Source organism: Chaetodon trifascialis, chromosome 14, assembly GCF_039877785.1.
Source record: "Chaetodon trifascialis isolate fChaTrf1 chromosome 14, fChaTrf1.hap1, whole genome shotgun sequence".
Taxonomy (NCBI): domain Eukaryota; kingdom Metazoa; phylum Chordata; class Actinopteri; order Chaetodontiformes; family Chaetodontidae; genus Chaetodon; species Chaetodon trifascialis.
Window position 1 is genome coordinate 16,848,779 of NC_092069.1, and position 143,066 is coordinate 16,991,844.

At 43.9% G+C, this 143,066-nt stretch overlaps 7 protein-coding genes across 12 annotated transcripts in view; 4 read left to right on the plus strand and 3 right to left on the minus strand.

Moving 5' to 3' along the window:
- Positions 1-2,934: 2,934 nt before the first annotated feature.
- Positions 2,935-12,040, plus strand: grhl3 (grainyhead-like transcription factor 3). The gene is made up of 15 exons (XM_070979264.1): positions 2,935-3,071; positions 4,546-4,720; positions 4,819-4,880; positions 5,654-5,921; positions 6,040-6,279; positions 6,956-7,067; positions 7,199-7,293; positions 7,833-7,991; positions 8,091-8,160; positions 8,277-8,401; positions 9,222-9,247; positions 9,361-9,446; positions 9,562-9,647; positions 9,810-9,874; positions 10,998-12,040. The coding sequence occupies exons 1-15, from the start codon at positions 3,055-3,057 to the stop codon at positions 11,113-11,115; spliced, it is 1,704 nt and encodes a 567-aa protein (XP_070835365.1). The 5' UTR covers positions 2,935-3,054; the 3' UTR covers positions 11,116-12,040.
- A 598-nt stretch (positions 12,041-12,638) lies between these two features.
- On the plus strand, positions 12,639-16,743 carry cldn23l (claudin 23-like). Its single transcript, XM_070979419.1, has 3 exons — positions 12,639-12,840; positions 14,839-14,891; positions 14,981-16,743. The coding sequence occupies exon 3, from the start codon at positions 15,195-15,197 to the stop codon at positions 15,948-15,950; it is 756 nt and encodes a 251-aa protein (XP_070835520.1). The 5' UTR covers positions 12,639-12,840; positions 14,839-14,891; positions 14,981-15,194; the 3' UTR covers positions 15,951-16,743.
- Positions 16,744-17,614: 871 nt separating this feature from the next.
- Positions 17,615-42,489, minus strand: cnksr1 (connector enhancer of kinase suppressor of Ras 1). The gene is made up of 21 exons (XM_070979882.1): positions 42,417-42,489; positions 41,175-41,332; positions 38,077-38,279; positions 37,598-37,682; positions 31,151-31,192; positions 30,899-31,018; positions 27,918-27,977; positions 25,940-26,008; positions 25,644-25,769; positions 24,702-24,835; positions 23,501-23,646; positions 22,608-22,783; positions 22,482-22,515; positions 21,769-21,944; positions 21,550-21,623; positions 21,074-21,145; positions 20,635-20,705; positions 20,083-20,144; positions 19,669-19,759; positions 19,133-19,314; positions 17,615-18,788 (listed from the first exon to the last, which is right to left on the minus strand). The coding sequence occupies exons 1-21, from the start codon at positions 42,466-42,468 to the stop codon at positions 18,351-18,353; spliced, it is 2,571 nt and encodes an 856-aa protein (XP_070835983.1). The 5' UTR covers positions 42,469-42,489; the 3' UTR covers positions 17,615-18,350.
- rps6ka1 (ribosomal protein S6 kinase a, polypeptide 1) lies at positions 42,425-95,362 on the plus strand. Of its 4 annotated transcripts, none has more exons than XM_070979886.1 (22): positions 42,425-42,607; positions 55,792-55,836; positions 86,098-86,214; positions 86,311-86,392; positions 87,398-87,478; positions 87,647-87,726; positions 87,848-87,954; positions 88,735-88,772; positions 89,239-89,381; positions 89,498-89,568; positions 89,679-89,767; positions 89,861-89,925; positions 90,057-90,159; positions 90,431-90,561; positions 91,031-91,156; positions 91,472-91,561; positions 91,654-91,812; positions 91,965-92,126; positions 92,500-92,576; positions 92,661-92,778; positions 92,884-93,021; positions 93,324-95,359. In XM_070979886.1, exons 1-22 carry the CDS (start codon positions 42,467-42,469, stop codon positions 93,444-93,446), a joined length of 2,286 nt encoding a protein of 761 aa, XP_070835987.1. In that variant the 5' UTR covers positions 42,425-42,466; the 3' UTR covers positions 93,447-95,359. The 4 variants fall into 4 exon arrangements, with proteins under 4 accessions (XP_070835987.1, XP_070835985.1, XP_070835986.1 ...); XM_070979884.1 differs by lacking the exon at positions 42,425-42,607 and adding an exon at positions 48,283-48,925 and having other exon boundaries at positions 93,324-95,362; XM_070979885.1 differs by lacking the exons at positions 42,425-42,607; positions 55,792-55,836 and adding an exon at positions 82,838-82,888 and having other exon boundaries at positions 93,324-95,362.
- A 10,539-nt stretch (positions 95,363-105,901) lies between these two features.
- LOC139341850 (TMF-regulated nuclear protein 1-like) lies at positions 105,902-106,528 on the plus strand. Its single transcript, XM_070978571.1, has one exon. The coding sequence runs from the start codon at positions 105,902-105,904 to the stop codon at positions 106,526-106,528; it is 627 nt and encodes a 208-aa protein (XP_070834672.1).
- A 5,327-nt stretch (positions 106,529-111,855) lies between these two features.
- On the minus strand, positions 111,856-136,151 carry asap3 (ArfGAP with SH3 domain, ankyrin repeat and PH domain 3). Of its 3 annotated transcripts, none has more exons than XM_070979878.1 (26): positions 135,755-136,151; positions 131,371-131,443; positions 128,017-128,162; positions 126,517-126,591; positions 125,445-125,494; positions 124,781-124,904; positions 123,650-123,735; positions 123,220-123,295; positions 122,167-122,253; positions 121,857-121,966; positions 120,949-121,018; positions 120,751-120,838; positions 120,377-120,425; positions 119,364-119,530; positions 119,062-119,195; positions 118,832-118,923; positions 118,562-118,742; positions 117,592-117,677; positions 116,694-116,809; positions 116,538-116,605; positions 115,468-115,575; positions 115,075-115,297; positions 114,588-114,879; positions 114,152-114,362; positions 113,846-113,977; positions 111,856-113,719 (listed from the first exon to the last, which is right to left on the minus strand). In XM_070979878.1, the coding sequence occupies exons 1-26, from the start codon at positions 135,878-135,880 to the stop codon at positions 113,645-113,647; spliced, it is 3,045 nt and encodes a 1,014-aa protein (XP_070835979.1). In that variant the 5' UTR covers positions 135,881-136,151; the 3' UTR covers positions 111,856-113,644. The 3 variants fall into 3 exon arrangements, with proteins under 3 accessions (XP_070835979.1, XP_070835982.1, XP_070835981.1); XM_070979880.1 differs by having other exon boundaries at positions 113,570-113,719; positions 113,850-113,977; positions 135,755-135,963; XM_070979881.1 differs by lacking the exons at positions 126,517-126,591; positions 128,017-128,162; positions 131,371-131,443; positions 135,755-136,151 and adding an exon at positions 125,961-125,979.
- A 6,237-nt stretch (positions 136,152-142,388) lies between these two features.
- Positions 142,389-143,066, minus strand: part of e2f2 (E2F transcription factor 2) — an 11,618-nt gene continuing 10,940 nt past the window's right edge. Inside the window, exon 7 of the mRNA XM_070979834.1 lies at positions 142,389-142,759. Within this exon, the coding sequence (XP_070835935.1) occupies positions 142,497-142,759 (263 nt within the window). The 3' untranslated portion in view covers positions 142,389-142,496. The remainder of the gene's footprint in view (positions 142,760-143,066) is intronic.

A 143,066-nucleotide genomic window follows, 5' to 3' on the forward strand; every position in this document is an offset into this window, starting at 1 on the left:
TTTTTTCCTTTGCAAGCACACAAGTGCAGCATTTAAACCGGAGTCAAATTCCTTGTATCTACAAACATACTTGGCCAATAAAGCAGATTCTTGGTCTGATTCCGATTCACTTAATATTGGAAACTTTACTCTCCATATATGTTGGCTTGTTGGCTTGGCTCACTGTCTTTTTTTTTTTTTTTTAATATTTGCATGTTAAGCTGACCTGCTGTGCTCTTGCCAGTAATCTATATTAAACTAGCAATTCCATTCCCACAATTAGCACCAGAACACTTTTATTCAATAATATTCAGCAATTACTATAAAATGTCTAATGATTAAATGCACATTTCTTCTCTTTTATCAGTCTTTTGGACTATCGTGTAGAACTTGCTGTCCACCTTAACAGTAAAGAATTTAGAAGTTGCTCCCTATGCTTCATTGCACATTTCAGAGCTGTTTATTCTGTTGAAAACATAGTGAAACTTTCCTTACATCCATGCAGAGCGTGTCAGAGGATGTGGCTGCCGTTTAGATGTGTGCATTGGGGCCTTCTGGGATTTGGCCTGTGGTTGAAGTGCAGAGAGAGAAACAGGAGAAGAGACTGAAGTGAGAACAAAAGAGTTTAACATTTTGAAGTGGTAATTTCACAGCGCTAATGAAGGGCAGGGTGGGTGAGAGAGAAAGAAACCACAGGCGAGAGAGAGCGTTCACACCCTAACCGAGCTGATGAAAAGAGAGGCTGATAGCTTCGTGGGTCCACATCCATCCGCTGTTCACTTCTTCTCTCCCTCTTTTATGACTTATGCTTCGACAGTTTCTACATTATAAATGAGATGTTTGGTAAAGAATATGCACAAGCTGGTGTGATGAGGCTGCAAACAAATTTTTAATCAAGCACATTTGGAAGGTGTCGTAAACAAGGATGGAGCTTTAACTGGAATGACTTTAATTAATTTTGATTGTGTAGATGCTCTTCCAGGGCTTAGACTGTATAATGAAGGTGTGCCGTCCACAGAAAGTCTTCCTTCTTTCTCTTTCTTTTTTGACCCGATGCCAACTTGCCCTTGGGCCGCCGTCTCTATTTGTGTGTGTGTGTGTGTGTGTGTGTGTGTGTGTGTGTGTGTGTGTGTGTGTGTGTGTGTGTGTGAGAGTGTTTCTCTATGAGGGTGTGTGTGAGTGTGTGGGCAACAGCACGCACCCTTGTATGTTACCACGCCAGATTCCCTCAGGTGTCAGCCACCAGAGGTGCTCACACACACACACACACACACACAAAAATGAACAGATAAACAGCCTCATGCAATTATACGCACATATTACTGCGTGTGTGTTTGTGTAAGTGTGCGGCAGTGTGTGGGTGGAAGATGATATCCCTGAATGACACGAAGACCTTCCAAGCTTCACTGCATTTGGGTTTCTGGGAGCATGAGTTGTGAGCTTTGGCTTTGTTCGCAAGTGTGTGTGCGTGTGTGCGCTCTGCTTTACTGTAAAGTCAATGTGAAAGTGAACATTTCTTCTTGTATACATCAGTCTCTGATCATTTCCATGGTTTGTGTACTGTTTTAAATACTGCTTCCACATGCAGTCAAAAATGCATTAATTGGTCGCTGAATTAACTTGTTTATCAGACAAAATATGTGTTATTGGTTAAAATATCTTGGCAGAAAGAGTTACATTATTTTGCTGGTCATGGAAAGAGTCAATATCAGTTTCATTCTGATAATCGTGAATTTCAAATGTGGAGAATGATTAAATGCATTTGCTCAAGTACTGTACAGAGTAAAACCTTGAGGTACATGTAATTGACTTAAGTGCTTTCTACATTTCAGAGGGAAATATTGTGCTTGAAACAGTTTTTCTCAGAGCTGCTGTTACTTCACAGACACATTTATTTTTACACCAAACAAAATCAGATTTATTGTTACAGATCAAAATGCCCAACATTATATAAAGTAATTAAAATGTTCTCCAGTTGAACCAGTTGTAACATTAAATTGTTACTTACCGTACATATAATCACACCTATAACAGTAATGATCCAATGATATTGTGTATATGATATATAATGTTTAAATTGTGGTATTCTTTTACTTAAGGATTACTTGCAAATTTAACAGCAAGTTTGCAGTAAAAATGCAAGTTTAACTGGTTTTAATTTGACTGTAATTTAAAAAAAACTTTCTTTAAACTTGTATATATTCATTTAACAATTAATTTATTGTTTTTGCTCTGTTAAGAGTAAGAGAGAGTAATTCTGTGTGCATATCCTGCTGTGTAAATTCAAATGCATGGATTAAAAAATGATTAAAAAGCAAATCTTTACAAAACATTTAAAAAACTGGCATAAATAACCAAATGTGCTTTGTATTTTTTTTTATCCTAAATGTACGCATTTTAAAATCTTGTAACTTCTCCAATGTAATTTGGTTGAAATATATTCATTTTAAAATCCAAACCCACCTCCTCTCAGGAGTTTTGATCTAGGAGAGGCACCAAGAGTCTGGAAAGAGCCCCCCACAACACTAAAGGATCCATTTTTGCATCTTTGATCCTCAGAAAATAAAGAAACCAAAACTTGTGCATGACATGGAAATAAAGGGGGAGAGTGAAAAATGATACTGAAAATCTATTAACACATTAAAGCCGAGTTCCAGGTTATTACCAAACCTTTCACACCTCTGGGATCTCCAATCTCGCCCTTTTATCCAGCAACATAATGAGATTCAAAGCACTCCTGCCTTAGATTGTCTTGCAAAGTGTCCTCTTGCCTGCACACATGCAAACACATGCAAGCCAGTTTCTCTCCAGCCTGGGAAGAGTTAATGATCCTACACCTGTCCTATCAGACACCTGTTTCAGTCAACTCAGCCAATCAGAGAGGAGAGGGAACTCTTTGCTGGAATGAAATAAATCTGGGCCCCGTTCAGAGGGAATCACAACACTTGACTCATCTGTGTGTCACCGCTCTCCTCTGCTAGACTGATCACGCTCACTCACACGAAGGGAGAAGCACACACAAACCCAAGAAGTTGACATTAAAGGAACCTATTCCGGCTGACTTGGACTGGAGACATGACCAAAGAGACTGAGTAAGTTTGTGAGCATTTCTTTTCCTATTGTGGCTTAAAATGTGTGGATTTCTTTCCCCCTCAAAATGTGCTTTTGTCCACATTACAATACTTTCTGATTTAGCCATTGTGTAACGCAGTAAATAGTTCATGTTAGACTCTAATGTGGGGGTCAGAAACCGCTCTTTTTCCTATTTGCAATGAGACCCCCATGTGAAAGATCCCTGTTTTAAGGGTTGGTTTGCAGGAGAAATTGATATGGATACTTTTAACACACACACAAACACACACACACACAGCTGGGTCTGTGGTTGTAGCGGGTCTGTTTCGGCTTGTGTTGTCCCTAACCTGGGGGGCCACAGAGCACAAAAGGACACCAGGAAATAAGAATCTCCTCTTGAGGTGTTAGACAGAGACAGAGGGCAATGACAGCATGTAATGCATTGAATTACATAATGGAGAAACCCTAGACACAAGCCCCCCACCCCCAAAAAACATCTGCATTCGGCTGGTTTTAGTGGGAACTGGAGAGCAGCTAATGGGTGGTGTTTAGTGCTGCGTATGAGAGGGAGAGACAGGTGCATCTTAGAGCAGGTGTATGAGTTTTGTTTGGGTATTTTTGATGTAGCTGAAATATCAAGCAAACAGACATAAAGTGAGGCTGTAATCTAGCATCAAAACACGAGTTAGAAAGTACAGTTTTCCATGCTCGAACACAGTGTTTGTAGTTTTCCAGGTGTGGTGTCGGAATCCAGTTAATCCCCGTGAGAAATCGCTGGATTTCTCCTTAAGCTCCAGTTCTGTTGTGGTCGTGAACACATGTGGCCTTTCTCCTCCCGTCAGCACATTTAATTAGCTGTTTATCCAGAGTAAACTGCAGCTATTTGTTCATTAGCTACTTCAGGCCAACTCCAGAGCGAGCTTATCCTGGTAGGCGGGATATTTACAATCCAATGTCACTGCGAGTCTGTCCAAACAAATCCAATCCTCAGAATCCCAGGCTTCATTTCTTTTTTTGACAAGTGATATGGAAAGCCAGAGCTCACCTCCGTGACAGTTGTAGGTTTCTGTTTATTTTGTAAGAAAATCTTGTCATCTCTTTTGAGATCTATGCAAATGAGAGAGTTTATACTGGATGTGTGTGCATGTTGGGGGGATGTTGTGTGTGTGTGTGGGGGGGGGGGGGGGGGGGGGGGTGTTAGTGGGTGGCCCTTGGCTTTTTAAACCTTTTTGACACCACTGCTTCTGAGGGGTATTAGTCAACTCTGTGGTTTTGCAATCGAAACCCTTTATGCTCAGGGGCAAGTATGTGCGGTGCCACGAGGCTCAGGTCCTGCTGTTAAACTCTCACTCTGTGTGAAATAATTAAAATGCTTCAGTACATTTATTTTTCTTGTGGACCGCTAGATCAGTCCAGACTTGGACCTTTTATTCTGTGTTTATTTTGATTTGTCGGTCTAACCTGTCACTCTCAACTCCTTCCTCCTCTCTGTAGGACTCTGGGACTGGTCTTTCAGAGCGAGAACTTCAACTATAACCGTTACACTAACCACATTATGGACTCCTGGTCCTACCTGGATAGCCCCGTCCCCGAGCCGACCCACTCCAAACCCAGACTCCACCCAGGAGACGACCTGGCAGCCATAACCATGCTTTATGAACAGTGCAAGGTAGATACAGTGGAATCAGTGGCAATGAGAAACAGAGTCCAAGATTAATTCAGAATTTCTCACACTGACCGCCTTTTTTGTTTTGTTTATTTTTCCAGAACCAGAAAGAGCAGAAGCTTTCTGCCTGCAACCGCTCTGGCAACATCTGTAAACCAGAGAGGTAAGACTGATCATCCAGATGTTCATCAAACAGTTTACAGCTGCTCTAAGATTATTCCTATGTTTTCCCTGTGAATCGGGCTGGATTCAAAATCATCATAAAAATAGCAAAAATATTCATCATGTCTAGGAGAAGCTGCATGATTCAGAAATTAAATATTTTATTTCCATCACTGCTGCTGTGTGACAGAATAAAATGCGCTACTGAGAGTTACCACAGAAAGAGAAAGGCAGGGCTTTAGGAGGTCATAAACAGGTGAGCGGGTAATCCTCAAATCAAACACAGTCAGAGGGATTATTGTTTACCTCCCCAGACCCTCCATCCATCCACCCTCTCTCCATCATCTCTGCCTTCATTGCTACTTCTTGTTAGGTGGGTGAGAAATGGCCATTGTTGGGGCACAGTGTTGTCCCTTCAAACATCTTAAACAGAGAAACTCAAACAGAGAGAAGAAAAAAAGGTGGATTAACAGACAAAGATCAGCCACCCTGACTCAAACTGTCTTTCTGAGAGTTCACCTTGCAGTAGCTGCATGTGCTGAGGGAGCTTAGACACTCTTGCTGACTTTTATTTACACAGGTAGTCTGCAGGCTTCTGTAGTGTTTAAGACACACTACAGTTAGTCACTTTAAGGTTGTTTGTTTCCTTGATCTCTTTGTACCCGCATGGGCGGGGTGTTACCGAGTCATGCTGACCTCAGAAAAGTTGCTTTCCTCCTGTAATTAATCAGCCATCTACTTCCTCTATTTTCCCTTTTCTCTCCACCCCACCAGGACCAACACGAATGACTACACTTCACTGGAGGCGTCTGCCAACGTCATGAAGATCCTCTCTGACAACATTCCCTTAAGCCATCAAGAGGTTTTGGGATCCAAGCAGAACACCTCCCTGCCCATCTCTGTTCCCACCACCTCAGACACCTACGCCACCCTGACCAGCGTTGTAGCAGACACGTACGACAAGCAGGAGCTCAACATCATCTTTGACTCCCTGCTGCAGAAGTGGCCAGAGCCCGGCGCTTTCCCCGACGCCAACACTGAGGTATGTTTACCGATTGAAAGCTGAGCCCTGCTTCCTGTCCAGCTAGTCTTCAGCTTGGCATTTCCGTATATAGGCCTTTCCCTCTTTTTATTAACAAATGCCCTTTTTGGGATTTCAGACTCTTCCCTACAGTGATCCCTTCCCCGAAGACCAGTCCAGCCCGGTCTACTCTGGCTCCTACACCGGCTCCCCGCCAGAGAGATTCAGGAGTGATTTCCAGTTTTCCCTCGGAGCTCCCCTGGCTTCCCCTTACAAGTCCAATGAGCTGCCCATGGTCTACCTGAATAAAGGCCAGTTCTACCCCATCACTCTCCATGGAATGGACAGCAGCGCCTGCCTCAGCACCACCAAAGTCAAGGTGAGTCACGCCAGACATCATCAGGAAAGCAAGGAAATGTCGGAAATCATTTGGATGATGTTGACAATGGTTCTTGTTTTGATTTTTGTGCTTGGTGGTTATATATAAAAAAAATATCCATCCTTCCCTTCAGGCTTTTTAAATGGGCTCATGAATACATAAATTCTTTGCGTGCCATCAAGCCAACCCTTCCCAAATATCTGTCCCTCCCTTGGAGCCAGCTCAGAAAGGACTGACTAATTCCCTGCTGACACTCGGCACACTGGGCTGTTACCATTTAAGTGACAGCGACCTGCCCTGTATAATTTATTCCTACAGTAGTGTAATGAGGGCAGAGTGCAGCGAGGCTATGCTCACCACCGTTTGTCAGATCTGACACAAGTGGAAAAAAAAGAGAGTAGTGAATAAGGAGGGGGAGGCGTAGTGTGGCTTTAAAACATAAGTGACAACCCTTTCCTTTGTCAAGCAAATCGGAGGATAAGAATATACACAAACACACACCCGCTCACTGCAAATAAGTGATGACAATGTGAGGAGAAAGGGGGGATTTGGAGTGACAAATGAAATGCTTTTAAAGGAGAGTTCTTGGAAATGGAGGCTGGTGAAAGAATCGCACTGGGCCTCACAAATGTACCTAATTCTCTGCTTTTCTGTCACCTTTCTTTCTCCACTTCAGACTGTAGTGATGGCTGTGTTTGAGAATGACAAGAGCCCAGAAATGCAGCTCCGCTTTTGGAATCACTGGCATGCGCGTCAGCCAACCGCCAAGCAGAGGGTCATTGACATCGGTATGCTCTTCACACTCAAACAAACACATGCACAGCCGCCGTGCACCTGTGCACAGGCAGGTGCACCAAGGCCATGAAGGTGGAAGAATTTCATCAAGAAAAAAGATTAAAAATGAATTTTTCTTTTATAGCTGACTACAAAGAAGTATTCAGTGGCATTAGCGACATAGAGGAGGTGGCCTTCAACGCCCTCTCCTTCATCTGGAACCCCAATGAAGAGGCCAAGGTAAAAACATATGAAACAAAACTGTGTTGATATTTTTATGTAACGTGGCTCTGTGAGGCTGGAAGGCAGAGCAGGTGGAAGGTTTATAAGAAAGGAGAGGAAAGGTAGAAAAGGGAGGTGGAGAGAGAAGGAGTGGCTGAGGAGGGAGGGGAGGAATCCCAGAAATGTGTTTGGCCCCGAGGCTCCTGTCACCACAGCGGGCGAGAGCCGCGACGGCTCATTCGATGTGCTCTGTGGCCCAAAGGCGTTGAGGTGGGGCCACCAAACCTGCTGCAGGTGGAGAGAAGCAGGAAGGAGGGAGGTTATCAGCAGAAAGTGTGAGGATAGAGAGGCCTGAGATGCATGCAGAGGGAGCAGCAGGTGTTAAAACAACAAGATATCATTATCCACTTTTGGAACAAATCGCTCTGAAACATGCAAACATGTTGTGAACGGCCCCAGCTTCTTCCTGTGTTTTTACTGTCATCATGTCTACTTGAATTCACCTGTGCAAACACATGATGCCGGCACTTAAAATCCCCGCTCCTGTTCCTCCACAGGTGTACATTGGCATCAACTCCCTGAGCACAGACTTCTCCTCTCAGAAGGGGGTGAAAGGCCTGCCTCTGAACATCCAGATCGACACTTACGACTTCAGCTCAGGAGCCAACCAGCTCATACACAGAGCTGCGTGCCAGGTCAAGATTTTCTGTGATAAGGTAAATCACTTGTGTCCCCTTCATTTTCTTTCACACACGCACACAAAAATAGCGTTTGTGGAGTCAGAGTCATTAATGTAGCTGTGTGATTGTCCTCAGGGTGCAGAGAGGAAGATGCGCGATGAGGAGAGGAAGAGAAGCAAAAGGAGGGGAAAGAACGATGCTAACAGTGAGTGCTGCAAACACACAGCTAACTTTAAAGATTCATCCTCTGTTATGCATTGCAGCAAGCAGCCCTTGGGGAGTGTATTATAACATTGTGGACCTTCCTGCTTTTGTCTCCAGCCAACAAGTCTTTAGTGAGCAGCTCCATGGCCAGTGACTGCACCATCTTCCAAACCCTGGATGACCACGTCACCCAGCCAGTTCTCTTCATTCCAGAAACGCACATCTCTTCCTTACAGCGCATGGTAGGCCCCCCCTCCTTTAATTATATTATTATTCCTGTTGAGTCTCCTCGCCTCCTGTGTTGAGTGAGTCACGTTCCCGACCCCTCAATCCCTGCAGGCGTGAGAGAGGCAGGAAAAAAAAACTGTGGGAAAGTATGTAGTGGGAAAAGTGGGCTGGGAAGGGGAGGATATAGTGTCAGCCAGAGTGAGGCGAAACATCAGATGAGCTAATTGGAGTCGAAACCAGGCACATGTACAAGCCGCTACAGCTACTGACACTGAGATTAAGCTATGGGGGCTCACGCGTAAACACACACACCTGCTGCAACAGCACACAGACACCTGACATACTGTATTTCACCACCCTCATGCTCTCTTTTACTCTCACACACACACAAAAACAGTGAGGTGAGAGTGCTGTTCAGACAGGCCAGTTTTCCCACACCGTGCAGACTTAGTACAATATGAGAGTGTGTGTGTGTGTGTGTGTTTGGGGGGGGGGGGGGGATTTACAGTGAGGTCAAGCCGAAGGGGAAAAAAATCTAAACACTTCTAAAATGGCTTAATAATGCAGTGTCACGCAGTCTGTTGTGACTGGCTAAGGCAGAAAACGTCTGCGATAGGCCAGTATGATAAAGCGTGGGATGGCTCTATCGCTGTCTCTCCATCAGTGTCCATGCTTACGTGGTTCTGTTAAAGGTTATGGGAAATGCAGTCTCAAAGTAATGATAACATTCCTTTTTGAAGGCATTGCGCAGACAGACAATGGTGGGAAGGGGGACATTAAGCAATGCTTTTTATCAGTTGAGTGGTGTCTAATCAGATCTCTCTCTTTCTCCAGGCCCCTCCCATGGACGAGATCGACAGGTAAGCACAGATAATGAACACATTAACAGCCGTCGCTGCTGCTTGTTTCCCCAATTGAGGAAACACAAAGTGGCTGTATTAGTCTAATGTGAGTGTCTGCTCTGTTTGCCCAGGAGTTCTCTGAAGAGGCTTTATCAGGAGCGAGAGCAGAGCAGCTCTCCACCCAGCAAGCAAGCCCGCAGAGAGGACCCACAGAGAGGTACACAGGAAAATCTAGGATTAAAAAAAAAAACACGCAAAGATCAACAATGAGTCAATCAGCCTTTCTCGTCATTAACACTAAATGTTTTGCTTCTTCTCTCGCCTCCCGATAGTTCTGCTGTATGTGAGGACAGGCGCTGAGGAGGTGTTTGATGCGCTCATGCTCAACACGCCAACGCTGTCAGGCCTACGAGAAGCTGTAAGTTACACACTCGTAAACACTCTGTTGTCGCCCTCCGACAAACACGTATACTCACACATCCACGCTCGCATGGCATTGACTTTAGTGTATCTCTCAAGCGTATCGTCTTTCTTTCAGCTGGAGCTCATGCTAACTGTCACCTCATATTCTTTTCCTCAGGTTTCAGAAAAGTATGGTATGCAAAAAGACACCATTGGGAAAATCTACAAAAAATGCAAGAGAGGGTGAGTGTCTCATTGTTTCTTCTGTGTGCCTAATGCTTTGCCATTATACAACCAGCTTAACACACACGTTGGATTGAAGGAGTTCCTCTGACACAGAAGATGTGCATAAACTCAGGGCTTAGTTTGTGGTTTTAATCTCATCCTCGTTTTAAAGAAGCTCATGTTGACAGACTGGGTAGGTAGGTTTTTTTGGCTTGGCCTGCTGGAATGTGTTAATAGGCAGCTCCTTCAAAAGAAAGACAGGTGACTGAGGGAGGATGAAAAGATTTCAAAAGTCCTGCAGATGCGTCATGTTTTCATAACCTCGTCGGAACATCAGGAAGTTTTTTACGGTGGTGGAAAAAGTTGGTTCGATAACGTGGAAGGAGTCGTCGAGTTAGGGATCGTTTGTCACATGTCACAAAGCTCCAGCGCGCAGAGTTCCTTCTGTGAATATTAATGGGGGAAAAGGTGGTAATGAAAAGTTCACCTCCTCTCTTGATGACTCACGAAGATCTACTTGTAAAGAAGTTATCATCACAGCTACACGCTCACACAGTCATTATCTAAATTTGAGTCACCTCCTGTAAAATAACAGAGATCAGAGGGCAGATGTTATTCAGGCCTCCGGACAGAGACTGAAACACCTTTTAGGTGATTTTCCTGCTGCTTGCTGGCAGCCGTCACTTCAGGGGGAGCAGCTAAGCTAACAGGTTGGGTTACATTCTCCCCGCAGTTCCCTCCCTCCTCTTTAGCTCTTGTCTTCAATCAGCCCTGTCCCTGCAGGCAGAATGCCTGAGCGTGGTGGTTAGTTTAGTCATTAAAGACTTAAAGGTTAGTGTTAGTGTCGGGGAGGAGGAGGTCAGTGACCTGATTCACTACCCCTACTGATGCAAGAGATTTACTGCCACTGTTTTTCTGCCGAGAAGCTTCCGCCAAACAAATGGCATTTTGTATCTTAATCCAAACGGGAGCCCGGTGACCCGACCTGTTCCTTATGGCACACTTGATTTATAAGAAGACACATTTTAGAGCCAATTTTCCTGTCCTAGTTTTGAAGATTTTTTTCAATTAAAAATAAACTTTGCTTAACCCACTTTTCATGCACCTCTGATAGATTCATTTTTACTTGTGTCTTCTTCAGGATTTTCGTCAACATGGACGACAACATCATTGAACACTACACCAACCAGTCGGCCTTCCTCATTGAGATGTCAGAGGTCGCCGCCGGTCAGTTCCAGGTCACTCTTATTGAAGTATGAGAACCATCCAAACAGCCACCTGCTCCATTGAAGGATGTAACACATTACAGCTGCCATTTTGAACCATCTCGAAAAGCACTGCCCAAACACTGACGATATAAGCTGTGGACTGCCAAAACCAGTAAGAGAACCGGGCTAAAGAGACATCTCCAGTTTTTCCAACCTCAGTTGAAAAGTCAAACCGTTTCTCATGTTTTGTAAATACCACTCGCCCCTGTTCTTATGATTTTGTTATTTGAATTTAATATTGTAACGTAAGAGCAATTATAATGAACAGCCTGTACATACTGTAAATAGATTTTAATATGACAGTGTTTTATGAACTCGCCATGTGGATGTCGTGACCCGTTTTCCACGAAATTGCTGTGTATTTCAATATTTCCTCTTTTTTTTACAGAGCTATGTGTATGATGAGTGTACAGTTTATTTTCAGCATTTTCAGAGGTTGCAATTCTTGCTGCTTTCAAAGTACTCGTCATTTCTTCTACAAGACCTAATGGTGCGTTTACACACCCACAGCCTGCTCATATTGTTTTTCACCGCCATAAGTATCTTGCTGTAGGTCCCTGTTAGTTTCACGACTAAAAAGGCCCACCGCTTGGTTAGATTCATAGCTAAAAAGTCAGACATTTCCACCCATAAAACCACACAAGAGTTAGTATTGGCTGTCATTTAGCCTAAAGCTGTGGACATTTCCTGACTGTATGGTGTAACCACAGAGTTTTCCTGGAAACCCTGAGGCCTGCCAGAGGACTTTCATAGTATATGTGTGTACGAGTGTGTGCAAAAAGTTGGACGACTCTTTTCCCTTTATATAAGTTACGCATCATTTCAAAACAAACGTATCCCTGTAATATTTCATGATATTACCATGGCAATTCTGGTTGTATTAGCATATCTTGCCTCTTTTGTAAGAAAATAAAGAAAACGCATAATAGGTTTTGTCTCTATTTGTTGTTATTACGCACACAGACGGAAAGGTGAGCCATTCACAGCTCTGCCAGGATCAATTATCGCCGGCACAAACAAAAGACAGGGATGAGAGATGCTTCCCGTGTGTGCGTCTGCGTGTGTGTGTGTGTGTGTGAAGTGCATGTTTGAAATGTGTGGCAAACAATCAGCTCTCTCTTCAGATCAAAGAAAAGCGTGAAAGCCATCTGCATGAGAGAGGCTGGTCTTATTTTCTCCATTTTTTTTTGTATGTTTGCCTTGTGTGTTTTAGGAGGAAGGAGGGGGGTTATATGCAGATGACACACAAACAGCAACAAACCACACTTTGGTTTCCTCGCAGCTCCTTGCCCTCCAAAATAGGGAGCACACACATCTTGGCATATAGAAAGGCTTGCTGCTTTTCCCTATTTGGTGACAGAGAAAATCAGGGAGGCACTCAGTGTAAGATATAACACAGATCTGCTTCAGTCAAAGAGAGAGGCACGCACACACACACACACACACATACATACACACACACACACACATAGAGGAGGCAGCAAGGGAAGGCAAGCAGACAAAAAATAAGCGACAGACTCAAGGACAAACAGAGACAGAGGCAGGTGGGGAGGCTGCTGGAGCAAGGAAGGGAAGAGAGTAATGGAGAGCTGGTTGCACCATCTGCTGCCAGAGAGGGAAACATGTTGTCGCCATTCAGGCGAGAGCAGGGAGACAGCGCGCGATCTGCAGTGAGATACACACAGCGCCCCCCCCCCCCCCCCCCCCCCCCGAATGGTGAGTGACTGCATGGACTGTGTCTGTGTTGCATGAGAGAGAGAGAGTGTGTGTGTGTGTGTGTGTGTGTGTGTGTGTGTGTGTGTGTGTGTGTGTGCGCGCGCGCGCGTTTACATTCGCTCGACATGTGCTTATGTGTGAGAGGAAGTGTGTGGGGTATTAATAACACCCAGTATGTTCATCATTTTCGATTCATGACCAGCCTCTGCAGGTGTTTGCATACTTCAAAACAAATCAAGCAGCTGGTGATCACTGCGTTTAAATCATTGCAGTGGCAGTAATGCTCGGCAGGCGCGTCTTTCGATACGATCATTGTTCAGAGGCAACATGTGACACCTGTGCGCAAAAACAAGCCAAAATGCGTTGAATTTTGAATGAGGGGAGACTTTGTGTTGCAGCTGACTGCAGCCAAGTCTCTGTTTCCCATCATGTCAACAAAGTCAAAGCATTCTGGTAGCAGAGCAGGAAGCGCTTGGCGTATAATTTCAGACACAGGTGACACTTGACGACAGGTATGTGTTTATGAAAATACGCCCGCGTGGATCTATTCAGCATCCAGGCGTGGATTCTCGAGGCAAATTTCCATTTAATCTTTTCTATTCTGGTCTGGTCGGGTGATTCTGTGCTTGTATGTTCAGCGTGTTATTGTCGGCTCTCAGAGTGACGCCGGCTTAATTGTCTTTGATCCTTTCAAAATGAGATTTCCCCGTTAAAGAATAAATAACAAAAAAAATGAAGGTGATTGGTCCGTCCGCTCAAGCTAAATGTCATCAAGCCTCCCGTGACATTTCCAGAGGTTTTCATTTTCCGCCGTTATACATCATCTAGCTAACAAAGTGGATTATTATTATTATTATTATTATTATTATTATTATTATTATTATTATTATTATTTCAAAGTCCAAAAAGGATCCTTTTATCCAGGTTTCAATGGCCAATTTCAGCGCAGGGATTGTGCTAATGCAGTGTAGGCTATCTGATGTCCAACATGGAAATTTTTTTTGTTGCAAATAAGTCAATTTTACTGTGTCAATGCAACTTATATTGTCAGCCAATATAAGACAACAAATGGTAATGGGAATAAAATTATTCAAGGCAGAACTTAAGATATTTTAGATAAGAAACTGATGATTCTATTAATATGAAGCTATTTTATTGCCTTTCACTTTCGTTTTAAATTTCTTAAAAATATTATTAAAGTTCAGACTTTGGCTCGTATTTCGTCTTCACATTTGGTTTTTGGTTTAAAAGCATGAAGTTGGGTCAAAAATTAGGATTTTTGCACAGACAAGTGAGGAAAATGAAGTCATAGTTGCGTTAAGGAACTCGCCTCTGATGTGCGTGTGTGTTTATTTGTCCTCTTGTGTTGTTGCTGCTTGTGTTTGTGTGTTTGTCTCCGTGAGTCACTCACACACACAAACACACACACACACACACACACACACACACACACACACACACACACACACACACACACACACACACACTGAGACGCTGTAGATGGACTCGCTCTGCATTCAGACGCCGGCCTGACATAATTACTAACCCGAGCGAATTCTTCCAAGGTCACAGCTGGCCATCAATCGTCAGGAAAAACAGCAGCCAAAACAACACACACCCACACCCGCACACGCACAAGCACACATGCACAGCTGCATGCCAACATTTGTGTATTCAAGGCAATCAGGTCTTGTCTAGAGAAGAGTCTAACTAGGTGTTGTGATAAATGAAGCCGCGCACACACACTGTCACACGGAGACTGGCCAACTTCTGGTATCCTAGCAACAGAGACAGGCATCGACCGATCAGCCTTTCCCTGTCCAGCAGCTGGAGCAGTGAAGCCAGACCTCCTCCCGCTCTCTCCGGCTGCTGGAGCGCTCGCCTGCCGCTCCATATCACACCTCTGTTGTTCCTTGTTCTCTGTCAGCGTCTCTCTCTCCATCACTTCCACCTCCACTAAGCTCCTGCTCTCGATCTGAATCTTTCTCTTTCACTCAGACAGTTAGGATGAAGAGTCTGCCGCGAAAAGAGGGGACAGTCTCCACGATGAGGTGAGGGATGAACTTCTGAGAGATTCGTGAAACGTGAGTGGATTTTCTTCTATCTGAATCGTCCCTCTCTTGTTGTCTTGTCCTTTCAGTGTAGATGCACGCTGCTCTGAGGGGTCCCACCACAGAGACATATGATAATAACAAGCAGCATCCCTGTCTGGAGCAGCAGAAGCCACTGTCTTCTTTCTTTTGGAAAACATTCACCTTGAGGACAGACACTGAGCAGCTGGTATGTTTCATCTTTACAGAGAACAATTCACACGTCTTGAGAGTTGAGAAAGAATCAGGTTTGTGCCGCTTACAATGCACACTCCCGCCTCCATGGTGATGGGGATTGTCTTTGCCCCTTTGGGATTGGTCCTTGTCTTCACTGCCGCCATCACCCCTCAGTGGAGAGAGGGACGGGCACGTCTGGGCATGGCGGGGCCGGGGTCGCTTCTTCGGTCAGGGGCGAAAGGTCAGGGGACGGGGGTCAGGTCCGGGTCGGTGGAGGCTCTGCTCCTGCTGCGCTCTGATGGACTCTGGGAGAGCTGCCTGCAGGTGGAGCATTCAGAGCTGAAGCAGTGCTGGCCTGTGGCAGGTCCATACCAGAGAGACCCGAGGGTTCGCCTCGCACAAGGTTTGGTCCTGACCTCCTTGTTCCTGTGTGGCACCGGCATTGTTCTGGCATGTATCGGGGTCCGGTGTTGGACAGACATACCTCTGAGGGGTGTAGCAGCTACAGGTGGACTCCTGGTGGTGATTTCCGGGCTGCTGAGCCTGACTGCACTTGGAGTGTACACCCACAACCTTGGCAGACTGGGGATGGTAGATCCAAGTCAAGGCATCAACAACCCCAGGTTCCCACACCTCAGCCTGCATCCAGCCGGCTCGCTCTACTTTGGATGGCTGGGCTCGTGTTTACAGGTGCTGGGAGGCAGCGCTCTGCTGTTCAGCTTCAAACGACCAAGATGCCCCACCTGCCCGTCCTGCCCAGAGCTACCTGCCTGCCCCGCCTGTCGCTCATGTCCAGAGATCACCAACAAGCCAGACACAGATGTGTATGAAGTCAGCTGTTAGAGCATTCGATGAAGATGAACAAATCATGCGGGCACTTCCAACTCACCTGCCAACAAATGATATTAATCAACTCCTGATTCCCACCTGATAAATAGACTCTTATATCAGGTAGCAACATGATGGATTTACACAGAACTCTGGGGCGTAGAATACAAGGTGATGAATCATAACGTATAAAGATTGTTACAGATTCATTGAGATCATCGTGGTTGAAACGTTCCCGCTGCCTTTAACTGCGACATGTAGTGAAACATGACTGAAGTGTCTCTCTGTGCTGCCTTTCTCAGTGTAGTCATGCCTTTGTACTGTTAGCAAGAAACGTTTTTCTGTGCCCGAACAAAACTGTGAAATGTAAAATAGTTGTGATAAATTACAAGAGTGGACTAGCGGTTGTTTAAATGCGATTGGTCAAGCTCGTTTCAGCACGTAAAATTTCAACTGTACTTTCTAGTTTTATGTGACTTGTTCATTAAAATCTTGTTTTTTCTCCGAAAGAATTTCCAATCTGCTGTTAATACCTTCTTGATTCAGTGACTGCAGGCTGTGAATCTGCCAGTTTCTTTGCTTGTCAGGTTAAATCATCCTGTGATACCTTCACTGAGGAGCCTTCGCCTAATGAATGTGATATTTCTGACTTGATAACACAAACAGTGAGAACAAAACAAGTGTTTGAGGAGGTGGATGTACATCTGGGTGTTGGTTGTTCTTTGTAAATGATTTGTTGGTGGTAACTTGTTATAGTGCGTTCATACTTGGCACTGCATTCTGCATTGAATAAAACATTTCAACAATATCGGACTGTGTGGATATTTTTGTCATTGGAGCAATTTTAAAAAAGCTTTTTTTAAGACCCAGCTGAACAGAAATCAGAATGATGTGACACTGCGTAGAATTAATTCTCTCCAGAATAAAGGTAAGGAAATCATATTGCTTTTACAAGTGCTGCACAGTTATTTAAACCTATGGTCTCCACACAAAGCCGAGAGACAGAGGGATCATCACCGCTGATGAACAGCAGACAAGGTCACTGCAGCTGAACCCCGGTGAATTGGCAGAAAGAGCCCAGTTGTGTGAACAGATCACGAGCTGCTGTGAGAATGAACAATTCAGTTTTTTCAATCAGCATCATTCAGCGGGTGACCAACAGTCAGTGAGATATCTAGTGGAGACCAGGAGTTCAACACAGTGAATTTGTCTGAGTCACTAATGTGCCATTGTTGAAGAAAGTAAACGTAAATGTAGGCAAAGAGCGGAGTCTTTCACCGAAATAAAATGAAATTCGGAAAGTGTAATTTGCCAGTTAACTTTGTGCTTCAACAGAACAAGTATGTCCTTGAATTTTTTTAATGACTCATACTTTGAAAAAACTTTTGAAAGTTAATTTTAGCCTCAATTTCAAAGGCCTGGAAGAGAAAATAGACTGTGAAGAAACATTTTATCTATTCAGTAAACACACAGAGCAAGAAATGACATTATGATTCATGCACAAAAGACAGACACACACACGTAAAGCATGCATTTTATAATCTTCTATCTGTATCTCAAACTGAAATCACATACACAGACAACCACACAAATGCAAAAAGAAAAAATCGTGGATGAAATGTGTTTCATTCCCCTGTCAGTCACAGTGACCTCGGTCTGGATCTTCACGACACATTTCAGTGATCATCATGCTCCCTTTTTATTACACCAGTGAAAATTACAGTGAGAAGGTGCAGGGCTGACATCTCAGCAGCTGAGGAGCCTCTGCTTGTCTTGACACTGAACCTGAACTATCACACAGCTCTACTATATGATTCACATGCACAAGTCCATATACAGTAAGTGGTGAAGTGTCCAAAGGGGCAAGTAGGCTCAAAAATAGCAAAGGGAAAAGTTGGCCAGCAGGGAGCCACAACAGTGTTTCTGGAGCAAATTATGTGCAAAACATGTCAAATGTATACCTTTATTAAGGTAATGTCAATAAACAAATACATACAGCATTCATAGTAAACTGTATTTACATATCACATTAAAGAAGCATCATTTATATTACATTGAATTCTAGGAACAACTTTTCATCATTAGAGGAACAGGACAGGCTTAAGAGTCCTCATAAATATGCACCAAACTCAGATTGACACTTGGCAAATTGTTCTTTACTCTGGTGTAAACTTGTCATATTTGTTTGTTGTGGGCAAGTCTGGGTGTAAATTTGCAAGTCAAGTCTGCACCGATGCATTTCATTGAAATACTTGATTAAAGTGCTGATTTAATGGCAATTTAAGCTAAGCCTTTCTGGCGAATGTCAGCAGAGGACACGGTGAAACGCGGTCACTCCTCTGTGCTGCATGACAAACGTCTTCCATTCGTCTGATTTTACGACTCTGCAGTGATGCGACAGCTCCCCGCATGGTCTTAAATGTAGAAGTAGCTGTCGCCGTCTTCTCTGCTCTCCGCCATTTCACTCAGCTGTCTGTTTATTGAATCCTGCAGCGAGCCCAGAGAGAGTTCTAACACCGGACTGGTCTCTGTGCTCGGAGAACCGGAGATCTCCAGGAGAACATCAGACGGTTCCGCATCCACTAGCTGCTCCCCGTCGCTGAGGCTCAGTCTGTATGCGCCTTCCGTCCCCGCGGTGGCTGTTTCCTTAGCAACAGTTTCCGAGGCAACCTCCTCAGTAGGCGTGTCTTGCACTGCTGCGCCGTCCCCTCCTTTGGAGGCCTTGAGAGCGACCGCTCTGTCGATTTCTTGAACCAGCTCCTCGTTCTGCTCCTTCCACTGGCGATACTTTGAAGCTGTCAGATCAGAGTCTTCTAAGAGCTTGTTAATCTGCAGCAGCTCCGCTTCTTTGGCCTGCAGAGTAAAGAGGGCTTTCAGTGACCACGTAGATGTATTTAGATACCAAACTGTCAGATTCTGACTGTCTGAGACCGACAACTGTGCTGTACAAAGTTATCTGATATTGGTTATTCGTATTTCCTTGAATCAATGAAAGAAACGGACTACAGAGGTGTCACAGATGAACGGTGAACATTTACACCGTCTACCCTGATCTACACCAGATCACATAACAGTTATTAAAGCTGCAAACACTGACTAAAAGTCAGAGTGAAGGTGGTTGACCTGTGTCAATATGTCGTCATGTGATTCGTGTTTGGACAGGAAGTGTAACCTGAGCCAGGTGCTGGCTGACTCACCTTGAGGGTGCTCTGCAGGGCCCGGAGTGTGTGCGCCTTCTCATTGATGATGGGGTTCTTGTTGCGTCGAATGAATGATTTCCTGAAGTGGTCGTGCGTAAACGGCTGCTCATGGCCAATCAGAGAAACTCCTCCTTCCTTTATGTTGTTTAACATCATGCCCATCTCATCCACTGGCCCTCCTTCTCACAAGGACAAACACACAGCCAGGGAGGCAGCGTAGGAGTAGGTAAAGATGGAGGGACGGACATGAAAGAGACGGAATTAAATACAAAACTGAGCAGTGGGGTTTGCTTGACAACATCACACACAAGGCTGCTATGAAGCGTCTATTTGCTGACAGTTGATTGGGCAAAATATCCCTAGGGTGAACTCAAGAAAACAACATGTTGTGATGAAGATGACTTTTCCACTCGAAAATTATTAAAGCATCAGTCAGAGGAACTCAGATTAAAGACATTTTTCAGTCAGGGAGAAAATAAGGAAGCAGCAGAGAAAGCGAGAGATGAGCTGAGATGGAGTCACACAGGACACACCTGCTGCTTTGCTGCCCCCTGTTGAGGAGCTTGATAATGGCGCCTTGTTCGACTTCCCCTTGGGGCGAGGCAGAGTGTGGGACTGCACTTTCTGAAGCACATAAGGACACACATAATAATATGAATTATGCTCCAACTGTACCGTCCTTATGGGGACATAATGTCCCCATAATGTCAATCTTTAAACTTTAAGGTGAAGACTTAGGTTATGGTTCGGATAAGTAATGTAAATTGTTTTAGGGTGGAGACTCGGGTTAAGTTTAAGGGTAGGGTTCAGGTAGGCAAGGTGTGTGTGTGTGTGTGTGTGTGTGTGTGTGTGTGTGTGTGTGTGTGTGTGTGTGTGTGTGTGTGTGTGTGTGTGTGTGTGTGTGAGAGAGCGTTTTTATGCACATGTAAACCTCTAACTGTGCTGACCTTGGCTCTTCTGCGGGGTGAAGGAGACCTCTCGCTTTCTGATTCAGTCTCACTGTAACACTCTGTTCACCAACAAACACATGAACTCATGATATCACAGTATGTTAAAAACATTTGATATGCAGATAAAAACATGCAGCACATTCAGCCTCTCTGATCATTTTTAACTTGGTGGCAGGACTTAAAATCATTTAACAATCCCTGGGTAACCAGTTATCATAACCATGAATTAATAAGGCTGCAGTATTGAGAATAAATTACTTTGGTTATTTTCTTTTCTCTTTTACATGGCCAACATGAACAGTGTTAAACATTATGGACCCAAAGGTGGAACCTCGACAATCCTGTAGACAGAACACCTCATCATGCATTACTGGTCATTTCCTTTATAAAGAATCCAATTTGTACTGTCAAGACACTTCTATTTAAAATAGATTATATATGCACAACACCTTTTGGACGAGTGAGACCACTACTTGCATATTTAAGTGTATCATTTCTAGTGATTAGGAGTAGGAATATAAGCCATTAACAAGCAGAAAGTTTCCTCACCTTCTTCACTATCTGGGCCTTTGTGAAACTTCTTATGCTTCTGTATGGCTGTGATCAGACAGTTAATCCACCTGGAGAGAAAAACATAACAAGCTCTGTCAGCACGGACAAGGTAGGTGCAATTTCTGCTTCAGTAATGTTTAAGAGGCAATGCTAAAAGCCAACTGTAGGGGGCAGTGCAGACCAACACCTGTTAAAGTGTGCTGCAACACCTCTAATGTGCTCAGTGTTTGCACACAATGAATGAACTGTTGTGTACTGATGCACTCAGTCTAAGATTTATTTTGGAGCTGGTCATTTATGTAAGAAGTGTAGAACTGGAGGCTAAAGCTGCATTACTAAACTGCTTTGGCTCATTTGTTTAGCCTCTGGAAAAAGAGAAAGAGAGAGAGGACGGACAGGCTGAACAAGGCTTTAGTATGTAATCGATTCGACTCACTTGCTCATGTCACTGACGTTGTCAGCAGCAAAGAAGAAGTTCTGAAATCGCTGGTGGCACATTTTAAAAACGCTTGTGGGTAGAGAGAGAAATCAGAGAGAGAGATTAACATGAGGCAAATCTCAGGCCACATGAAACTCATCACAGAGAAATTAAAAGGCACATACACACACGAAAAATGAATTATTTGTCAGTAGAGATGAGATTCCATGAATTCATGAGAGCCATCATCTGCTTTTTCATTAGCGGTTAATTCAGAAAAAGTAGAAAAAGGCTGTTATTCTGCACAGTGTCCTGCGTCACATCTGTCAGCCGAGGCAGATCATCCAACTTACACAGGAACAATAAAGCTTCTGTTTCAAACCACACAGAATCTATAACAGACTGAACTACTTTTTCATTTCTTCCATAATATCTACAAAATACGAAATGCTAAAAAGCCTGCTGATGTGATCGATCCCGGACTCCGTCCTTACTATTTTCTCTTGTGCTCTCCAGCGCTCTCTATGCTGTAGCTGGCGATATTGACAAATCCCTCTGCCTTCTCATCCTGCAGAACAAACAAACATACGATTCAGTCAAAGCATTGTTAGGACTGTCTGGGAGCAAAATGAATATTTAAAAACTATCGACTCCTCCTCAAACTGAATGCACACAAGTTCTAGTACCGCACATTCCCTCAGTTTTATTCCCACCTGTTGGCTGGTGTACCAGTAAAGGGAAGGCCCCTTGAGGACAAACCAGAAGCGCTGCCACTTCTGGGTGAGGAAGACGCTGCTCTCCTTTCTCTTCTTCCACAGCCAGCCGGCGCAGTCGGGTTGACCCAGCTCGCGGCAGGACACACGACGCCGACTCATAGCCGTCGACATTCCTGGGAGAGAAGAAAAAGAAGAACAGGAAAAGTAATTGCTTGTTTTTGTGCAGAGATCGACAAACCCTGGAGCAGGGAGGTATTTCGATGAGGATGAGTCTCTAATGAGGTACAAAACCATTGTCCTGATGCTGAGGGCTCTTCTTTTTCACCTTTGGACGTGAGCTTTACTGTTTATAGCCCCTCTGAACACCTTCAAAGGATAAACATGCTACCTTGTGCATATTTTCTTCCTAGCATGGCACAGATTCGGGGTATCAGTAACTAGAATCATGTGGATTAGTAATGAGTTCTGTGTTAAGTCCTACAGATAAATCATTTTAGGAAGCACTTTCTAGGAACATTAGACGTTTATTCTCTATTCTGCTCTTAAACTACTGCTTAATTTGCTTTTCTGTTTGTCTTAAATTGGCCTGAACCCCTATGGCCCCTGGTTTTTGTACTGACTTTGACCTGACGAAGAAGACCTCGACTACAGCTTTGAAGTATTTGAGTATTTTGCTTATATTCATACAGCATTACGGCATAAACTGTTACCTTTTGTAGAGCCCTTCTCTCTGTCTTTATTCCCCTGAAAAGAGAAGCAAAGTGTTTATGAGTTGAGGGTTCAACATGTTTAAGATGTCTTGGAATAAGTGTTCCCGTCTTTCTTTTTCCTCTCACCATGTGTCCCACCATTTCAGGGCAGGAGCTTATGCTAGCTCTTTCCTGGTCGACTCCCTGAGGTGAAGAACTTCTGAATGACCCAAACACCAGCGGAGAAGGACTTCTGGGTGACGGCGACCGGTCTTGTCTCAGTCTTGGGGAGAGCCGGGAACTCTCAAGACTCTCAAACTCCCCTGAGAAACACACATGAATGTCATGATCCTGCAGAAACTGACCACGGGTGAATTATAGCTGCACCTTCAATGTGTTGACAGTAAAGAGACAGTAAAGCCCACGTTGTATACTTAAATTCACACTGAGTTTGTGTCAGCAGTCGGTGACCTACATTTAATACTCTCTCATACAATCAGCATCTCTGTATCTAGACAACACATCTCATCTGTGTGCATGGCACAGTGCTAATAAAGCCATTACGCTAACGATCACTCCGACTGGTTTTCCATTAGGAGAGAATTTACTGATTAGTTGTCATCTCATCCATGTGGGGGTCACAGTTTAAAATCCTTTTAGCGTAACGGCACCATGACAACATTTTTACCTAATAATCCTGTTCTTTAAACAAAGTGATTACTAAAGAAGAGAATCAAGTGCAAAAACACTGCAGATTCCTCGATGATGGGCCACTGAAGGTCAGACTGCTCTTCAAATTTTTTAGCTTTTTTAATATATTTTTTTCAAGTGATATATTTTGGGGGCTTAAGTGGTACTTATTCTTTTATATTTCTTTAACAAAGACCACCTGTCCCTGCAGAAATCTCTCTGCTTTTTGTTCCATCTAATATCCTGCTTTAACAACTGAAACAAGACGCTCTCAAAACACAATTTCAGCATACACCGCTGAGGATTTTTGAAGAAAAATCTTGGCTCGAGTTCCATTTGTGTTTTCTGACCTGAGGCTGACAGCAGTGGCAGCCCCCCCTGTTGGTTTTGATACGACGTGAGGGTCAGACTCCCCTCCAGCTCCTTGTCAGAGGGCAGCTCTGATTCTTCCTGTCCCATAGGCTGCTGCTGTACCTCTGGTCCGTGAATGGCTCTCCTGGAGCGGAAAACAAAAATGACTCACCGATGGCACATTCAAGGCTCATGTGCCGAGAAACATTTAACTCACATGTAAACAAGCAGTGCAAAGGGTCCCTGATTACAACCACAACATCATGTGACAACATCTCTGACTATAAATAACATAAACGACTTGTATTGTCTTTTAAAGAGGTGAAATATGACTCTATGTGCCATTAGTCTAAACTTTCCACTTGTTTTTCCTTTAGACTGGAGTTGCAGTGTATCAGGATGTGACAGGATTATTTACAACCTTAATGCACCATCCCCGCCTACACCCTCCATTTGTCTGAGTACGCCTGCTCTCCATCAGCTTTCACTGTCTCCTCTTGCCTCTCCATCACTCTTTTTCCTCCCTTCTCCCATTTTCTCCTTATTTCTTCCCTGCGTTTGCGTCTTTCTTCATCTCTCCAAAACTCCCTCATCCATTCATCTTCCTCCTCATCTCTTCCAGTTCTCTCATTTCCAGTCAGCCGTGGGTTGGTGGGTGTGTGTAGTGGAATTTATGGCATTTGCAGCATGACCTCATCGCAAACCCACCGGCAGATTAACGAGGTCAGAAGGGCTCGTGGGAGGTTCAGCTCTATCGAGTAAATGCTTGGAAGTGTAGTGAACCAAACTTATGTCGAACCTGCTCTGAGATGACTTATTCTGACTCTAAGCAGAGTCCAGTTTAAGTTCCCACATATCAGCTCATCTTTTTATTGGTTATACAGGAAATTAAAACACTTACTTTTAATATTCAAGACAAAATGCATTGGAGATAAGAGAACGAAGTACGGAAAGATGATTTCCTTCTACGGCAACTTTTCATTTTGTGTGTGTGGTGTTAGACAGTTAATGGTACCCTGTGGGTTTTTCTTCTAAACACGTAACGTTCAATGTTTCTCAACGGAAAGCATTTGTTTTTGCATGATCACATTGATGCAAAGATCATATTCAAAATCCCGTCTTACCCACAATGACACAATACACCAGAATTATTAAAAAGAGGAGCTAATTATCAGACTGAAAGCTAATTCATGCTCTCACCTAAAAGACAGGGACCTGACAGACGCTGCTACCCTCTCAAATATGGAGTGTCTTGGATTCTCCTCCTGGTCCTTTTCCTCCTCCTCCTCCTCCTCCTCCTCCTCTGACCTCTCTCCTTTCTCTTCTTCCTCCTTCTGAAAAGAAATCAGCAGAAGTACGAGCATGTGAGCGTGCGCGCTAAACTCTGTGTGAGTGTATTTAGGGGTTAGCGGAGGGGTGAGGGGACGGATATCACGCGGATTGAAATGGCAGCCGTCTCCTCAGGTCTCCTCCGTGGCTTAGGAGATGGGACAACAACACAAACACCAACACAGAGGCACAGTCTGTGAAAGTCTCGATAAAAGCTGGGCGATGTCCTTACGTGTGCTTTCTCACCCGGCGGCAGCGACCTGAGCTGAGATTAGCATGGTAATGGTCACAAGGGGGGGGTGAAATGCACAGAGCGTGTGCTTGTCTGCAGTGCACGATTCAGTGTGTAGATCCAAGACAAACAACAGTCGGCATAGCGACTACTGAGAGAGTGTTTATAGAAACGGATCCCAAGTGAACGAAACAGAAATCGAAGAGGGGATCCTCGTGAAAAGGGGAAGGTTCAGGCTCCCCTGACATGAGCCGTGTCTAACAGTCCGGTTTCTGAAGGATGATTTGATGTTTCACCTCCGGATGTGATTATCCTAAACTGAAACTAACTGGTAGAAATTTTTAATTATACATGTGTTTCTTGTAATTACTTCACAAACGATTAGACAATTTCTAAATTAAGTTTTCAGGCCCACAAGCTTCTGGGGGAAAGTCTGAGTAAGAAGGCGACAAGAAGAATGTGATCCATACCAAATTCCCTGAGTAGTGCAGTTTTCTGTCTGTATCAGAAATGTACATTCAGTATATTGAATCTTTTCATTTCCTGCTTTGAGAGGCTGATAGAGTTTCATGGGCCCTGACCTGTGTGGAGGAGAGCTGGATTGGGTGTTTGCGTCTCACTGAAGCGGGAATCTTCTTCAGGACCAGAGTCACTCCGCTGGGATTCTCCCGCAGCTTCTTCACGAGGTTAGCTCTGCTCCAGCCCACCTGACGCAGCACAACAGGCGGTTATTCCCGGCTCGAAGGTTATCGTTTCAGACACTTTGCAGGAACAGCAAACGTGCAGCGGTTCGCCTCAGCTCGCACTGACACAGAGGTTTAGATGGAGAGGAACACATGCAAACATGAAATGGAGCCATATATACTGTAACGCTCACCACGATCTGGTCGTTGACTTGAATCACTTCATCACCAGCCAAGATGTTCACATAGACGTCAGGCGAAGGCTGCAAGAGGAGAGACGAGAAAACCCAGATGAATATTGTTCATGGTAACCCAATCCAGCGCTCCATCAACTCCTGCAATTATTCCTATTATTTGGCAGTTAATCATAATTTTTACAAAAACTTTTCACCTGTCTTTTGAAGATAGAGAGACCCTCAAATGTTGACGCTGTCTTGGAGGCAACATCAAAAGTCAATGTATGTGACTTTAGATATACATTACAATTACCTACTGGGAAACTAAAAACTAACTAAAAATAGATAATTGGGCATAACATGACAGAAACTGGCTGATCCAGTGAACTAAATACCCAACAAAATTGGATTGGAAGCATCTAATATGACTGGATGTATCAGGAATGCTATCAGGGTGTGGCAAAAATCAGACAGTAGTAAAACCTACATTGCTGGATGATCATATCACCCATCCCTAATGTTCTGAGGTAATCCAAAGGTGATTCACTGCGATCAAATAATGACTTTGTGGACACATCACAGTAATAGTACCCAGGCTGACTTTTATAATTATATGTGCTCTCTGAGTACACAGATCATACTCACAGGCTGCACTGAGTGTGTGTTTGTGGGCAGTGGTCACGTCTCTTATTAGCAGTCAGTCGCAGTGACGTAACTGCAGTAGCAGGGGAGTCGAGGGTACTCTGTTGTTGACATCATGGAAAAATAACATCTCCATCTTTGCGTCCCAGAGGAGAGCTACCCTCGCACTCGTTTTACAAGCCCTCCTTACTCTGTCTGGTAAACACTCCTCCATCGCTCCTGAGTTTATGTTACGAGCCCCCAGATCCTGAACTTCTCAGAAAATGATGCATCTCTGCTCTTTCCCATGAAATGATTTTATTTTCCCATAGAAACCAAATCAATTAAAAGTGAAGTTAACAAAATCAACATACTCAGGGGTTTAATGTAATAAATTCTATAGAGTAGATTTCCCTATGGTTCTATCTGGGTTAATAATTAGCTACTAAAGGCATTACTATCAATCTATTCAGACTGACACTGGTTTATACAGAGGAAAAGGGGGGATATATATACAATGTACAGATTAAACTGTAACCTTATTAAGGGTGGCAAAATGGAGAATATCTTCTTAATTATAAATAGAAAGTAAAGCATGATCATGTCATGTAGTTTGCAGTCAGCAGACTTGTATTTGCAGCACAAGGGCTCAGATTGGTTTCAATTTCAAAGCAATAAGCAAAGAAAGATAAGACCAACAGCTAAAAATAAAGCGTCACACAAAAGTACTTCCAAGGGGATTTCTGCCTGGTCTGGAGCTCATGCTTCCATAACAAATGAATCCAAATTAAAATTTCATGCATCAACTGTGCGGAGCAAAATTCATTGTAGAAAAAGGCATGATTGTATGCTGCTAGTAAATGACTTTTTTTTTTTCTTGTCACAGACACAGAAAAAAGGAAAACAGATAATTCTTCTTTATTTTTGCTTCTCACAACTGAAAATATACTTCCAGTTCCTTCCAGATTAAACAGACAGAGCGAGTGCAAAATCTGTGTTTAGCAGATCAAACTTTGAAACAGGAGAAGTGTAAACGAGCGTTATCTCCTTCAGAAGTATGTGACAGACCTGAGCCACAGAGCCACAGCTTGTTACCCGTTAAACCCTGACAGGTCGGCGCCCTTTTTAACACCACCGGGTAAGAGGTCAAACACAGTAAGGCACTTTGGATGCCTCTTCATGGGGCTCTTGCAAAAAGACAAACTGCAGCTGAAGTCAATCACTTTGCTCTGCGGTTCAAGAGGAGCAGAGGTTTGAGTCACGCTGCTCTTCAGAGGGTTGCTTAAGAGCACTGAGACGGCAGCCATGTTTAACTCTGCGTGGTCTGTGAGCTGAGTCAACAGTGAAAGCAGGAAAGTAAAGGAGAGAGTCTGACCTCAGCGGCACTTCCGGTCACGTAGTGGTTACTGGAGCCGGTGGACGTTATCTCAATCCCCTGAGACAGAGAGAGAAGTAGCGGGATGTTATGCATGCTTATGTACAAAGTCAGCTCTGCACATCAGAGCCACCGTCACAGACCATAAATACAGCTCTGCCATCAATGCTGGATGCTCGTGGAGGTGCTGATGTGTCCCTCCAGATGCATCGATTGTTCAGCTTGTATTTACAGATCAGCCTGCCCTGATTGATTATTTCCAGTCTGAATGCACATGGGGAGAGCCACAGCCCAGATCGCATTAACAATACACATGATGGCAGAAACATGAATGGATTTAAATTGATATGAGCATTATCTCCCATCGCTCCTAAAATCAACATACTGTATAAATATATTAGATATTAGCCACAAGTCCAGAAGCTGGAACAAACATATAATAAAACACAGTAATAATGCAAACTATGTCTTCATAGGAGAAGTTTTAATTGTTGATATAGCTGCACACAACCACATTATTATCATTATCATCCATAGTATTATTTTATTATTTAGTTTATTATTTAGTGCTTGTATTAAATAGGGGTTACTTGGTACTATGGTAATAATATTTTTTTCTGGATTTTGATGATATATTTGGTAATAATCTGGAGGGCTTTGGCACAGCAGCTCACTTCACAAACAAATAAGCTATTCATCACCTTTGCTAACATCCACTTATTTTTCTCTTTAGCCCAAACAAAATGCTTTTATGCGACGATAAAAACACAAAAACTGTCGCTCGCTGTGCTACCAGCAATGTTCAAAGCTAAAAAAATTGTTTTAACATCTCCTTTTTGACTGGAATAAATTTAAACTTGAGGAAAATGAAAGAGGAAAAAGCAAGTTTTTACTTTTAGATTCTTACTTGTTTCATGAACTGAGAAAGTGTGCATGTGAGTTCAAATTCTTCCTGCCTCTCACTTCCCTTTCTCTCTGTTTTTAGTTCCCATTACTTTCAAGCATTTAGAGCGCAGACCTCATTGCCGGTGATGCGCTCCAATCAATCGTGTGTTTTGCTGCTCGTTGTTGAGCACATGTGACAAAAAATTATTTATTATTATTATTATTTAATTATTATTTATACAAAATTATTCTGTTCCACTGATGAAATGTTGTAAAGAATTATCTCCAACAGTTTAGCTGAACCCCCCCCCCCCCCCCCCTTCACACACCTGCAGCCAAGCACATTTATGCATCCATGGACACAAACACATAATGTATGCTTGTCTACAGCATCAGAGGTGATGAAGTGGAGCTAGAAAATGCGCATATTTGCTTTTAAGACAACACACTGGAGATTAGGAGGGCCAATAGAGCGAGTGAGTGAGCACAAGGAAATGGGGCTGCTATTACCATCTAACATGAGAGATCTTTGCCTAATGGGCTGAGTACACAAAGGGGAAGAAAAAACTGCGCTGAACAAAATTACTCCGTAGAAATAAAATGAAAAGGACACGAGATGATGCGGAAAGCAGGCAGAGCAGAGAGCTGTAATTGTTGTGCTCAATGTACCGACGGATGGCGAAGGCAGTAAGAGAAGAGGAGAGGCTGGAAGAGAAAGCTGTTTGTGAACGACTAGACGAGAGAGAAGGTTTAGGAGAATAAAGAGAAGAGGACAGGGAGAACCTTGAGTTTGATGAAAGAAGAGATGAGTGGAACCGAATGATGATGGAAAACTCCAGGCAAGGATGAAGGCGGAAAAAGAATACTGAAAATGACAGAGAGGGTGAGAGAGAAAATAAGACAGAATACGAGTTGATTGTCAAGAAACGGGCAAAGCAACAAAATGAAGAATTTTTAAATGATTGTTATAATGAGGTGAGATACAGAAAAGAACTTTTCAAAAAGGGCTAAAGAATGGTTAAACAATGACTGAATAATCAAAATGAATAATGTCGGCTTGCAGTTTCTAAAACATTTATTGGGAGATTTTTTGTCAGCAGCTGAGCGTTCCACAGTAAATGAACTGCTTTTCTTTAATATGCACAAAATACAACCCTGATTCCAGAAAAAGCTGGGACTCTGTAAATGAAAATTTGCTGAAAATTTGAAAATATACTCAACAAAAACCGCACAAAGACAATATATTTAATGTTTGACCTCATCAGCTTCATTGATTTTTGTGAATATCTGCTTATTCTGAATTTGATGCGGCAACACATTTCCAACCAGTTTGAACAGGAGCAACTAAAGACTGGGAAAGATGTGGAATGCTCCAAAAACACCTGTTTGGATCATTCCAGATATCAGGTAATCAGGTTCATTGGTAACAGGTGAGAGTATCATGATTGGGTATGAAAGAGGCAACCTGGAAAGGCTCAGTCAATCACAAGCGAGGGTGGAGTGAGGTTCACCTCTTTGTGAAACACATGATTGTATAAAGGAGATTACTGCATGGACTCTGGAACACTTTGTAGAACTGTTGTCAGTAAACGCAGTTTGTTTGCACATGATTGCATTCTGTGTTTATTTACGTTTCACACAGTATCCCAACTTTAAATCAGGGTTGTACATGGAGATGCTAATGGTGAACCACTGATTCTTGACAGGTTTTATTCTTGATTAACCTCCTATTTTTCATGATAAATCAATTTGTTTACAAAACGCTAGATAACAGTCTGACAGTCAGAAACCCCTTCCTCCAAGCTGAGGCTAGATAGGGAATGAAATAACTTTAACTACTACTGCGCTGTTGATCAACTAATCAATCGTTTCACTAATTATCAAATGCGTCATTTCTAGTTATCTAGTCTGCGAACTCCAAAGGCAACTGCAGGCGCCCAGAACGCCGTCTGAAAACCTCTGATTTTAATCCTGCATGATTTACTTGTGTGTGCTAAAATATAGGTATTTGACATTTAAGCACTTTTGCATCTGCTCAGACATTAAAAAATCTACATTTAAGAATGACAAACGGTTATTTAAGGTGAAGGCTTTACCAGCTGATCACCAGGTGACACAGGCACCAGGTCGACACTCTCCAGCTGAGCAGTGTGGGTAAGAAGCGCCTCAGGGCTGGAGTTCAGGATCTCATCACACACCGCCACCACCTGACGGCACTAGAGGATGAAGCAAACCATTTACTAGCAACAATATCTCATGCAATCCCCCGAAAAATAATAGGAAAAACAGCTGCCATTACATCTAGCTAGTAAAATAGGCAAAAATATAGAAATAGCTGGCACACTCACCACAGATATGATGTCCTTCTCCTTTTCATAGACAGTGGTATCCTGCTGGAGGAGTGAAACAACATGACATGAGTTACAGTTCCACAAAGCAGAGTATCAGAGGCATGGCAGCAGCCTGTGTAACGCTGATATTGATTTGTGGAAATGGGACAATCTGACTCAAAACTCATATCCCATTTCCTCCTCAGTGTGAGTCAGGAAGTTAAAGGGCAACAGTATCCAGAGGCATCACTCCAGACCTTTATGGGTTTGTTACAGGCTTTTATCACAGCAGTGCTTTTGTATAAATAAAACACAAATTCTATCAAGTTTGAAACACAGCGAGTGTAAAATCCCTTTAGTGGTCTGTTATGTCCACTTAATCCAAGGATTTATGCTAATCCCCGCATACTTTATGTAATACATGTGCATGCAAGTGTATACACACACACACGCACAGGAAGTCATTGTCACAGTTACAGTACTGGGATCAGTACACTGGAACTAAACTGCTTAATCTGTGGTTGGGAGGAAGGTGTTGATAATGAGCCTACAGTGAGGAGGTGGCTCTGAATGGGGGGGCTTGATGACATAGGTAAAAGAGAAGAGAGTAGATGTCCATACAGTATAGCATATTCACCGAATGGAAGCATACCACATACCATTACTGCCTAAGCTAATTTGCTATGCCTGATGGTGTGCTGAGTTACATAAAGGACTGTAAAGGGAAACTAATCCCTGTGAAATGTAATAAGGGATCACCAGTGAGACATGGCTGGATTTCTGTGCTAATTAAAGGCTGTGACACGAGGCCTTGGGGAGGGGTATGAGTGGGAGAGCCTGCTGTCATGATGGCTGGTCAGTTCATCTCATCTTGTTTGTTGTGTGTGTCCCTATTCCCCTCAGGCATTTGACTGTGGATAACTGAGAAAAGCACAACCTGAGATACATTGATTTACACCACAACAAAGCACTAAAGCTTGTGTATAAACTCCCAAAGTTGTTCAGATCTTTATCTTGATCCCTACTTGAGTTAAGTAGCCTTGTCATGGCACACTGGCTGTATGCTAGCAAGCTAGCTAGTTAGGGCTTCATTCATTAAAGCATAAACAACTTTCAATAAAGGATAGATATTTAAAAAACAAACATCAACAAGCAACTTGATATAAAGATACAGAGGGGCTGAAGCTGTAACTTTCCTCAGAGCCAGCTGGCAGCGTTACCAACAACATATTATTAGTGCAAACAGTCCACGCATCTGAAAATAGATTTAGGGTTACTTTTAGCCACTAAGAGGAGTTTGTGCCATGTAATAATACCACAAGAAACTTTAGGCAATTATAGGAAAGATATTAAAAACAAGACTAACAGCCATGCTAGCAGCTCTGTGAGGCTGTGAGTCACAGTGATGCTTCCAGCTACAAGCTAACGTCAGCAGGCTAACATGTTCACTGTGACAGTGCTAACATGTGCTGTTTAGCAGACATAATGTTCATCTTAGCTTAGTGTGTTAGCATGCTAACAGTCGCTAATTAGCATTAAACACAAAGTGCAGGTGGGGCATTTGGTCATTGACAAAAGTCACCAAATTTTGTCGCAATCCATTCAACGGTTGTTTAACTTACAACTGCATACATGAACCCAAAACCTTAACTTCATGGTAATCCTATCATTTAATAATAAAGATATTTTATGTCTGGACCAAAGTGGCATGGCTAAAAACATTTAATATGCATTGTCCTTACAACACAAACGTAAGGTAAACCTGACCCGTGGAATAAAAGTTCATGTTGTTTAACTTGTTTAAAGCCTATTTAGATTACCAGGGAAAGCTAAATGCAAGTAGAATTCACTGTAAATAGTGCTTTAAACTGAGGACAGAAGCTCTCTTGTGTGGTAATAGTGCCTGAGGTTGGAATCTTGTTGCACACCATCAGTGCAGTAACACCTCTTTCTTTCCTGCATCTCACCACTTATGTTTAGATCTCCAGTGAAAATGCAGCCACATCCGAAACCTCTGATTTCTGTTGTATTTGGGGGCCACTTCACCGGAGGCTTCACCACAGCAGTTCTATAATTCCTTTTAACTGTACAGAACAGGAAACAACACATTAATGTGTCCGAGGTGAGCGACACGTACACTTCTGCCCTGAAACCAACGTACGATCAGGAGGGTGTGGTGGGAAAACAGAGCAACACAGGACGCAGAGCAGTTTTCAGGATGAGTTCTAGACACAAAGAGACGTTGTATCCATATGCAATATTGGCTACAACCACAAATCCATGCACACATAATCACTGTCTGACTTTGAATCAATTAACAAAAGTCCTCAAGAGCCTCCAGCATCGCTCCACTTCAGCTTCTCTCTCAACAAGATATTAACTAAAATGGTTCACTTGAAAACATCTCTGAAGGAAGCCCTCAGGTTTTGCAACACAAGATTTGTCATACCAAACAGTACAATTACTGTAGAGATGAACCACTTTCAGCTCTCCGTTGACTTAAAGCAGAAGCAGGAGTCCAAGGGCAGCTCTGGCCTTTCAGAATCAGGTTTATTACCAAGTAGGTTTTCGCACACAAGGAATTTCCCTGATGTTTTGCTGCATAACAATCACAGAAAACATGTAATTAAAGATAAAATGCAAGTCAAGAAGCACAACTGGCAAACAGAAAGTTGAAAATATGCCACTCAGAGCTCTCAATTCCCACAGTGCCATCGAGAAAAAGCAAAAATGTAATACAATACAAGCCACAGACATTCAAGGCTGACCTTTTATTCCACTTCATTGTAGCTACGGTGGTTACATATTAGCCACAACGGTACTGTAGACCGGCAATAAATGTAGACAATCCCATGCAGAATGAGCTGCACTAAGATTCAGGTCATCTCAATATGAATTCTGAGAAAAAGGAAACAGAAATCTTCCAGTATTGTCATAAAAGTATTAATATTTTGTCTTCTTCTGAGCTGTTAAGGAACTACTTCTTCACTTGATGCGAACAGGGTTCTTGCATTGTGAAGCACGCCGTGTGGCTCGATCAGGTGGTGAGCTAACTTTACAGCAGCGCTCTGTGCCTGAAAGCTGTTCTCTCAATAGTTGTCTTGGAAACAAAGACAAGCTATTACGTGGGTGTTAACATTCTTAAAAAACGCGGACAACCAGAATGAACGCAGGCGTGCACGGACACACGCATGCAAAAAGGCAGAAACTGTCACACAGAGTTGCAGCGACACATGAATGTACCTGTGTGGGCAAACACAGAGCGTGCTGATTACACACGATTAACCAGATTTCCACCTTTTCCTCTCTTTTTGTTGTTGTCTGCCACTTCAAATACAGTAAGTCAAAGCCTTGTGAATCATAAGCCTTGTCAAGTCATGTTGTGTCTGTCTCTGCGTGTGTTTACACAGAGGACATTTTCTATTTGCCACCAGGTCGCAGACCTGCTATAAAAAGACTGTCAGACATCTCTAGGTTTGATCTCTTTTACACCTGCTCCTCGCCTTTCTATCCAAATCATGCAACCCCTTTTCCTCTCCACTTCCTCAGGTCAGGTCCTTGCCTTTTACTCTACCGCTCCTATCAGCACTGGCTTTCTCCTCTGCTCTATTTTCCAGCACCATAAATAATACGCTATAGCATTCAACCCTCTTATTATTGCCATCATGAGCTTTAAATAAGTCCTCCAGTAGCAGTAGTATCAAGCAACAATAGAGCAGTCTTTGGTGTGTTGTTTTCTATTATTATGTCTTTCCGGTTAGAGAAAAGCATTACATAATCAAACTGTCACCTTTTAAACAAAGAAACAGTCATGAATTTGTCTCAGTAGCTCTGTTCTTCAAATGTTAGTGTTTAAAAGTTAAAACATTAAAATCCCTTAGAGTCAGGTGGAAGTTCGTAGGTCAAAGACTCTTTCAGAAGTCACCATTGAGTGCACATACCTTAATGTTTTGCTTAGAAATTCATTTTCGCTCTCATATCCAAGTTCACAGTTCACAGAGCCCTCTTTGCCCTCGTCTCTCACTCCCCTGGACTTTGCTCATAGGTTGGCTGGTTCAAAGCAGACTGAGCGAAACTGAGACCTGACAACGTTATGCGTGGGATCCCGACAACACCAGCTGACTGCTGACCTTGATCACCCTCTGGGTGCGAAGAGAAACACACAGACACTCTCAACGAACACAGGAAATAATAGTCCTTTCTTCTGTGTCAAGGCTGTGATGCAGTTTCTGTGGAAGCAGTTCTCCACATAAAGATGTTATGATGAAGCCATGGCGTCCTGACAGCATGTCAGAAACATCACAGGGGGGCATGACACCAGCATCAATTAGCCAGGAAAAAAATTAAGAAGGCATGACCAAGCTAGTCTGTGAGTTCACGCTGCTGATGTCATCTCCATGCTAAAATGTGACTCAGTTCATGCGACAAGTGTGTGTAAATCAGCCTGTTCTCCTACAAAACCCCATGCCTGAAGGTTTATAATGCTATGATGACAGTTGAACTTGCAGATGAAGCCTGAACCCACGTGCACAAGATTTCTCATTTCCTCTTGTCTGTTAAACAGCTGTGAGGTCTTCTCAGCTGCCCAAAACTGACCTTTTAGCTCACCTGCACATTTTTTTTTAATTAATAACTGCCAGCACCTGCCAAAACACTTACTGTTCAAGTTTCATAGATAGGAAATAACCCTATCCATTTCCAGTGTTATTTTGTGAACGGAATTGGTTAAGATTATGATTAATTTAAACCGTTTTCACTTCACAGTGATTGACCAGCGAGTTTGGCAAGTGAGCTCATCAAAAAACGAATTTACATGACAGAATGCTCTCAGTAGAGAACTACTTCTTCATTGACAGTAATTCCTACCTTTAAAACGCCTGCATGCACAAACGCACAGGTGCACACAAAGATCAAAAACAGGAATTGAGCAAACAATGGCCAGACATTACCAAATGATAATGAAGGTGAGGGTTTTAACTTACAAATCGCTCACTCGGTGCCATGCGTCCGTGCGTACGGAGCAAACAATGAATGAAAACAACAGTCAGGCAGGCCCAGGTCTGAATCACCTCGCAGTGGCAAAAACATCCTATGAGGATCAACAAGCTCAATAACGCTGTGAAATCAATGCTTCCTTCCTTCCTCTCTGGTCCGTAAGAATAATGTTACTGTTGTTGTACATCAACAAAAAGTCTCCAGGTCTCATTTCTCACATGAGAGTCCCGCAGGCTTATTCAAACTCTTGGCTAAACGTGTAAAACTGCTATAACTGATTAGCATAGATCTTACATGATGTCTGAATGATTTCTAACTTTCTTATCGAGGCCTTAAAGAAACAGAGCATCCCATAAAAAATCTACACAGAGTGATTTTCAACAACCAACCAACAGAAGCTACACTTAGTGATGTGTCTAAGTGTCGGCTTGAGCCTTTTTAAGCAGTCAAGCAAAGCGCGGAAGCAGCAGATCACCTTGTGGAGAATTATCCAATCAAAGGTGGGAGCCTTACCTGTCGTGCTGTGCAGGCGTCCAGAGCTGGCTACAGAGGGCTATATATAAACTCCTTTAAATACTGAGTGTCCTCTTTCACCCACAGCTTCTCTGCACCTCTGACTGTCTCCTTACCTCTCTCTAATTATCTCTCCTTCTGCCGCTATCTCTGTCGCTGTCTTCTCTTTGTCCTCCTCTCTGCTTCACTTCTGCCAGGCGATTTGTCTCTAACGCCGCCACAGCGTCCTTTTCACAGTTAAACGTCTCAGTCTGCCTGTTGCTCTCTGTTGCTCATTCAGCGACATGCACTCCCTCATGAGTCAAAAGTCAGTTAACAGTCTCAGTGCAATCCCTCTCTCAGTCTCCTCCTCCTTTCTCTGCCTTCCCCTTTGCTCTCCTCCCTCCCTCCCCGAGGCACTACGACATATCCAGACCTGTCCCTTCTGCTACCTGTGAACTGACCCACTTCACATCCAGTTATAAATATTTCTTCTCCTCCCATTTCTTTCAGACCTTTCAGTCTACCATGAAGGAGTAAACACCAACAAAATCCAGCCCTCCTCTCTGGCAGGCCTTTCAATCTAAGCTTCTTCAAGGTACAGCCGCCTCCAAATATGCCAGGAATGTGAAGATAAAGAATACATTACTCAAGCTAAGCTGAGGAGCAGGATGTGTGAGTCTGTTTTTCCCCGCTGCACTTTAGGGGTTGAGTTTAAAAAGAAATAGCCGACCACACAAGTCATAGTTCCTCGTTGGAAGTTTCGCGTGCATGATAAAACCACTAGAAACATGGTTTACTCGTGTGTGGTTCCTGTTAAGATAAAACACCTCCTTTTCATGAACACCTGTGGCGAAGTGGACTGAGCCATTCGGTTTGCATAAAAAAGCCACGTGACGGACAGATTGTAACAGTGTAAATATAATATCACACATCAGTTTTATGCACTTAACTGCTTGAAGCCACAAACGGACCAACCTTGTGAACAATGTCTCCCAGCTCCATGCAGTAGCTGACTATGTTCTTGCTGCTGGTGTATCCACTGAGCTGGAAAAACTGATACCTGGAAAGACAGGGATTATATTTCAAATAAGTCTGGATAGAGACAGGAGGGAACAAGCGCAAGCGAGCACAATGAATGAATTTCACACTGCTGGGATAATTAAAAGGGACAAAGACAAGCTGTGGATCTTAGAAAGTCGCCCACAGAGGTAATGAAAGAGATCAAGCAGAAAGGTGGGAACTTTTAAGAAACAGGTGTCCGCTTTCTGAATAAACGGCATATGAAGGCTACACCTCTAAATTTGTACATAAAGGCTGCAGCAACAAAACTAGAGCTGCAACTATTTTTACAAGACACAGCAGAGAGCATTTTTTGGGTTGAAAAATAACTGCAGAGTAAAATAGAACCTGGAGAGCTGTATACATAACGGTTAGATAACTCCCTCTTTACAAACCTGTTGAGCAAAGAGAAGAGTCCTTTGGCAGAGGTGATGAGCTCCACTACAAGCTGCAGAATGCCAGCAGGCAGCTTGGTGGTGCTGCGTCCATCGTAGCCGTTGATGCGCCAGCGGCCCTGGATGCCCATCTGGAGGCTGTGGGATACGGCACGCAGCTTCTCCGTCAGACCGCGTAGGTTCTCGCCACCTATACCGTACGTCTGGAGAGCGCACACACACCAACACACACCGATGAAAGAACTGTTTCACCCCTGAGACACTTTAATGCTGTTGTACATAATCAATCTGTGATGTTTAATGCATGACTTCCCCTCTTCCTGCCTACAACACTTCACAGGGGCTTGTGTTTAATATGCATTTCATATACTGTGGTACCTCGGTTTTATTTTCACCGGGGACCTTTTGTATGTTGCTACTCTCTTCTTTCCACTTTTGAATAAAGTGATAAAATGCCCCAACGCTGCTAAAAAAAAAACACTTTACAGAGGGCAATGTCAACATAACCATAGGTTATGCAATCGGCTGGTGAAAACAATCATGATACGGACTGAAATGTATGTTGAATTAAGAGCAAGGGAGGGAAACGACTGAGGGAAAGCTGAGTGAAAGATGTGCTCCGTACACTGAATACAGTGCTTCTTGATGTATTGCAGTCTGGTCTGCCGTTGGTGGAGATATGAGTGATTCATCTGTCTTCTGAGATGAATTTGCTCCTTGAAAAACGTTACATTCTGGACAAAATTGTCATGACAGAGAAGCAGACAATACAGATAAAATCGTCTTCACAGTGCAGTTTTATGCCATGGTACTGATATATAGTGATGCAGTGACATTTCTGTAAAGTCTTTCTAAAGAATTTGCAATAATCCAGCCAATATCTTAGAAATAAAGGCAGAAAATCATATGAAAATACCATATTGCCTCAAAGCAGTCAGTTTGCAACACTTATAATAGCCTAATACACCATAGTAAAAGTCGCTCCCCTTTTTTGGAGCTAAGTCCTCCACTGCAGAGCTGGTAGCAACGTTACTTTGACTTTCAGCCATATTTGTTGTTGCTGTGTGTAATGGTGTGATGTCATGACATCAATATGTCAGAAACTGCCGTTATCGTGATGTGAATTTTGTTTTACCATACTAAAATCATAGCAGTATTACTGTGACTGATATGATACAGCACACCTCTAAAGTATATACTTTATACTAAAGTATATACACCTTATCATGTCATGATAATGTTCATTTTTGGCTCAGTATCCAAAAACGAAGATGAAGATGTGCTAATTTCTTTTCTTCTGATCTACACTCAGGTGCCAGCTGATTAGGCACACCTCACTGAAGCTAATGCAGCCTAACAGCTCTGCAATAAATCCTACCTTCATTGTAATGTTCAGTTTCTGTTGGAACTGTTTGATGCTGATTCAAGTTTTTGATCATTTCAGAGCCTGCAGTTTTGCCGAGGTGGTTTTAATATTTTGTCCACTACATTTACGTCGGCCGCATCAAGCAAAGCTACCACATCAAACAGTGGCTAGAAATAAATATTCCTCCCAGAGCGAGACGGAGCTCCTCTCTCATGCGCCTGTCATCACAGTTTGCCGGCCAGCAGTGTGAGACGTGACTCCTCACAGCCACTGCAGAAGGAGCAGGTTTTTGTCCTGAGCCACTCGTCGGTGGTCGAGAGGTTTGGTTCTGTCGGGCTTTGCTGTCACACATCAACCAGCCGGAACAATCCCTCGTCAACAAGCGGCCATGAATTTTTCACGGCCTTGTCAACGATGTAGTTGTTAATTATGTAACAGTGTACTTGAACGTGTTTGGTCGGTTCCATGTGAGCGTCTGATGGTTCCTTTTTATGAATGAGCTCAGTGTTAGCACTTCATGGAGCATCAAGACAGAGAGGGAGGAGAGGCGGACACATGCGCGTGCACACACACACACACACAAACACACACACACACACACACACACACACACATATACACTGTAGCCAAGCTTACAATTTAAAGTATATATCCATGTACGGCTTCTCATCTTGTCTTAGCTTAAACAATTTCACACAGGTGCACTTTTTGGAGGCTTTTTTTTTTTTTTTTTACTACAGAGAGACTTTATTCACACATTCGTACAAGCTTTGGGTTAAACCCTTAATGAATATTTCAATCAGCATTATGTTTATTTCTGCAAGTGCACAACAAGCAGCTTAAGCAGCCTGAGCTTTTAGCGTTTACAGACTGTTACACCACCAGAGCTGGAACCTTGGCTGGTACTGTCCTACTCAATTAGTCCTTCTAGTGAAACAAAGGCCATTCTGGAAACACACACACACCCCTCCCCCATACACACACACACACACACACACACACACACACACACACACCAACACGACTAATCAAGTGTCCTAAAACTCCCTCTCAAATTTAGACTGGGAGGGAAATTAATTAGGCAAGGGGGTAAGAAATGGGATAGAGCATCAAAGGGGAGGCAGAAGTGTTTTATTTAGCCGACTATAAAACTTTCCCAGAAATTTGCATGTGAAGTATCAGGCACAAGCTTTTGTATTCTAAATCTGCTTTGGTTGCAGTCGAAGCATGACTAGTTCTTTGATGTTTTGTGCTAGAAAAATAAAGTAACTGTTTTACTATGATGTGCTTCACTAGGGCGACTTTGATAGAAAAGTGGAGGGCACAGTGAAGCAATGAACTCAAACTGGCTGCATGTTGCTAAAAGCTCTGAGCGCAGTCAAAGTGAAACAGGACTTGTATGGCAATAAGAGCAGTTGTGTGTTCTGGCTGGATTTGTCCAACAGCTGCTGGTTCCGCTGTGCAAACAAGAGCAGGCTCTAAAAACAGTGTGATGGTGAAATAAATACACCGCTGTGCTCTAATATCAGAACATGCAAGACACTGTAGCAAGACGAGGAGATGACTGCTCAGTAAATATCCAGAGCACATCTCCACACACACACACACACACACACACACACACACACACACACACACACACACACACACACACACAGCCTGTTGTAAACACAGAGCACTGCTATGGACACATACTGCACACAAACACACACGATTCCACGTCCTCCCTCACCAGAGAGCAGAGTTTCTCGACCGCCTCCAGAAGGAGCTCCTGGTGTCCGATCTTATGCACTCCCAGCTTTTCCAGGTCGTGAGAGGTCAACTGGAGCAGATCCAGACCTGATAAATGCCACTCTGAGACTGGGTACTGATGCAGGGGGGCGTCCAAACCTGGCGGCAGGACACAAAAGCACATACAGTTTATTTACAGGATTTAACCGCAGGCAGCGCACATGTCTAAATGGAAAGCCCACATAGTCAGAAAGTCACGGGCATGTACAGGCAGAGACATGCAGAGGGAGCACAGACTAACTGAGGATTGGCAGGGCTGCAGGCATGAAACATGGAAAAAAAAAAAAAGCTACATGATGGACGATTAGCTCTGAATAAAGTACAGATGTGTCTGTGAAACAAGTGATTTATATAATGTACGCACAAAATAATGAATAAACTATAATAATCCTGATTTAATATGAATGGTTTTGAAGAAATTACTTAAAGCATTTCAAAATAAAAGTACAAATGGTCTGAATACACCGTCTTAAATGTGTCATTACGTGTAATAGCCAGGGGTGGAAGAAGTACTGAAATCATTTACTTGAGGAAAAATAACAATGCAACACTATATAAATACACCTTCTACAGTACAAATCCTGCATTCAACATTGTACTTAAATTAAAACATTTGCAACAAAATTAACTTAAAGTGTCCGATGCATTAATACGTAATTACAGCTATTGAATAAATGTCATGGATAAGATGTACAAAATAAATACAGTTGAAATACTCAAATACAAGTACTTGAAAACTACTTAAATTCAGTTTACTTAGTTACTCTCTAGCCCTGGTAATAGCTCACCTGTAGAGAAAGATTCTAGTACTAATAGTGATATAGTTTCGCTATCAACCAGCATGAAGGAATCCATGTACTTAACAGTGGGTTGGGCTGTATACTCTCTAACTCTCTGTGCTAGAGGACACATAAATCAATAAGGTCAGTGAACGCAACATGTCAAAGAAGTAGAAAACAGGCAGCCATGTACGCGGTTTCTGACGCCTCAACTGTTGACACTGATCAGAAAAAGACTGTAGTGGCGTCTCTCTCAGCACAGGCCACTTCCTCATTCCACCTCCACCTTTCACTTCCAAGAGGATTTGTGTGGCGCTTCTATTTCTGACTCCCCCGTCGGAGCCAAGTACCTGTGAGGCGATCAAGGCGTGAGAAGAGCGACAAAAGCGCAATATGTTCCTCACCTTGGAGCCACTCGCTGACTCTCTCCTCGCTCCACGACGTGATAGGCTCCATGCTCGGAGTCCTGCTGCAGTCGCTCCTTGACTTTCCAGCCGTCCTGGCCGACTTCTACCTCTCCGGGCTGCTGGAAGAAGGAAAAGTTGCTCCTGATTTGGAGTCGGACGATGACGAATGGCACTCCCCACAGGTACAGGTAAGAGTCCCTCTGCTGTCAGCCAATAGTGCGGAACTGTCAGGCTAGACCAGGAGCAAAGACCCCTCCCTCCCACAACCCCCCCCACACACTCCCTCCTTACCTGGGGGAACGGTGTGTGTGTGTGTGTGTGTGTGTGTGTGTGTGCGTGAAAGGTGCTGCAGCTTTAACGCCTCATAACTTCCCTCATAGTTTCATGCGTAATCACGTCATCCGCGCGGAAAGGGCGCAGGGCAATTACACAGCAGCATGTAAGGGGTGGACACAATAACAGCAACACCTGTGGCTACAGTTTAATGTAATCCAGTACCGAAACCCTATAGTAATACTGCTTCTGTGACAGTGCCAGAAAGGTTCTGATGAGCGCTGTGGTCATTCTGTCACTGTTGAGGTTGCATTTGATTTGACTGCATTAAAGTGCAACAAGTGGCTGTTTACAGGAAAATTAAAGATATGATCCCACACACAACTGCACGTGCTATTTTTCTGGATTTCCCGTATACTTCATGAATTGTCACAAGGCTTAAAGGGATGAAGAACTTGTTCTCCCTGTAGCTACACGCCACCAGATCTAATCCTCTTTTCCCAGTCCGCTGGTTAGACTGCTCTCTTAAGAATTCACCGGAAATGTTGCTTATTTTATCCCCTGAACTGTGTTGACTTCTCAGCTCTGATGAAGCCGCTTGCTGAATTATTTACAGTATCAATAGTTACATCAGGAGCTACTGGAGGAGCTTATTCGTGAATAATCGATCCATAACAACTCAACAAACAGACAGTTTTTGACTAAAGAGAACAGGGAGGCTGTTAATGAATGATATTGTGTTTTTTGGTTGTTCACAGCTAGGTGTGGTCTCTATAGGCCTGAGACAGCTTAACTGCTATCTCTTGTTATTTATTCTCCATAAACACTGCAGAATCTATCAACCAATAACTGGTTTTGGGCTTCAAAGTTCATTGGAGTACCTCCATAAAATTCCAACTATAGAAATGCTGCTTTTCTTTGAAGCAGCGTAAGCTCCATTCATGCTCATGACTTCAAGTCTAGCACCTGATCCTGTGAGCGTTTCATGCAATCTCTGCCGTGAGCTGCACCAGGAAATCGTTGTCAGTGTCACAGTTCCCAACAAACCTGCTGTTGAGTGTTTCCTGAGTAGTAAAGGCCACAGTCTGATGAAAAGGCTATAGTCACAAAAGAGGTGCCCTCTGATATCTGGCACCCCCTGCTGTTATTCTCTTTGTACCAAGAGAAAGAGTCAGTGAAGGGGGAAAAGGCGGGTTTATATATGTCAGCAGGCAAAATGGCACGGTGTCCCCGCATGCATGGTTTATGCCAATATTTTTAAATATTTAGAGAAAATCTGTTGGGCTGCCTGCAAAAATCCAGTCCTGTAATTTATCTTTGCAGAAGAAAGGTTCGTGTGAATCGCTTGACAAATATTTTGACTGACAACATAATAGAAAATGTTCTTTGATACAGTACTGCTCATCATTTCATCATATTTCAAAAGAAAAAAACAACAAATTATAGAGAAAAAGCTGCAGCTCACTGATGTTAAGCCCACAGATTGTATGGTGGAAACGGATTTTGGTCATCAGTGAATCACTATTGATCTTCTCTTGAGTCAAGATGTCCTCTGCTGCAAATGAGAGGAAAATAACTGACCTTGAATGTCAGTCCACTAGTCTGACAAATCAAAGCTGATCTTGGATAATGGAAAACCAATGGATTGCTAAATTTTTGCCCATTCTTGCCCAAAGTCTCCATGACTACCCCGTGCTCTCGAACAGTATAGCACAGTGGTTAGCAGCCCTTTATGTTGTGTATTACATCATGCTGCTCTTCATCTCTCTTGCTTTCCAGCCGGAATAATGATCAAAAGTACTAACAATAATTTATTTGAAATAAAATAACAGTCTTCTCATGTACTTATTGAGTCTGATTGTTGTACTTGATCTGTCTCTCAGTGAACTTCAATGACACCGCGATGTGTTGCTGTAGCTTCTTTATGCTGAACTTGGTCTCAGATGTGATTTTCTATAAAGACCTTGTGCTTGGCCCGCCTTCCTGCCCAGCCCAAAATACCAGAGGTACAAATTCAAGCCTCAACATGTTGCTCTGGCTTGACAGTCATAAGATTATGGAGTCAGCAGACTGTGTTGTGCATTAGGCGCTGTTACTGCAAAACACAGTGTTAAAGACAAAAGGGGACAAGATTGTATTTTACAGCCAACAAAAGAAAATTGTATAAACGCAGAGCCTCTCTCCCTCTCTGTTCCCTCACTCTCTTTATTTCTATTACCGATCAATACTCCCCTCCCAGTCCATTTACAGCCACACTGTCCCGACAGCCATTTCTGTGATAAATGATAACTGCACTAATGTTTGAAATACAATAATGCTATTTGTTCATCGTCTCTGACAGAACAGAGCGAGTCTTGAATTATTGCATTGCCATCTTTTCTTGGCACAGTCAGTCTGCAGAGATTGGATAATTACCCTTGCTCCACCATTGAGCAGCTAATTAATTTGTTCCATGCTGCAGCCCCTCTGACGGCGTTGATCCTTGCACTGCAGACATGTGCTCATTGAGCTCAGCTAAGCAGGAATTATTAACAAAGGTCCCAAAGTGCTGTTGTTGAAACCTGACACACCCAGAGTATTAAATTTAGCCCTGAAAGGAAGCGTGTTGTATATGATATGTTGTAACTGAAGTGTCCATTAGTCACTGTGTGCTGTATTTATCTATATGGGGTATATTTAGCGCTTTCATGTCATGATACTTTTGTCTTTAAGTGGAGTCAGTTCTTAGCGCCTGTGTTGCATCAACAAATTAATCCCTTGGATTAACTAAGCATTTTGCTTGACACATGAAGTCTACTTTAATCTACTTTCGTTGCTACTCATGTTTACTCATCCTTCTAGTGGTGGGAAGGAAATGGAAAGTAAAACACAATGACACTTTTAATCAAAGATTTTTAGCTGTATGGGTAATTCCAGCATGCACAAACATACAGATGCACTGTACCTCAGAGACATCACAGTAAAGGTGATCCCACAGACAACCAGGGAGCATGCGCTTACATAAATACATTTCACTTTCGCTTAGTATGTGCAGTAATTAAGGAAATCCGACTATTACTGCAGAAACACAGACAAATGAAGCACAAAACATCACTGCACAAATGAACATAATTGAAAATATACATGTCTATTGAAGTGCGACAGAGGCTGAACAGACTAAAAGAAACAGAAAGATCAGAGGAAAGCTGCCGTAATAATTTAACAAACTGATTTTGAGGTGCTTCATAATTTCCACTTCAAAATTTCTGTGTGCATGTATTTGCATTTTAATAGTCACTCTTTACTGTGTGTGTGTGTGTGTGTGTGTGTGTGTGTGTGTGTGTGTGTGTGTGTGTGTGTGTGTGTTTTAGAGAGGAGGGAACAGCATACAGTGTGAGTCATTGTTTCTTGTTCTGCAAACTCAACATCACTCTCTCTGTCATCCGCCGCTGTGGTTTCAAACTCGACCTGAAAATGAGGTTAAACGCCGATGTCATCCTTGCATCTATTATCTAATTTGTAGTCTGCCATTTGGGGACCAAATCTAACATACTTCACTCCTGCGCCGACACACCGGCAAGTCAGGGTGGGGTCTTGCTCCGTTGCACATGCATGGCAAGCTGGACTGAGTCACATTACCCATCATGCTTCTTGTCTAGCCCAAGGTGGGGGTAGGGTATCCCTGGAGTCTCTGCCACCAGACAGGAGACACTTCTGAGTCATCGCTGTCACCTGTGACGTCACTGCAGCATCATGAGTAGAAGAAGAAGAGATCTCCTGCAGTCAGAATAGCAATGAGCTTCGTATCTAACAGCCACAGCATCAACATGTCGATCAGTATCAGTGCACTTCTTGATTGGATCTTGACCACCGCTGACCCTCATCTTACAATGTATTGATTATCTGGAAAGCATCGCTTTAAGAGCCCCCTCTTGACATGACTTTTCATCCACACTGGATCATCTTTCCTATAAATTGTCTTTATTACGCCCTTTGCTTTCACCAAAGGATCAAACCAGACATCTGAAACCGATCAAATCACGCAGGAGGAGCTATAAACATTCAGCATCGTCCTGTAAATGAAGGACAAGAGGGGAAAAATGAGAGGAAAGATGAAGAGAAGAAAAAAAATCGAGCAGTGCTCCATCGCACTAAATAACGAACACCAGCAGCATTATGAGGTGCCATGAGTGTTCCCGTAGCAGCTGCTAATCCATCATCAAGATGAATCGATGGGGCAATGCGAGCTCTAGGATGGCAGTGACTTTGAATATTGCATACAGTGTGAGTGTGATGGATAACCCTCCCCCTTGGTGTCGAAACCCTACCTCTTTGGCCACCCTCTGAATGGCTTTGTCAGAAAATAAATTAGCTGCATATCAACCTTAAGAGTGTTCTCTGACGTCCTTCTCCTTCCCCGGCATGTGGAGGAAAAGGTGTCAACGAACATACATTAATATACATCAGTTGTGTCCATTTGCACAAGTAGCATTGCTTGAAAATGATGTGAGCCTGCACAGAAATATCGGCAAATCATCTACAGCAGGACAAACTAATGCATGAATAGGTTGAAATTGCAGTTAATCTTCAGACATGAGTGAACAGACAAGGTGTTGCAAGTTAACAGCTTAGATACAAAGTCCAAAAGTTGCACGAAAAAGGAAATGTTTCCATCTCCAGTTCAGATGTGTGTTTAACCCACAAAGCTCCCACTGGTCCACGATTAAAAGGCTTTTTCAATGCAGCATTTTGCAACACATCCATCAAAAGACCACATCATAAGCTCCATTTGCCTTTCCAATTAATGTCTCATTTTTTGTTTCCATGAAATGCCGCCCCACCTTCATTTTAATTTGAATCAAAAATCTATCTGGCAGGTTCATGGCGAGGCGGTTTGATGCTCTCCAGTTGCCAATAGTAACCAAAGCTAGCCAACAGCAAAATCCACTCCGCAGTGAATGAAGCAGAGAAGTGTTGAGGGGTGTATTATATCACTGAAGATTACAAGGACCATTACAAGAGCTGTTGTCAATGGAAAGAGTGCTGCATCAATGTGGTGTCCTGACAGAATCAAACAGCGCTGGTCACGACCTAAATTCTGCTCGCTTCTATTCTTTACATTGTGTAATCTATGTTATGTAATTTTTTGAACAGTGTGTGTGTTGTTTTTAGACCATCGGGAAGTGGTGATGTGGCTCTAAAGGTGCACTAAATATATGTTTTCATACATCAGTAGCTTGTGAAAATCCAGTGTGCCACTCCACAGTAGCACACTGCATCTTCCTGCAATCCCATTTTTCTGATGAGTTTGCAGTGAAGAGCCTTATTTTTCTTGGCTGCCATTCATTGATATTTTTTAAATGAACTAACGGGCTCTTCTTTGAACAGAGGATCTACACTCCTCTGATGCACCTGCTGCACCGCAAGCATCGCTGCCAGCAGGCCATTCATGAGGAGTGGGCTCCGGTTTGCATTACGTATTTGCAGTTCACCTCTCCGCCGCATGGGGGCACGATCGGGCCTGGGCGGAACAAGCAGAAAAAGGGGCCGGATGAAATCCTGCTGGAGTCCGCCAATAATAGCTCGAGTTGGAACGCGCTCGTACTACGGAGCCACACTGAGGTGTCTGCGCGCATCGCACACTGCTGGGAAACAGGCGGACGGAGCGAAGTCTTGCCTTTCTGTCCGGGAGAAACCGCAAGCACACGAGGGAGGAAGACGTGAAGATCTCACACGGCGTCGACTGTGAAGACAGACAGACTGATTTCCTCAGGCGGCGTTAGACTCCTGCACGGCCCCGTTTGAAGGATAACACTGTTTGGCTCCGCTCCTCTCCCCCGCTTGTCAAACCCAAATCCTGAGTGTCCAACGCGCGTCCCTCGAAGGATTTTGTTTGGTGTTTCTGGTGTTTTCAGCTGGATCATCACTTTAAACAAACACACACAGAGAGAAGTGGCCAGCCGACGCCGAAGTCAAAGCAAGGGATTACAGTTGTTTGTAAAGCTCTTGGTTGCGCTTGCAGCGTCTGCATGCGCGTCCTCTTCTCCGAGCGCTGATAAATCTCCTCTGCCTGGACTTTGGACCCGAGTGAAGGAGCTCCACTTGACAGGAGCGGCACCGACAAAATCCAGGGAGACCCAACTTCACACTTGAGCCGCTGAGGGGGGGACAGAAGTGAAAATCCTGCCAAAATGCCTCTCGCACAGATCGCGGAGCCATGGCCCACAATGGAACTAGTGCAGCTCGAAACGGAGGTAATGCGAGGTGAAATGTGTCCATGTTGCATGCATTGTTTGGTCAGTTTCTACGGATTTGATCCAGGTAACATTAAAGATGGCGAGCAAAGGTGCGCGTTCAGCCCTCGGTTGAAGGTGTCACCAGTTCTAGAAAAGCGATCAAGGGATAAGTTGCTGAAACGGTTGAATCTGTTGGTTTATTTAAGCTGTGCACACAGCTGGGGGTGAACAGACTTGATAAATAATGCATCATGTATGTCCTATGATTTAAACAAAGCCTGCATTTTTAATCAGGTTAAGTGAAAATGCGATGAATGGGCTGTTCATGCTTCTGTTCTACACAGACACACATCTTTGGAAACAGTCATGTAGAGGCCTGTTATAGACTGGGAGGTGTTTCATTATTATCTATTCATTGTAGAGTTTTCATTTGGCTCCAAAAGTGGCTTTCAGAGCTGCAGGTCACAGATAGTTAACTTTCCAGTCTTCCACTAAATGCAGCTCCCTCGCAGAGCTGAGAACCAGACAGCTTCATCATGACTGTCTCTCGCCTGTGTGTGGTTTCCTTCTCGGTCTTTTCACGCATGGCAGGAAAAAAAGTGGGTAGGGACAAACTCCTCCAGGCTTTCGGGGACTATTAAACTGACATTTTACATGCTGAACCGTGCGGTACATTTCACATATAATCATGTGTGCTACATTTAAGTTTAGGACTGTAGGCTGCAGAGTGAGTCTGATTTCTCTTGATTTACAGTTGAAACATGCTGGCACCTGCACCAGTCTCCTGCTGTGTGACTGTGTGCATCCGCTGCAGAGTTGTACTCAAACAAAGTGGAGGATGACATTGTTGAGCATGGACTTTAACCCGCTAAACAGAGAGATCTGTGGCCACAGTGTTGTCCAGACCTACATTATTCTGATGCAGCATCATTATTCATGAATCCTTCAGCTGCCTCTTGAGCAGGTTGCTTAGTGAGTATGCGGCTCTCACATTGTATGATGAGCAGACAGGAGCTGTGTGGAAGCAGCCTGTGCCACATATATAGCTGCAAGACCTGCATCTTCTGAATCAGTCTGCCAATGAAGCAGGTGAAGCAGCCTGTGGCCGCCACCTTTTTTTTTCAATACGTCTGATCTCATTGATGAATGGCTCCGTGCACAATACTGCACGGTGGCCTCCATCAGCTTTGCAAGACACGAGTCTGGTTATAAATTAGGCTCATTTTTCTGTCTCTTGGTTCCAGAAAGCCTCTCAGGATTTGATGGGAGTGGCAATTTAATGGATGCAAGAAAGAGCATGAATTTGGTGAAAAATGATTATAATGATTAAACCTGAGGTCTGATTCATAAAAGACAAGTTAATGAGTCTTGTCTCATTAAGGAGTACTACCACTATTAAGGAGGCGGACATTATTGATTGTGCAGAGGCAGGTGGTACAGTTAATTGTAGAGCAGACAAATAATATTTTTAGTGCTTATGATGAATGAAAATGCTTGCAGTAATTTAGCAACCGTGTCATCCTGACATAGTTAGTCCTGCAGACTCCACTATTTACAGTATTCTGCAGCACATGAGTTGGCTGAGTAGCAAATCGCAGCTGAACAGATGGCGGTGCAGAACCTGTGAAGAGTGCTAAGTTTAAGACTGTGAAAATACCCTGCCTTTGGTATGTGTAATGCTCCCAACTCCATGATAAGCAAAATTGTGAGATCATTGCTAGAAATACAGCACACGTGCGGTAATATTAACATCATATGTGTTCTAAGGAGATATTATTTTTGCTGTCGCATGCATGCTCTGGCCACCGAAATCCAGAATCTGTAACTGATTTGATGACACAGATCACTGCCAGTCACAGTGGGACCTGTGCCATTTATCTCTGTCACCAACCTACCAGCCAGCTGCACACTTTGGTTCCTGATGGCAGAGAGAGAGAGAGAGAGAGAGAGAGAGAGAGAGAGAGAGAGAGAGAGAGAGAGAGAGAGAGAGAGAGAGAGAGAGAGACCTCAGGGCTCAGATTGATTGAGCGGTAAGAGCGAGTGAGAGTGGAGGCCATGCCAGTGAACATGTTGGGAGAGTCAGTCTGGTCATGTGCACAGATGGGACGGACGGAGAGAGGCACACTTTTTGGCTGATTTGGGAAAATAAAGGAAGCTTTGTATCATCAAACCTCCATTCTCATCAGCACGCAGTGATGCGCTATGATATGGCAGCTAATGAGAAGTCTGTTTCCCCCATCGCTCTTTATGCGAGCGCTTGTGTTTTGGAAGGTGTCATGAATGGAAATCAGACTCGAGGGCTTTTGTGCTGGAAACTGTGGCAAAGCAGGCGAGGAAGTAATGTGCAAACAGAGCTATTCAAAAAAAAAAAACGATTTGTTTGATTGATCCCCTTTATTCATCGCCAAACCACGTCAGTTATGAATTAACTCCTCAGTGAATCATCTCTGATAAGGCACTTCAACAAATCGTTCCCAGCCGGTTTCAGCTGACTCACTGCCACCTGCACAGGCCACCGTCATACTAGGTCAGCGAAGGTCCTCCAAAAGATCTGAATCATGCTTCTCGTGTCTTTAGTTATTGCAGTTTTCCAGCATAAATACTGGATCCACGTTCCCTTGAGCCTTTTGACTCTCAGTCAAGAATCCCTCATATGCCAAACCTGAAAGTCAGGTGCAGCTTCTCACCTTGGATCCTTTCAGTGATTCACACAGGTGATGCTAAAACTATGAAAGCATGTGACAGCTACTGGATATTGTCATGCTGACTGTAGCTTAAAGCAGATGAAATCAAATACAAGTCACAAGAGGTCCAGGAGTGAGATATTAATGAGAGATTAAGTGAGATAGGTCCTTAAAAAGAAGAAGAAGAGGTTTAAATAGGTGTGTGTTAATGAGACACCTGAAATGACACCTATGCAGGTGTTCAGTAGTGGCTTTGCTGCTTTTTTATCTCTTTATTCCTAGATAAAAGCACTCATCATTTTTCCCATTTTGCAGCTTGACGAGACACTTTGGTTAATTTAGTTTTGCGGTTCCGACCTCTGTGGGGGTAATTTCGTTTTAAATGGTCTCTACGGATTCGCTCTGCTGTACTATTCACCAAAATCCTTTCTTTTCTTGGCCTCAGCTTGTTTTGAACATGTCGTTTACTTTCTGAGCTCCTTTCTTAAACAGCTTCTAGGGCCTGAAAGATGACAGATGAGGTGAGGTGGTATCAGTGTGTCAGCTGCAAACAGCATCAGCATTGAATTTAGCTCCGCTTCTGGATTAAATTGCATTTCCAGTCTGCAGATTGAGGCTTAAACTCCTTTAAATCCATTGTCACTTATTGTGCTTTTTAATGCCTTCTTTCTATTTAAGATTACACATGGAATTCTGTTGGATAGAGGAGACAGGAGCAAAGTACAAACTGGTTTATACAGCAGGACACAAGCCAGGACTTAAAGAGCAGGACTGTGCAAGCCTCGCTGGCGGGGAGAGAGAAGGAGACCAGAGTTTTTTCAGTCATTACGTAACGCGGCCGCCGAGAAGAGGAGAAAGCAGGGTTAAAAAGACGGAATGTGTGCCATGTTTGCCAGCCAGGCGTGGTCAGCAGTGTGCTCGAGCGTGTTCGCGCTCAAGTTCAGCTCCCATACATGCTTTGCTCTGTGAGCGAGTAGCTTATCTGCAGCTAATCTGGGTGTGACCTGCAGCACACCTGAGCAGGGCTGCGGGAGTGGTGGAGGGCTGAGTGGGCATGTGATAACACGGCACTCTGCCTGATAAGTGGCCCCAGAAAGAGTCCTCATTCCTTTTGACTTTTGGAGTTAAAGTAACGCTGTGAGTGAAGCCAAGACTGTACATGGTCCACCTGTCCACCTGCAGGTAGATCTGCAGATTTGGTGCTGTTAAAACCAATTTCTTCTCTCTTCACTTTACCTCCAGGAGCTTTTAGCACACTCTGAAAAGGGCAGAAATAGCCTTTGTCCATTTTCTGGCATTGACCAGAAGAGGACATTAGTAATGTGACCTGCTGTCAATACTCACTGGCAAGCGAGATTACAAGAAATGTAGTCAGATAGGATTACCGGTACGGACAAAAGAATGGATATTGTATTTCTTAGTTGCCTAGCTACAAGGCAGCGCCGCTCAAAACACGCTCTTAAAACCCAGATTTATCTATCAAACGCTCTCCGCATCAGATGCAGAGATTGTTTACTCTGTCTAATCATATAGGAGTCCTGTGAGAAATTAAAAGTTCTGCTGTCTGGCTCGCTTTAATAGGTTGGTCTTTAAATCTGTCCGCAGCGTGCTGGTGCCCTGTAAATGTCTTACAGGAACATGTGTGCGTCTTGCATCGTTTTTCTGTGTGCGTATAGAATTCACGCACCATCGTACATTGTTTTTTTTGGGCATATTTTTTCCATTTTTGTTCTTATTGAGGAAGCCCAGGGGAAGGAAAGCACCAGTAACTGGGCCACTAGGATCAGCCATGCAAAGCTAATGAGGCTGAAATGTGTTGAGCGGCAACGCTGGGAAGGAATTGCTGACCACACACGCACACATTCACACACAAACCCAAGACAGACAGTTGCACTCGCGCACGTAGGATTTCCTCCACTGCGCGTCACCATGCTGGGTTAAACAAAGCCAGCCACACAAACCTCACCGATGGAAGATGAGGTGAAAGGAAGGAAAGAGCCAGAACATGGAGCGAAGTGGGAAGATTTCACCTTTTGCTCCTGAAAATTACTTTAATTTGCCTGCAGTGCCCCTCAAAACAACACAAGTGCACCAGTTTGAGTTCATTTAAAATGCAGTTTTAAAGAGGCGGCCCTAAGAGCATGATTTGTGACATCGCAATAGTTCACAACCAATCCCGATCCAATATCCGTCTTAGAGCGTGACGTGGAAACGTGAAGCCTCCAGTGCACGTTGGAGATATTTCCTGTGAGGTAATTAAACTTTTGACTCACATTTGTTAAATTATACGTTCAGGATTTTAACGAAATAAGAGAACTTCTTTTTGTGGAAAAAACATATCAGAAATATTAGTTAAGTTAAGTTTTGTTTTGTTTTTTTGTTACTTTTTTGAACTATATATCTTAAAACATGTCTGCAGGGGTGCTTTCATTCACCGCTCCACAAACACATCTGTGCTTGACTTCAAACTGCACTTGGCTGCGTAATTGTTTCCATTTCTCCCATGTCACCTCACATTACAGCTCTTACAGCTTTTATGACTGGCATAGTTTGCCTAAATTAAATTGCCTCCCTCGAGATCATGATTAAAGTCCAGCCAGATGAACTGTTGGTCTGTAAAAAAAAATAAATAAAAATGCCCGGCTCATCCAATTTATAGCTGTCGGTTGTTGCTAGAACGAAACTCAAAGCAGAAAATAAGGAAGTACAGCCAGTTGCCAAACACATCCAATCAGCACAGGGGACAGTGTATTGTGAGGTATTCACTGCCACGGTGAATTCAGTCCACATGCTGTGTTCTTTCTCTTCAGAAGGTGCTTTTTCCCCGTCGGTGTACATGAGTCCAGCGGAGTGGTTTGATTGTTATGGCCGCTGCCTGTCATTGTATTGGCTGCCTGTTTTATTTTGTGCAGTCTGAAGGAAGAGGAAGAGGGAAGAGGGCATGGAGGAAGCGAGCAGCCTCACGGTCGCCCCTCTGTGATGGAAAAACAAAGCAAAAAGCGGAAAAAGGAGGGAGTTGCTATTTAGGATCTTCTCACAGAAGTGTTTCTTTGATCAGTTATCAACGTAGATTTATCTTCACGCGTTTCGGAGGTATAACACTGTCTTTAAAAGGCTGTTGTGCATGTTAAGGTCGCCATAGGGAGCAGTCAGCCTGTGAATACAGGTCTGTCAAGTGTGAGGAGCTTTGTCAGTCTGAGAAAATCACTCATCTCGGTAAACCTCTGCAGAAAGACATGGGCGTTTACAAGCAAGGGAGTTGCATTATGGGAAGTGTAGGTTATTGTTTTTTGAAGAGAAGATATCTCGACCCCTGCTGCTTCAATTTTGGCTGTCTCTGGCATGTCTCTAAGATTGGAGACATGTTTTTTTCTTACTGGTCCCATTAGCAAGAGACCTGGTTCGTCACCTTGCACCATGACAGTTAGCCCTCTGAAATTGGGTTTATATTAAAAAAAAAAAAGTATCATAGTATTGATTGTTTTACATTCAGTACATTCATTGGTAACAGGTGATTGTATCATGATTGGGTTTGAAAGGGGCATCCTGGAAAGGCTCAGTCGTTCACAAGCGAGGGTTGCTTTGTGGACACGTGATTGTATGAAGGATGTTACTACAGTTTGTTTGCAAATGAATGATTCTGTTTTTAATTATGTTGCACAGCGTCCCAGCTGTTTTGGAATCAGGCTCGTATTTCTCCTCCAGTGTCAGCCTGGCCTCTGTAGACCGTAGCGGTGACAAATGATCCTAATTTGACTTGACATCATAATGCTTTTTAAAAGTTACCTCACAGGTGTCTCATTGTGCCGTGCACAAAAGTAGAACAACAAGTAGAATGATGAGCGGAGGATGACCGTATGTTCAGTTAGCCACACAGTTCTGCTGCAGTGAACAACATGCCGAGTTTCCGAACAGGCCCGGGAGAGCCATTGTTTCACAAATAACAATGATTACCCTTTGCAGCGAGACTTACCTTCTCACGATCGGACAACTAAGATTATTAGGTTTGCCAGCCAAGGAGCAAAGTGCTGGATACAGTGGAGTGATGCCTCCCACACAGTCTTGCAAATATTCGCTCTCTTTCTGTGTCTCCCTTCTTCACACACACCCACCCACGCACACACACACACACACACACATACATATGATATATGGAGTGTCGCACTCTCTGACTGTTTCTCACATCTGCTTTCTTGACAGAATGGGCAGAGCACCGCCGAGGATGGAGTCACACCTGCTGTCAAGGTACATGGCATCTCTGGAGCACACACACAAATGCAAAGACGCACACATATACGCGCACGAATGGGACTCAACATTCATGCAGCTTACCATCCAGTGAATTAGAGGACTTGGACACGACTCCTGCATTGTATTCTCTGGCTTTTGTATGTGCTTTTCTATGAAAGCCAGCAGCAGGAGGCGAAATTGCATCAAAGGGCAAAATTCTTCGGATAATCTTCATTTTGAGCAATTTCTGTGCACAAAGCACGTGTTCACGCAACGTGTGACAGTGCTTTGATTTATTCATTTAGCAATTGCACTGAAAGCCCTCAGTGGGCATTAGCCGGCTGGACTTTAATGTGTTGAATACTGTCTGAGTGAGGCTGATCGAGCTGCAGCCCAGCTACTGTGTATGGAGATGTGTCTGGGTCAATATAATAAGGCCATAATAATACCATAGTGCATGTCCTCATGTGTCCTGTTAACATGTTAACACGTCACGCAGAGACAATAACACAGCGAGAATCACGGAGTCAGCCCTTTCCTGCCTCCTGGCTGGCCTCTGCGCTTTATTGTCCGGCTCCGAAACATGATCCTGCTTCCTCCTGTAGATTATTACTCTCCAGCCATGTGGGAGAGGACGAGGCAATGTTCCTTCTCACTCAGCGTCTTTTTTTTTTTATTTCTTTTTTTGTGTCCTCGCTCTCGAGGGGGATGGAGTCTGAAGAGCACGTCGTCTTTTCGTTCTGTTGGGAACAATGTGCTGTGACTGAGGTGGAGCCGAGCGCGCTGGATGAGAAAGAGGCGTTTCAGCCGACGGGGTAGCACACAGGGGCAGCACTGGTTAAAGCCATTAATGTTTGATGGCAAGGGGGAGCAAATACACAGACCTCTTAGCTTGGACAGACCATAACGTGATGCATTTTCAGACTCAAGCTCGTTTAAATAATATTATGTAAATTGGCAGTATGGGCGAGATCATTATTAAGGCTGAATGGTGAGCAAAACAAATCACATTGCAGATATTTTGACAGATATGAGTCATGATTTCAGTAGAAATGGTCATTTTTGCATTTCATTTTCATGAAAATAAATAGATAAAGAAAGGATGATTTAGATTTTTACTGGGATCTTGTAAGTCCTGCGATTTGCACGTTGGTTTATTTGAGATTTTGATAATATTTCAGTTAATTGTTCAGCCCTTATCATTATTTAATCAAGGACTTTTGTCACTAAAAAAGAAACCGGGTTGGTCACGTCGTGGTAGATCCACATAATAAGGTCAGTATTGGCTTGGATTGGTGCATCTCTGCTCATATCATCACAATATGACTCGATAATATTTAATTACCGCTCAGGCCTGGGTAGTACAGTTATGTCCATTACATATTGTGCTAATTGATAGGGGAGAACTTCAGTAATCTGATCATTTATATAATCTTATTTATTAGGACGTCCTCTAGACGGCCTGCTGGGTTTTCTACCTGTGAGTCCACAGGAAGGCCCGTGTTTCTGAGGTGCACATGGCGAGATTAAGTCAGCAGTCTTTTATTCACTTTCTCTAATATATTCTTACTCTGAGGCATTGGATCAGGGTTGTTGTGGATGGGGGTAGACCTGGTCCCCAGAGTGCTCTGGCACCATGCAGGCAGGGCAGTTGAGATCAGTCGCTACAGTGATCGATGCCGAGCTGCAGTTTAAAGGCTGGGAATCTGATAATGGCTGCTGTTATCTACTCTAGCCATGGGAGTTACCTGGCTCCAGCAGACCTAATTGGATGGGGGGGCTGTGAATTGAGACTGAGGGAGGGAGAGAGTGGCTGTCCTCGCTGGCTGAACTAATGTTAAAACCTGAAAAAGGGTTTAAAACGGCAAAGTGATTGTCCTCAGCATTAAACTGCGTGTGTGTATGTGTGTATGGGCGGTGAGGTTAAGTCAGTCCTCTGCCCCTGGAGAAGACCTCCACAGTGCTAATGAGCCATCTTCTGTCTGCTGACGCTCTCTCTCCCTCACATCGTATAAAAAAGTGATGAATACACAACGGCACATTACTCAGATGCTGCTGCTGTTTCTAATGTGTTTCTCAGAGCCATTAACCTGATAGTAAAGGTGACTGCAGCAGGTAAGGCTCGTCGGCAGGTTGCTGTTCACAGGGCTTTAACCCAGGGACCGTCGCTTTGATTATTTAGCCTTTTTTAATGTCTGTTTTTGAGACCTGAAAATAGACCGGAAGAAGGTAGAAATCAACCTCCACAGTGCTACTGACGAGGGCTTTTTTTAAACTAAAAATAATTACTAGATTGTATTTCAGCCCACAAGAGATTGCAGAATTAATCTAAGGGGTTGCAAGATGATTGCTGTGCGCGCGCACACACACACACACACACACACACACACACACACACACACACACACACACACACACACACACACACACACACACACCTTGCCTAACCTGAACCCTACCCTTAACCTTAACCCGAGTCTCCACCCTAAAACAATTTACATTATGGTGACTTGCGTTTTGTCCCCATAAAGAAGGCGAGTCCCCACAATGTGACTATAAACAGATTTATGTCCTCACAACATGAGTAATAATATCCACACACACACACACACACGCATATACACACAAAGCAAATTTTCACCTGGCATTACTTTTGACTGCAGGACTTTTTTGTGTTTATTCTCCTCAAACAGCCAGAATAGTGTTCATTAGCTGCAAGCTAGCAAGCAACAGCAGGCACAGAGGGTGTGTGTGTGTGTTTGTGACTGTGTGTGTGTGTCTGTGTTTTTTCAGTTCAGCCTGAACTAAACTCAGCACCAGACTCCGGTTCTCTCAGTTATTTCCTTCCAGTCTCTTTTCTTGTTCTCTCTCCTTCGTGTCCGTGACGTAAAGTACATTTCCCCTCCGGTCCGCAATCAACAAACAGAGACTGATTACAGAACAGGTCGGCTTCTCGGCGGCTCTGCTGCAGACAGGTAGAGGGGAAGCTAATACCGCTTTTTAATCCCAAAAGTTTAAAAGATAAACTCTCCTCCAACTGGTAAACGGCTCCAGATCACGGCAGAATCTGGTGTGCCGCTGAGTGTTTACTCCTCCGCTCTGCCGGGTCCTCCACACGTTATGGATGAAGCCTCATTATATTCGGTCCAAGCCTTGAAATGACTGCACAGTTTCATATATTGCAAAGAGAAATTGCTTCATAAGCGAATTCGGAGAGCGTAAGATGTTTTGTCCCAAACCCAAAGATATTCAGTTTAGACTGAAATGAAACAGAGCAGCTGACGTTTCAGAGGCTGGAAGCAGAATGTTTATGGTTTTTATGGTTTTGGCTCAATGAATTACTTAAACTATTCACTGATTATTAAAATTATTGTTGAAGGATTGTCTGTCAGCTGTTGAGTGTCGATGAAAAGACAAAAACCAACCATTTCTCATTTTATTGCGCAGTTCTGTCTTTGGCTTTTCTCCCAGCTCTCATCGTCTCCACGCAGTTTAAAGGAGATAAAGACTTTGATTCTGGTGACAGTGCAGTAGCCGTTAACAACAAATGGCCTCTGGTGAGGTGTATTGATGGGATGATCAGGCAGCAGAGCACACTCACCTAAGAGGCTACTCATCTGATCTCATCACAGGGGGATGATATCACCCGCCAATTTACTCCCTGACAATAAGCCAGGCTGACGATGCTCCCATCTGCTCCCACACAAGTGTGGAAATTGGCCTTTTTCTCGCAACAAATCACATCAACCTCGCTATCCTTGAGGATACCTGCGAGGGAGATTTGTTCAAAAAGTAGAAACAATGGATGAGACCGCCTCAGTTTCCGAGTCAGAAGTGCTTCAGAAAGAAAAAAAGAACAGATAAAGAAAAATGCCATATGTGGTGAGAGTTAAGACGTCTACTGCGGGACTGCCAAAAGGAAGTGAAAACTATGAGCCCGGCGGGCCAAACTGACCTCACATGAGGACATGAATCAGGCCAGCAGCCGTGCTTGCACCTCTTGCAGTGAGCTTGTATGATCTGGTTGCTGCCTATTGGCGTCAGATTTGGTAATCAAATAATCTCTTGAGTCATTCCTCAAGCACAAATGGCAATAGTTGTCTGGTTTCAGCTTCTCCAGTGCAGCTGGTAAGTATAAACTGAATATCTTTGTCTTTTGGTCTGATGGTTAGACAAAGCAAGACAGTCAACAACATCGCCCTGGACTCTTGGGAAACTGTGATTTTTTTTTCATCTCACTGCTTAATCCAGAAAATAATCATTAGTGTCTGTTCACCTTGACCAATGAGACAATCTTATTGATTTTCTCCACCACACTTTATGAGACCAGGATGTTTGAAGTCAGACAACAACACTGAGTTTGAGACTATCCCACTATTAAGGGCCCCCTAATACACAGGCAAAACCCTAACACAGCATATTGCACTCCTCCATCAGTGAGGCGCGTCATTTACAGCTATAGAGCTGATAAAAGGCCAGCTCAGAAAATCATTTACTGCTTTGTCAGAAACAAAGAACCATTTGTGCTATTGCACAAATTTATCAGTCATTCCAGATCAGAGCAGTTTTTCATCTGTGGACCTCACAAGGCTTGTGGGAGGTTTTTTATTCAGCCTGTTGTAATCTACCCAACCAAATACTAATGAAGTAACAATAGTCTCATTGCTAATTGTGTTACGCTTTGTTAGGGAAGCTGAGTCACTTGTTCCAAATGTATTCACTGTAAATCACATTTTTTTAACTGAGCCTAATGTGAAATGATTAAAACTGAATTCATACTAAGTGCTCATGGTAAGGAGCAGATTGAGGGGAAGTAAAAGGTTTTGAAATGTGGCGATCAGAAAGTTGGCGGCTGCTTTTATAGGTTCCTGACAGGCGCTCGCAAAGATTCAAATGATGTTTCACTTTTTATACTTTACCCAGCCATGCACCATAAATCACAGCTGATGTCTCCATGACAATAATGAATTAGCCAGAGCTTGATTCACAGTCACCGTTAAAGCAGTCAGGACAAACCTTTCAGGCCTTGTGCTTTATTACCACAGACTGTTAACAGGTGATACGTTTTTACCTTTTATCACATCTTCCAGTGCAACATTAAATTATTCCCTGACCTCAAGAAAATGTAATACTCCCGTAGTGTGAGGAGAATTGGTTGTCTTGGTTTCACATCAAAGCAGCTGACAGCCGCCGCGGCAAAAGCGAGCAGGGTTATAATTGGATAATTCCAGATTTTCTGCGCTCCCGTAAATGGAGGACTCGTGCTGAGGACTCGGCTTTCAGAGTTGTTGTAGAGACAAGGCAGCCGAACCAAACCAAGACATTCATGAGACTTAATGTCGCTGGATGTAGCAAGGTGGGATGTGACAGTGTCACTTCACATTTTGGCTCAGCATGCTTGTACGTGAGGATTAAAGGTATAACAGGTTCCCACGTTTAAATGTCTAAAATGACTCGACCACATTGTATATTTTGTTCAGGTGTGCTCTTATGTGATCAGATGTTTCCAGCTGTGTTCAAACCCCTGAGAAAGCTGCAGTTTATCGTCTGTCAATGGCGTTGTATCCCTTTTTAACCACTCTATTAGCTGTAACTTCAATATACGTTTATTTGTCCTACAAGGGGAAATTCCAAAAACTTCCGTGGAAACACCAGATGATACATCAGACTTCCTGATTTGTTCAAACACAATGACACTCCTAGTCTTTGACACGAACCGCAGTCTTATTGTTGATAGCTAACTTTAGCTAAATTAGCATAGCATAGGCTACGTAACGTTACCTGATGCATCCAGTCTTCCACCAGCGCTCTGCCTTGCAGAAGCCTTCCTCTTAATGTCCTGGCAGCTGTTTAGAAAACAGTTACTTATTTCAGAGAACTCACAAACGGCGAGGATCAGTCTCTCGTCCTGTACACTTCATTTCTGGTAGCGGGTGGCACATGCTTGAGACGAGCGCGACAGTTTCTTGGATTGCATCGGCTTGGCTTTCCGCCTGTGTGATTGCCCACCCCTCACCACCTGAAAAGACCATTAGACAGGAATGCTATAGTCATGCTTTGGCAAAAATATGAGGCTAGGGCTCACGGAAATTGTGTTGAACATTTCTTACTGTTATTTTAACATTTTACACCCCAAAATGTCACTGTTTAGGACAAACTGAGCATTTGGATTGATGGTGTGGAAGTGGACGCTGCTGCAGGAATGGTTTAAAAGGTTTCTTTGGACATTTTGATGTTATTTTCTTCTGCAAATCTACATCAGGTGAATTTTATTAAAGTTTTTAGCAACTTTGGGGCTTTCTGTGTGAAGCATAATTTGGAAAAGTATAAAAAGTAATACATAATTTTAAAAGATGGGATGTCCTTAAAGTGGCCAGAAAAATGGACATCCTCCGTTCCATGACAGCTGTGCAGATTCACTCCGATGTAGATTGTCTGATCTGATTCAGAACAGCCACTGAATGGGCCTTGTAGCAAGCATTAGCTTCATTATCGATGAATCTTCAGAGTATTTTCTCCATTACTCGTTTGTAGTCAAAACTGTCAAAATGTTTTCAAAAATGCTTTCAAAACCTGACAGATATTTCACTGACTATCATGATATGAGACAAAGAAGAGAAGCAAATCTTCACATTTGAGAAGCTGCAACCACCAAATCTAATGACTGAAACGGTTACCTGATTATCACAAAGTTGCAGTGGTGAGATTGTTTTGTTAAATGCATGAGCTGAGAGTTTCACACAAAAAAAACTGGTTGAATGTCCCTAAAAATGCTCCTATATGAAGCTTGTTGAGCTCGTGGTCAATAATATGCACAGCATGCAGTTTTGCTTCTGTGTGCTTTTGAGTTCTCGTTTCCGCTGGTGTGAGTCCCCCTTCAATATGAACCCCCACCTGCCAGGCCTGAGGGCAGGAAGCAGAAAGAGTGAATGTGTTTTCCACTGGTGTCAGTGACATTTTTGTAGTCCCTAATGTGGATAATGGCTTTTTACTGCAGCTAGGAGCAGAGCCAGTGGTATTTGTGCTTCACTGACCGAGTGACGAGAGGCCACACCGGAGGGGAGAGGGGAGCGAGGGAGCTGTGAAGAGGGGAATGGATGGGAGGAGCAGAAGGCATAGGAGGACTGCAGGAGTGGAGAACAGAGAGGAGAGGAAAACAGCGGGCCTCCCCCTGCATAGTTCTCCCCTCCGTCAGTCAGTTGTGGATACAAATGCCATTGCACAGCTCTGAACTGTGTGACTGCAGAAAGACTCAGCATGCGGGAAACCAAGAAGGAGGAAGTGGCAGAATAACTCAGCACTTCAAACACACACTCCGCGTCACTGGGGAATGATGTGTGTGAAGCAAATGCACACACACACACTCGCGTAGTCCTCATTGTGATCCATTGTACCTCTGGCTAATCTCTCTGTATCCTCAGATCAGGAACCGCAGGCTTCCAGATGCGGAGCATCGTTCTGCTCTCTAGTCAAAAGGAGGGCTCAGCGCAGCCTCGGGGTTGAGTGTTTCCAGGACTGATTAAATATTTACCAGTGGCAAGAGTATGTAGGCAGGGATTGCAGCTCACACGATGAGCTTTTTGACCTCTGGGCTGCCGTAGAGCGCTGCAGAGCAGGCGAGTCAGGAAATGGGAAAGTCAGGGCTGCGCAGCCTCGCGGCGTACGTTTGTGTAAGCTTAAGCCTCTCTGTGTGCACATGCATGTTGTAGGCATGGCAACTGCTCTCTGTTGCTTTTACAAACCTGACCTCACACTTGATTTATGTGGCGTTACCCACCTCATGGCCACCCCCCCCCTCCACCACACACACAGGCACCCACTGAATACACACTCTCAATGCATATTCCACTGAGCCCTCCTCCACAGTTCCTGTATTATCAGTCTGTGTGTAATCTCCTGGATGGAGTTCAGATTATGTGCAGAAAACAGTCGGGATGACTTGCAATCTGTTGCGCATCCTGAGCCTCTTGTTGAAGGGTTATGTGTGTTTCGTGGTCATTGGACACGTGTCCTATTTGAAGATGATCTTGGAGATGATGCTCTGTATGTCACACCGGTGAGGAATTAACCCCGCACATCACTGCCGTTACAGCTGCTGCAAGAAAATCAACCTTCATACCTCTGTTTAGACGTTCGCTCGTGTAATCTGTGGTTGCTAATTTTCTTCCAGTGACACTAATGAAGACGGTAGAGGGTTGTCAGAGAAGCTGGAGATGGCGTGATACAAACTGGTGTGTTTGTGTAACGCCAGAGGAGAAATAATGGGAGACAAAAAGAGAAGGGAGGAGAGATGAAGCTACCTTAGTCTCTTTCTTTTGACATATGCTAAATGACTAATTTGTGCTATCTGTGAGTTTTAGAGGTTTCCCCTCGTTTCTTTCCCTTTGTGCTTAGCTAAGCTAATTTTGACTGAAAATGATGACGATGATGATTATTTTTGCTGCAAACATGAATGTTCCCATACATTCAGAGGACATGATTTATAGGCTTTTGCTTCTCCGTAGCGCCACAGTGCTTCATTTATAATGGCATGTTATGACACATTTTAACTTTATCAAAAAATTGCAGCTCCTGCGATTTGCATATCACACTTGGCAATGTTGTGATTCTGAGAATATTGCGATTAGTTGTTCAGCCCTGCTGTAGCTTCGTGTTTGCTGGAGAGATATGGGAGTGGCATCAACCTCCTCATCTTACTCTCAGCAGGAAAGCCAGTAAGAATATTTCTGTATTTCTTAAAGGGAAGTCTCCTCATGCAGGCTTTGCTTCCTGCTTGTCTGCTCCTATCTTTCCTCTGTGTGTTATGTACACTGGAAGGATCGCCCCCTTTGTGGGCTTTCAGTCTGATAAATTCACTGAACTCTCCTCAAAGGAAACTGACAGAAAAGAGAGAGAAAAGCAGAATAATTTCCTTTCTACCTCCTCTGTTGCTTATCTTCCTCTTTTCCTCTCTTCCTACTTTAGCTGCCTTATTTTCTCTTGGCTCGCATCCCTGCGGGGGCTTTTTGCATTTTACCTCTTGATGAGATGCATCCTATCGGTTTCAATCGCTCCCCTTCCTTGGCCCTTTTGGGTTTTGCTGACTAATAGTTGGATTTATGTGAAGAAATTGGGCATGTGCGCAGGACAGTTTTGAGGTAGAGGTGTGTGATTTCGCCCTGAGCTCCTTCTGAAGCTCATATTCTCACTGGGACATTGTGTTGCAACAAATCTTAGCCGTTTCATCAGCCTGCGAGGAATTCCAGACGGCTGACGATTGCAACATGAAACGCATGCATCAATTTTCTTGTGTTTAATAAATAACCTGACGTTATCTGAATATGCTACTAGTCCTCAGCCATGTGCTGTTCCAGTTTGACAAGTTCCAACGAATGCCAAGAATTATTAGCAAATCTATGGTCAAATCTTTGTTCCTCCATCAGTTCACTTCATAATATCTGAATTTGAGCCCAGAGTTTTAATATTTTGCCTCCAGGTTTGATCTCTCTATGCTATTTTATTGTTCTTCTACCCCATTTTCGCTTCCTGCTTCCTCAAAACATTCACGAGCCAGTGACTCAACCTCTAGTCATTTCACTTGCCCAATATGTTATCAGGAATAAAGGATTCAGGTCTGCACAAGGCAGCTCCAAGGTATGAATGTGCATAACTGGATGACTGTGCAACAGGATATTGCTGAAAAAGGGCAATGCATCCCCAGTGGGCCTTCAAATGCTTATTAAAGGTTAAATAAATACAATAAAACTTTATGAAAGGAGTAAGGATGGGGACAGAGACGTCAATCGAGCTGTACTCCTGACTTGTCGTGCTCGTTGTTTTTTCTTCTTCCGCGCAGCATCGCCAAACATTTTCAGGGCTGGAAAGTGTCAAACATTTCTTCGAAAACTTGATCACGCATCTCTCAGCGTAGCACGAAACCTTGCCAGTGGAGTAATACATTATGCCAGCATCTGCTCGGCAGTGATCCCCAGTGAGCGGAGGCCTGTATTAACAAGGTTTGGACACGCCTTGGAGCTCGACGGAGCCGAACACTTCACATTCCACTGCATGGTTAGAGGGATGAAGCGGGGAGAGGGATCGGAGCTAAAGAGAATAGAGCTGTCTGTGACTGATTATATCACTTTGGGCTTCAGGATGTAGCCTAACATGCACTTAATGTATTATTGTCTAGTCAGTGCACATGCTGTGGGTGTGTTTTGTGTGCGTCTGTCTGTGGCAGTGTGTGTGTGTCTGTGTGTGTGTGTGTGTGTGTGTGTGTGCGTGTGTGTGCGAGTGCGAGTGTGCGTCTTCAGTCCTGAACTCAGTTGAACCTAAAATGTTGCAGCTGTCTGGATTTGTTTAGGTCTAGCTGTGCACTGTGTGACCCTGATTTGTGGGTGTTTCTGCATGTGTGTATGTGTTTTGTACACACATGTTCACCCCCCCCCCCCCCCCCCCCAAAGTGACTTTGATTGAATACGGTGCAAAAAAAATGTCCACGTTCATTTTAATAGAGGAAAATTGCTAATGTCAGCACTGTGGCACAGACTCAGAGGTGACATTGGTGCTGCCCGTCACAGATGTGGCTCGAGCACACAAACACACACACACACACACACACACACACACACACACACACACACACACACACACACACACACACACACACACACCCTGACAGCCAGTAAGAATAATAAGCAGTGTGAGCTGTAGGGTTTGTGTTTTTATAGCACTCTTTTGCTGACAACTCTGTCATTATATCATTCAGTCGTTTGACAGCATTGTCTTCGATCACAGTTTGTGACAGGATACCTAGGAGGCAGCCCACGGCCACACACACACGCACAGGACCCAGATGTAGAGACAATGTGCAGGGTTTGTCTGTCTGCCTCTAACGTAGAAGTGTTTGTTTCTGTTGGACTGCTCACCCTTTCTCAGTCCGAGATGCGTTCTGCTGTACTATCTTCCCGTTACAACATGACTCAGACCTTAAACAAGCCTCTGAAATGACTGTTGAGCAGGATCATGTGCCGAGAGCTGACAGCGTTTATTGCTCTTTGCAGTTCCCCTACGACCCACCGTTTTTTCTCGCTCTCCTTCTCCTCCCTTAGCAACGCACATTATTACCCATACTTCAGCACCTTTCATTTCCTCAGCTATCACTGTAATGAGCACAGAGCTGTTCATAAAAGATACACCCAAGGGTGAGCATGCAGGGACCTGGTGTTGGCGAGGTGGCAGCTCAAAATCTGTTCATACACACTCACAGAAATCTGTCATTTAAATCACAGCTGTTGCTCTTCAGTGTTGGAAGAATGTGGCATCAAAATGATATTTTCAGATTGTGCCAGCAGTCTGTTATTTTGATGAAATGGCGGAGGATTATGCTTGCATATAATTAGATTTAGAGATTAGAGTCCGCTCTTGTAGTGCACTCTGAATTTCTGAATCTTAGATCAAAGTAAAGTCTGTACAGGCAGCTTAAGGTAAAGAGAGGGATCTTGGAATCATTCTGGTAGCGTAGAAGCATCATATCAGTGCAATCCAGGACTCTTATGTGTGAGGATCCAGACTGAGGATATATAAAACTTTGCAAGATTAAAAAGCGTGTGTGCATTGGATCATAAATACGCTTACACAGTATTTTTCAGAGTAATAAAACGTTGCTCACATGGTGTTCCTGCTGTGCTCCACTTTCGTTGTAAAGCTGTGTATATGCATAAGGCCGGTGCCAACAGTTAACCATAAACTGGTCTCAGCACACCCCGATTTAATCTGATTTGCGCGTGAATGCCAGTCATTATGTACCTGCGGAAATAATAGGAAATAATTTTCCTGCAATTAGATCAGTCAGAAAAATTGTGCACAGAAAGATCCTCAGATGAGATCCTCTCAGAGGGATTAGTAGAGCCCCTCTCTCTCCACCCTTTACCTGTTTGTTGGTCATTTCACGGAGCCTTGGAAGTCAGCCTTGTTGTCACAGCATGAGCAAAGGTGCTGAAAAGACCAGCGGTTGATGGACTCCGGTGTCACTCGAGGCCACGGGAGTTGTGCAGCCGTGTCGGGCTGGATTAGGAAAGTAAAAGTGCACTGAGGAGAACATCCTCAGGGTGGCCGGAGAAGGAAGAAATCACAGTAGCTGTATTTTTCATCAAAAGAGGAGAGAACGATTGCTGGACGGGAACCTTTGCCTCACAAAACAAATTATGGCAATTCTGTTAAACTGCTTTTAGGATGGAGATTGCTTTTAGATTGGAAAGCTGGCAGGCATCACATACTGTGTTTCTCTGCCTCTGTTTTAGGCCAGAAAAGCAGCACGTCCCTTAAGACTTGTGCTCACTGTTATCTTGCATTGGCAAGATCCTTGAATGGTACTAAGCAGCTAGTGTTTTATTGCTCACAGTGATTATGCACTATAGCTTTACAGCTATATATTATGAGGCTGAAGAGCCTAATGATTGGTTGCTGAAGTTGGTATTGTACTATAGAGATACTGAGACCTAACATAACCTAACAGATTTCTCTCTTCTGCAATGCGTTTTTGATACCACCAATAGGGAGCATCGAGGCAGAAAATGTTCAGATTCTACACGCTGTGGCTTTAATTCAGATTTAGGTGGTGCATGTTTCCTTGGTTTGAATCTAACTTCAGCCTCTGTGTTCATGTGCTCATTCAGCTTCGCTTCTTGTGTGGCTCTTTAATTGGACAAGCTTTCCTCTCCGCTCTCACAGGACATCATTTAAATAGACGGACAGGTACGTTAATGGTGTTCTTTCTATTCAAATAAGTCAGGAATGTTAATGCAGCTTGTGCTGCTATCGTAAAAGTGCTGTGAAAGATCTTAATTAATATTCCACTGAATGAGGGGAAGCGCTAACAAACATGTTCAGCCTTTAAAATCGAAATGATTTCTACCTGCCTAGTTGCTCAGTTCTGCTCAGCATGTCATAACTTTAATCACAGAGCTGCGTATCCATCAATTCAACTGAAAAGGGCAGATGGAAAGTCAAACAGCCAAACTTCAAAAAAGCACCATAACAACACGCCCGTTCAGTAACTCTGTGACATGTCCTATTAATAGACCTGATTAATAGACCTATTCCAAGACACCTGATACGTAAACGAAGTGTGTAAATGAACTGCAGCAGGTGTCGCTTCCATGATGTAACCAAGGTCAGGTCTATTAGAAATGTGGCTGCACGAGGAGTTCTAATTTCATTACCTCGGGCTGGCGATATCAGTACATCAGATGTCTGATTCATGTCACCGTGTGGAAGGAACCTTTTTTTTTCTCTGTTTGTGAAATGCCCGGAGGCACTTAATACCGGAAGTGCAGTATGACTCGGCTTTGCCATCGTGTGCCAGCAGAGTGCTTGAATGTTCCAGCTGCTACCAAGCTTACAAGAAACGTTTCAGTCCGTGACCAATCAGAAATCAGACTCTGCACAGTGGAAATGGAAACTGCCTGTTTGAGGCACTTTGGTTCGACTGTTTTGGGTTGCCTTGTTGAACTCGCACGCTGAAGTAGGAACCACTACAGGCATGAAATGAAGAGCCAAAAATAATATTTTTTTTTGGTAAAGGAGGTAGTTTATGTCAGAGCGGCAAAATAGCTTTGAAGCTAATTCGGGATCTTATGAGGCGCTAATGAGGATGTAAATAGATCCAAGATATTTTGATGTGGAGGCGCCAGCGAAGAGGGAAATGACAGTGACAGCGATCCCGGTGAATTCATAATCACATGACGTGTATCGCTTTGTGTTTAAGAGGAGGCTAACGTTAATTCTATGCATCCATTTAGGTGACGAGAGCACTGGAACTCACTCAGTCCTGATCTAATGGACGGAAAATTACGATGATAATCTTGAGAGGATAAGAGCGTTGTTTGTCGAAGCTGAAAACCCAAAACATAGCTAGGTTTGCGTCGATGAAACGTCTCGGCTTTGATAGTTCTCGCTGATGTCTGTACTGCACAGGCGAGCCACATCCTGGAAGCTGATCTCAAAGTTTGATAATAAATGTTAAAGAAATGTTGTTCGCGTGTGTTAATAAGGCAGCTCAAGGCTTTGAGAGGCAGAGCCAAGATTTCAAGTGGGCTCCTCTTTTCAGACGAGTGACCTTTACGAGAAAAGAGAGGTTGAATAAAGCAAGATTATGGAATGGAAACGCAAGGATTAGTAAGTGAAATTCATCTTGGTGCTTTATTTGTTTGAATATTTGGTCCTCATTCATACCTAATCTATGTGCTGAGTGCTTTATTTGTTAGTTAAGCGTGAGAAGGTTTTTTTTCTCACCTTGAACAGCAGCAGCCGGTATAAACTTCTAGAACTTCAGCGCTGAGGTTGTGACAACAGAATTGATGAAGGCTCGCACATGAAATTTCAACAAACCAAAAGACTTTTGTCCTCAAATCTCGCCACGGCAGAGCGTTGTTGTGCAGAGAGGTGCTGCTTATCTGAAGTGTACTGCTGCATCTGCGCTGCAGCAGAAGACATTTAACTGTGGAAAAGCTTCTTATGCGATTGGCAGTGAGCTGGTCTGAAGTATGATTTAGTGGCTGCACGACTGTCCACTCAGTCATCCGGCGGCATTAGCTTTGTGTTTTCCTCAAGAGGGTGGAAGCACTTTTTTTATAGAAACCCAGATGTTGCTCAGGGAATTTCTTCACATTTGGCACAAATGCTGACTTGTGTAGATCTTCGGTGCTACCGGGTTGAAGGTGTGAGTGAAGGATCCACGTTTTAGAATCTAAATCTTCTTTGCAGCAACATCCATATTTCAAGCATTGTCGTCCACCACAGGCTCATTGGTTCTGCTCACATTGAGCTTCAGGTGATTGTCGTTGCACCATGTGATGAAGCTCTCCGTCAGTCCTCTGTGCTCACGGAGGCGTACGATTGCCTTCACTATTATCTGACATTTTATAGGCACAATTACAATTCAAGAACATAAACGACGGATGAATCAGGGATGGAAATAAATACTAGTTGCAGCTAGAATGCTTTTTTAGCTTTATAAATTAAGATACTGCTATAACACAGTAGCCTGCAAGGCGGTAACTTGTCATTTCAATTGCATGTTTAAGATCTGACCCTGAAGACTTGACATTATGAGGCTCCCAACGTGGGCGCCGACACTTGACCTGAATATGTCCGCTGTGTCTCTTTTCTTTTCCATGCTATCTCCGTTTTGGCCGTACCCATCGCTGCTTCTCCACCTATGCACGGCACATCACGCATGATAATGGGATTCAATGTGTCAGTTAAAGAGGCAGCCGGGTCTGGCTCATGTGATTATTTTTGCGAGCGGGGCTGACGAGGAACAACCAGACCTGCCATTCGCTGCCTTAATTCTTGTTTGATCGGACGATAAGAATCAGGGCGATAACAGCAAGTGGAAACGGTCTCTGGATTCTGTCAAAGTGCCGCATTGAGTGGACTCTGGTGTTCCTGCAGCCCCTCAGATGACGACAAAGAGGGAACCCTGATGACGCACACACACACGCACATGAACACACGCACACACACTCCTCCTAAATGAGAAAAAGCACTGAGGCTTGAAGATGCCCTCTTTCACACTCCCCCTCATCATTTTACTCCGTACATAGCGGTACAGCATCCTCGTCTTCTCCTCCTCTCCCCCTTTTATCTTCCATCACTACTCCTCAGCACTCCTCCTTAAAGTCTAATTCATCATTATGTCTTGTCGTCCAGATAAAGCCCGACCACGTAACGATTTGTTGAGCAGGTGTCCTTGACTGCCCTGCCCCGTTTCGTTCCGTTTGCTTTTTGTTCTGGCAAAGTTTCTCAGCCAAACTTCTCATACTTTCTGTGAAGTTAGTCACTCAAAAGGCGAGGACGGCCTTAAATCAACTCGGGCTGAACACCTTTTGTCAGCTCCTGAATGCTACTTTTTCAGCAAGGTCACACTAAAGTCTTGCAAAAAAAAGAAAAAAGGATGTTTGACATTGTGCTGCCTGATTGAATGGCTTTCGGCAAATCAATAGCTTTCAGTGAATAGTCAGAACCTTGTTTTGGTTCATCTGTTATGTATAAACAACTCTTAGCGATCCTACTCCTACGTGGCAAGTTAGTCAGTTAACAAGAGCGTGCAATGGAAAATGAACTTCATTATGCAAGCCGGATGGACTTTGCTCTGAGACACACACACACAATCTTCTGGTTACAATAAAAAAACAATCTGTTACCTAGGCTTATCTGCATGCAGGCACACGCAAACATGAGCGCACACACACCATCATTCACATATTATTGAGTGTGAGTCACAGAGTTGTGTTTATGCACATTAATTGAGCCTCTCCAGAAGGTTTTAACACAAATTAAAATGGATCCTTCGTCTTTGCACTGGCTAACAGACCTTGTTACTGTATGATTGCCTCTGCAGGCCCGGGAGGGATGTGTGGTGTGTGTGTGTGTGTGTGTGTGTGTGTGTGTGTGTGTGTGTGTGTGTGCAGCAGTGCTCGGAGGAAGTAAATCAGAGATTGTTAGTGATGTTTCTGTGCAGTTTGTGTGTGTGTTGGGGGTTGATAGCTCTTGATTGAAGTGCCTGTCAAGCGGGTATCCTCCTATCTCAGTTTATCATCAACAGAAGCTAATGTTAATGGCAGCAGCAGTTTAGGTGGCTTGGGGTGATGGTTGGCACACAAACACACACACAAGCACACATACACACACACACACACACAGGCTCGGAGATGGTTTACAGCCCAATTACCCAGCCGGCCTCTGTGCTAGAAGGGGCCTCTAAATCTTTGGATTGTATTGTGCACAATATAACCTCTGATACTCTCTCGCCCAGCAGCAGAATAGTTCACCTCACTGCTCTGTTTTCATGGGATGCTTTTAGCTATCTTTTATTTCTTCATCAGGAGTTTTTCATTTCAAATGATTCATTTTGCATCATTAAAGGAATGTTCAGGTATACAGAAGTCATATTTTTGTAGTCCTGGCCAGCATTGTTTTCAGTTATAAGTAACTGGCTCAGCAAATTTGCGGCTGCATACAACAACCTCCAACATCCAACATGGCAAGAAACACGAGCAGTGAGACCGTTGGGCATCAGACATTTAACAACAGTGATGTAAGTTGTTTAAATCAGGGGGTAACTTTTTAAGTTAAGTGTGTTAGCTAGCTTGTTGCTTGCTGCTGTTATAGCAACACAGCAACCGCAGATTGAGCTGCTAATTGGGGGATGATGTACTGATTACCTCGTCTGCTGATGACCTACTTGAGTTCAAAGTGTCCTGTTGTTGGGGGCGGGATGGTGGAAGATGCAGCACAGATACACATTGTAATTACCACATGAATATCTTATCAAGTTATTTATTATTCAGCTTTTTTTTCACCAAATTATATAGTTCCCTTGTATCTCAGTTGCGTATGCATCATGGCCTGGCTCAGATCGTCTGCCATGGGCTCGGAAACCGCTGGAGTAACCACTTTGGAGGTAAGACTGAAAGTCACTTGAAATGTTATAATTATCCTTCATTTCACAGGAAATCTGTGTGCACACAAAATTATAATAAGTGGTAAGAAGTGTTTTGAGAACTACCCAGCTCTCAGCACTTACCTGGGGGTGAGTACAATGTGCTTGTACCAACATAAAAATTACAAAAATGAGACTTGTATGAAACCAGTGTTTCTTTCAGTAATTATTAAATAATGCTGTATATAAGGTGCTCCACTGCAAATATTTTCATTGCAAAGTACTTTGCATTGAGTAACATATACAGTTCCATTGCTTTAGTCCTTTTTGTACTGCAACCAGGCACACATAAAAAATCCATGCGACAGCTGGCTTGACCAGGTTTTCACAAATGACTGCTCACTTGACCGCAGCTATCCATACCAGCCACGCTCCTTACGTGCTCGCTAATAACGTGATTGAAGAGTTGCGTTGTGTTCAGAGCATAGACAGACCATGAACTTATCAGAGCATAATGTGTAAGAGTGTGTCAGGCCATGCTGATGCTGATATATGAATAAACACATCAATACAGGACACTGCCTGTGTGTGTGTGCAATGAGCATGACAAGTCCAAATATCAGTGGGTTTCATCATCCCAGAACGGACTAAAAACCCACCAGACTTGAACCAAATGCCCCTCAGACTTATGATCCATCCATCTTTTCACTTCATGCCCCTCCTCCATCCATTCATGGCTGCTGTGAGCCCTAGTTGTCATGGTTACCGTGTCCTTGCCGTCGCTAAGCCCTGATAGCGACTTGTGCCTCCAGGAGCGAAAAGGTTTATGATAGCGCATATACATTTAAGAGCAGACGCACAAATGCACACGCTCCTCTTAAATCCTCACTGGTTGTGTCATTTTCATTCATATATCAGTCTGGCTTCAAACGCATACAGTATACACACAAACACACTGCATACTTTCTGCCTCTCACCCTCTAACGCACACACACACACACTTAGTACAGTAGTGCTACTCTTCCAGAGTCAGCACCATTAATCATCCAGTGTGTGTGTGTGTGTGTGTGTGTGTGTGTGTGTGTGTGTGTGTGTGTGTGTGTGTGTGTGTGTGTGTGTGTGTGTGTGTGTGTGTGTGTGTGTGTGTGTGTGTGTGTGTGTGTGTGTGTGTGTGTGTGTGTACATTGTCTTATAGATAAGTCTGTGTATTCTCAAACGTCTCTGATATTAGACTCATAAGCTGCATTGCTGACCTTTAAAGGCCAATATAATATATTACTTCCAGAGTAAATGCAGATAAATGCATTCTCCTGCTGTGTGGATGGTGTGTGTGTGTGTGTGTTGGGGGGGGGGGGGTGTCTGCCATCTAGCTGCATATAGGAAGTGGAGTTTGAAGGCACAGAACTGCTCTGTTTGTGAAGACGAGGCTGGCTAACGTTACCTGGAAGCACCCTGTGAAAGCTGCTTCCTCTGTGCTCGTGTGTGGCCTTGCCTCTGGTACCACCTCTTGTCTTACAAAGAGGATGCTGGGAGATGGAGACAGAGGAACACAGTTGCCATAGTTTCACGCTTCTCCCTCTCAATGTCGATCAAGGAAAATGTTCCAGCCTCTCATCCTTCATCGTTCTCATTAACATGGATGCCGATGGTGTTTGTTTTCTGTCTCTTGTTTTACTAAAATCTCTGCTGCATTTTTTTTTTATGTTTCCATTAAACGGTTTATCCTTTAAGGTTAATGTCTTGCCTTTTGCCTTTCCTTTTTTCCCCCCCTCCATCTGTTTCTCTTTCTCTGCAGTTTGAAGCCTTGCCCCTAGGAGCATATAACCTTTGACCTTTGTTGCCATGGCAGCAGTGTCATGCAGCACAGTGTAGCTCTAACTATGCAGGGATGAATGCAGAAGCACTTAACCTGGCTGCTTTTTGAGGAGTGCTTGCTTTGCTTTGCTTACTCAGAGCATTTATGTGGCAGTAATAACAAACAGTGCAGTTCAGTTTTTTCTTTCGGTGCAGTTGGTTAACCAGTTCTCAGAGTAAACCACAAAATCTCTCTGACTTCAGCCCTGTTTTTTTCCCCTCAGTTGGGAAATTCGCTGTCCTCTTTTCCCTCCTCCTTCCACCAGCTCAGGTTGAGGAGACAGCAAACAAAACGAACAGTTCGTCGCTCTGAGAAAATAACAAATAAAATAAAACCATTGCTCATTTAGGCAGGTAGTGGAGTTGGGTGATGCGACAATATGCACCGTGCACCTGTAAATGCGTCCACCGAGAGAGATTTGGCAACACCGTTTCCACCATGGAAGCTATCCCTTAAGCCATATTTACACACTGTCATTCACAGCGTATGCACCGCTACACAGCGAGCGAGTGGGCGTGTTGATGACAGTGCACGGAGCCGCTTCATACTCTTTTCTGCTCGCCTGTATATTGCTTTCCACGCTTTTGTTGACATTGCTGATGCGTCCATATGCATGTGGTCTTCATACCAATGCAAAAACAGTCATCATTACAGATGAGTCTTCCTCCTCCTGCACGCCATGGGCGCCACCCCTCACCTAAACCAAAGAGTATTTCCAGTAAGTGAGAACGGATCTGACAAGGACAAAAGATGAGTTGATGGAAGCAGAGTTAGATTCATTCCTCCTCCCCGGGTGATGCCATTATTTTTCGGCATCTCAGCGTTGACACCTGATCGTGAACTTTTCCAATGACTTTACTCTTTGTGTCAGTAGAATTAACTCATCTCAATTCAACACTGAGTGCTGGGACTTGAATTTTAAGAGAAAAATGGGCTTAGGGAGGAATTTCCTTCACACTGACTTAGCATAGTCTGAAATGGCCAAAAGCAGGATTCCAAATTTCCACCAGCCACCAAACAAATTTGTCATATTTGCAGGAGCTTTGGCAAGTACACAAGTCGTCTTCATTTACTCTCTTAAATCTAAACTCAGTCCACAACAAACATGTTGATTTTTGCTTCGTTTGTCTTCATTTCGTCACCTTGTTCATTTACATTAAAATGAAAAGTGTATTCAAATTAAATCCAGTGACTCAGCTCTGTGGAGCATTTTAGCTTCTTTCAGCCCTCAGCTTAACATTTTTGGTTAAGTCTGGACGGTCTGATCTGCTTTATGTGCAGCCACAGCAAGCAGCTTCTTTCATATGACAAGCTTTGATAAACCCAGTGTAGGTTAACTAGCTAGCACCAAACAGCAGAATTACACAGTTAATGACTAGCTGGTGAGAAAAGTGAAGCATTTAGCAGCAAACGAGACAGATATTTCCCTGAGGAGTTGATGGAGACCAAAAAAGAGCTAAAAATAGAGTGAATATTGGACTTACATTTGCCAAGTGGCCAGAAGCACGTTAGCATGAATGCTAATGTGTCTGCTGTTTGCTCGCACATTTGCCATCTTTTCAGCTTTGTTTCAGTGTGGAGTTTACAGCTGGTGTCTTCCAGGTGGCCAAAACAGCAGTCAGTACAGCCTCAATTAGAAAAAGAATTCATGGTTTCAGTGAGAAAATGTTTGACTAATATTTTAAAATTAAAGGTTTCAAATTTTTTGGCCCTCGAGGACCTGGACTCGATCCAAAAGTGAGCCGTGCATGATCATCTCACACCCTAAAATGCATCTATAGTCCGTTGGGATCTGTCACCAGAGCACGCAGGAAAAATCAGCGTTCTGCCTGAAATGACGAAGATTAGAGTGACGCGTTACCTCAGGCTGGAAGGTTAGTTGGCTCTTACAGGATCTGGCCTCACTGGAGAGCAAAGGTGTGGCGGCTCCAGGCTTGTTAACTATTTGCCACAAAATTTTTCATCTCAAGCGTGCAGGCAGAGGAGCTCGCACGTGGACGAGGCTGATAATCGGACATGTCGCGGCACAAGGTTATCAATGGCGTTTAAGGCAGGAAGGTTCAGGAAGGATGCACCAGTGTTTTGATTCATGTCCATGCCTGTTTTGAGTGTGCGTTTTTTGGCAAGCGCTCAGGTTGATATTTAAGGAAAGAGGAGAAGCAGGAGAGGGAGGAAGCAGGAAGTGTTGAGTAAGATATGAAGCAGCTATTTTCGACTGTGGCTGGTGTGAAGGGTTTGAACTATGAGAGTGGGAATGGTTAGGTGGTGACAGAGAAATAAGATATGACTGATGGAAAGTAGCTCAGGCGATGCTTGTTTGTGCGTCTGTGTGTATGCAGGTGTTGCTCCATATTCTGTGCATGGTGATGTAGCGCGCTAGTGATTTCCACTGCAGTGAGCCAGCATAGCTTTAACTCCGATGACCTCATTGTTTATATTACCAGCATCCACTCTTTGTTTTCTTCCTCCGTCTCATCTCTCACTCTCCCACTTACCCCTTCCTGCTTTTTCCGTCCCTCTTTTTTTTTATTATTTATTTATTGACCCACGCTGCCACTGTGGATAGGAAACAAGGCCGTTATGGCCTCGTGTCAACTGGCCCTGCGCTGAACTGCCTATCATCTTACTGCTGTTCTTGCTGCTGCTATTAATATTACAGATGCCAACACAGGATTTCCTGTAGCATCTGTGCTAATCCTGTGGCACCTCTGGTACATTTCCTGTTGTGCCCACCTTCAGCTTGTCAGATATAAAAGTGGCATCTGTGCCAGTTGAGGCGGGTGTCTTTCAAACATGTTTCTATTTTCTTGACATTGTGATTGCGATGTGAGTCACTATTAGAGGGAATGATAATTCTTTCTTTATTATTTTCATTTTCACACAACAGTGTTAAATTCATGATGATGTGGAGTCTGTTCCAAACAAGCATCTTCTTTCCAGATGTAAGAAAGCATGTTTTCTTTCTTACATCTGGAGAACAAGATTTGAAAGCGAGGGCCATCTCTGCTGCACTGCAGTACTTCATTATAAAGCTGTTTTATCTACCTGTGTGTGTGTGTGTGTGTGTGTGTGTGTGTGTGTGTGTGTGTGTGTGTGTGTGTGTGTGTGTGTGTGTGTGTGTGTGTGTGTGTGTGTGTGTGTGTGTGTGTGTGTGTGTGTGTGTGTGTGTGTGGATGCCATGGATGTAATTGGATGAGCAGATGAGACAGATGGTACAGTCTGCTAAATGATGGGTATTAACCCCAGCGTTGGCCTCCACCCATGGGTCAGGGGTCCAAACGTGTCACCTCTCAACAGTGACTGACAACCTGTGACTCGTCACAAACCTCTCACCCAGCCTAATGCCCAGAGGTGAAGCTCTTGTCTCTCATCTTTCCGTGGGATGAGAGAGATAATCACATTAAGAAGTGAGGGATTAAGACTGGAAGTCTTTGCTGGGCTGCTCCTTCTTTGTTCCTGATGAGCCTTCGGGTTGGTCTGCCAGCTTGAACCTGAGCGTTTTCTCTATTCCTCTCTTCTGTCATGACGTTCTTTAAATCCGCCCCCCCCCCGCCTGCCCCCGGTTAAGCCAGTATTAAAGCACCGTGATGGGATGTCTGAGGATTGCACTGGGACCAGGTGAATGTCCACATGCAGCGCTGCCTCTTCCCGGTCCCTCTTTTGTGCCGGCGCCTCAGTCACGGCTGTCACAGCAGGTGTTACTAGAGGGCAAAAAGAGAAAGCGAGAGAACGGATGGGACGGGGGGGAAAGGACAGAGTGAAGGTGGACAGATGGAGAGTCTGTTGGGCGAAGTGGAAAGAAGGTGTGTTGCAGGAATAGCCTGTTTATCAAAGGGCGAATAAAAAAGATTATGAGTGGAAAAAGAAACAAGCTGAATGAATGAGTCAGACCTGCCCTTCAAAATATGGCGGCACTCTTTGGTAGCTGCCTTCAGAGTCGATGAGGCAGTGATAGAGGTGGAGACGGATGAAAATGGGACATTCCTGTCTGTCAGCTGACAGAGGTAGGGGCCCGGCTGCAGACATATATGGACACAAGTGTGTGGACAGTGAGACTCACAAAGCATCTTTTGGTATCTGTTTGGTAATAAAAATGTAGTTCAGACTGTCTGTAAAGCATCAAGTAAGAGTTTTTTACAAAAGTCCATAAAGTCAATAATGTTTGCTGGAAAGGTGCTCTGCCTTTGGACGGCTGGGTCGTCAGACTGGGACGTCAGCATGTTTTAATCTGCATTTGTTCTCATAAAATCCATCAAGTCTGCAGTTGTAAATGTCAGGATAGTCGTTAAGAAACGGAATTGATAAGATTTGTTCGTCTGAGTGGTTGTCCTGATGAACGAACAATCAAAGCACGTGACATGCTGGAGGAGATAAAAACACAAACTGACAAAGATTTCTTATTGATGATCCATAAAGAGCAGAAAAGATTGGTCGATTGATCGATTGAAAATGACTATTATTTTAATGATTGATTAGTAGTTTGAAGAAAAATGCCACTTCCTGCTCTTTCAGTGACATAATTTGATGTGTTTTTTTCCTGTTACATCGTGATAAACTGAATATCTTTGGATTTTGGATAAAACAGAATGAGGACTTCTTGTCATCTTGTTCAGTGCCATTATTGATTCTGCTCACCTGTCCGATTCTTTGTCAGTTCCTTTATTGATTCCCGATCAGTTTTCTGTGTGGACAATATCAAGCCAACGCAGGTTTTCAGCATCAGCGCGATTGTTTCATTGTCAGTCATCCATTCTTATCAACCTGCAGCACCCGTCTGCCTGTCCTCATCTAAAATGTATGAAATGAGAGCATTTGCTCAGCGTTCATTTTCATTTAATCTTTCCAGCGTTATTATCACAGGATATTTAGCCTCGCTAATGGACGTGCAGCTCGGTTGGGAACCAGCGGCTCTCGTGCGTGGACTGTCAAACACATTCCTGGAGTTTAAGCTCATGTTGTATAAAAATATGTTTCAGCATCATGCTGGCGTTTCCACTTTGACTCCTTGTTGCTGCTTTCCAGCAACGTTGACGCACGAGTTTGATGTCATTGTTTCACAATGCGCAGATATTAGGAAAACATGCCGGCACTTATCAAAGGATCTGATAAGCTCGGAGGCAGATGATTCTGATGGATCAGACAGTTTGGAGCCAGTTCTCAACTGAAACCGGTTCTCCACTCCGATCCCTTCGTGTGTTGGCCATTTTTCCCACAAGAGCCGATTGATCAAGAATATAGTTGGCAGATTAATTGATAATGAAAATATTGTTAGTTGCTGCCCTAGAGAAATAGTGTGATAAATAATTAATCCTGAATCATGTATTCTTCTTCTCTTCAGTTTATTATGTACAATCTCAGTCTTGGTCTAAGTAGTGCTGCAGACTGTCTACAGTACACACATACATACAGTGTATTTTACCCGTGTGTGCGTGTGTGCGTGCGCTCACACAGACAGTCGAGTGTAGGATATTTGTTTTCACAGTAATGAGGCTGGACCACAGTCGCTCGGATGGATGTTTAGACTGCTCTGTCTCCCTCCATGTACACTCGTCATTTATGCCGTCTCCTCTCTGGACTCTCTCTCTTTCTTTTCTCCTCCTCTCTGTTCCAACGGTCAGAGCTGTCATGCATTTGAAAACATGCAGGTGCCGCTGCTCCATTTTCCAGGAAAGAGGAGAAGCTACAGCGAGGGACGAGACAAATACTGTGATTGCCTCGTGTTCTTTGAGTGAACTTCTCTGCTTTCGTGCCATTGTGACAGCTCTTTGTCTTTTTTTAACTCCTCCAGTCTTTTTTTCTCGGTCTCTGTTTCAAACCTCATGTTCTGGCGGAGCATGTCAGGCCTCCTCTTAAACCTGCGTGTCCTTTGCTGCTGTGATTGGGCAGTTTTTGAGCAGCAGGCGAGCCGCCCTGTCTTCCTTTTTATCTCCCTTGCTTTAATTGATGTCAGAACCAACAGTGAGGTTTGCAAGAGACATGAGCGAACAATGTGAACATGCCCTTACTTGGCCAGGAAGCTCATGTCTCGACGCCGGGCTGCTGGCCTGGCTGCAGACCAGCACTGGCCCCTTGTGTTTATCAAAGAGCATTACAGCAGCGGGTCTTTCTGTGACAGGAGATACATTTGCTTCCTGTCTGTCAGAAAGACAAGATCACTGAAGGTGCAAGTGCAGACTCACATACAGCTTCTGATTACAGCCCATTCATTTGAATAATTTGTTTTGATTTGCTGGAGTTTAGCCAGATGAGCTTCAAAAGGAAAATTCAAACTTCAAACGGGATTGACATTTTCTCTCAGATTCTTGTCAAGCGTGCATCAGCTTGCAATCCGTGTCCTCCCCTTCTCTGGGAACTCCAGTGGTTGCCAGCAGAGGCTTGTGTAATCATACAGAGTGCCTGCTTATGCAAAGTGAAGATGCTTTGTTCACCTTCACATCAAAGTGTGTAAAGCGGTTGACTCCTCGGTGCTCCTGCGACAGCGCCTTTCCCCCCCGTCTTCCTCTGTTCACTTCAACACTCCCTGCCCCTGCTTCGCTTTCTCTCCCAATGAGAAAACACTTCCTAAGAGCCACTTCCTCCCACTCTGGAACCATTTCTGTCCCCAGCCACACGGTCTGCTGCTGCTATTCATTTTCAAAACTTCACTTCCCATTTTGGTGTGTGTGCATGCAGATTGTATCTCTGTCACTGTGATATTGCACACTGAAAATGTTAGCTAACTCTGACACAGCGGCTGTGTATTTGTAAGACGGTGAGTGTCACAGAGACTCACTGACACCACTGACATGGAAGCATCTGCCCACAGACATGTGGAGGCTCTTATTCCGCACCAAAACCCGCACACAGCAGGCAAGTGGCCGCCTTTCTCTTGTGTTTCTCATTAACTTCCAGTGGATGTGAAGTGAGCGTCTCGGTGAGAGCGTGGGTGGTGCCCGGGTGATGGATGTGTTGGGGTCTGGGGACGAAGCTTCAGGCAGCTGTGTGATATTTTGGGAGGAGAGGAAGGGGTCTCCTTTGGGCGGGTGGATGTGATGCTGAGCTGCAGTCTTCTCAGCTGTGAAGTGCGAGGAAACGCAGAAGGACGTGTTTAACCTCCACCTCCTCTAGCCCTGAAATGCGTACATGGTTTTAGTTTAACTGATTTAATTGAGCCTAGCCTGGCGTTGTTATGTTGTTGTGGTAAACAGTCAAACTATTCAGTCAAGCCATCTTAATGTGCAGAAGCCTTTATATGTATTAAACGTATTTCACTTTAAGAGACCATGGGCAGTACCCCAAAATGACACCATTAAACTGTCTGCGCTCGCTCATTTCTGGATTCTTTTACGTTCTGAATATTGCGAGCACCTTCACGTGTGATTCGTTTGGTGAAACTCAAGCAGCTATGCTGGGAAACGCAGCTCCCCACCGCTAGCACGCACACGTTTAAATTAGCGAGCAGTGAGGAAGTGAGTTCGGTTCGAGAAAAGAGGAAGCGAGAAGAAGGAGGAAAGAGAGCTTTCCTGTCACATCGGTGTAGCAACCATCACCGTCTCGCCCTTTTCTACCCCCCTCTGTGTGTGTGAATGTGTGTGTGAGCTGGTCCCTCATGTATATTTCTGTATTCATGTCCAGTATTTCTTGAAATGGGGTAAAAACTGTTGTGTTGGAGTTGACTCCATGCAAAACCAAGTATGTCCTCTGTAACATTTTTTAACTTCTCCATTCCAACACAACCACCCCCCCCCCCCCAGAACGAGCCTCATATCACCTGGATAGAGAGGGACTTTGCCAATATTAGAGCCCAGGTAAGCTCTGACCACCTCGACTGTACGGCTGCTTTATATCAGGCCGTGCTAAGCAAACACACTCCAGCTTTGTGTTGCTCACAGTAACATCTGCGTTTTATCCGCTTTTGCCCTTTTCTCTCTCTCTGCCTTCTGGACGCTGAATTCACCAATCAAAAAAGAATTTGCTCAAATCAACCTTTTTCTTCCTGCGAGCGTGGACTGCAATGGAGTAATCAGATGTGTGTGTGTGTGTGTGTGTCTGTGTCTGTGTGCGTGTGTGTGCGGCGAAAAGTAGGTCTCGCAGCTCGATTATGCTGCTGTTTGGTCAAGAGAGAAGTTGACTCATGCGTTGTGTTTATATGGGTGTGTAATGGCCTATTCTGTCTTCATGAAGAGGTTTAAAGGGCAATGAGAGATTCAGGGAAGGAAAAGAGTGAGAGGGGCACTTCAGGGCTGGTGAGAGCTGTTTTAAGAGACAGGATGAGCAAGAATAGACTATTATGAGAGGGACACGGCTGGCCACAGACAGGAAAATCTCTGTCATCTGCAGGCAGGCTGACCCGTCTCTACCGTGAGAGGGGGACACCTCATCCTCCCTCTGCCTGCCTCCCCTTTCCTCCAGCTTCTAGTCTGTTGAATTGTGGGTAAAGGGAAGTAGCAAATAACTGGGTCTCTGGAGTAAAACAGTAATATGAGAGAAACATTTGATGTATGAGTTTCAACCAGAGCTGCAGAGAAGCGCTGTAGTTTTTTAATCTCCATTTCCACCTCTCTTCCTCTTTTTTTTTATTATTTGAAATTTCAATCTGCCTCTCTCTCTCTGTTGAATAAATACTCGCTCTCTCTCTTAGCCACAAATGTGTGTGTGAGAGAGTGTGACTTGTTGGGTGCAGGACTGTGAGAATAAGAGCAGGCTCTTCCTTCCTGCCCTCTTCGGTTCCAGTTCACTTCAGCTGCAGTCAGTCACTGAGGACACGCAGGGCTAATCAGACCTGCACACAGAGGAACGGAGAGAGGGAGGACGGGAGCGATAATGGAGGAGAAAATGAAGATGAAGAGTTAATAAAAAGTTATAGCAGAAGGCCCCTGCAGAAGGCCTCTGCAGAGAGAGAATAGATAAAGGGCAGAGGCTGAGAGCTTTTTCCATATTTACATGCTGTCCGCAGAGCTAATCCTGACACGAGTGCACAGATGAGTCTAAAGTGTGCTTGTGGTGAGCTGAGGTGAGGTTTAAGATGATTTATGTGAGGCAGTGTGGTGTTCGCCTTGTTATGGACCTGAGTGGGATGATGAAGCAGAAGTTTGGGCAATGCTGACATGGAGAAGGACAAGAAAAAGTTCAACCTGAGCCGCCTGCTGGCCCACTACGTGCGCAAAAAGAACAAAGCCCTGGCTGGCAGCCCTGCTCACTGCAGATCACCGGCTGCAACAGGCAACAGCGGCACTGACTCCTTCCATGCTCCGAGGAACCACTGGACGGTAAAGTGACACCTCCTCGTGCTGGCATCTCGATAAATCTTGAGTCGTCTCCAGAGAGCCGCTGGTGGCGTTAATGCCCTCGTTTCTAAATGAACGGGCAGAGATGTGGGATTTAATAAGGCTGCAGAGTGCAGGCAGCTCGCTGTTATCAGGATCTTGTTTAGACACAAGGTGCAGCTGAAAACATACGTGTTCAACCAACTCTGGTTTCCTGTTGTCAGATAGAGTCCTACGCTGCTCTAGTGGCCTGTGGTGTGGGCTGTCGCAGGCGTTTTGTTGCAAGTCTAGCTTTCTTGTTCCTGGGGTTTTCTGATCAATAGCTACATTATTTAGTTTAGCAGCTACTTATTATTTTCTGAATGTTTTTTTTTTTTTTTTGTTCAGTGACTCATGTGAGAAAATGGTGAAAGAAGCCAATCACAAGGTCCCAGAATCCAACGTGTTTTCCTGTTTGTCGTTTTATCTGATCTGAATAGTATGAAATAAAAAGATATTCAATTAATAATCAAGTTAAAGAGAAGCAGCAGATGCTCACATTAGAGAATCTGGAGCCACAGAAGGATTTTAGTGTTTTTGCTTGTCGAAAGACTTAATCGGTTTAATGGTTATTAAAATTGCTGTCAATTAATTCACTGTCTTCCCACAAATTGAGTAATCGTTTGGCATTTAACCCAGAAAATGTGAAAAATAATGATAAATGCCCATCACATGTTTAGTTAAAGGCTCAGAGTGATGCATTTTTAGCAGTCTCACATTGGAGAAGCGCGATCTGCAAATATGTGATATTCTTACTTGATGTGCAACAGCCAAATTCGTCATCAATTAATTCTTTTGGTTAATCAGTTCAACACTTTTCAGCACCGCTTTAACATGTTTAAGGCTGCCAGAGCGAGTTGTGCTGAGTATCAGCCACATAGACTCAAATGAATTTGCTATTATTCAGCGTTCATGATAGTAATGTGGATTGTATCTGCTGAGGATAAATTCAAGGCACGATGTCCCACTTTTTAGTCCCAAATTTAAAAAAAAAAAAAAAACCCTCCAGGGATGAAGAAAAAAAGTTCCTCCAGCAGCCACGCTGCTGAATTTAAAATGCTCCCTGCAGGTTACTACAGAGCTGCGCCTCGCCGTAGGCTGAGGGCGTGAAGCTCAGGGGACTGTGAGAACAGAACTGAAAACCAGTCTCTAGATAGAGCCTTGTTGTTGTTGTTGTTGTTGTTGTTGTTCGTGCTCTTCTGTAGGGTTTCACATGAGCTGTGGGTGAGGTTGACACCAGGTTAGCAGTGGCGAATGTTCATGTGGTGGAGATGTCAGCAGCGCTGGTGCTCCACCCTGTAAAGAAGCAGAGACGCTGCCTCAAAAGTCGCTTGAGGTTACGCAACTTGTGTCCAGGGACGTATTGCACCGTTTGAAACAGGCAACTGCCTGTTACTTGTTACTGTTACTTTGCTTGTAATGTCGCAGTCGCCATCATTTCCAGAAACTCCTTAGAAACGAGTCACCGTTGTGTGCAATCACTCACTCTCACGCTCACATCTCACGTATTACTGTGCTTCCTCTTTCTCAGGTATTTTATTTTGATATAGTGCTATTTAGAGCAGGAGGCACTCCTTCCTAGAAGGAACCGCTCTGTTCACGCTGACATTTTCAACCATTACTCACATACAGTATCCTCATTGTTTTAGCCATTTGTTCCTGTGATTACTGACAACTTTATTATACTTTCCATTCTATTTTGCACTCTTCAGGATGATGGAGACATCAAGGAGATCAACATCACCCATGTGGTCAAGGAGGGCTCAGAGAAGGCCGATGCCTCTCAGTTTGAACTGCTCAAGGTTTTGGGACAGGGATCCTTTGGCAAGGTGACGCTCACGCTCTCTGCTGCTCCCTTTCTCTCGCTTTCATGCTCTCAACACCTGATCTGACATAACACGGCGCTGTGGCGTTGCTCATTGCAGGTGTTCCTGGTGCGAAAGGTGACCCCTCCCGATGCTAACCAGCTCTATGCCATGAAGGTCCTGAAGAAGGCCACACTCAAAGGTACAGTAGCCTGTGATGCGTCTCTGCAGCTGATCTTCTGGTAGAAGGGAACAGATGACGAGACAAATGACAAATTATGTATCAAAACACTTGCAGGCTCCAGCTTCTCAAATGTAAGGATTTGCGACTTTTCTGTTACTTTTGGTCTGAAGCAATATGAACCTTAAACTTACGATGAGCATTTTGAACTATTTTCTGGCATTTATCGACTAATCACTTAACCAACAGACGAATAGATAATGACAATAATCCTTTGCCAGCTACACTTTTCTTAACTCCAAGATCATTTCAAAAAGCTTTCTCTTTGGCTTTTGTGGTGATTTCATTATCTCTTTTCAAGTGGCGGTACCCTCGGTTTCATGTAAGAGGGTGTATGCCTTTCCTGTAAGTCACAGAACTACAGTGTAAATGTTAGCCCACCACAGCTTGCAGTGGGTTTACTTTCAACTTGTGCACACAGGTGGTGAAATTATCTTGATAAACATCAGGGCTTCAGGTTGCTTAGTTGTATGTGTGCAGATGTACAGATTTTATTTGCATTTACCATCCTGCAGTGTAGGAGTATACTACTTGATTAATGTTTCATTCAGTGAGAGCAGAGTGTGCTCAGCAAAGTGATTTATTTACCTGCAGGGAAACAACAAAAAGACAACTCATCAACATGCTGCATGCACATCAGTGAATCATCAGTCTGAGTACACAAGACATTAGTTTGTTTTTGCAACATTTAGTTTGTTTGTGTTTGTTCTATTATTCATCCAAAACCTTAAGTTTGACAGCTCCACCGAACTTGGATTCTGTATTGGGTGCGCGTGGCCCGACAGCCTCTCTGATTTAAAGCAGCGAGTGTTGCTCATTTATCGTGTAGCCAATTAAAAACACAATTTTTGCAACCTGAATAGTCCATGCTGTTGCTAGGTTGCAGTTGCATATTACTTTTTGAAGTGACACGTGTTTAAAATATCTACATACACACTAAACTCCCTGCTCTTACTCGTCCCTCAGTGAGAGACCGTGTGAGAACCAAGATGGAGAGAGACATCCTGGCAGACGTCAACCATCCATTTGTTGTCAAACTGCACTATGGTGAGTCAGCCTGAAGCCTTATTTCACTTCACTTCCCAGACCTGGAAAAAAAAACCTGACGTTTTATTGGATGCACTGATTTCATTCTGTCTTATTGCTTTAAATTCCAGACATTTTTCCTGATTTACCGTTGAATCAGATTTGATTGAAGCTTGTGTGTATTTGTAGCATTCCAGACTGAAGGGAAGTTGTACCTGATCCTGGACTTTCTCAGAGGAGGAGATCTCTTCACTAGACTCTCCAAAGAGGTGTGATTCATTGGATTTTTGTGTTTTGCTGGCCTGGGGTCAGACTAGTATTCATCTCGTTATTCTCCATCGGCTCACACTTGTTGATGTTTTTCTTTCTCGCTGACCTCGTGCCGCCCAGGTGATGTTCACAGAGGAGGATGTGAAGTTTTATCTAGCAGAGCTGGCATTGGGACTGGACCACCTCCACAGCCTAGGGATCATTTACAGAGACCTCAAACCTGAAAAGTAAGAGCAGCTGGACACAACTGAAGGCACAGAAACAGCAGCACATATAAACAAATGCATATTTAATGAGCTGTGCTTCTTTGATGCCAAACCATCTGCAAAGCCAGAGTCTTGTTCCTCAGTTTTACATTTGTAAAGGCAAATCCACAATTGTACTCAGACAGAAATGTGTCCCTGCTGCAGTGCCCTCTGAAGAGGCTTTTATTCATAATAAATTCATAAGTGATGTAATGTAGCCAGGAACTTGGACCTGGAATTAAAAACTAAACCTCTAATGCGATGCGTTATTGTGTTGCTCTTTAAAGATAACCAGTGGAATTTTCAGTGTGCGCTTCAAACATTTCTCACAGAAATGTGTGTTTCCCTTAGGAGACCCTAACACACATTATGAATGCAAACCTACTTCATTCAACAGCTGCAAAGCCTTTTTAAGTTTGGAACCCTGCGCTGTTTACATCAGCTCTCGGCCTTCTTCTTCTTCTCCGTTTTAATTGGCGCATTACTTCTTTTTATGGTGCGTTCCTGGCAGCAGTTGTTCATATGTATTCCTCAACCGCTGAGCTTCCCCCTCACTCGCAGCGTGTGTGTAAACACAAGACACAGACCCAGAAATGAAAACAAAGCTTTATGGTGCGGCTAGTGATGGAAAAGTCATCAGGGTACCTTTAGGTTGTGATGGTTATTGTTGTGTTTTGCCGGTGAGATCCAGACTCCAGCAGAATGTGTGATGAGTCGAATGTTCACACCTTCAAAAACATTTTACCTGTGTTTTCCTTTTAGCATTCTCCTGGATGAGGAGGGACATATCAAACTCACAGGTGAGTCTCCTGTTCCTTCACACACACGCACGCACACACATGCACACACACACACACACACACACACACACACACACACACACTTTCCTCTCCTCCACCTTGTTGACCTTCATTACTCATAGTGGGGAAACAGCCTTATCTTGCTGACTCCAGATATCTGCAAATGTGCCTGCATCTGTTCAGGAAGTTAATTATTGCAGTTTATCTTCTCTGTTTATCTCTATCGTCATCCGTAATCACCGGCATTTATTTACCCCCCGACTGCTGCCACCTTTGAACCGAAGGTGACATTAGAACATGATAGAGAGGCAATATAACACGTCGAACTGATGAAGAAAATCCCTGATAAAGATGACAGTTCTGCTGCTTTTACACTATAAATAAAATAAAAAATGGTGTTCATAATGTTTAATTGTTAGTATATTAATGAGGTATTGCTGACTATACCTTATGGTGTGTTTTCCAGATTTTGGTTTGTGCAAAGAAGCCATTGATCATGAGAAGAAAGCTTATTCCTTCTGTGGTACTGTGGAGTACATGGCACCAGAGGTCGTGAACAGGCAGGGACACACCCACAGCGCCGACTGGTGGTCATTTGGAGTACTAATGGTAAGCAGGAAGAAATTCGAGTTAAGGTTGTTTTCAAGCAACGCTTTGCCGTTTAGCAGTAAAAATGCTATGTGTGCACGAACACTAGGATTACAGTCGTATGTTCTGTCTCCCAGTTTGAGATGCTGACTGGAGCGCTGCCGTTTCAAGGGAAGGACCGCAAAGAAACTATGAACCTGATTCTGAAGTGAGTCTTCTTGATGTGGAAGATGGATCCAGCTGGTTGTCACATGCAGTTTAAAAAAGCCTCTGTTGATATGTGGTGAAATCATTTGCACTGTGTGTCTCCCCCTGCAGGGCGCGTCTGGGAATGCCTCAGTTCCTGAGCGCAGAGGCCCAGTCTCTGCTCAGGGCTTTGTTCAAGAGGAACCCTGCCAACAGACTGGGTTAGCATCAACTCGCGAACGTGGCTTTCACAAATGGCGACAAATACACTTCGTACTGCTAACTGTTGATGTGTGTTTATGTTTCTTTTGCAGGATCTGGTGCTGACGGTGCTGAGGAGATCAAACGGCACGGTTTCTACTCTACCATAGACTGGAATGTGAGCGACAGTCAAAGATATTTTAATGATATGCACAAGAGAAGTTTCCTAAAACAACCATCAATCGAGGTCTTTACGGGCGGAAAGCCTTCAGCTCTGTAGAACGATTAAGAGTCTTTCATTCCTTTCAGAAACTCTTCAGAAAAGAAGTGAAGCCTCCGTTCAGACCAGCGGTGGCGCGTCCAGATGACACCTTTTACTTTGACTCCGAGTTCACCTCCCGCACCCCTAAAGGTCAGACTCTGTGTCTATTTCCTCTCTGGTTATCCTCCCTGAAAACAGGGTGGTGGACCTATTATATGTTTCCTCTCTCAGCTTAAAAAACTAATCAAAACAGGATGAAAGGAGACACAATCATGATTGCAGCACCAGTAAATGCAGTAACACTTAATTAGCTCCTAAAAATACACAAGCCTGAAAGTGTGGTTTATTGCAATGGCTTATTTGAATTCGGTCATATCTAACATGGCTTTCCTTTTTTAACACTTTCCTCATTATCGTCCAGACTCCCCTGGCGTGCCCCCCAGTGCCGGAGCTCACCAGCTCTTCAGAGGCTTCAGCTTTATTGCTTCGACTCTGCTGGATGAGGAAGGTTCAGCGGAGCCAGTCAATCCCCCGCCGCACCCAGTGGTCCAGGTCAGACTTAAGTAGCCGCCTCAATCTGTTTTTGTGCATGTGAGCTAATGAGCAGGAGATACGGTTTAAAATGTAAATTTAAGTCTAAAAATATAGAGATTTCTTTATTTATTTATTTAAGGACAAGTGATGCACAGCTAGATATAACCGTGTAATTGCTCTCACAGTTGGCGATGACATGAAAGAGGGAAAGAAAGACAGATACAGTGTGCGAGGTGTGTAAGGCAGGAAAAAGAGAAGGCTTAACAGAAGCACATGGCTTCAGATCCTGTTTCATGCCTGGCAGGGGCAGTAATTAACTCTGTGTGCTAGATCGAGAGAGACAGTTTTACAATTGCAGAGAGAGGAAAAAGAGGTAGAAACGGATTCGGCTCTTTCCGCACAGTCCACCGACATCCCTCTACCTTGTTAGCTCCATTGCTCTTCCACAGCTTCATCTCACCACCGCTCCTCAACTCCTCCTCTGCAGCAATTACACGGGAAGAACCTGCTGTTCAGCGACGGCTACATATTGAAGGAAGACATCGGCATGGGCTCCTTCTCTGTCTGTAAACGATGTGTCCACAAAACCACCAACACAGAATACGCTGTCAAGGTGTGAACACACACACACACACACACACACACACACACATGTATTAAGGCAAAGAGTCTGAAAAGTCTGAAACTGAATGAGAATCCTTACTAACTGATTCAGAATCAGCTTTATTGGCTATGTATGTGTGTACAAACAAGGAATTTGACTCCACGTTAAACATTACACTCAGTTTACTTGCACAGGAAAAAAGACTGAACACTCAAAGAAATTCTTCGCCCCAAATTTGCATCTGAAAGGAGAAAAAACATTTAACCATTTTATCATTTATCTTAAGATATGAGCTGTGTGTCACTGTTGCGTTTGTGATGGCAGCTGATTGACAAGACCAGCACAGACCCCTCTGAGGAGATCGAGATTCTACTTCGATACGGACAGCACCCCAACATCATAACGCTGAAGGATGTGAGTCCGATAACACACGTGCACAACCCGCTATTATTTGCCTCGGGCATCAAGTGCACCGTTGGAGATTTGAAAATGTGTTTCTGTCTCAGGTGTACGAGAACAGCAAGCAGGTGTTCCTGGTGACGGAGCTGATGCGCGGGGGAGAGCTGCTGGATCGGATCCTCAAGCAGAAGTTCTTTTCGGAGAGAGAGGCCAGCGCTGTGCTTCACACCATCACCAAGACTGTGGAGTACCTGCACTCACAGGGGGTGAGGACGACCGCTAATACTAATGCACAGCACACGACCTGTTTTTGTTGAATGTTTGATGGTCAGTGTCTTCTGGGGACAAAAAAAACCTGCATGATAATGTTATTGTCGAAATCTTGTATAACTCCATCCTGCTTTCTTTCATCCTCCAGGTGGTGCACAGAGACCTGAAGCCCAGCAACATCCTCTATGTGGACGAGTCAGGGAACCCAGAGTCTATCAGGATCTGTGACTTTGGCTTCGCGAAGCAGTTACGTGCCAACAACGGCCTGCTGATGACCCCATGTTACACTGCTAACTTTGTAGCTCCCGAGGTGAGTCTCATACCTCAGAAGTGGCAGAGGCTGTGCAGACGTTGATGAAAGTGGCATCTTGAAGGTTGATGTTGAGAGCCTGTAGTTACTGGTGGCAACAACAAATGCAGTTTAATACTGCAGGTCGCATTTTCAGGCAGTAGTTAGCCTTTTTCCATCATTCTCCGAGTAACCATCATCCGATTTCATGCTGCACACGGCATGAGTGTGCAAGCAGCAGGGCAGTGAAAGGATTTGGTTACCTCGCTGAGAAGATGGAGGTGTGCAGCCTGTGGCCTGCAGCTCACTGACAAACATTGCGACTCCTGTAATGACTTCATAATAAAACATTACAGACATTAAAATGACAATGTTTCCCTGGATTTCATCGTAGGTGTTGAAGCGTCAAGGCTATGATGAAGGATGTGACATCTGGAGTCTGGGAGTCTTACTGTACACCATGCTGGCCGGGTGAATACCAACACCTTTTTCTTGAGCAGATTTGTGTTTGTCGCTGGCCTTCATACTCACTCTGTTATCTGTGTCTTGCACCAGTTTTACTCCGTTTGCCAACGGACCCGAGGACACCCCGAATGAGATCCTGAACAGGATAGGCAACGGTCACTTCAGTCTGACAGGAGGCAACTGGGACACTGTGTCCGACGCCGCCAAGGTAGAGCTATGAATCTGACTGACTGCTCCTTCTTACTCAGAGATAACTACAGCTTTCCTCTGTCGCAATATCAGCAACATCATGTTTAATGTGTGCTCCCTGTAGGACCTTGTGTCCAAAATGCTTCACGTGGACCCCCATCAAAGACTGACTGCGAAGCTGGTCCTCAGACACCCCTGGATTGTCCAGAGAGACAAACTGCCCAACAGCCAGCTCCCACACCATGACCCCAAACTGGTCAAGGTAACAGAGCTTCTCCTCAAATCCTATTTAAGCATGGATATCTGAGCCATTTCATAATGATATCAGATATTCTGTTCAATTAAATAATTGCAAAAAATAAAAAAGCTAACAATATAAAAACTAATCAAAATGTTAAAATCACTGTGTAGAGCAATGTTTAAGATTGATTTTGGGCTTAGCACTTCAACAATACCTCAGTTCCTTTGATATTAGTTTGTGGTTATCTGCTTTCTTTATCCTGCCCACATTTTGGATCGTTGTTGTATTTGTGCTGAGCTCACCGTGCTGCTGTTTACGCACAGGGTGCGATGGCAGCCACCTACTCTGCCCTGAAGAACTCCCAACCAACTCCAGAGCTCAAGCCCATCGAGAGCTCCTTCCTCGCCCAGAGGCGCGTCAAGAAGCTTCCCTCCACCTCCCTGTAGTGACTCAAAACAACCAATCAGCTCACTGGAGACTGACCAAAACTGCACCTCCTGGCTCCAACCACCCAGTCAGCTTGCTCGGGGACTCGGTGTCCATCCGCCTACTAGCCAAGGAACACTGACTGTGGTCCTGCCCCCATCTTGTGACATCCGTTGCCTCGCTCTTGCTATCATCCTCCCTGATGGGGCTCATCAGCTGCTCTTAGCCAACCTCCTTTGGACTGGCCAAAGATCGTGAAGATGGATGGGGGCGATGAGGACACAAAACAAACGAGGGGGTGCAGGTTTTTGGCAGATGTATTAGTGCTGTGTGAGTGTGTGTCTGCGTGTGTGAGCGTGTTTGTGCATGACCTGCCACAAAGTCGATGCAGCCATGTTTTCGATTGTGACAATGACGGTTTTCTCTCCTCATCACTGCTGTAATCGGTTGTTGTTCAGCTTGCTGCACGCCTGTCTGTCTGCCTGTTTTCGTTGTCCGTCTTCACGTTCTTTTTGTAAAGTCGACGAGCTTTATATCGCTGGGTGTGCTGCCAAATCAACCTGTGCCGACAGCACAAAAACACAGCGGTGTCCAACTGCTGTTCAGTGTTTTTTGAAAGAGCATTATTAATATAAATATCAAACAGTTCTGCCGTAAATGCCTCTTTGGCTTTGGTACAGCCAGAATACGTGGATTCTGGGAAATGTCAAATGCTGATGTTTTGGTTAATGTCACTCTCCGCTTGTGTTTTGTTTTGTTTTACAGAGGCTGTGTGTGTGTGTGTGTGTGTGTGTGTGTGTGTGTGTGTGTGTGTGTGTGTGTGTGTGTGTGTGTGTGCGTGTGCGTGTGCGTGTGGATGGGTGTGTTTGTGTGTATGTGTATGTGTGTGTGGGTGTGTCAGTTGCATGACTTGCAGTGTGTGTGCGTGTACTGTCTTGCGAGATGCTGCAGGGTCATGTGCATGGTCCAGTGACGTGATGATGTCATGTGGCTTCCTCGTTTCTCTCCTCTCCCTTTTCTCTGCTTGGTCAACCTGCTGGCAACCATTTGAGATGTCTATTATTTTTTATTACTACAAAAACTAGTAAAATAGGTGGCTTTCTGTGAAAGAAAACTTGCCCAAGGAACATGTGGCATGTTAAAAATTCTATATTTGCCATGTTTTCTTGTTTGTTTTTTCCGTTTTTTTCCCACTGTGTTTCTTGGATAATGCATATTGAATGCTGTTTCCTGTGTTGGTTGCTTTTGTTGTTGATTGTTTTGTTTTATTTCTTTTTGTCCAAAGGAAGTGGTGATAAAAAAAAAGATAAAGAGAAAGATACGCTGAGCACCAGTTTATGGACTTTATGCCATACAGGTCTCTCCTTTGGTTTGAAACTGTTAAAGGGAGGAAAGGCTGACTGTGTCTTTATTCGGGCCTCCTTCCCTCTGAAAAACTATCAAATCACAGGTTGTTTAATATCACACAGACCTGCCCTCAGTGTGGAGGATCTTCAGCAGTCTTGTGTTTATCTCTTTCATTCATCGTATTTGAAATTTCAGTGATTGTGATGATTACATGACCTGTTTGCATTTTATTGACGCTCAATTTGAGACATCCTAAAGACAAGTAAATGTGTCTCACTGTAAGTAGCTTCATAGGGTAGGTCCTGCTTTCAGCTCTGTGCCTCTGGGCCTACAGGTGAGGCAGAATGTCTTACATGGACAACACATGATAGCAAAGCAAACAGCCTGTACGTGTGCCGAGGGGAAGACCTGTGTGGCTAAACATTCAATGAACCAGCTGTCTTACCTCAAAAGGGATCAAAGTTATAATTCTTGTTTGGTGGCAAAACTCTCCCTCCTTTGACTAAATTTATGGTAAGATGTTATTGTATGATAAAGATGAAGATTTTTATATCTTACAAATATTAAAAATTCAGTTGCTACAACAAAATGTCTTCTGTTTTTGTTCTGCTTTAAAGGGGCCCTCCATTGCACTTTGTGCCACTATGGTGGCTGACAAGGCCAAATGTCTTCATGATTTTACATCTTAGTTTAGCATGCTAGTGTGAAAACATTTGCTAATTAACAGTAAACACAAAGCACAGTACAGAATCAGTATGGCTAGAAGTCTGATAGCAGGGTTAGGGATGTGTTTACACTGGCTGTGTAGTCCTCCTTATCACTAATAAACAAATTTTTATGGGTGTTGCAAAAGAAGGAAATAATGATTGTATACTAGGAATGCAGAATTAAAAATGTCACGTCGATATCTTTGCTAATGCTGACCTTGTGGACCTGGCATGAGGAGAGAAGATGTTGGATCGCTGTTATGAACCTGTTTGTCCCTGCCTGCTTTTGGGTCCTCAGCCTGGTGTGTTTCCACAGATGGTCACTGGAGGGAGATAAAGGGCAAGTTTGTTTTAATGTAAAGGTGACATGAATCCCGGGTGCAAGTTTTTAGCTTTACCTTCAGAACACTCAGCACTGACCAGGAGTCAGACTATACATACATATATATCCTTTCAAAATGACAGCTTCACATGACCATTGCACAATTTGTACCATGTTAAATGTAAATTGATTTTGTGTATAAATGATTTTCTGCTTCATTGCCTCTCCATCTATCTCCTCTTGCCTGCAGCATTTTAACTGTCATCATATCCCATCTCCACCTCCTTCTCCTCCATGCTCTCTTTTTCCTCCAACACAGTAACACCGTGAACCAGATTCTGCTTTACAGTAGCAACTCCAAGTATCACCACATACTTCTGCCTGCTGCTGCCTGCCTCTGTATGCACAGCAGCACTCGTTTACATAACCTTCACACACTCACTGCTGCTCCTGCTTTATGGCTGCTGGTTTCTTCATCCCGCTGACCTGATTTGTGCCGGAAAGATGAGCTGTACACAACATTTTCCAAGATAACTGCAGTCTGAAATTATTCATACACTGATACACATTCATACTCTGATATATTCTCAATGGGCTCTGCTCTGTGTACTTTGACGTCACCTTACCAGTAACTCACACTGCAATGGATGACTTCCTGCTCTTTTACACATACGCACGCGCGCGCACACACACACGCCTGTGACAGCAGAAGGAGGCAGCTGATATGGATTACAGAACAGCGGAAAACCAACATCCTCACCAGGGACATAGCGGGCATTTTTCCGGTGGGCCGACGTGCTATTTGGGCCGATAGTCGGCCACTTTTTTGTATTTTAAATATTGGTCTGACCAGCCCATAATACCAGACAGTCGATCAGCGGCCCGATTGTACAATGGGCTGGCCCAATCACATCCTTAAACACTTCCCCTCCTTTGCATTGGTAATGTATCTGTTAGGATCTTCGAAAATGGAGAGAAAACGAAAAGGAGGTGTAGAGACACTCCCGGGTTGGATCCCTTCCCAGGTTGTTATTATTATTATCATTAATATTATTTGTGTGTGTGTGTGTGTGTGTGTGTGTGTGTGTGTGTGTGTGTGTGTGTGTGTGTGTGTGTGTGTTTGCAATTTCCCGGAATTTACCAGGGACCGACCCGGGTAAGTTCCGGGTAGGTACCGGGTCGGATCCCGGGTTGGATGCTGAAAAACTGATTCATGCCTTTAATTCAAGCTGACTCGACTCGACCCAGCTGTTACCATCATTATTTGTAAATGCAGTCGTTTTTGAATTTATTTTGAAATACATGCTTTTATTCTGAAATACGTAAAAACAGTAAGTAGCGTCTGGTAGTTCCGTAAGCTTCGCACAGAGACCGAAGGGCACCTGTAGAGATGATGTCTGCTAGTTCGTCTCCATCTTTTTTGTTTGTCACTCCACACTTTATAAACTGTGAATGAAGTTGTGAGGGGTTTCTGATGAAGAATGTATTTTGACCGTGAAGACTGCCACTGGGGAATGACTCTGCCGTTGGTTGAGGAGCAGGCTAAAGTGGTTAGTACTGCTCCATGTATTCTTATTAGTATTAGCTACGGTGCTACGCCATGTTATTTCTTTAGTAATAACTGCAATTGTTGTCTTTTATTTTGTCTACTTGAACATTTCGTTCTACGTTGTTGTGCTAATAAACATCAGTGAAAAAGGAACCGGAGTCTCGCATCCAATCAATGGGCGGCATATTATTATTATCATCAGTGTGTGTCCCGGGTCGGATCCCGGCCCGGGTTATTATTATTATTATTATTATTATTAGTGTGTGTCTCTCTGTGCGGCCCGGTACCAAATGGTCGGTACCGGGTCGGATGCTGAAAAACTGATTCATGCCTTTAATTCAAGCTGACTCGACCCAGCTGTTACCATCATTATTATTGTCATCAGTGTGTGTCCCGGGTCGGATCCAGCTATTATTACTGTGTGTGTCCCGGGAGCCCGTTGCACAAAACTAGGATTAAGACATCCACGATAAGTGACTGAGCTGAGTTCAACCAATCCAAAACATGAGCGTCCAGTCTTAATCGGTTGTACAAAGACCAAGTCAGGGTGAGCAGAGACGGATTCAAGAAGCCAGGTGAAACCTATCCTGGATATGTATGTGCACGCGACTTCCTCAAATGGACCACGCCATCGATCACAGATTCACCGATTCACCATGGCAACTATAGCGGCCTACTTTTCCCGGTCGGAGGCAGAAGTCCTCATGGAGGCTTATGAGGAGGTGAAGGACCAAATTACAAAGAAAGGCAACACCGCCACAGTTATAAAACAACGACAGAAAGCGTGGCAAAGTATTGCAGACTGCCTGAATGCGTAAGTAGCGCACAAATACCCACTCACTGCTCCACCGAAACCATCACAATCACAATCCAAATAGTTGATTAACATCTCCGAAAACGTAAATGTAACTCCATCAGACTGTATAACTCCTTGTTATACCATGGTCTGGGTGAATACTCGATTCTGATTGACTGCAGGCGGGTGTCCGTTAAAAAGTGTTATGGGACACCTATAAAAAAGTTCTGGTCAAATAGCCTGATTGTTCAAAATTAGTTTATTTATCACAACGGCATTCATGACATTCATGATCAACGGCAATGTTGCATTTAATTTTAAATAGTTCGTCGCCTGTCTTTCTGTCTTGCTTACTTTACTTACTTGCTTGATACAGAGTGAATGGTGGATAATATTTATAAAAACGATTTAGGATGGACTTACTTGCTTGATACACATTTAATGATCAGAGTGAATGGTGGATAATATTTCTCGCTATAAAAACGATTTAGGAAACTATCTGTGGACTTTGATTCTTTGAAACAAAATGTCGCATCATCCTCTGGACACGCACAAGCGGTAATGGGTGCACTTGCCCTCTGAAATGATACTTTGCATCACATAACATAACATTCAGAGAGATATTAAATAGTCATTATTATTATTATTATTAGTGTGTGCGTGTCTGGGTCGGATCCGGGTCTGGTCCCGGGTCGGACCCGGGTCTGGTCCCGGAACTTACCCGGGACCGACCCGGAAATTTCCCGGAATTTACCCGGGACCGACCCGGAAATCTCCCGGGACTTTACCGGGACCGACCCGGAAATCTCCCGGGACATTGCCGGGACCGACCCGGGTAAGTTTCGGGTCGGACCCTGGTAGGTACCGGGTCGGATCCCGGGTTGGAAGCTGAAAAACTGATTTTTTTTTTTTTTGATTTTTTTTTTTTTTTTTTATTGAATACCATGCAAATACAAGTATACAAACAACGTGTATAAGAATGAAGTTAGTGTATACAACTTAAACTGAAAAACTGATTCATGCCTTTAATTCAAGCTGACTCGACTCGACCCAGCTGTTACCATCATTATTTGTAAATGCAGTCGTTTTTGAATTTATTTTGAAATACATGCTTTTATTCTGAAATATGTAAAAACAGTAAGTAGCGTCTGGTAGTTCCGTAAGCTTCGCACAGTGAGCGAGGGGTACCTGTAGCGATGATGTCTGCTAGTTTGTCTCCATCTTTTTTGTTTGTCACTCCACACTTCATAAACTGTGAATGAAGTTGTGAGAGGTTTCTGATGAAGAATGTATTTTGACCGTGAAGACTGCCACTGGGGAATGACTCTGCCGTTGGTTGAGGAGCAGGCTAAAGTGGTTAGTACTGCTCCATGTATTCTTATTAGTATTAGCTACGGTGCTACGCCATGTTATTTCTTTAGTAATAACTGCAAATGTTGTCTTTTATTTTGTCTACTTGAACATTTCGTTCTACGTTGTTGTGCTAATAAACATCAGTGAAAAAGGAACCGGAGTCTCGCATCCAATCAATGGGCGGCATATTATTATTATCATCAGTGTGTGTCCCGGGTCGGATCCCGGGTCGGATCCCGGCCGGATGCTGAAAAACTGATTCATGCCTTTAATTCAAGCTGACTCGACACAGCTGTTACCATCATTATTAATATCATCAGTGTGTGTCCCGGGTCGGATCCCGGCCGGATGCTGAAAAACTGATTCATGCCTTTAATTCAAGCTGACTCGACACAGCTGTTACCATCATTATTATTGTCATCAGTGTGTGTCCCGGGGGCCCGTTGCACAAAACTAGGATTAAGACATCCACGATAAGTGACTGAGCTGAGTTCAACCAATCCAAAACATGAGCGTCCAGTCTTAATCGGTTGCACAAAGACCAAGTCAGGGTGAGCAGAGACGGATTCAAGAAGCCAGGTGAAACCTATCCTGGATATGTATGTGCACGCGACTTCCTCAAATGGACCCCGCAATCGATCACAGATTCACCGATTCACCATGGCAACTATAGCGGCCTACTTTTCCCGGTCGGAGGCAGAAGTCCTCATGGAGGCTTATGAGGAGGTGAAGGACCAAATTACAAAGAAAGGCAACACCGCCACAGTTATAAAACAACGACAGAAAGCGTGGCAAAGTATTGCAGACTGCCTGAATGCGTAAGTAGCGCACAAATACCCACTCACTGCTCCACCGAAACCATCACAATCACAATCCAAATAGTTGATTAATATCTCCGAAAACGTAGTTGTGCTCTGATTATGAATCAGCTGAAATTGTAAGTGAAATTGTGTAAATGTAACTCCGTCAGACTGTATAACTCCTTGTTATACCATGGTCTGGGTGAATACTCGATTCTGATTGACTGCAGGCGGGTGTCCGTTAAAAAGTGTTATGGGACACCTATAAAAAAGTTCTGGTCAAATAGCCTGATTGTTCAAAATTACTGACGGGACTGACCCGGGTAAGTTCCGGGTCGGACCCGGATAAGTTCCGGGTCGGACCTGGGTAGGCACCGGGTCGGATCCCGGGTTGGATGCTGAAAAACTGATTTATTTATTTATTTATTTTAATTGAATACCGTGCAAATACAAGTATACAAACAACATGTATAAGAATGAAGTTACACAACTTAAACTGAAAAACTGATTCATGCCTTTAATTCAAGCTGACTCGACTCGACCCAGCTGTTACCATCATTATTATTATCATCAGTGTACGTCCCGGGTCGGATCCCGGCCGGGTTGTTGATATTATTATTAATATTATTATTATTATTGGGGTGTGTGTGTGTGTGTGTGTGTGTGTGTGTGTGTGTGTGTGTGTGTGTGTGTGTCGGGTCAGATCCCGATCCCAGATCATGCCTTTAATTCAAGCTGACTCGACCCAGCTGTTATCATCATTATTATTATCATCGGTGTGTGTCCCGGGTCGGATTCAGCTCAGGTTGTTGTTGTTATTATTATTATCATCATTAGTGTGTGCCTCTCTGTGCGGCCGATACCAAATGGCCCACAGACCGGTACCAGTGCTGTATAGTATGTTCTGTGTAGAATTTCCATAGCTTTAGTTTTAAAGACATTTGTTTTTAAAACTAATACCGGCCCTCGACACACGCTGGTCTGCGGCCTATAGGTTATTTTCTTCACTGACACTTGACGGGGATTCTGACCAGATTCAGACACTCTAATGCTGACTAGTCTCTCTCTCTCTCTCTCTCTCTCTCTCTCTCTCTCTCTCTCTCTCTCTCTCTCTCTCTCTCTCTCTCTCTCTCTCTCTCTCTCTCTTTCTCTCTCTCTCTCTCACACACACACACACACACACACACACACACACACACTCTCTCTCTCTCTCTCTCTCTCTCTCTCTCTCTCTCTCTCTCTCTCTCTCTCTCTCGACATCAACCATGCCTATTATTTCTCTTTCTCTCACCCTCATTCATGTGGTGCAATGTGGTGCAATTTTTATTCGGGTCTGCTGAAGGACCTCTGCTTGAATGGAGGCTGAGGCTGGGTTTTTGTAAGGGTGAGAGTGTGTGTGGGTGTATGCAAGAGTACATATCTTGTCTGATTCAAGACATAAAAGGGATACTGTCCAGATCTGGATCTTCCAATAAAAGACCTATTTAAAGAGGTCTTTTTTATGTGTGTTGGTGTTTTTGTTTGTCTTTGGCTGATGTGAGTTGTAGTTGGGATGTGCTGCCGAGCATCCCCTGTGGTTCTGTTAAATTGCATATGCAAGCACAAAAACCTAAGACTGACACTTAATCTCACTTGTGCCGTCTCTGCGGCACATGTCTGCAGGGTAATGGATCATTTTTATGGCAACAAAATGGTCACCCATAATTCATTCTGGCCCTGCACGCGCACACACACACACACACACACACACACACACACACACACACACACACACACACACACACACACACACACACACACACACACACACACACACACACACACACACAAACACAGTGTTAGCTTTTCAACATACAACACAAGCTACACAATTCTGTCATCAAGTGACTACATGCATGTGATGTATGGCACGGTACATGCGACGTATATGATAATAGCTGTACCAGCAACTAAGGTTACCAGCACTGCTTACATAGAGTCCCATGAGTGACAAAAAGTAGAACTTAATATTTAAACAAAAAGGAAACAACCTAAAAGCTTTGCCCGTCATGTCCTCTAATATACTTTTCCCCATATATACTTGCATGCAAGGTTTTCATCACAGCATTTCCAGTTGTTCTTGTTGCTCATGAGAACAATGTGTTTAAAATACCTGAGCGTTTTTTGGGCCGATTGGGCACAGTGTGAACACTGTAAACACAACATTGATGTATCATCACCTGATTACTTATGGCGAGCTTGTTAGCCAACAGTTGCTACTTTTACACATCCATCAGACAGGCCTACAGAGCAACATAAGCATTCATTTGGAGCTGTGTTTCTGGCCACCTGACAAGGAAAAGTCCAGCATTTGCTCTATTTTCATCCTAGTTTTGTCAGGTTTTGCTGCAAAATGCTCCACTTTGTTCACCAGCTAGTCACTAACTGTGTCTGTTTGCTTGTTGCTAAGTAGGTCGCCTTCATAAAATCCATAGTCACCCTAATCCTGACCTCAGTATATTGTTTTTTCTTGCTAACTGCATAATAGGTAAGAAATCCATTCCAGTGTATTTGCTACCACAGACTGACGTATGAGCTGCAGCTGTTTCCTCATCCTCACCTCTGCAGGTCAGACTTTATTCGTTGAAATTAAACCGGATGATGTAATGTTTTCAGTATAACTGCTGCCATGCTGCAACCTGCTGCTGCTTATGTGCAAACATGCAGTTCTGCAGATACGCAACTCTGATGCTAAAGAAAAACGCAGCTAAAAGAAACAAAATACTCAATCACAGGCATTTTTAACCCAAAGTAGACAGCACTATGTAGAGGCACACAGATGCTCTCACTTCATCATGTGCACACACCAAATACACACACACACCGGCCAGATTAAAGTAATCTGGAACAGAGGCTGGGGTATGAGAGATTGAGAGCAGGCTTTCATCACATTTTTCACTATAAAGAGAGAGGAGAGAGAAATAGATGGAAATGGGTGGTGGAATAGAGTTAGAGATAATTTTATTTTGGAAGGATTACTGGAGGCATTTAAACACTGAAATTAATTCTGCGTACTAAATGATGAGACATAGAACAACTTGTCTTGTGTGTGTGGGCGTCCTGTGTGTGTCAATGTACAACAATGAGTCAAAGTGCGTGCATCTGACTTTGTCACAACGAAGCAGTTTTTTGGTTAAGCATCCCTCTGTTTGCAGGCAGGCCAAGTCCTGCTGCTCAAGATGTTTGCCAATGATGATGGCAATCTGTGCGTGCAGAACTCTAGGCACCATGTGGGATTAGTTTAGAGTGAGTGGTTTTAACTGCGGGACGTTGTGCAACCACGAGAATCTTCCAAAAATGGGCATCATGTTAAAAAAAAAATACTCAGCTGAAGCATCTCATCTTGATCCCTAAAATCTTTACTGACTCAAGCAATTGTGTTTATATTGCACAACTGTATAAATCTAAGGGAAATTGTGCAACTAAACCTCACAAGGCTGCACCACATGGCCCTTCCTCACATATCAGCGGATATTCTAAACATATAATTTGTTCGCTTCTTAACATAGTATCCAACACACCCAGTGTTTCATCTAAATGTATGTTGTACCCTTCAACTCTGAATGTCATGCAGCTCCACAGCAGTTCTCTTTGCATCCTTTTGTCCATCCGTTCTGGCTTTTTGAAATGCAGGATAAAGACCTGGACAGCATCTTTAGGGTTTCATTTATTCCTTCAATGGGCACATAAAGTACAACCCCCTCTGCCTTTCCCTCACTACTCTCCAGAGATCAGTAGATGAGTGAAGCTAAAAGTGTGGGTGGGTGGAGGGGGGGCAGTCAGTGCTACTGCTAATGCAATGCCAGTCCTGAGATAAAAGCAAAGAACTAAGTGAACACTCAAATATGCAAGCACATAGACACGCACACACCTGCACACACACCTCTGACCTGCTAAAAGCCTCATTGTTTTGATTCACTTTAGCTGAAGGGAGTTACTTAAACCATCACTTCCTCCTGCTCCAAATGCACCAGCGTTACCCTTTTTAGTTCTTTATACAAGAGTGTGTGTGTCTTACTTCACGCTCATCATCACTTCATATCATCATATCATATCACTTCTGCAGTGCCGCAGCAGAGCCAGTCAATATTGTCTAGACGGACAAGAAAAGCTTAGCTGTTAGTGGAGAGGATATTACAGCGAGGAGATCTGTCAGGTCAGTCAAGTCAAAAAGTAGAAAGTGGTCATTATTGCTGGAACCATGCTGATTTCAAACATCAGGTTTTCGTGTTGCAGCACTGTTGTAATGAAGTGATTGAACAACTGAAGGCAGGGGTGTCTGTTCATATTCAGCAGAGCTGGCATCAGATTAACGTTCAAGGTATTTAGATTTGGGATTATACCCATCACAGTGGCTTTAATTTGGGTTACATGCTCTAAAAAACTGGACTCCTGAGATCGCTGCCTTTTCACTTCATGCTTTGTTTTTCCACTTCAATACAGCTTTTATAGACAATTTCATTTGGCTACCTTTGCTTGACACTCACTTTATCTGTTACATGAATAATACACGGTTTTGAAATAATGAATTTGAGGTCACAGGGCAGGATGAGAAGCATACAGAGGGCTACACATCGCACTATTTGCAGTGGGAGAATGTCTTCATAAGCCTGTTGTGCCACAGAGTAGTATGAATTTGACTTAACTAATCACATTTGCTATGTTTGAATACAATCTTTTTCACCAAGGCCACCAATTTTGCTGCAACAGTTTCTTAGCAACAGCGAGTCTTCAGCACTTGCCATGCGAGTACTCCCTAAAATATGCACATCAATAGTACTTCATTCATGTTATTGTCACAGCAATAATACAGTATGTGCATGCGTGCCCTGCTGACAATGTTGCTGATATGTGACTTAAAGAGGGAGATATAGTTTGTTGGAGGGCTCTGAAATAGGTCAAAAGAGGGAGGGAATGGGGGGAGAGTGAGTACCAGGAAAGGGTGATAACGCAAGGTGATAAAGGGGAGAGTGAAATTGGAGCATCACCCCTCCCTCCTGCTTATGCCATCTGATGTGGAGACGGTGTTGCTAGTGGCAACCATGTGAGCAAGAGGAAGGGAGAAAGAAAAAATTCAGAGGCCAGCTGGTAAGAGGAAGGAAGGACAGGGAGTGAGCCAAGCAGAATCAGCGAAGAGGAGAGAGAGACCTGGTGCTTCTGCATGTCTTGCCTCACCCTGCCTCGCTTGACTGAGCAGAGCTGATTGAAGCAGAGCTCCAGATGACGACAGCGAAGCAAAACAGTCAAGCAGAGGACACGACAGCCTGCCAGCATCAGCAGCAAAGAGGCAGGCTGCCCAATCATCAGCTGACGTGCTCACATGCTCAGCAGCCAATGAGCTGCCGGGAGGCTCCTCCCGAGCACAACCACTCAGATGCAGAGACAGCGCTAGCTTCTCTCAGATCTCTTATTAATGAATGGAGCAGTTCCCAGGCTGGATCACTGCACATCTCCGCGCTCTCTGCTCGACTGTTTGGCTGCTCTGACACAGGAGGACTGAGGGAAAAACATCAACACTGACAACAACGACAGCAGCAGTGCAGGAAGAGCTAAAGAGTGGCCATGAAGAGACGACAAAGGAACACTCACGATGAGGACACAACCGACTACATGGCAGCAGCTATTAAAAACAAGGACCCACATCCTGAACTCCACCCACCGGATTCACCTTCACCATCATCTGCTTCTCCCCCTCTTCCTCCATTAGACATGCCACCTTCTTCATCTGCATCCGCTCTCCTGGCTCTGGCCTCTCCGGCCACCAGGCGCTCCATTTCCATGGGAGACTTCCGGAGGGTGACAGGGGCTCTGCTAGCCGGTTCAGATCCCCCATCCACCTCTGCCACGGCCCCCTCCTCCAAGCTCGTAACCCCCAGCTCCAGCATGGAGTTTGAGGCAGCTCGACGGCGCCTCCTGGAGGTCGAGGAGCGTCAACGTGTTATCAGAGAGATGGAGCGACGGCTGGAGGAGCTCAGGGAGGTTTTTGTGCGCTCAGAGCAGGAGGTGGTGGTTCACGGGGAGCTGGTGTCGCGGATATCTAGTGGAGCCCAGCAGGGGGAGCTGTACGTGGCGGAGAACAGCCAACGGCTGAAGAAGGGCCTGAGGTTCAAGAAACATCGGCCCACCATCGTCTTCTCCTCCATGTTGGGACTCCGCACGTGCCTCCCCTGGCCCGTGAAGCTCAAATAGGATGGGAGGAGGAGGATAGAAGCTTGCATTTCCACCATCGCTTTAGAAATGTTCTTTACATTAACAGGAGGACAGACGTCCATTCTTTAGCTATCACTTATTGACACGGCTGCTCTCCAGTTTCCACCTTTCTGCTCTTGTATCCTGAGGCTGGTCCTCCAGGTCTTCAGAGTGCCTACAATAATCACAAATGCTAGTAAGGAGCTTCCTGTTCAGTGCATTTCTGAGGAAATTCTCCAGCTAGCAAACCAATCAAGCCACTATCAGTGCAATGTGTACAGGATGTCATTATGTCTTCATTGTTTGTGAAGTTACATTGCTGCTTGCAGTTTGGCGTGGTGTTGATCTTGCAGGGGAGAGATTGTTTATTGATAAAGAATCCATGGCGCATGGATGAGTCATGATTCAGGTGATGTGGGAGGAGAGGCTCGGACTGGCCTGTTGGGTAACAAGAGCTTTGCTGTGCATCTTTCAACTTATGCTGCAATGAACTCAAAGCCAATAAGGATTATGTAATGTAAAACTTAGCAGATGAGGAAGAGGAAGGGGCAGGGTGGGGGGCAAGAGGGAAAGAAAAAGAGACGAAGAGATAGAGGACAGCACTGAACAATCTGCCTCTCCAGCATGTTTTGTGAGAGTAGTGAAGGGCAGTCAAAGAGATTCAGAGGTGAAGCTATGATACGGATTGCTGCACTGTTATATAAAAGGATGCAGTAAAGAGAAAAAAAAAACAGTCTAATAAAAGAGAAAACGTACAAAGTGCAGAATTTAGATGGCTGAGACACACACACAAAAAATGTGCCTTGGCCTCTCTGTGACCACTCGGGCCACGACCACAACCTCTGTTCTTGGCAGCATAGACAAGGAAAAGCAAGAGAGCAGGAGAGGAGTTCGTGCTGGGATGAGTCCACCTGTGGCCTCTTTTTATCCAGTCACCTAGCAACCACTCATCTCTCCATCCTAAATCTGCTTCCACAAACCTACAGAATGTATCCAGGATTTAGTATAATAACATACCTGCTGCATTTATCTAAAAGTAAAACGGGCTGTATAGTCAAAAATAGGATACAAGCTTTTGTTGAACGTGCTCATGCATTTGATGATAAGGGTTTGCACTTAAGCTATGCATGCATTAGCAAGGAAAGCTAAGGTAAGCAAGTCACTGTTTGCTGAATGCGTTATGGTGGCACAGGTATAGTGTGTGTGTGTGTGTGTGTGTGTGTGTGTGTGTGTGTGTGTGTGTGTGTGTGTGTGTGTGTGTGTGTGTGTGTGTGTGTGTGTGTGTGTGTTTGTTAGTGCGCGCGCACAGGAACAGCCTCACTGGTATCATAATCAGCTTTTTTGTGGCATATAGAGAAGTTAGACTATGTCTTCATTCAGGGTTTGCATATCAAAGCCAAAAACAGTCTGTTAGGTTGGTTTGATAGATGAATCCTTCGTCCTATATGCAGCGTATGACCTGATTTCTACATATAGATCACACTCATTTTTTGGCCTAATTCTTCCTCTCCTTCCTCCCATTTCTCTTCTCTTTGGATTCGCAATGACTCAGTATCTCTTGCATTCATCAATTCCACCAATCCCTCGCTTCAGCCGTATGCATGTGCGTAGAAAGTACAGCCAATACACCAGGGATACCTATTTTTGGCATTTGAAGGTTATAGCAGAGAGGCAGGCATTCAATCTCAGCACAGTATTCGGTGGAAAAAGCCTGTACAGCGATGTGAGCACGCTTGTATTCATCTATGTGTGCTACTTTCCAAAAGAATGAGAGGTGAAGAATCCCTGACGTTGCTTTGTTTGCTCTCCTATTATAAATGACCTCAACGAAGAACAACGCAAGCCTGTCTCCAGAGGGAGGCACATGGCTTGACTTTATAATTGTTTTGGTTTCCATAAAGTCATCATGTGCAATTATATATTCCACTTTTAATTGCTCCCTAGTCGCAAAGATACGCACGACTGGGTTCCTGCATCATTTGAGATGCATTAGAAATGTCTCTTTGTCTCTGTCAAGTCAAGGGTGGAAAGAAAAGGCGCTGATGTGTCGCTCTGAGACCAGGCTGCCTGTATCAGGAACCCTGGAGGCAAAGTGAGAAGAAAAAACGTGACGTGAAGGCTAAATGCACGAGTTTATTTCTGTAGGTGGATGCAAATCAAACAGAATGAAGACATAAGTTGGCTTTGGTTATTTTCTAATTTTGACTACAAGGGCTTCAATGATCTGTCTGTCTAAGTTGATTGGGAGCACAGTTAAAGGGGCACTCCACCAATTTTACAAATTAAGGTCCAGTTACTCTAATCTAATGATGGCATCCAGTAGAATTATGGGAAATACAGGAACAGATCCACACAGGGACTAAAAATCAGGATATCTTGTGATTTAATTTTCACAACTTTTTCTTTTTTTTAATCTGTCCAATGGGAGTCCCCCGACTTCATGGAAGCACAATACCAAATCACTGGAGTACCCCTTTAAGATAAGAAAATACTACATATTCAATGTTACTGTTCACGTTCTCAGCTTTCAAATTTGTGACAGCCACAATGACCTTATTACTGAATGTTGATTCACTCTATATAAGCATTCCACCTGGCCAAGGAAAGTACTGCTTGCCGTCTTTGTGCATCTATACCAAACAATATTCAGCTAAGCTAGTTGCTAGCAGAACGCTTGTGCAGACTAGAAGGGTCTCATCGGCCTTAACATACTCATGGTCCTATGTACATAACTAGGGTTCTAACTGAATATACAGCTGGCCTATATATTGCTTTTCATATGCCTTATGCAGTGTTTGTGCATTGGCAGTGATGGTGATAACGCTGATGATGAAGGTGATGGTAAACAGGCGAACATCATTGACCTCATCCAGAAACATCATCATCTGGGCAGAAGACAAAAAAAAAGTACTCATGTACTGTTGTAGGACGGCACCTTTTGTGTTTTTCTATGAATGAAAAAGATTTCCCAAAGATCTCTGGGCCCACTTGCAGAATGAATGTAATGTTAATTGTTATTGGAGTGTTTTTTTCCTCGACACTGAATACACGGTATAATCACATCTCTCTTGTTTGAACCTGTGATTGGCGATAAATCCTCTTGTATTCATTTCCAGGCCCCTGGAATTACATTTAAAGTCACGTGACTTTTGATGCAAGAGATTTCAACCAAAACAAATGAATGTTTGGCGAACTAGAAACTACGATGGCGGCTCTCACTGACAAGCACAGGTCCAAAAGGACTGATGTTTATTTCTCCTCTGAATGTTTTCATATTTTGTGTTCGTTTATGTGACGTGTGGTACGTATTTAAGTTCTGGTGGAACAAGCACAGAACTGTCTCTTTAGTTTTCGCTAAATCAGGTGTTTATGACCTTTTATTTACAGTGTGATGACACGTTTGATTGAAAGCTGTATATTCTACTACTAGTATGAATGTCAAGTCAAATTTTAACTTGGAAAATATTATATGCTTAATAGAAACAGCAGGTTTGGAGTCAACTTGCCTTCAGTTCTAATTGTCAAATTTATCAGCTATTTGCATAATTAGAGCCTTAATTCCAATCATTTCTGACAAATGTCTGGTTATGGGACTCCCACTTTCCAAACATAATTGATCACCAGCTGGACTGGAAGTTAGTTGTCTCCAAACCTTTCTCATGTACTGTACTAGCGCTGCTTCTGAAAAGGCTTTTGCTTTATGCTGCGCAGTGAAAGACTGAATGTTCTGCTATGTTTAATGCATACATTTGCTACCACTGTATTTTAACTCCTCGACACTAGAATTTACTTGAGCACAGAGCTACAATGTACAAAACTGGCAAATGTTAATAGATTTCATTTTAAGCATTATCAGGTTTTGTAAGATAGACTGAATTATTAGAATAAATGGACTAAATGACTCAAATGTTGGTTTCTTCTTTCATGTCTCTTATCCTAAATCCTAAACAGGCTGCAGTCTCTCTTTGGGATTCTGCTGGAAAGCGCTAACATGAAGTGTTTCAGGTGGGATCTCTAAATATTAAATGCTTTGAAATTGCGTGGGGAGTCTAGGAAATAAATGGGGTCACCTTGCAGCAGTGGATCAGCAGCAAGCTGCTCTCAGATGTAACAAGATGCTGCAGGCGAAACAGAGACAAACTGTGAAAATGCTACATGCAGCCATACAGTGAGACCGAGTCATTTGCTTGTTCATCAGAGCCTCCTCTCTGCTGATTATTTGGTTAAATGGAGGTTAGATAACCCTGTTTTCTGACGGAAAACACAGTTACTGGAAATGCATCCGACTTCGAAGTACTCATTATTGCAAGCCAGGATTTGTGAAGTTACATTAAGCCGATGTTTCTGCTGCTGCTCACTTAATGAAAGGCATTATCCATGTAGATGGCTTTCAGACAGGCGGATCTGACCATCTAGGGTATTAGAAAGTTAGAACATCCTCTATTATATTTTATTTTCTGGGATTATAGACGCTGATGCATACAAACTTGACGTGCTAATAAAAGAGTCAAGCCACACTTGAACCATATAAATCCAGAGATTAGTGCAGGCTTTATTCTGCATTTCATGGATTACTATGATATTCCACAGAGTGTATATTACATTAAATTATATGTGTGTCCTGTTTGTGTGTGTATAAATAAACATAAAGTGGATGAGAGCATTACTCCACTGTGTGTGTTAGCACTGGAAGTGCTCGCTGCATGCATTAGGACAAAGAGACAGGCCTAATGGTGGGAAATGGGTGTGTCTATGGGCTACTCAGTTGGCAGAGCAGAATAAGCGGTGGCATTCACATCCTGGCTGTTAGCGAGGTGGCCGGTTACGTAAGTGACAGGTTGGTGTTTCATCATCCTGGATCAGGGCTAAGTAACGTCCGGACGGAGACAAAATGAGGCTGCAAGGACAGAGAGCGGTGGGGAAACATGCCAAGGAAAGATGGATGGAGAGAGATTTAGCTTTAGGAAGGCATACAGGGTAGAAAGATTTCGGGGGCTGGGTTCCATTTGGATCTCTTATTTATGTCGGGGGTTACTTCACTGAGATTAATAATCTTTTTTTCAGAAATGCCTTATTCACACTCACATTTTTGTGTAGAATTTAAACAGGTAATGGGTCTCTTTGTGAACATATGGAAGGAATACACTGGGAGGATATTACAAGCCAGAGCATAAAAGCAAAAAATACATTGGTTCTAAATCAATTAATCATCTTCTGATTATTTTTTTTTGTAAGTCCTAAATGAATTTGAGTCTATGGATTTTGAATTATTGGACTTCTGATAAACACTTCGGCAGGTGTAATAAAATTTTGATGCATCCAAAACAGACATTCATCCAGTTGTATTTTTCTACATATTGTACAGAACAGGTGTGCAGAAAGTCACTAAAGCCTTTACAGTTATGCTACATTAATGCACTCGACTCACACAGAAATATCACATCATTTCTACTTTAAAAAACTGTATGGCACTTAAAGAGTTTTCTGTGTATGTTACAAATATACTGACTGATGAGTTAATTTACTGTTGACACAGTTCCTACTTACAGTCATCCACCGCCCCACAATTATCTGATAACACGCCTGTCTCTTGATTTGTTTGCTTAATCATCAGTGTCGTAACAAAGCGAACAGACTCTGTGCCTGTTTGTTTAAACTCAGGAATGATTAAAGGAAGTGAACACCTGCTTCCTGCTGCCTTTACCCATCACTGTCTGTTTTCACTTTGGTGAGACTGAATACTGATTATGCAAATGTGTCTGTTCCTCTTCTTTTCTCTCCCTGGCAGCCATTTAGACATCTAACGAAACAGAACAGTGGGCACACGACAACAAATCAGAGGACATCAACTTACCAACATGAAGTATCTGTAATGATATAATCCTTTATAATGCGACAGATGAGAAAACAGGTGATATATATACTGTACATAAGTGGACATGTTGAGACATTTATACACAAGAAATGGCGTGTAATAGCTGTGAAATGTGGGTTTTAGTATAAAAAGTAGAACAGTTACACCTCCTCTTTTCCCTACAGGATCCTACAGTAAATCCTGGAAGCTACTCCGTGTGTGAAGTAAGTGCAAGTGTGCTTGTGTATATCTGGTGCAACACACCTGTCCACAGCAATTGTGTGTGTTCACTGAACAAATTACTGCAGTGGGGTGCTGTTACTAACAAGCTCTCTTTAAGAGCCATTTCCTGGTACAACAGAGTCTTTTCCTTTTTTTTGCTTTACAACACACACCGTCATTATTCCAGGTTCTCCAGAGACAGATGCTTGGAGCCAGAAGAAACTGGATCCTCTGCTCTCCTTGCAGCCACTGAGCTGTGCCCAGAGCCAAGATGGCTGAGCTAAAGTTTCAGATCTCTCCTCGGGCAGCCCAGACGCCTGCCGCTTTGTTGCAGACAGGCTGGCAGGCACAAAGCCCCTTTGAGAGTCCCAGGGCAGGCTGCAACAGACACTGAGCAGGTTTGAACCTCAATCCAACTCTCAGTGTACTGTGATTTAAAAGACTAGACAGTTTCCGTTCACAACAAAAAGCAGCTACATCCCTCTTCAACAGCTGGTTAGGTACACATTTACAGCTCTGCCAACTCTTTAGAAGAGGAGCTTAAAGTGCCTTTAAGGGGGAGGCCCTGCAGGTAAGTTTTGCCTTAAACGTTGTCAATATAATGGCTAAATGGACATTAGAGCAGTTTCTTCCTCAACCACAAATACACTTGTACCTATTAATAGTGGTTCTTGGTTTTAGACAAGCGGAGAAACACGATGCAGTTCAAAAACCAAGGATAGACCAACAGGGGAGGAAATAGCGTCCTTGGAATGAGAGGTTTTATGTGGTTGTGAAAGCCTTCAGTTCCCTTGTTGCTTTCCAGGATGAGTAAATGTTAAAGGGTATAAATCCCTTAAACAGTGCTGTCTATATCCTCAGGCATCCTTTGGCTTGCATGTCCTCATGTGGAAATATTCTGGTTTGAGCTGGACCCAGGAGAACAACACTGTCCTCTCCTGTAGATAAAATCCACTGTGTGGTGACGATAACTTTCCAGTAAGCATCCCGTGCTGGTTCAGTTCCTCTGCTAAGTTACCATACAGTACTTCCACGTCTCCTCAGTCTGTCAGTTTGTGTACATAGTTGACAGGAAAGGTCCCATTCCTGCATGGGTCCCCCTCTATGTGACCAACCTGTCAGGAAAAACAGTGATGTGATATTTACGATGTGATCACAGAGATAAATGTATTTCACATTGCTACCCAGAAGACGAACTGAAAAGGCACCGTGATGAATCAAGAGGTTGCAGTTGCACTTACCCACCAGTGGGTGTCATTAGCAGCCGTGACCACAATGATCTCATCTTTAAAAAAGGCGAGCTGCTCAGAACTGACCGCCCTGCAATCCACTAAAGCCTTGACACGCTTCTGATGAGGCCTGCTGCCAGAAACCTGGAGGAGACATGATATCTTTTACAGTGTGCCACCAGCAAATTTAGACTGACTGTGAAATCTCACCGGCCTTTTCTGACTCTCCACAGAAACAGAAAAGTCCAGTGGAATAGAAGCTTGTGATGTGAAGCAATCAGCTGAATATAATAGAAGGAGATTTCAATGTGATTGTACCATAGCGTTCCTGCGGGGTCGTGGGGCACATGTCACGGTAGGTGAGGATGACGGTGCTGGAGCAGGGGCTGCGGTGAGGCCGGGACTATTCCCCACTAAGCTGCAGTACAGCTCTTCCTGGCTTCCCACACAGCTTGGAGACAGCACGCCGCACTTCCCCTGGTTGCCTCCTCCACTGCTGGTCCGACGATACGATGTGGTCTTCTCCGAGCTGGAGGGTGGAGAAGTCACATGAAATAAGCCAGATTGGACGAGGCCTCTGTCATATGCAGTTGTTTACGAACACATCACAGCTGAGGACAGGTGGATAATAATTTTCATCTGCATGACATTAAAGACTGTCCTAAACAGTTTTAGGAAGTATTGATATTTAAATTTGAGGCCTTCTTTACACCTGACAGAAATGTGTTGGCACAGTGTAGCAGAGCTGTCTCACCTAACAGGCCCTATGTGGTTCTGAGAGGACGTTGGCGTGACGCTGCTTTGAGACCCAGAGCTAGCACCAGGCTGGCCGTCCCACATCTGCTTCTGTCCCCTGAGCAGACCTCCGTGTCCATGTGGAGACCTAGGTGGTCTCCCCACTTGGCCTTGGTGTTCTGGGTTTGGTGAAGGTGAGCTATGTCTGGCCTGAGTCTGGGGACTGGAGGATTGGGAGGCTGGGTTAGAGCAGCGACGTGGAATGGGGTTGCCTTCCTGCGTTGTGACTGAAATCTGGGGGTCTGAGCGACCTGTGGAGGGCAAGAAAAGTCGGACATTGCTGTACACTGTTTTTGTAATAAACCCACAACACAAGTTAAACCATTCAAAAGTATTCGAACCCACTGGCACACAGCATGATGTTGTTATTGTTCTTGATTAATTAATATGAACTTTTCAAAGGTGACAGCAGTGAAGTATTTGTAACACAGATAAGCCTTACTCACCTCTCTGGATGCATTTAACTGGCAGTGGTGGTGGTGCTGATGCTCCAGAGGGGGCGCTGTTGGTTGGAGGATTTCTGTACAGGAAATCCAGATTCTCATATGTCTGACAAGGCCTGATTCCCGCCCCACCGTTGGCACTATTAGCCACACTCCAGCGGGCAAAGGAAGTCCCACCACCCCCATTAGAGGTCGGAGGAGAGCGGTTTTTGGGTAATGGGCTCACCTGGAAGAAAGTGGAAACCATCACAGCGTTCATTTCTAGTTTCTCTCAAGGACTTTTTCTCACAAGCAGAGCAGAGACTGCAATGGAAAACCCCTCCAATGTCCTTCTCCAAACTTTCTGAAGGGTTTTTTGGCAGAGAGGCAAAGTCAGTAATGAGACTGGTTTCTTACCCTCTCATCCAGGTCGTCCTCACTGTCATAAAACTCCTGAGACTGTGTCTCCCACATGAACTCCACGTGGATCTGAGAGTTAAACTTTCCGCTCTGGGCCAGCTCCAACTAAAACATGCACACAGAGCACAAACACTCAGAACACTCTCATCTCCACATTACACATACAGCACACGCACATAATAGCAGGACTCAGCTATGATGCTGTAATTGTGGACTTGGCTCGAACAAGCCAACTACATTTCCACTGCTTTGCTGGAGTAGTTCCGCTTCTTGGCTGTTCTTGAGTTGAAGTTTGGGGGTTTTAGGTACAGTTCAGTGCAGATATTTTAATGTTTTTGGAATAGCTCTTTGATATTTTGAAACTGATACAAAGAAGAAATAAAAAGGGAAAAACGGACAGTTAAAGAGCAGGATTATAAATTATATGCACAATTTTGGAAAAATCTACTGAGAGAAAATTCCCTCCTGTCTGACAACGATCTGTCATATCAGGGTGAATTTGGGTTCAGTGGAAAAAAATGTAAATGAATAACAATTAGGAAAAAGCGAAGGGGGTTATATGATATCAATGAAGGACAGTCCAGAGGCAGCCCACATCTCACTTCAACCTCCATACAAAATGAAATTCAGCCAATTGGAAAACAGGGTTAATTGTAAAGCTGCTCACTTGTTTAACCTTTTCCAGTCTCTAAACAACAAAGCCTGTAAAGCGAGGCTGTGCACAATCAAACAGGATGTTACACAAGGCAGGTCTGATTCGGCAGGGCAGATGGCCGGTAAGAAAATAAAACCAGTTTCTAAATGATACACACTGGGGCCTGATGAGGATAAGATTCCTTGTCCTGGGAGCGGGTCCTTGGCCGAGCTTTGCTGCACAGGGAGTTATTTCAAGGTAGTATTTCCAGTTGTGGAAGTTGCCTTGTTTTGTTTCTGGAGTTAGCTTTCTGGTAGGCATTTTAATGCTGCAACTCGATTCCTCAGTTGAACTTAGGTCCTGACAGTTCGATCTTCAAATTTATGAATTGAAACTTAAAGATGAATTACGAAAGAGGAAAACTGGGTCTCACCAGCTCGACACACTGCGTGTGCTGCAGCCTCCGTGCAACATCAAGGGCCGTCTCTCCCGCAGAGTTCACTTCAGGAGACGTAAAAGAAGAAATGGCTTCAGTGTTTACTGATTGCACTGGGTGAAAGAGATGCAGAGTCAATAGAGGTAAAGGCACCTGTGTGTAGGGCTGCCTTTGCTTTGAGCAGCAACTTGAGAGACTCTGGTTTATGATGCAGGACGCTGTAGTGAAGAGCTGTGTTTCCTTCTGCTGTTCTCTTCTCCAGACAGTTGCTGTAGAGCGAACATACGGCACAGACAGATTGTCATTATTGTAGCAAACTTTCTAAGCAAACCGAACAATGACTCAAGAGGTTAAAGGACTAGTTAGTTCTATTTAAAGTAGAGTCATAGAAAATTATAAAGGTCAATGACAAAAAAGTCAGCGTCAGTTTATGTATGTATGCACTGCATTTGTAATATTTCCACTGTTTTACCTTTGCTTTGCCTTCAAACAGCCTTATCCAACAGGAACTGAAACTGTTAATATTGCTCTCTCCAAAGCCACCAGACTCCTTAGTCAGTTACTTTGTTTGTGTTATTGTGTAACTTTGGTGAATCCTAACCAACCCTTTCAAACACCGAAGTCACACAATAAGACAAACAAACTGAACGGAGACGGAAGAGGCAGCGATCGACCAGACGACCTCCACGTCCTGTGAGGTAAAATGAGTGTTTTTGTCAAAGGAGTCTGGTTTAGACTGTAGCTTTGGAAAGAGAGATATTAACCACTTCAGTTCTTGTTGGAAAGGTCTTCTGATGGCAAACTAAAGCAGAGGAAATATTGTGAATGGAGCATACACTTTAATTATATTGATTTTTTTGGATAGGCCTTTTTTTTTTTTTTGCTTCTTCTTCTTACCTCCTACACCAATGCTCCTGCTCCAAACTGGGGGCATGCTGATGGCCACCTACTGTGGGTAATCCACTACCTATTGATAAGCACCTCATACAACCCCACGTCTATCCCTTTAATCCTATTCATACAAAGGACATACAAATCATGCGTGTCTGACCTGTTCTGGCAGAGGAAATCCACCAGCGCCAGAGAGCTTCGTTCCTCTAGACGCACAGCAAGATGGAGAGCTGTCTCTTTGATCATCTTAAACAGGAAGAAGGGAGGACAAATTAGGTCAAACTGCTGACCCTAAAATGAGGCCATCCATCTGTACAAAACTGTTCAAGTTAGTGCATTTTGTATCTGACAATCAGGTCTAAAGACATGCTGCTAGGATACAGTGGAGCTAACATCAGAGGTTGACTCAGCAGCTCATTTGTGTGTTAAAAAGTAAAAACGTCTATTTATGTGAAGTGCAAAAGGAGGGGCAGAGGAAAAGACGGAAAAGTGCCCGCGTAATTCAATGAGCTCGTCTCGCTTGTTCTCAAGAGACACGAGCTCTGACCTAAAAGCTGCAATAATAAACGAGGGCCAGGCAACACAAACACTAACACACACACACACACACAAACGCGCGCGCACGCACAGTGAAGTCAGTAGGGTCACACACGCTGCTTATGCTGAGCAGGAAGTGTATGACAGGATGGTAGAGCATGATTAAAGACGCGAGGACGAGGCGCTGAAGAGAGACAGCAGAGGCGGAGGGGAAAACACGATGAGAGAATGAGGGGAGGGAAAGATTATGGATTAGAGGCCAGACGCGCTGGGAGGGCGTGCGACTCCCCACCCACATGAACCGTGCACACAAGAGGACAATTAACACATAGTTTACATACTGTAACTATCCACACATCTCCTACTTACTGTACATCTAAACATTTCTTTAACGCCCGGATGATTTGCTTCCACCTTTAACCATTTCAGCCACAGTTAGAAAGTGAGAAGCAGCCTTTTCAGGATGTCATTCAGCCTAAATGCATGACATCTGTGGGGATGTTAGAGTTTAAATTTGTCACAATGTGCGATTATCACAAGCACTCCCACCATGCAGGTGTGTCAAACCCCAGGTGGCTGTAAGTGATCTGTACCTGTCCATCAGACACTGTGAGTGGTTTGGCCAGGTCCGCTCCCTCGGCGTAGAGCTGTAGAAGAGACGTCAGGTCACGACTCTTCACGGCGTCATACAGCCGGCCGGGATCCGCTTCCTCCCTCCGCACCACATACCGACGCTCGGCATACTTCGCCACAATGTACTCCTTTCTGGCATTCCTGCGTGTTCAGTGAACAGATATTAATGGAGAACACAATAAATATAATAAACAGCTTCATCAGCAGTTTTAAAGAAATCAGGCACTCACATGTCACTTTGTGGCAAAGGTTTGATGGAATCATTTGGAAGGCCCGCCTCCATGATGTCATTGAATCTGGTGTTGCCAATGCTGACAGCCAACTGAAGTGACACACAATGCAGCCACAATGATGAGATGTTAAAGTATTTCAATGAAAGGCAGACGCTTACATAATGTGGGCAGTTAGGAAAGTAAAACCACCGAGACTTTTTGTGTGTTTCCACGTGTGCGTTTAGTACCAGGAGCTCAGAGGTGCTCAGTAGGTCCAGAGTGAGTGACTGGATCCTGGAGTAGTGGACACCCAGCTCTCTGTGGATGCCAGAGCACTCTATACAGGTCAGGATGCCCAAGTTGGTCGACAGCCACGTTGGATCTGAGACAGAGCAAAAAAAAAAAAAAAAAAAAGTCATGAGACTCTTAGAAACACATTGAGTCTATAAAAACAGGCTTGACTGCTCATAAAATAAATTAAACTGGTTAGAAAATATTGTTTAATCTCCTGAAGTATTTCCTCATTTATCAACAACAATGACTGGCTGACCTGCAGCTCCACAGTCAGCGCAGGCCTCGTTGCCGGGCATGTGGCGAAGCTCTGCGATGATGGCGCGGGAAAGTTCCTGGAGCCCGCTGTCCTGGAGGTGGAGCTGGTCTCCTCCCAGCGCGGTGTTCAGGGCCTCCTCCTTACTGTTCTGCAGCACTGACACCCAACTGAAGCACACACGCACATACAAACATACAGAAACGGTTTAATTGAAAGGCAAAATTTGTTCTCTAATTTCCACATTTCTTAGCAGCTCACTTGGAGGGGAAACCACACAGTTTGAGGCACCAAGAAACCAAAGCACTGATCATTGCGCTCTTCTTCCCAGAAGATCAAAAGCAGTCCAGCATGTGTTTTGCATGTGTTTTTTGCTCAGTTGTCTGGCGATAAACCATCATCACTCTCACTTTCTCAGTTTCAAGAGTCCTCTGCCACCCAGACTCACACTGAACCTCACATCTTTCATTTCTGGAGCTCTGGTACTTTTCTCTGCAAACCATTTCCATCTCGTTCTGTCCCTAAACTCACATCAAACAATCTGCCGGGTGGCCCACACACAGGGGAAGGCTATGGGACACACAAACCCACATGTGCTCCCCTCAATCCCAACATCACAAAACAAAGTTTTCTTGCTTGCCGTCTGTGGCTAAAAGGAGAAGTTCCAACCAACACCAGCTGGGCCAGGGGGCTCCTAGAGGACAGCTTTGTCTCCCCTAATCCTTTAGTTGCTCTGCCTTTTTGTTCACTGTCAGTACTTCTTCAGTGCATACATCATCAGATTACAGACTCTTCCACTTTACTACACAATCTGTATCTATTTTTATCAGATTTGGTACACCTCAACATTGTAAGTTCAATGCTGTTTCTACCGCTGCACTGCTTCTTTTCCATGCAGGCCTAAGCTCAAATAAAGGTGCGCGGCATGTAACGACTTGCTTATACAATGAAAAAAAAACGAGAGATAAGGAAGTCAGTGAAGCTAACATGCAGCCTACTGCGGTTTCAACACTTACATCACACATTCCTGCTCGTCCTCTGCCTGAAAATGGTACGTCCGATTATCTGCGGAGAAGGAGAAATGGTCGTTAATAAATTGCTCAATAGCAGAGGGTGTGAAGGTGGGTTTAAAGTTAACAGGACAGCAGAAATAAAGGTTGCATGACTCGAAACCAGATAAAACAAGCATGACGCACACCAATCACCTGTTTCAGGCCATAACATTTGAGATAAATCATACAAATCCTACACTACAAGATGTGTCCAATTTGTCTTATTGAAGAACAAATAGGCAAGTTTCCACACAGCTGCACTGCAGATGACTCTTTTAAGTCTTTAATGATATGTGGAGCGTAACGTGCTAAGGGTCAAAAGTTAGGAATGAACCTACGAGTGACCAGGTCAAAGGTCCTCCTGTCCTCTGGGTTCGGGCGCACCTGACAGGTCAGTAGGTTCAACTTGGCTGGCGGTCGATTGATCTGAAAACAGACACACATGCGCTTACTTCAACATTCATTATAGAATTTGGACAGATCTCAGTTGATCAGAATCTGACTGCTTGGCGACAGTTTGACCCATGTGTCCTCACCGTACTGTGGGAAATGGTCAGGCAGCCGAATTTCACTCCACACTTCCTCTTCTGCCACACTTTCCTGATCCTTCAGGATGACATGTCCACAGAAAAAACACGGATGATTTGTGCGCAGTGCATTAAAGTGATAACAGTGTTAACATGTTCCCTTGAATTGAGTGATGGTGATGTACACACCATGCTGGCCCAGCTCACTGCTGTTCACAAGGTTTCACTCTTGTTTCATTATCATGATTGAATCGTGTAAAATGGCTGAGAACGTGTTCTGTTTTGTGTCAGTGACTGAGGGAAAGTTTGCTCTCCTCCCGTCTCCCATTCACCCTACTGAACCTCATCCCCTCTCCTTATTCTTATCACTGTAATCTAGCTGTGTGTGTGTGTGTGTGTGTGTGTGTGTGTGTGTGTGTGTGTGTGTGTGTGTGTGTGTGTGTGTGTGTGTGTGTGTGTGTGTGTGTGTGTGTGTGTGTGTGTGTCTGCGCGTGCGCATGTGTGTGCGCTCGCATGATGCAAAACTTGGATCAGCTCAGTTAGCCAGTCTGCCAATAAGTTCCACAAGAGGGGCCCCTGCTTGAATCTTCATTTCACGATAATGAAGACCAGGTGGGGCAGACAAAGTTTGACTTCCCCCTTTCTCTCTCTCTGTGTGCCTGACTTGCTTACTCCTCACTCAGCTCTGATCACTATTCCCCTCGACAGAGTTAGCGAGCAGCGTTTATCCCTTTAAAACCATTATAACTTCTTAAAATATGCACAGGGAGAATTTTGATCAGACGTGACTGTTTGGTATTTTGAGTTTCCAGCATATTCTGATGTTAATGTGCATGTTGCAGTTCTAATACAATACTTGTGTTATAAGTGCCTGTAATCTGACATTTCCTGACACTGTAACTAACGCTTTTACACACCCGTCACTCTTCTTGAGCAGGAAGCCAGATTTCTCGGTCCCATACTTCTTGTTGCCCTGTGGTTGGTGGATGCTGTACCCGTTGCCAGAGTTCTTCCTGTTCAGATACTCCTGGGATAAAAACACTGACTTTACATCAAAGGCTTCGACTCCGCTCTGAAGATCATGAAAATTTGAAACATAAAACAACTGCGGCAAGACAAAGTCATGTGACAGTAATAACTGACAATCAAAGCCATCTGCCACTGGCTTTTTCAGAGCACACATTGTTTACATACTGACAGCTGAAGATCTGAGAGATGCCAGCATACCTCTTTACCCTCCACTTGAAGTAGTAATCTGAGAGAATCCCTCAACTGAGTGAGTTGTTTTACCTCCTCGTCCTGGTCCAGACGCACCTACAGCACACACAACGCCATAAAAGTCTGTTTATTCAATCGCAGCAATAAAAAGGCAATTAGTTGGAAGAACGGCATGTTTCGTGCTCTCCCCTGTTCACTTGATCACATGCGTGTTTTTTTTATTTGTTTCAGGAATTGGGTGTGGAACGACAATACATCAGAGCTTTGTGTAATGGCCTTTATAATGCAGAACAGAGCACAGTGCTGGGGTGTGTCGTCCTGGGAGGCTGTGCATTTTGTGTTAAAGCAGCAGAGTGACCAGTCTTGCATGCAGCACAAGTCGGTTTAACTGAAATATTTCAGCATTTTTCCCGGGAATCATAACACAGATTCTGCCTGAATTTCCTTCTTTGAGGTCTGGCATGTCTGAGCGGGTCTGTGTTCTGCCCATGCAGAACCAGAAAAACCTCTAACGTTCCCTGTATCACGGTTTACAGCCTGTTTCCAGCGCTCTATCCAGCAAAGGAGAAGAGGGCAAATTGTGTGCAGACTGGAAACCAGTTGGAGTGGTTGGAGCAAAAGGTGTGCATCAGGGAAGGAATGAAAATGAGGGATGCTGTCAGTTTCATCTTTTGGAAATGGGGGGAAGCATTTCTGGGAATAGACTCCAATAACAGTCTCTGCCTGTGGGTTCAGAGGAGGGGTAGAGCCTGAGGTTTTGGCTGTGGTGAAAGAGTAACAGAGAAGTGCTGAAAGGGGCTCTACAACACAATGTGATTTACAGTGAGAGCTTTACTGTAAGTGCCTTCTTTTACCTGCTGTTGTGACTGAGCAACGGATGACAAATGAAGAAGGAAAGTCACAAAAAAAGAGTGTGTTTTGTGATAACATCTGCATGAGTCAGGAGCAAATATTCTTCGGAAATCATAACAATCCTGTCTGCAGATATCAGATAGCTAACATTTACCCGGCTGAACACTGACATGATGCAGGCAGACAGAGAAACAGCCTCTGTGGATTTACCGTGTGAACAGACGCAGCGAGCTTCTCAATAAAGGGGGCGAGATTCTCTGCGGCTTTCAGGCCATCCTGAAAGAAACTGAGATCAGAAAAAGAACAAATGCTGAGTCATGATGGTGCTTGAGCCCAAACATCCGAGTTCACACCAACCAAAACATCACATGCTGAAGCTGTATAAGCAACTCCGTTCCCACATAAAACCCTCAGTATGATTAAAACGGGTAAACGGTTAACGACAGTAATAATAGCTGGTAAAAGGAAAGTGAAACGCAGAGAACCTCAACTATTATACAAAATCCTTCACTGAAACCCTGAGGTACAAATCAAATCCATATGCCTTTTCAAGCCAAGAAAAAGTCCAAACTTTTTTCCTTCTTATTTCACACACACAACAAAATGGCAAAAAGGAAACGTGATGTCGGCTGAGACTGACCTGAGCTGGGCCTGGAAATATTTGATGAGGCTCTGAAGAAGATCGGGGCCCTGACGCACTTTGAGCTCTTGGATCTTCAAAAGATACTGGAAGTATAAACAAAGAGAGTTAAAACCAGGGCAGGATAGAGCAGCTCTCCATGGAAAGGCCGGACTGACCCACAAAAACATGGAGCCTGAATACGAGTGAGGCATCAAAGGAATCGGCCATTTCTCTGTTTTGAGCTTGTTTTTACTGCATGGCTCCTTTCTTTCTACGACACGGATTCATATTGTCTCAAAGGTCGTGTGCCATTCGGTGAATTTTGCAGACTGAAACTGGAAAACAGGAAAGCACAGGGACACAGTGGAGGCTTTACTGTGAATAATTTCCACCTTGCCCCAAGTCTAAAGTCATATTTTAAAAAAGTAGAGAAAAAGCATCGAGGGAAAGCTGTAAGGGGTTTCAGCACCGTGTGGAAGGAATGACTGCATTGTCTTTGCTCCATTAAACCAAAGTCTGAATCCATCTGTGTCTCCGCAGACAGTCTCAACGAAGTGTTTCTCCTCTGTGTATATTTGTGTGTGTTTGTGTGTGTGTGTGTGTGTGTGTGTGTGTGTGTTGTATGTACAGTAGAGACAGACGGAGGGGTGGAGCCGCTTGCAACAAGTGGAAATTCCATTTTCCCTGCCTCTCCTCTTTGTCTCAACAGCTGGTCTCAGTCAGGGTCAGCCCACTGTTTCTCAGGGTTTTCTCCAGCTACATGTGCACGAACACACTCAGCTCAGACTGCACCACCTGTATGTAACAGCACCGTCAGTGCATTTCACAAGAATTTCCCCTAATTTGGCTTTCAGGTGTGGGTCATGGAGCACTTTCATCTGCCTTTGAACTGCACTTTCTAATGTGTGTGACCCAGCTCTGCGGCAAGCCTGCGAAACTCAAGCAATTAAGCTCATGTTTGACTTTCTAAAACATACTTCTTCCATCGTAGAAATTACTGGAGAGACACAAAAAGGACTGAGCCTGGCCATGCATTTGTATGGAATATGGAATCCACAAGGTGGACCACCCATGTGAACTGAATCAAGCCCACCTCAGGTATGTGAAAGGTGTCTGGGTCTGGTATTTTGACTGGCACTAATCCCCCACCTCACACATTTGCAGCTGAAAGGTCCTCCTCTCCCTCTCCATGTCCTCCCCTCCGTCTGATCCCTCTGTCCTGATCAGCCCCAGCTGCCTGGTCTTCTCCTTCCTCTCCTTCTCTAGCTTCCCTCTGACGGGGGGAGGGCAGGAAAGAAAAAAAAGAAGAGAGGAGAAGTGAGACAGAAGAACTGTTATCCTGAGTCATTTACGTGCACACTTATGGGTACTTAACAATTCTCTTATCTGTCTGTCTCTTTCTCTCTGGGTCGTCTTTCTCTGCTAACTCACCTTCCTCAGAGAGAGAGGTGAGAGGAAGTCAGAGGAAAGACAATAAGGGAGAGTTGAACTCTCCTTACAACATTATAAAACACTAACACCAGAAAGAGATCAAATGATGGCTGCAAAGTGCAGAGCCTCAGTTTCATTTCACAGCGATGTAATGGAGAAAGGCCAAGGGAGATAAACTACTGTCCTATTAACCTTTGCAGTTACACCAACTTCTGTGATCCAGTGAAAGACGAGCTCGAGCTGTAAATGTGCAACGAGATTCTCCTTAGGCAATAAAATCTGCCTCAAGTGTCGGCTTCTTTTCTTTGGTGAAGCAATAAGGCTTGAAGATGAAGAACTGAATGTGAGGTAACAAAGTCTGTGTCAGAGTGTGGTTAATTACATTTTTACATCGTACTCCTTCCAACTCTTCTCCATCTGTTTCTTGAGCTCCTGCAGAGAAGAAGAAGAAGAAAAAAGGCTGCATTGAATAAAGCTGTTTTCATGTAGACTAAATTCAACACAGGGAAGTTACTCTTCATGTTACTGTCAGACAGTAGTGTTTCCATAACATGGCTAATAGACATACAGTCAGGGGAAGCAGCACTGCCTTATGTATTGGTTATTATATGCGTAGATCTGGGTGGAGTCAGACACTTCATGCACAGAGATGTGATTACTCATGTTATGCTAACTGGTCTGCAATCTGGCTGAACAGGATTTCAGTAGCAGTTTGCCTTCCTTCGCAGTTACAGTGAAGCAATGTTTATCTGTCAAATCAGCTGTTTCAAACACAGGGCAGTGACAGGAGCTTAGAGAGGCATTAGCCTGTTATTACTCACTAGTCTGCTGGCAAATCAAAAGGCCAGATACTGGGCAAGACAGGTCGGTTCAGTATTGGAACATAGCTCGGTCTTACGTATTAATCTGCATAAACAGCCTCATCTTATCCAATATCTTAGCAGGCTCAGCTGGGTCTACGACACAGACAGACCGCATTATGCGCTCAGAGAGGAAATCCACCGTAACACTGGTTCTACATTGTGATAACGATGTTGTTTTGGTCACTGGAGTCAACATCTACAAATGCAGACACCCGTATTCCTGAGCTGCAAATCAGAGCACTGTGAATAAATGGAGTCATCAGAGTGCCCTGTTTATATCTGGTTCACAGAAACTGAACTAGTTCCTGACTCAGCAGCTTTTGTGTGAATTAACTGAATCAGAACTGTGTTTGTGGGTGCTGTCTCTTAAGCTGTTCAGTTTCAGGATATGTCTCAAGGTGACCGCATTACTACAAGCTGCCTGCTGCAAACTGCAAAATGTCGTAGAGGTGAGGCATATTAGAGATGGATTTCCCCTCAGGTAGGTATAGTCTCTATGTCCTACAACAAGACATTGAAACAAGTCATCATGATGCGCATACCACAAGTTTTATTAATATCAAATACATTTTTAATAAAATCTAGACTCACTAATCTGCCGTCCCGGAGTTCTGACTTCAGCACATTTTCCAAAGGAAACGCCATGATGTTGTTGAGGTTTTGTACCTGTAAGACATGAAAGAACACAGAAAAGGAGTAAAAAGGTTAAAAATAGTCCACATAATGTTACAGGTGGCTCTTATCTATCTATCTTGCAGAATAAGCAAACACGTTCTACACACTCTCCCTATGGACTTACATTTCTGGGAATGATTGCAGATGACCCAAAAACATGGTGAGTCAGTCATTTTGAACGGGTGATTCACTGAAAGAAAACACTGGGCAATAAGCTGCACCATTAAGATGTTTTTGATCCAAGTCGGAGCGTGACGCAATGATTTTTCTGACTGTTTGTGTAAAGTGGAAGTCGAGATTAATTTGAGGTTTGGATGGAAATGAGTTGAACTGAGTCTATAGGGAATCTGAGGAGGATGAATCACAAAGCAAGCAGCATAACGCCGACAGGTTGAGCTTTACAGTAATATATAATTAGCACAAATTCCCGAATGGAAATACGTCACGTTTTCACTAAGGCATGCAGCACGGCTACGTCCCTTATCCTTCATCTCCAGTTCACAAATCTCCAGTTGACCATGTCGAAATTTGCAGTCTGTAAATGTTCCTGCAGCCGCTCAACCAAGCTGCACCCGGCCCTTAACATAAATAATGTCCAACTACTTCCGCGAGCTGGCTGCAGAGGTGACCTTTATATATTGACACAGAGGCCTGGTGACTGGTAAGGTTGTTTTGGTTACCATCCAAAAGCTGAGGTAACTGATGAATGATACACCGAGTTCTTACACGGGGAAATACCAACTCCCAAAGTGTCAACACGTGTACACATGACACAAGGCGGTATGCACGCTGCAGCCCAATCACAAAATCACACACACACACACACACACAGTGCTAAGGGACACACGTAGGTTGATTTTGTAGTACAAGTCCTTAAATCATCCTCCTGTTAGTCTTTCGGACCCACTTCCTCCTCACATCTGTAAGGCCCAGTCTCCCCTGTGAAGCCTTGATTGACACATGGGGGGAGTGTGTGAGACGGTGTGTGTTGACTCACACATGGAGGTCTGGGATGAATTATCATTGCCATAGAAACTATCAGTGGGAGGGTTCCGGACTGCCCCAGATTTTGGAGTTGAGAAGCGCGAGCGTGCAGCTGCTGAAAACCCCCTTTTCCTTCATGCATTCATGCACGTATGCGGGTGCACACACATTTATCACTCACACATAGGCCAAACATGTTGTGTAGAGAGATTTGAGGTTCTTTTCTTCTACTTTTTATCATTGTTTGAGTATTTTAGAGCCAAATAATGACCCAGCTTCTCTTTTAGTTTTGTCTTTATTTCCACCCCTCCTCCCTCAGTCTCTGAGGTTTTGTGTGTGTGTGGTTTTAACTCTCTACTGAAGGCAGCTAATTTTAGGAAACCTCTCCATTCCCTTGCCCTTTTCCTGCACACTCTTCTCCTCTTTCCTCACCAGATTTTTGAAGAGGGCCGTGACCTCTCTGGTGAACACAGCCAGGTTGAGGAAGCCTGTGGAGACTTCGTTGTTGTCCTGGGTCAGGTGGCTATTCCCCAAGTTCTCCAGCACCTCGATATACTGCTCCTTGTTGTCCACATGGGCTGAAAAACAACACGTGCACACAAAGTGAGTAAAGACATAGACTGTTAAAGGTGACTCAGACTTGAGCTACATGTGCAGGAAATCTGAAGAAGACTTATCCTTCTACACAAAGAGTATTTAACAAGACAAGCATGTGGGATAAATTAGTACTGGTTTCCACCCATCATGGTGCAGGAGCCAGGCAAATATATAGAGACCCATGTTTCTCTGGGGCTTATAGGTCACTTTCCCAAGGGCCATGACCTTAGTTGGCTTGCAGTCTGCTGAATTTATGTGGAAAAAGGCTGATGGAAAAGAATCTGAGCTCTGACTGGCACCACTTTGGTTTATGTTACACTAAATGAGGTTTTACCCTGCAGCTATTTTAAATAAGGTTTAGATGAGGACATCAAATAAACACAAGATCCAGTTCAAGCAATGGAAGTCATCATTTTCAATCAGCAAAGATGGAAAATTGATGAATAATTAAAACCAAATATCTGTTCACTACAGTTATATAGAAACATCTTAGCTGACTTTAGGAAATCCCAACAATAGGGTCCAATTTCCAAGATTTTCATTAACACAAACGTCTGTTCAGTCATTGTTGTCGAGTGAGGTAACACAATGGAGATGCCCATTGAGCCAAGCATGAAAGTATTGTAGTATTTATATTTGCAGTACTATGAACTGGATGTCTGTGGCTACATTTCTGAAAAAAATGCTGCATTAAGTTCAGCTTAGTGCAAGTCGAAGATTTCCTACTTCTGCAGCTTCACATTAAAAGCATTTAACAGGCAAAACACAAGCTGACTTTTATTATGAAAGAGTCACAGGAAATACAATGTGCTATCGTTCTTAAAAAATGCATCTACAAAACAAGACAATGGTCATTTTCAGCAGTTTTTGACAGCAGTGAAGTATTGCAGGGAGTAATGGAACAAGAAGGAGCAGCCACAGTGAGGTGCGAAGAGCTGCAGACAACAGGCTGCAAACTTCCAACTTCTCAGAGAGGTAACAAAATCCTTTCACCGAGCCCTCCTGTTTGCAGACTCATGGATAAAATCAGATCATGATTGCTCACAGAATCCTTAAAAAAGGTCAATTATTGTCTTACTTCTTTATTAATACAAAGTTAGTTTGTTTTGCTGCCCCCAAAATTATGTGGCTTGCAGTATCTCTCTGCATTACCCAAATCAACTAGGACTGAAATCTTAAGGATTATAACTTTAAGGTAAAATGAAACCATTTGTTGGTGGTTGTGCAGCAACAATTTAAGGAATCAGTAAAGGGACACGTGGACCAGACATCTGGAGAAGCGCCCAAAGCAGACTAAACAGACAAAAGCAGATATAAGCAGAAAGAGTACAGTAAGCTCATCTGTTCTGCTCCAGTTTCCACTTCTAGACAAACATAAAATGGTAAACTGACTGTAATTGGGAGGCAGGCTGACACAGCTGTACCAACTGGCTGAAAAGCAAAAGTGAAAGATTTTGGATGAGAGAAAAAAAAATGAATTTAAGGAAAGAATGCAGACACACTGCAGGACAGAGGAGACAAGATCGGGGGGGAGAAGGAGAACTGAGCTGCTGTGACTGCACAGCCATTATAAAAAGTATTATAACAAACAACAAGCCTGCATCTATCAAACAACAAACAGCTGAGTCACAGAGGAGCTCAGAGGATGATTTTACAGCTGACCTTTAACTATCAGATACCAACAGGGCAACTCAACTCTTTCCCTCCTCTGCCAGGACACACACAGACTCACAGGCCGCAGCATCTTGGCAGAAAAGTGGTACTTAGCGATTTATGGGAATAGAGAACGAAAGAGGAGAACATCTCACCATGTGTGTGTGGGGGTTTTTTTAACATGTGTGACACAGTAACGGACAATCAGACTGCATGGGGGAGGAGTGGGCGTACGATTGTGTCTGTATGCATGGTGAGTCAGACTGTTGATTAGCATCAGGACGGACTGAGGGGTTCAACAACATAATGACACGGTGGAGGGGCTCCTGTTGTGTTTTTACTGGAACTAATCCATCTGATTTTATTTAGCTACAGAAGAAGACATAAAGAAGTAGAGTAAATACATATGGAGGAGAATGATGGAGCACTTCTCAGCAGCTTTAGTACTGCTGCTGACTGTATCTGGTTGCCTAATTCTGGGCAGCTGGCTATCTGACTCATTTTAAATAAAAACTATGAGCTGAAGCCTCGAACTACGAAGCGGGGACAGAAAAACAACTTCAGGATATGCAGTTCCTGAGTTTCTCCCGCGCATTTTTGAGGCGAATACTCACATCTTATGCATGTTCACTTCTGACAGACCCGCGGTGACGTACTGCAGGCTTTCATGACACATACGTACACTCACAAAAACAGTCATTTAGTGACCCAGCGGATCTGTTGGGTCACTGCATGGCAGCTTGCTCTGACAGAAACCGCGCATACCATTTACTTTAACACACACACACACACACACACACACACACACACACACACACACACACACACACACACACACACACACACACACACACACACACCACAGAGCCATACACTCTGTGTGGATATAAACACAATCACCCAACATCCCACGCACCCTGGTCCCATAACAAGGGGCCTCACTCATAAACACTACTGCCCGCATGAGCTTGATGAAGTCATCTCAAGCAGGCTTGTACAATGAATGATGATGATCCTCCCCTATAGACTGAATCCTGCCATAACAGAGGCTGACCGCTATCTCAATCTAAATGTAAGCAGGCATGCGTCATTTGTGGATTTCTTCATGGATGTTGTCAAAAGTTGTAGTGTTGTGTTAATACATTACAACCTTTGTACAATATCACAAGTTAAAGTTCATTCTTGACTTGGTAAATGGCAGTTTGACAAAACAATCCCAACTCAAGGCCAACTTGCTGTGTTTTCTTTGTGGTGCTTTCTTCTTCATCACCTTTTCCGTGTGCTGATGAAATCTCTAGAAGAGCCACTTAGTTGACCTTGAGTTGAAATTGTTCTGCCAAATTATTATTTGCTAGCTCATGAATGACCTTTCATGCATAACCTCAAGCCAACATGGATAAGTAGCCCTCAGAGTGCAGTGGATGAAATCATAACAGCCAACATTTGAAAGGAAATAGCTACTAAGTGAGTCTTGAGGATTGTTTCCTAAACATAGTGATGAATTGTGTGACTGAGATGACATCATGTGACACTTACAGAGCCCAGATGTGTGTATAGTTTTGATCATCTTCCTCATCCTCTGTAGAGTCGTGTGGTCCACCTCCAGAGACTGCAACAGAACAGTGAGACAAATACGAGTGTGTGAAATTAAACATCAAAATAAAAGATGTTTGCACTTGACAATGTCTTATTGTCTTGTTCATATCAGCAATCAATATATTTTGTAATACATTTTCTGGTAATCTGTTTCAGAGACTGTCTGTTTTGCCTTATCTGGTGAATTAAATAACAAAGTTTAAGCAAGACTTTAACAAACAGATGCAAAATACATTAAATCCAATATTGCCATACAGTAATATGCAGTTTGTTGATTTGCACCATTGCCTGAATTGGCCTAATTATACACTAAGGGATATTTGGGGGATTAACGCATCAGCATTACAGGAAAAGTTCATATTGCTGACAAATATATTCTCTTATCACCAAACCAAGGCTTCGCTCTCTACAACATGCAGATTAGAGATTACAATCTTTCACAGACGTTAGTAATTATCACTAAGCTACACTGATGTTTGACTTGTGTTTGTTTTACTCTACAGGTTTACAGCAGGTGTGCATGTCTGCGCTCAGTCGTGCTTAATTTTCTCACGATGCGTGACTAAGGTGAACAGGTGAGTCAGCATTCGACAGCAAAGCACTGTTGTGTTGTCATGTACAACCCCGAATGACGCCACTGCATTTATGTCACGTGTCTGACTGGCTGTCACTTTCCAGGCTTAAACAACACTTTCTCACATGGAGACCAGACTGGGCTTTTCTGCAGGAAAACAAGACTTCCCGTAAACATGACACATGATGCAGACACAATACAAACAGGCTTGATTGTCTTTGGGTAATAAATCTCTTCCAAAGCGACAGCAAAGTTTGAAACTACATCCTGTTTATTCTCTTCACACAGGCCACTTGTTTCACCGAGCTAGACATGCTGCACTCCACCTACAGTGAGTGCCACCAGAAATAGTTTTAATGAGGCAGTAATCTGGACTAACAGAGACTCTGCCTTGTTAGATGGTGTCTTGTTTACGCACCCCAGTCCTTCCTGGTCAAGTCCACTCCCTGAGTGTTGGTTCACTAATTAAAAGGCAGTGTGGGTGTTGTGTAATGTGACTCTGCAGAAAATGAATGGCAAAGTGATTTAGTGGAGACTGGAGATGGGAGGTGCTCGCTGCTGCTGCTGCTGCTGCTGCTGCTGCTGCTGCTGCTGCTGCTGCTGCTGCTGTACTTTCCTCTGCTTGGTAAGATGGCTGGCAGTCGGGCTGCCCCCTAACGGTCCACCAAGTTATCATTGATCAGCTAGATGCAGATTGGGTGTATGGGAACCAAATGTTAGATTAATTTGAAAGTATACATCATCCATCATGTTGATGAGCATTGGTTTGTGTGCAGTTGGAAATCATCTCCACGTTTTGAACAACTCTTCTTGCGTGATGTGATAGTGAGATGAACTAAATTAACAAAAGGTTCATTTTCCTTGCAGGGATTTTTTTACACATTCAGAATCATTATCGCCTTTGCTGTTAGCGCTGTCGCTAACAGGCAGCTTGCAAATGCTCATTAGCATGGTTTTGTATTTCTCTGTAATGTAGCATCGTATTAATGTGATTTACAACACTCTCTCATGGCCCTGCAACTCAAATGATCTGATGCCCAAAAAATATATATATTTAAATAATGAAATGAGTATCATTGACGGATGGTCCACCATGGCTTGAACTAAAGACTACCAGCTGACGAGGAAACCCTTTGGTCGGGGGCAGCCCTCGTTGGCAGACAGGGGATAAACAGTGGAAACAAGCTGGTGCAGGTCAATGAAACAGACTGTGTTTGTTGAACTTTGTGGAATAAATCAGGGCACACGGACACACAAACAGACAGTCAACCCACCCTTCAGTCGAGACAGACAAAAAACAACATGCACATCCCTTCTGGACGGCGATGAGCTCCACCCGTGAGTGTGCTGATGTTGAAAAAACTAGCATTCGCAGTCTTTTACAGAGCCTCATTGTGCCTCTATGTGAGGTTGTGGACACCTGCTGTTGAGGTGTGTGTGCGTGTGTATGTGTGTGACTGCTGGCAGCAGAGCAGCAGACATTGGATCCTTATTTGCCGCATTACCTGGGCATGATGACATACTTTGCTGCAGGAAAACCTGCAGTATTTCATTTCAACATCAACACATGAGCCATAGGAGAAAACTTGAGAACCATCCTCAAAAACTTTTATGGATAATTACATAAAGACCATTATAGCTCATAGCTATTGCAAACGAAACTATCCCTTATCCGTCCGTCTTTCCGTCTCTATCTTTGCCTCTAATTAGTAGTAATAAGTAACAAGCAGTGGAGTGTGTGGCGGTAAATGGAGTCTCTGTCTCCCTGCCTGCCACCGTAAACCACACACATACCCACACACTGGCCTAGCCATTAATCAAGCTGGTCCCAGCTGAGCAGACTAAACATAATAATCCAAAGATCTATCTATAAAGGGACTGTTGGCTTTACATCTGTGTGTGCCTCTGCCTGCCTGCCTGCCTGTCTCTGTCTGACTGTCTGTCCGTCTGTGTGCACATGTGTAGGATTCCAGCATGTCCCTCCCCAGAGCAGCTATTCCAGCTATGTGTTTTCCACTATGTTGTGGCCATAAATAAGGACATTAGGCCAGGATAAATACATCAGACAGCTGTCTAAAACTATTCTCTTTATAAATCCTGGACTCTGTTGTCTCCATCTCGGCTCAGCAGTCTGTTGCTAGCCAGGATTGAAGACCTTTCATCTCTCTGACAATTCAAAGCTCTATACCTTGTTGGGCGATGCATCAAATGGATCATCAGCCATATATCAGGATATCTGGAGTATAGACTGGATTACTGCTTAATACTGAGCAGAGCTTAAATGATTGATCGATGAACTGTCAACTATTAAATTTAGGAAACGAATTATCTGACTTTGGTTTCTTAAATGTGAATATTCTCTGGTTTCTTTACTCCTCTGTTACATTTAACTGAACATCTTTGGATTATGGACAAAAGAAGACATTTGATGATGTCATCCTGCACTTTAGGAAACACTGACAACATTTGACATTTTCACCATTTTCTGACATCCTATCGGCCAAACAACCAACTGATTTATCGGGAAAATAATCGACAGACTGCTCCACAATGAAAATAATCATCATTGCAGCCCTAATACCGAATTACTGCTGTTAAACAACTGTTGCATAGGGAAATTTATCACTTTCCCCAAGTGGTGCATAGAGAAACATCCTCAGTTTTCAATTTGTAACAGCAAATCCATGGTGGTTCAAACTAATGAGAGCTAACTGAAAACAGAACTCCATCTTGGTCTGTGCACTGTTATATCACACGGAGGACACACAAGGAAGGACCAACTTGTGTGCATACTTGGATTATTTATTTAATGGCAGCGTTCATGGCAGCCTCACTGTGTTTCCTCCTTTGCCTGAGGAGCTTTGGGAGAACAGATTTCGAACAAACACACACACAGGCACGCACACACTTACACACACCTCTCAAACAGGCCTTCAGCCAAAGCACCAGTTCAAACAGACAAAACGCACAAACTGGCCTTCACAGACGTGTTTGCAAGCACGCTTCCAGTTACAAACAAAACCTTCCTGTGTAACACACCGTCTGCTGTGCCATGTGTGTGTGCAGTTTGTGTCCCATCTCAGCCTGACTCCCACCACACAAGTACACTCTCTGTGTGCTGCTTTACCTCATGTAACCTCAGGTAACCTTAACTTTTCTGCTGAACCTGAAGTGGATCACCATGAGGACCAACATCCAGCACAAGCACAGCACAGAACACGTTAACAAGCGGCACTAAATAAGTTGTGGGTGACAGAGTCTCATGAAAATGGTGTAAAAACACTTCTGAAGTGTCCAAGTCTCCAGACCAGAACCAGAATCTTAGTCCCATGTCTTAACAGGGGCACCAGGTCACCCCAAAACTCAGCATACTGGACATGCATGTCTATGAAGAAACATGTTACTCCAACACTATAACAACAACAACAACAACAACAATTAACACACATTGCTCCTGCTCATATATCCCGTTGCTGTAGCATAAGCTCCAGTTTTTGGGGTGAAATGACAAAACTAGGAGCTAAGTCTCTCTCGGTCAGCTGTGCTCACCTGGAAACAATGTTGAACAAGCTCAAAGACTGTTTTATGATGCCGTAAAACGCCCAAAGCTGTCATGCTGAGGCGTAAGCTAGCCTACAGGTGAGTGTTCGGCTATTCCTGAGCCACAGCTAACATGAACGCTACACGGACAGGTAAACAGCAGACAAAGGTGCATGTTTCTCTGCGCCGCCTGCCCTCCACCTCTCTCACCTCCTCCACGAGCGAAACCGTGTTCCGACAGTCGCTCATTTTGGACTGAAAACTGGACGTCCCCGGCGAAGACAAATCCTCGTTGGTCAGGACCACAAAGTCCGAAATGCTGATTCGCTCCGGCATGTTTGGAGCGAAACGGGTCAGACGATCACTGAGGAGAAAAGTGAGCCAAAGTTTCACGCGCGCACGTCATTCCCATTAGAAGAAAAAAAGATGAATAGTTTACTCCTCCGTTGTGTGCAAGAAGACGACTGAAAAGAGGCTGTATTCCTCTCAGTGTTTGTCCCTGAACGCGTCTTAAAAGGTGAAAAGTTGCCCGAAAGCGGACCTGCGTCTTGACCGAGTTTAGACTCCGCTCTGCGAATGTGTGCGCGTGGAGGTGCGCCAGCGCGCTATTGTCCGCCCCGCGAGGGAGGGAGCAAGCTCCATCATCACGTGGGAATGTTTGTGCTTTCTGGCACACTGCAGAGACAGAAAGAGAGCGTGTGTGTGTGTGTGTGTGTGTGTGTGTGTGTGTGTGTGTGTGTGTGTGTGTGTGTGTGTGTGTGTGTCCTGGCCCTCGTCTCTTTCATTCTTACTTCTCATTTCTATGCAAACTCCTGAGAGTCTGCACTGTGGTCGCCATGGATATGCAGAATGCCTCATTCATGGACTGAACTGAAGGAGAGAAATTTCAATGGACGATGGTTCTGAGAGGAGCCTTGCAGTGAGGCAGGGACATACTTTATCAAGCATCAGTGCTGTTATAACTCAAAGCTCTGATGTTTTGCTTTGATTTATATAAAGGGGGTATTTTATTTTAAATATTCAGATTTGGGGCTTTTGCACAAAACTCATGCAGCACTTGCGCACATTCATCACAAGCAAGGCGTATGCAGCTGTGAAACTTCCCTTTAATCTGGAGTTTGGAGGTGTAACACCTCTTTGGGTCTTAACACCTTGATCTTCGTGCCTGCAGGCTCCAAAGCCTCTTCCTCTTCCTTTCCTTTTCAAGTCATGAAAGGACATTTTTCAATGAGGCCGGATTCCTGAAGTCCCTCCCTGCTGACCTTCTCCTGAAATCATCCGACAAAGTGAACAAAAAGGAAAGAGTGCATCAGGAAGGTGGGGGGGGGGGGGACTACATGAGCTGTGTATAGAACATAACTCCTGCATGCCTGGTATTGTCAAGCATGTCAACTCCAAGAAAGGAGGTGTATCACTGAGCCTCGCCTCAGGCAGAGCGGTGATACAATACACTATGAAGTGCAGATGGGTGATTTCAGGAAGCCGCATCAAATACAGTGGTTCCCTTTGGTTTTACCACAAAACCACATATTTGCCCACAGAAGTTTTACAAAGACAAAATTAGTCGCAGCTCTATAGACAACTTATTTTAACTATATTCATCCAAGGGAAAGAAAAACAGGCCTACTTTGTGGTAGAAGGGTCTTATCCGCCCTCTGTAACTACTTATTACTGCCACTCAGTGAGTGGAGCAGGGTGGATGTTGCGTCTCAACAGTGGTGCTGTGTTTACATTCACAAAGACAGACAAACTCGTTTTTGTGCTGCATGTCTGCTCGACAAATAACTCAGAAGCTGCACATGCAGTTTGATATCTGTGTTGTGTTGCACTTGCATGGGCGCGCGCGCACACACACACACACACACACACACACACACACACACACACACACACACACACACACACACACACACACAGTGCCTTTAAAGCGAAAGCTTGAAGGGGTGCTTATCAAAAATTCACTGGAAGACCAAACAAAGACCTTCCCTGCTTTTTTCCACACTAGCTGAGGAAATACGCCATTCAAAATATGCACTGCAGTCTTCAGAGCAAAAGCAGCAAAACTCTCCCTTTAACTTTTTCATCATTAGGAAAAGAAAAAAAAAATAAAAACGCCCACTCTTGTGAGGAAGTGAGCGCACGCGACAAACTCCAAACAATGCAGAGCCACATAAATATCTTTGCTGACCCAGTTTACCAGGCCCTCAGTCTACCATTGTTTCTGTTGCATGCTTGCATGTTTGACATCAGCGAGGGAAAGAGGTACAGATGGATGCAAACAGCTTACAGACATACATCTAGATGTCTGTTGTACTATATGTGCAACAAATGTGTGCTTGCATTCTCATTTTGCATGCAGTCATTTTTTGCATGCATGTCTGGGCTGATGTAATGCAGAGGCTTGCTGTGTCCCAACAATACCCTCCTTCAGTTTCTTTGCGGCTCCTAGTAAAGAAGCAGAGCCTTTGTGTGTCTGCCAGCCTTCCAGCCTGGGTCCTATTGTAAAACTGAACAAACCGGTCTGCTCAGGCAGTGAGCGAACGTATGGAGAGCACAAGTACAAGGACAGAGAGGAGGGAAGGAGAGGAGGAAATGAGGAATCGACAGGAAAATAGTTTTGAGAGGTGGACGATGGTGAGGGAGGGGGAGATGCACAGCACGGGGAGGAAGAGAGGGGTGGAAAGGAGAAAGAGAAACTTCATTGTCTGAGGACACCGACTGGAGTGACTCACTTCATATTTTCCCTCCTTGTCTCCACCCTTTTCCTTCCTAAACTCCACATACCTACTCATTGTCATCTCCCATTTGAACACTCGCTCCGGCCTCTGCTAATGGACGTTCTGCAGAAAGTTTTGGCTGTGAGGAAGTGAGGTGCAGCGCGTGCAGCTCCTCTCTGACGCACGCAGCAGCAGCAGCAGCAGCAGTAGAGGTCGCAGCGACATCTTCCAGTAAAGACTACGGCTGCCAGGATTTTCTCGCTGCTTCCCAGCAGCCCAGTGTTGCAGCACAAGGCCCTCCAACCTCCCCCCCTTAAAACTCTCCCTCCCCGCTCTGCTTGTTGACTCAGCTCCACCAGTCCTGCTATCAATTTACTACCCCTGTCAAGCCAGGAGGCCCAGGCTTACCGTAAAATACCCCCTCTTCTGGTCGACACGGATGACTGAAAATGGGAGGATTGGACAGAGTAAGAGAAAGAGAAAGAGGGGATTTGATTTATGGGTCAACGCGGCTCTTCAGTTTCCCTCAGGAGGAAGCATATGATGTGTCTTGAACAGGGCTGGGCCCCTACTGAAAACAATCTGCCTCAAGAACCTGCACAACTGCACTAAGAATAAGCACCGGAGAGCACCTCTGCTGCAAAATAGAGCTGTGACATTTAGTAAGACGTCACGCCTGACTCACTCGACTGAGCAGTATCTGTCTCAGTTTAGTGTCGCGCCTCATGTCCTCTGTGACATGGCGTCTCTGCTGGCATCATATGCGGTGTACCTGCTCATCGGCCTCACCCTCAGACAGACACCCTCTCCAGCATGCCAAACTTTTCCAGCCTTGCAACAGGTAGACCAACTTGTTTGTGATTCATGATCCGCAGTAAACGCAGCATTAAGTAACAATTCGCAGCGTCACAGTGTCGTTTCAGACGCTGAATAGGAATCCTGAGAACAATTAAACTCACTTTGCCTTGAACTTTTCCTCCTGCCCGTTGAATAACTCCTATTTATCCATTTAATATCTGTTAAATGGATAATTAAATCTGCTTCGATACCTCCCAGGAGAATAAAAACTGGACTAAATCAAAGGCTTTCATGCAAACACAGCCTGTCCAGACATCTATCAACGTACTTTGTGCCAGATTCAGTTCAAGGCTTTCACTAGCTCTAATGAGATTGTGTGTGGCCTTAAACACACCCCGCCATCCATAGTCACTAAATTGCTCCCACCCTTAATGAAAAAATAGCCCCATTATGTCTCTTAAGCAGTTGAGGCCCTAAACAAAGACGTGCAGTGTTTTGGCCACAGGTCGGTGCTGTTCTTTGACGAGCTGTCACTTCACTCACGCCATGCCAGCACACACTTTCTGGCAATTTAAGCATCCAGTCCATAATATTTACTGCAGTCCCTTGTTGTTAGAGCAACTGGTCTCAAGGTGTGATGTAACACAACTGAGGGGGTAGACTGTTTAGGTAGCAGTCAGAGGCTACACATTTGCATGTGTGTGTGTGTGTGTGTGTGGGTGACGGTTCAGTTTGTGACCTCTTGTTAAACACTCGAGCTGCAACATCTGTTAATGGACACTTAGCGCTAATAGACACCTGATGGTCCAGAGGCAAACAGATACAAGAGTGTGCAGCAAACTGCATGAGGAGACAGACTTTATGTGTCAGGGTAAAAATGTTCTCGTACAACCTCAACTTTTTTTTTTTCTTCCTCTCCTCATTTGAGCTGTGATGGCAACATTCAACCACAGTGGCAACCATAATGAACCCGTGGTTCCTGTTTATGATTAACTTGAGGTTCTACATCAAATCACCTCAGGAAGAGCTGAGCTAGCGTGCTGAGCTCCATTTTTACAGAGCACTTGGACAACCCTCGGGAAAGGAAAAACTGCGTGTTTTTGAAGTGATCTTGACAGACATGGACAGGTGTAAGCATGGATGTGACATTACTGTTCCAATTTAAGTGCAAGTCCATTTTTTTTCTTCAGTTTATTAGCTGAGTCACACCTTTTTTTTCCACATTGCTGCATGTAATATTCAGCAAACTTTTTTTTTTTTTGCACAGATTTCTTCATGAATTTGAGACGCGTTTTCTTGCCAATGTCTTTCCCTTCAGCAGCACTCATTAACGCCACTCCAATGACCCACTGAACTTTGACCTCCTGGCTGTCTGCCCCCTTTTCTGAGCTTGTTTCCAAAGCAACCCACTCGCAAAGAATGATGGTTGGCCTTTGTCTACCTGTCTGGTTGTGTTCATAGTCCATTGAGCATCATTGACACTCTGCGTGTCAACCTATTCTCTCTTCTCAGGGGAATGTCACTTCTTATTAGATCAATATCCTCAATGGCCAGAGGCGTACTGGTAGACACAAAAAATACAAAAAATACCCCACATTTTGAGCTCACCCCGAGGGTTTCTTCTAAACAAAAAACTCTTTCGTTTGTCAATTTTCCAGCAAGAATCAGGTCACATAAGGGGATAAGCTGCAGAGGCTAGGAAAAAAATGAATGGTTTCAATATTCATGTGAGTCCAGATGTATTTCCACTGCAGTTTTATATCAGAGCTACATTTTAAAATGTTAACTACTACTGGTTTTTGACAGGAGTGTGTAACACAAACCAGGAGAATGATTCCAAGAGTAAAGCATGGCTTCAGCATTTATTTAATCATTTCAAACAGACCACACAATATTACAAAATATTAAGTGCTGCATGTCATACAAAAACAATCGTGCCTCGTGTAAAAAGGCCAGTATCAACTTACAAAAAAAATTCAGAAAAATAGGTATAAATACAAAACAAACTATGTACAAGTAGCAGAAAGATAATGTTCAAAAAACTCTAAATTCTGAATTCACATTCTCTAATCTAGATCGTAAAAACTCACACACCAACACACCCACGTCCCAAGCCGTCCGATACACACACAAACACGCATTTTTCAAGTTTTGTTAGGACAGGACAGTTAGCTTATCTCTGCGGTGTAGAGGGAAAGCCAAAAATACATCAGCATGAAATTCAAATTTCCAAATGTCGAAGAACGCTTCGAATAAAACTTGTGGGAAAACGTCTTAAATTTGAACAGTAGAGACAAAAAATTCCTTATTGTTTCTGCTCAATCGTCTGATTTCATTCATTTCAGGACAGGAGAACAAATCACTACTCTTATTAAACTTTAATTACATCAATTAAGCCTCTGCAACACAGATGCTGCATTTAATTCATTTTGGGTTATTTCCTCAGAAATAAAAATAGTAGTTTTGCACTACTAATTCAAAAACAATCCTCTATTAAAATCAGCAAACTCACATCAATAGAGGAGCACCTGGATTTGAAATAAAGCTGCCAAACCAACAAGAGCGAGCGCGACCCTCTAGCTCAGCAGAGATTCTATAAAATACTCACTATTAGTCATTAAGTCAGTCCAGTTTCAGGTGTCAGAGGCCGCCTTTCACATTTTGGCACACAGCGCAGCACCAAACAGGTACAAGGCCTGACGTAAAGCTTAAGGCAGGAGAGAGCGAACCTGATCAGACAGAAGCGCCTTCAAAACCAGATTTCACTCAGTTCAGTTGTGGAGCCGCTCATGGACCTACAAGGATTAAGTCATTCACAGCTTCATGTGATACCTGGACTCCTAAAAACACACCCTGCATGGCTCTTCGTGGCTTTACTCTCATCCAGTGGTTGAATCCTGCAAAGCTGCACGGCAGTTAAAGCTGACATAATACAAGGCTGCCCCCTACGGGCCAAAGAGTGGCACAAACATCTAGACTTTGGAGCCAAGGAAGAACAAAAAAATTCCTGAGTTGTCACACTGTAAACACCGCCTGACACCTGAACGCATCAGAGTCCGTTGCTCCTTATGTGAAATGCATAATAACTTCTGTGTTTGTATGAGTTTATACATTTTGATCTGTGTAGCGCAATCATTTTAAACAGTGTTTCCTAATGGTTGGAGATTCCACACATCAGTGTCGATCTCAGCATCACCCGCCCTCCACCCGCCCTCCCCCCCGATCATTTTTTATAATCATATGTAGAAATGATTTTTACTTAAAATAAACAAAGGGGGTAATTCCTCCTTTGGGATCACTGGCATTAAATCAGGCATGGCAAAAACAAAGAGTGATGGCTTTATAGTGTAATATTTCCTACCTCGAGAAGGCATTCAATTAAATACCCCCCCTCCCTCTTCTCCCCAAATTTCCTCCCCCAATGCTGCATCTAAAACTCAGCTCTTCAACAGGTCTCCGAGATCATATGTGTCGAAGAAATCGGACACTCCCTCGCTGTCCTCCAGGCTCCAGAGGTAATCGTCGTGGTCTAAAGGTGGAGAGAAACTGACAAACGGGGTGTTGGGGTCCGGGGTGAAAGAGGGGCAAGGAAGCTGGTCCTCGGTGATCTGGAGCAGGCTGGGGGGCAAACCCAGCAGACCCTCGACGTCTAGCAGAGAGGAGCTGGAGGAGGCGGCCGGAGCTGCTGCAGACGTGTTGGCTGTGTTGATGAGAAGGACAGAGCAGGAAAGAGGTCGGAGTTTTATTTTCTGCGTTTGAGTTCCCAGAAGACCTCATGACAAAAACGCTGAGGCTCCGTTTAGCTGCTGAGCTGCTAAACTTTCACCACAAGCTCCAAAAAAAAGTTCATACCATTAATTTATTTTAGTTTTTGCATTTTTTAAATCCTTATACAAGTTTTTTTTCATCTTCCTTATTATCTGAATCCCTTTTTAATTCATATATTTAGCTATTTTAGCGATTTTTATTAACATTAGCCTTTTTTAAAATCATTTCTCGTTATTTTA

Bases quoted from the DNA above. Each gene is read 5' to 3' on its own strand.
- asap3 (XM_070979878.1), bottom strand. From the start codon at position 135,880: ATGCCGGAGCGAATCAGCATTTCGGACTTTGTGGTCCTGACCAACGAG. The intron at 118,924-119,061 runs GTACTAAACGCA...GTGTCACTTCAG, and splicing joins TGAGCACCTCTGAGCTCCTG to TTGGCTGTCAGCATTGGCAA. The intron at 116,606-116,693 runs GTGCCTTTACCT...CGTCTCCTGAAG, and splicing joins AAAGGCAGCCCTACACACAG to TGAACTCTGCGGGAGAGACG.
- grhl3 (XM_070979264.1), top strand. The intron at 7,294-7,832 runs GTAAAAACATAT...GTTCCTCCACAG, and splicing joins ACCCCAATGAAGAGGCCAAG to GTGTACATTGGCATCAACTC. The intron at 9,248-9,360 runs GTAAGCACAGAT...CTGTTTGCCCAG, and splicing joins CCCATGGACGAGATCGACAG to GAGTTCTCTGAAGAGGCTTT.
- LOC139341850 (XM_070978571.1), top strand. From the start codon at position 105,902: ATGAAGAGACGACAAAGGAACACTCACGATGAGGACACAACCGACTAC.
- cnksr1 (XM_070979882.1), bottom strand. From the start codon at position 42,468: ATGGAGCCTATCACGTCGTGGAGCGAGGAGAGAGTCAGCGAGTGGCTC. The intron at 31,193-37,597 runs GTTGGTCCGTTT...CTCCTCCAGCAG, and splicing joins TGGGAGACATTGTTCACAAG to GATACCACTGTCTATGAAAA. The intron at 21,146-21,549 runs GTAAGGACGGAG...TCTACCCACAAG, and splicing joins GGAGAGCACAAGAGAAAATA to CGTTTTTAAAATGTGCCACC.
- cldn23l (XM_070979419.1), top strand. From the start codon at position 15,195: ATGCACACTCCCGCCTCCATGGTGATGGGGATTGTCTTTGCCCCTTTG.
- rps6ka1 (XM_070979886.1), top strand. From the start codon at position 42,467: ATGCTCGGAGTCCTGCTGCAGTCGCTCCTTGACTTTCCAGCCGTCCTG. The intron at 91,157-91,471 runs GTGTGAACACAC...TTGTGATGGCAG, and splicing joins ACACAGAATACGCTGTCAAG to CTGATTGACAAGACCAGCAC. The intron at 91,813-91,964 runs GTGAGGACGACC...TTCATCCTCCAG, and splicing joins AGTACCTGCACTCACAGGGG to GTGGTGCACAGAGACCTGAA.